Genomic DNA, 144,179 nt, shown 5'->3' on the forward strand with positions numbered 1-144,179 from the left:
GAGACTTACCCTCCCGGGAAAACTTGTGAAAAAAATGAAGTTCGATGCACACGCGCAGCCTCTCCCACGCACGCGTTCGACCTCTGAACCCCTTCGTTCAGGGGAACGGAAGTGCCGGTTTCCCGCGCATGTGCAGTGCATGCAGGAAACCGGCACTTCCATTGGGCTTACGGGTGAGCACCCCTTTCGTACTCACCCGTGGAGAACCAAATTTCCGGGCCATTGTGTTTAATCAGAGTTTAAGATGGACTATAACATGCTAGTTACACAGCAAAAACATACAACCGTGACAAGTAGCTGGTACCTGTCCCGATCGGACAGACGGCTGGCGGGTGTGAACAGTTCTCTGGCTTCCGGCCTCTCTCTCTCTCTCTCTCTCTCTCTAGGGCCTTTGAGTTGGTGAACATGGGAATCACTCTCAAAAGTGCGTTCAGCCTGCCCAACTTCTGTCTGGCTCTCCCCTCCGCCATCTGTGTGGCCAAGCACTCAGGGTGTCACTTGTATTCTCTTTTTAGGGGTGGGCCTGAAGCCATGTTATTGACAAGACCATTTAACCTATAGAGGTTCCTCTAAAACCTCATCAACCAATGACAGCTCAAGTTCTTTGTCTCGGTTCTTGGATGAAAGCCCTCCCCAAAAGGGGGTCTCATTACCTCATTCAATTTGTCTTATTGTTTAATCTTTCTGAAGGTTCTTCCTTTGGAATTCATGTCTTATCTCTCTTGTCTCTATCCTCCCTAGTTTGGAGTCAGACATGCCATTCTTGGCCATCAGATGTTTGTAAGTGCTTGTTATCAGTTATTTATGTTCATGCAGCTTTATCTATGCAAAACTAGCTATCTCATTATCAGACTATTGTACCATGGAATGAATCATTCAATTCACAAAGATATATTCTATTCTATTCACATACACTGGTTAACTTACACATTTAAAAGCAGTTTTGTTAAACAAAGTCAAAATCCTACCTTAGCATTATAATATGGTTATTAGCAGTAATGGAAGAAATATAACGTTGGGCCTTGGTTGGTCAAATTAGAGAAACATAAACAAGGTTGAAATCCTAACTTGAAAAGAAGATTATTGATGACCGTCACACTGCAGAATGCTGTAAGATCCGCAGGGAACCAAAACAAAGGCAGATTCTACGCATCTATCTAATTATTCTACGACTAGTCTGAGAGACTTCCTGTCTCTAGTTCTAATACAATCATGTAAATACAGCATTACTCGTGTCACAGTTTTATCCGCAAAACTGTATACATTTTGAACACCCCTGATTTCTAACATGGAAAGCTCTCAGCAGGACAGGCAGCATCTGTGGATAAAGAGAGTCAATGTTTCAGCTCGATGACCTTTCAACAGAACTGGCAGATGTTAGAGATTTAACAGTTTTTAAGTAAGTAGAGGGCCAGGGAAAAGAGGGGGAGGATAGAACAAAGGGGAAGGTCTGTGATAGGGTGGAGGGCAGGAGAGACTCAATGACAAAAGGAAATACTTTCCCTTTCCATTCTGAACCAATCTCTTCATCACAATTGTAGGGGGTGACGGGTGTGGTGTGTGCGCCCAGTCAGTTATGCCCCTGTTTGTGAGCGGTTCGAATCGCTCCCACGCCCCTGGGTTCTAGACACCGGACTTAGGTACAGGCGGCGATACAGAAAAGACTTGAGTAGACAGGTGGTTTGGATGTAAGCAAAGGCAACATTTTATTGAAATAGAAATGAACACAATCTTATGAAAAGTCACTAGTATAAAATTACAGGCAAATACAAAATAACTATACTTATACAGGGAATGGGGAATACACGGCACATCAAGGGAAAACAACTATCTTAACAATCCCCTTTTCCTTATCCCACCCCTTTTACCTAACTAGATTACATTATGAGGGGCCAGAATTCATGCTCACCAATCCAAAGATAAAAGCCAACCGTTAACGGGTGCGAGTTTTGAAGTCTGGTTTCTGGTCCTTCTAGGTACCCTGTCGCCACGTGGTCTTCAGGGGCGCGGTGCTGGGTCTGCTACTGCAACACACCTTCTCCACTCCATTATCGTCATCGTCTCGTCTTGATGGGTTCTCCTCTTCTTCTCCCTCGGGCGGTCGTCGGTGGTAACGTTACGTCAATGAGACGATTAGCAGATTTTACTGCTTAGATTTTACTACCCATCCTTAAAATGTCAACATATTCATCATGGCGTGGACACCTGCGTTTATTTGCAGTGTTCAAGGCGTTTGTCTTCACCGTCCTCAAGGACTTTCTTCCCCAAGCATCAGCTTATAACTAGGTGCTTGGTTTACTTATTGATACGTTTTTCATTGCCCTGCTCTGCCCTTATCGAATTATTATCATCTTCTTCGTCTCCGCTTGTCTCGTCTCGTCGGACTACTATACAAGTCCTGGGCTACCTGCGCAACTTCGTCTCGCCCCTTTCTGCAGCCTGGGCGTCCTGGATGGCTATGGACTTGGGTCTCGTTCCCCTCCCCTGCTGTTGGTATGCTGTCCTTAGTTACTGAAAATCTGCTCCGGCGAGAGAACCCGCCACGAGGCCAGGGCACGAGTCCGAGCGGCAGCCCAAGAGACTGGAGCCACGAGAGCAGAGAGCAGGGTCAAGGGCAAGAGCAAGAGAGAGCGATTGCTACCCGGAGCCTTCAGTTATACTCCTCACGATGACCCTTATCTGTGCGCCAAATCAGGTTAGTTCTTTGTTCCAATCTTGGTGGGCTATTTAAAATAATGGTAGCAATCTAACCTAACCATTTTTAGATGGCCGGTAATCGCATCTACTGGCCTGATTATCGAATTGTTTTGTTATTAATACATCTTAAATCGGCCTGACCAGCCTCAATGGCTTCCTTAAGCTGTTTCCGATTATTTATCCTGACAACTTGATGGCCTCAAGAATGGGCCTAACCAGTTCTGATCTGTCCATGATCTGGCTTAATGCATATTCAATGTTTGCTGTCTGCTTTTCAAATACAAAGTCCTTTTTCACAGAAACTGCAGCTTTGGTTTCGATTTCCCCAAAAGCTGCTTGTGTCACAGAGTCCAAGCTTAAAAATCTTACAGGCTTTCGGCCACGAGGCGCGGACGCCATCTTGGGTACCCTTTTTTTTTTTAAATGTCCACGCAGGGTCCCTTTTATTAATAATAACCTTTGGGGAAATGTTGAAATTTTGCGAATCTTACACAGTCTATCAGTAAAATCAGCAAACAATTGATTATCAGGGCTTTTAATTGATTGTTAAGGATAAATTAATAAAACATTCCCACAGCTGGAATCATTCCCACTTTAATTTGCAGATTTACTTTTCCACAACTTTTATTCACGCTGTTTCTTTCCTGTTAACTTTTTAGTCACCGCTCTGCTGCAAACAATTCCCTGGGCGAGAGCATGGAGACAACCTTCTCCGGAGATTCCGCGATCTCGTTGTGTGAACAGGTGCTGGGAGGTGCAGGGGAGACGCCCATATTTACTGAGCCGAGTTTCATTCCTTCTCATTTGTAGCAGCTCAGCTCCATTCAGCTCCTCTGCAGAGAGAGTCCAGCTGACATCACTCATTGGGGACCCACAGTCACAAATCCACATCCCAACACTTCAAGCTCCACACACGGCTGCACCACTGGGTCACCGTCAGTCCCTACAGTTATAAAACTGTCTCCCCAGCCTGGAGCCTCACCAGCCACGAGTGGAGATCAGGAATTCAGCCCAACCTCTGCAAGATTTTCCACACATTAGAATTTCTTATAGCGACCTGGCAAGTTAGGATTTGTAAAGTAAAATAACAGATACTGAGACTGGGAACTGTTGAAATGTACACTTCGGGATATAAACTAAACCAGCTACATAAAAAAAATCACCACAAAATAACTGCAGAATAAAACCACAAATCTATTTCTAAAGTTTCCCAAGTTGGATCGATCTAGTTTCCAGAGACTGCAGATCTCGATGGGCACAGGCACGATGGGCTGAATGGCCTCCTTCTGTGCTCCATCAGTCACTATGATCTCAGACCAGTATCAGAGTTCAGGGTCTGTAATGCGACGGCTTCTTGTGAATCATCTGTTCCATTTCCTGTCGCCTCGGGTGGATTCCCGCTGTTCGATATCTGACAAGAGGCAATAAATGTGCTTTAAATAAAGAGCTTATCCTTCAATAATAAACACTGGACTGGAAGTGATGGATAAAGAGGAAGTCGAATAGAGGAGTAATTTTACAGATTGGGAACAGAACAGACCATGACCCACACATCACTGGCTCAGTGTTAATGAGATCATTTCAACAATTAAAGGCTTCAGTAATTGAAAGGAACAGACCTGATTAAAATGATAAACTAACTCCAGTTACTGATAGAAGATATTGTGGAAGATTTTTCCGACAATGAATGTATGAATGTAAAATAAGGTCACACCATTGAGGTCAAAGTTCATGGCCATAGTGTGACCACATTTCCAAGAGGTTCTCCCTGTGGTTGACTGACCTCACCAGTAAAGTTACCTCCTTGACCTTACAACTCTGCTTCTGACAGAACAATGCTCTCCTACTAAAGCTACTGATCCTGTCTCTTTTGTTACCTCCCTGAGCTGTGATCTGATGTAAAGTTTATCATAATCATTAATTTTCACTAAATACAGTCATACTGTTCAGTTTATTGTATTTTACTGGTTGTGTATTTTCAAACATCTGTTCCAATAATATTGGTTTCTGACGACAATCAAGTTATTAATTTCCAATTTCCAAGAGGAATATTTGTGACAGTAAATTAAATGAAAAATTTTAAACTAGAATATTGGGCTCCCAGTGTGAGCAATGTTCATTAATAATGTTTTTATTTCATTTATTGATAATCAGGTATGGCCCTCAGAGATTTCCCTATTCCTTCCTCGCTGGAACTCACAACCATATGCAGTGTTTTAGGCGAATAGTACAGATTCATTTAAGGGGAAGCTGGATAAGTACATGAGGGAGAAAGGAATAGAAGGATATGTTGATAGGGTGAGATGAAGTAGGGTGGGAGGAGGCTCATGTGGAGCACAAACACCGACACAGACCTGCTGGGTCCAATGGCCTGTTTCTGTGTGTAAATTCTATGTAATTCTATGTAAACATCCTGAACAATACAGATTACCTCACATCCTTCATGTCAGTTCAAACTTTCCACTAGTTACCACATTCCTGTGCCTCTCACCCCAATAGTTCCCATTCCACAACGCCTCGCTTCACCCAGAAACACACAGGCATTAAACACTCCTTCCTCGAACACAAACCCGACAGGGCTCTCCGAAACAGAAACTTTGCTTTTGAATCGACTGAGATTTGACTTTGAGTAAATCAGGTGAACCAAACCTGCCACAGAGGAAGTGGTTCACAGAGCGACAAATTCATTTCTAGGCCCCAACACTACTGCAGCTCTCTACCGCCACCAGGCCACAGCAACAAGAATAACAGCACACGTTAAAATCATCAAACTCATTGTCACAGAATACAATGAGTATTCCTTTTATCGTAATTTTTACTGGTTGTGCTTTAACTGTTCAAATATTGGTTTCTGACAACTTTCAAGTTACTAATTTCCAAGAACATTCGTGATAATCAATGAAAAATATTAAAAGATTGGGCGTTTAGTTTGAGCATTGTCCATTCATTGATAATCAGGTATGGCCCTCCGAGATCGCCCTGATTCCTTCCTCAGAGCCTGATGGAAAGTGGGAGCAGGGAAGTTATTGCTGTTTGAATCAGGAAAAATATTCAAAGCTCTAAGATTTCACCAAATTTGGAACAATTGCTTTCTTTAACTGAAGATTCCTTTAAATTCAGTACAATGTACAATATTTAAATGAAATTTTAAAATACAGTTTGTGACCACATAATATCTGTTCAATGAACATCAGTTTGCTCAGTGTCAGTGAGAGCTCGGCACTAATTCCTGATTTACTGGAAAGCTTAAAGAAATTCTTACTCTGGTCCTCCTCTTCAAGCAGCAAATCAGTCCAACAGTAACACCCAGTTTAACCAACAAGTAGCCCGAAACTGTGACGATCCAAATCTCCAGAAGTGGTCTCGCTCTCACTGTGAAGGACAAAGTTGAGATTTTAGTTTCACTCTCCATCTTGTTTAATATTTAAATACTCCTGCCAGTCATTCTATAAAAGATGTGGAAAGTGAAAACATTCTGCTTTAAACACTGGGAGCCAGAGAACCAAATATTTCCACCAAGACCAAGTCCACGTTGTGTTCTTTCTGTCACATTTTGTGTGTCTGGATTTGATTATTTTCATCAGATTCTTGTGGGTGCAATGGTTTAGAATTAAAGTGGGCAGCTCTGAGTGAATGAAAAGGGAGTGAATAAACTCAAAACTGGGTCATTCATTATCTAAACTGACAAACTGGATGTGAAAGTGTTGTCCTGACCAGAGTGGCAGAATACAGATTCACACCTGAGATTCCCCAGGTGGTGAGTTCCCAATCTCGGCTGTGCTGTCTGGGGAGACATTAACCATCAAGGTGTGAGACAGCCACAGATCTGTAACTGGTACTCACTTAAAAAACACCTATTTTGACAAAGTGCAACTTTGTTGAAACTATTAATATTTAACAGTGCTACCATGCATGTTTTTGAAAGTTTTGTGTGTTGTTGTAATGTTTATTTATGGTACAATTAATTAATTTTTTATTTCAAAATCTTAATTAATATAATATTGTAACACTAGATGAGGTAAGTACTTGATGTAAATGGACAATTTCATCAGTAGACAGGCTTCCATTATAATTATGATCGACTGGGTCATCTCCCGTGGCATTGATCATGGTCAAGTTTATCAAACCTAATTTTAAACTATTGAACAGAACATTGAATGTGATCTACCATGTTATCCCCAATCATTTGTCTTTAGTTTACTTTCCATATCAATGTAATTGTCTTCTCTAATATCTGGCTTGCAAGCCTCAATGTACTATTATATTCAATGACCTATAATCCCACTATTCAGGGAGTGAGCGGTTGAATTTTGAGGCCTCCCGGCTGGTGGAATCGGGATGGTAATGTCCCGGAAAATGGCCGGGAATGGCTCCGCCCCCCCTTCCCCCCATTCCTGCAGTCACTGTGACCATGGCGATCTTCTCCCGGGCCTAGCGCTGGGCGGGCGGAGCCAGGCGGTAGGCCCATCGATTTCTGCCCAAGGCCTGCCGGCGTGATGCTAATGAGGCCTGTCCGTCAACATGGACCGGGCCTGCCGTCAGCACCATCGGGCAGCCGTCCATCACGCTCCCGCTCCGCCGGTCAGACACCCGATAGTTCACATCGACCCCCAAGTTCCTCTGGCGGGGTTTCTAGTGTGGGAGCTAACGCAGGATCCACGCACTGTGCTGCTCGTTGTGAAACCTTGCCTTGTAATATTGCTGAGCCTATTATTAACACTCAGTGCGTGGACAGGTGCTGTTGAGGTGGTGAATTGCTGTCTGGTGCCTATCACCGATACTCTGTAGGAATTCCCACTGCTCAGTGAATCACAAGACCTGTGTGAGAATCCGCCACAATCAACGTTGGTGATAGAGCTGCATTCACAGTAAGTTTAATGGTCTAACAGGCTTTTGCTTCCTTCAATCCTGTGAGTTTTTTTAACCTAGTATAGCTGATGCTTCTTTTTGTTTCTTTTCCCTCTGTTCTTTATTTCAGCCATGTACCATTGATGCTTTTTCCACCTTTTAATATTTCCTGACTGATTTAAATCTCCTAACACTACACCTTCGCTTTTCATTTTCTGGCAGCACCCTGGTGGACTCAACCTTATTATTTAAGGATAAATAAAGACAAGGGATGAGGGAAGAGAGTCGGTTCCTCCAGCTCATCCTTCGATGTAATCTTACAGTCTCATCATCACAGTCTCCAACTGCCTCTTATACCAGTCCAGAGACTTTCCTCCAGACCAATATTTTCAGTTCCATTCATTATCTTATAAAGCTCTTTAAGGTCCCCTTTCATTCCTCTGCTTTTAAATCTGCTGGTTCCAAGTCTCAGAAATTGAACTTGGGCCCAAAATGGGCATCAAGTTGGTGAAGTGATTGCTTTGAGCGCCGGTCCCTGCCGGCCTGGGGCCAGATGAAATTCGGCATCAGCCCTCATTAGAATGAAACAGATGATCCACAGACGCCAATCGTTGTGTCCCAGTGGGGGCCTGATGAACTCTAGCCAGCTTCGATGCTGAAACAGCCCACAGGTAGGTCCTTTGGGGAGCCTAACCCATGGGCTTGTGTGGGGGTCGAACCCAGGCCGCAGTATTATTGCAGAGCCAGGAGAAGCACTCCATCTCCCCCTGGCTCCACAGAAATGTAACTGTTAAAAGGTTTTCCGGCCATTTCTTGAGCGGCCTCCAACGGTCCTGTTAAACACCACTGGTTCATCCACTCAAAACCTGGTACAGTGAGCTGGAGCTGGCACGGCATAAGCTCCGCCCATCTGTACACCAATTTCAATCGGGGTCCTCCAGTTGGCGTTAGGACCCAGAATTACATGTGCAAGACACCTAAAGCCTGTTTCAGGAGGCCACCCAGAGCCTCGAGTTTCCTGCTATTGCGCTCACAATGCACGAGCCCTCAGTTAGAATGAGAGTGATGAGGCTCCGATGTTTCCAGGATCAGCTGAGACAGGCAGAGAAGAAGAGTTTCTCTGAGCCTGAAGAGTGGAGATTTTCAATTGCAATTTTTGCAGCTGGGAATTGTGTTTTGCTGTGATTTCTTTTTTAACAATCTGCCTAAAGATTCTGATTGATTTTGGGTCCGAAAACCAATGAAAACGACTTCTGTACCATTTTGCTCTCAGAAATAAATGCTTGCCGTGTCTCAATGCGTATCTGAGACATACGGACCGGGAAGGTTCCACACTCGATCCCGGGCTGTGCTGAGTTATCTGAGGGTAGATTTTCTGAGGCTCTCCCCAGTGATAGAGCCTCACACACAGCCAGTGCTGATCAGAAAATCCTGGCCGGCGAGACAGGAAACATACTCTTCCCTCTCCTTACTCTCTGACCAGGCCACATGCCTTCAGCCTCCATATCTCAAACTGCACACTCCTTCCAACCTTCCCATACAATTTTGACTTTGAAATCAATGGAAATGAAAATCAGGGGTGATGTATAACGGGCGGCTGATCCGATATCGCTCGTTTGACTCCATCGCCCAAAGTCAAAATTACCTCCAATGTGTCTGAGCCAGGGGGTAAATTTCACTGTGTTACTTTTCTTGTGGTTTCAAACTGTGGTGTGAATAATTATGAATGTGGAGGCTGTGAGCAATAGTGGAGGGAAATAGGACACAAAGGATGAGGGATCATCTCTGGTAAAAAGAACAATCGGTGACAATAATTTTCTATTGAGCGCAAACCCTGAGTCACTTAGCACTGGGCTCCAGATAGTACAGGGGTAAAACCTGGGGCTGTTTTGATAAAACAAAACACATATCCAGTTCCCTCTGTCTCTGTCAGCTTTCTGAATAATCAGTCTCAATGATTTCCCTTCCCAATTCCATCTACTGAACGATTTCTCTTCAACAATGTTGCTTTCATTTCTGATCCAAACAAATTTCATTGATTCAGTGACATCAGAGACAGAGCAGGTCAGGGCATCTCTCTCCTTCCCCATAATTGTACCTCGAATGATGTATTCCATCTATATCTGCCTGACAATGCGTCTGACTCAACACCGCACTTTATCTCTTCCATTACTTTGAGCTGTATAGTTTGACTTTTGATGTTAAACCGTTTATATGTGAACACCTCTGATTAAACTCTGAGTATTGTGGAGTGCAATAGAATATGAGAATTGAAAGGTTATCATAACAAAAGAGCAGCAAGAACTTTCTATGGAGGTTACAAAGAGCAAAACGTGAGACACTTACTGTTAACCTTCAGATAATATGGAATTAAAATGCTGGGTGTGTTTTGATGAAACAAAACACATGTCCAGTTCCTTCTGTCTCTATCAGCTTTCTGAATAATCAGCCGTAACAAATCCTCTTCCTGCTTCTGGTCCTTAAAAGTTTTCTCTTCAGAAGTTTTGCCATCACTACTGATCCAAACAAGTCTCATTGATTCAGTGACATCAGAGACAGAGCAGGTCAGGGTAACGGTGTCTCCCTCAGTCACTGCATCAGATGGTTCAGCTGTGACTGTAAAAAGAAAATCATTTAGATTTTAAACAATGCCCTGGAGTTTCCACCCCATTGCGTTGTTTTTTTCGGTACAATTCGCCCGATATCGGCGTAACCAACGCAAACGGTAACGGAATTTTAAGTGCAAATTGCGTTCAGTGCAATTCGATTTTCCGCGACCTTTTGCGCTAGTTTTAAAAATATCTAGCTAGAAGCAGGCCCCGCCTACAAAACTGGCCCCGCCTACAAAACTGGCCCCGCCCACAGGGTGAACCAATCACCATCGGGAGTTTCCACTAATTGCGCCCGTTTGCAGGCCGACGAGGAGGCTCCAAAAATTAAGCTGGATCTTTTGGTCGCAAGGACACGAATACGTACGTTTTGAAAAGTTTTAAAATTATTATTTTTTAATTTACTAAGGAACTGACTACTGTGCCCCAATCTAATTAGAAAATAGTTCTGTATATTTTTTAAGGTCATTTTCAGTCATTTAAAATCAGTTACTCACAGGTGGTGGATCAATACTGTGATTTAAAATGATTATTTTTTGTGATAAACCCACTTTGAGCTGTATTAAGCAAACTGTTCCAAGTTACCATTCTTAAATGTAGCCTAGAATATTTTTAAAGCTAAATTAGCAAAAAGAAATTACGTTTTAAATCACTGTCCAATTGCGCTGGTTCAGGGCAGATTTTGTGTTTGGTGATATGTAAATGAGTTTGAGTGGACCCTCGGGGGGTGGGGGGGAAACACTTTTCAAAACCGGCGCAATTTGTGCCGAAATCGCCGATTGTGCCCAAAGCGGAAACTCTACCCGACTTTATCAATGAAAACACCTGCAGCATTCTGTCTCCTACCTTTAACTGTGATTAGTTTAATGGTCACATAATTCAATAACCCCAGAGAACAAGTGTAAACTCCTGCATCTTCAAACAGTACGGGGACAATCCTCACTCTGAAGTTCTTGTCATTAAGATTTCCCACTGTGGTCACCAGTCGACTCCCAAAGTAGGTCCTGTTTACTTCGATAGGCTTGGATCTGAAAATAGAAGCTATTTCTTTCTCTTGATTCTGAAAATGACGTGACCTCCAAGTCCATTTAGTTTTAATGATCTCAGATTCAGCTTCACAAATCAGGGAGAGTTCACTGTGAGCTGTGCCTGACCGATAAAGTGTGTAAATCTTACTCCGTAAATCTGAAATAGAGAGACAGGAAACAAGGTGTTAGATTTATATAGCTGCTGAAATATAGATGTTCTGAATTCCCACAGGGCCATTCAGCGCCCTCCTGGCATAATCCAGCTGGGAGTGCAGCATTGGGACAGGGGAATTGGCTGGGACCCGGATACACTGGCTGCCGGCCCAGGCTGCCTGTTGTTTAAACGCCGGGTTGTGCTACAAAGTCCAACTGCCCCAAACATGGCCCCCGTCAAAGTGATGTTGTTTCCCCATGGACTGTAGATAATAACCAATTTGTTAAACTGTCTCAGCAATCGATTGTCAATAAACGCCTCATACCCATTGTGTTGGGCACATCTGGTCCCCACAGGGTGTTAACAGAAGGAGATAAAACAAAGAGAGAGACAGAAGCAAACAGGCAGGTCCATCAAAGGGTCCATCGTCAGTCTGGCTTGATACAGAAAGTTGCAAGGGCAATCCTGGGCCAGGCTCAGAAGTTTAGCATGTAGGATGGTAGTTAGAAGTTAATGGGTGAAAAATTCAGGAGCTTTATGCCACCCGTTACCAGCAAAAAATGGCGATAGAGCGGTGGCCGCCACTCTTTCTCCAGCTGGTGGCGGGTCCTGCAGCGTCCTCCATTTTCGATGTTTGCTTTGCATTGTCGGTAACAGGCAGCGCCCTGGAGAAAAAAATGCAACGCCGACTGAACATCATCACTCCGAACTTCGACCCTAGTGCTGAATTCAGTGCTGGGTCCTAAACATGCCAGGGAAACCTGGCTTGCAAGCAGGCTGACAGTGGCAATGTCAGCACCTCTTAAAGGGACATCCACATCCTTCAGGTAATTTTGGATTTAAGCTTTTGGACTGTTTTTTTTGATTTTATTGAAATAGTGGCTTGCTGCAGTAGTTGTTAAAAGCTTGTTAAGTGTGTAGGGAGTGCTGCTGGATGCTTGCAAGCCCTCGGATGGTAAAGGAAGGCCTCTGAAAAGACAGGAAATGCTGCAAATACACAGCAGGTCAGGCAACATCCGTGGAGAGAGAAACAGAGTTTATGTCTCAGGTCGAGATGCTACCTGACCAGCTGAGTATTTCCTGCATTTCAGATTTACAGCATCCGAAGGAAGGATACAACCCAGACAGTACCATTGTTTAAAAAGGGAGAAAGGGATAGAACGAGTAATTACAGACCAACCAGCCTAAACTCAGTGGTGGGAAAATTATTGGAAAAAGTTCTGAGGGACAAGATAAATCTTCATTTAGAAAGACACAGATTAGTCAGGGACAGTCAGCATCGATGTGTTAAGGGAAAGTCCTGTCTGACTAACTTGATTGAAATTTTTGAGGAGGCTACAAGGAGGGTTGATGACAGTAGAGCATTTGATGTAGTCTATATAGATTTTAGCAAGGCTTTTGATAAGGTCCCGCATGGCAGACTAGTCACGAATGTAAAAGCCCATGGGATCCAAAGCAAAGTGGCAAGTTGGATCCAAAATTGGCTCAGAGGCAGGAAACAAAGGGTATTTGTCGAAGTGTGTTTTTGTGACTTGAAAGCTAGTTCCAATGGGGTTCTGCAGGACTCGCACTTGGTCCTTTGTTTTTTGTGGTAAATAGCAATGATTTGGACTTGAATGTAGGAAGTGTGATTAAGAAGTTTGCAGATGATACAAAAATTGGCCGTGTGGTTGATGAAGAAGAAAACTGCAGACTGTAGTGTAAGGTTCGCAAAAATTTTGGAAAATTACGACAGCCCCCGAAGATTATTTTTGATTAAAGAAAACCTGGGTGGAATGTACCTTAAAACCCCAGGGCATCAAAAATGGCTGTCAGGCCTCATGGCAGAAGACAAAGACAGCCTCTCCCATCGCTGGCTGACAAAGGATTTGAAAACACCAGCCTGTGTGAATACGTTGAAGTACTTGAAACTGTCAATCAACTGCAGTTTAGGAAGTTTCACTCACAGGACAAAGGGTTGTTTGTTTACAAGCCCTCTACAATGTTGACTCAAGGGCTTAAGTACTTAAAGCTATCAATCAGTTGCAGTTGGGCGGTGACCGCAGGACAATGGATTGTTTACAAAGCATTTGAGTGCTGCTGACTGAACACTTAAGGATTCAGTGGGACATTTCAAACTGGTCGCAAACCAGTCAAATGAATGGGAAAACACATTCAAACCCGTTACAGTCAATGGGGACAGATCAACCCCTTTTGTATAGCCCAGATACATCAGATTTGGGCGCGAAGATTACAGCTCCCAATGGGATATAAAGATAGCCCCTCAGGAAGCCACTCTCTCTCGCTCTCTGCCACCTTGCCTCCGATGCCCTGCCTGCAAGAAGAACAGTTCAGGAGCCCACCCAAAGAAGTGGTATACCAGCAGTTACTTTTGAATTACTGGGGTATCTCTACTTCGGGGCGGTGAAGAATAAAAAAGACAGACTGCAGGGGCACGGAACAGGCGTTCACTGCTGAGCATAAAACTTTCTGGCCCATTACAAGGCAACCTAGATAGGTATTAGGGGTGGGAATTAAAGGGGAATTTTGTTAAATTGTAATTATAGTCAATTTTCCTTTGATGTGTCCGTTTCTCCTCCCCATTAAGCAAAAGGTGCTGTATTAAGCAAAGGTGTGCTGTATTAAGCAAAGGTGTGCTGTATTAAGCAAAGGTGTGCTGTATTAAGCAAAGATGTGTTGTATTAAGCAAAAGCGTGCTGTATTCATCATTATTTTCAATTTATTCTTTATTTCAATAAATGCTGGTCTTCTTTGCACCCAACCACGAGTCTCGTTTTGTCTACATCGCTACTGAAATAAGTCCGGCAGTCAGAACCAGAAAAGGGGAGTGATTCGAAACCGCACGGGGCTCTGGAGCAGCTCAGATACTTCTGACTGGCCACAGACAATAACCCCAGTGTCCCCCTATTTCTACAAAATGGCAACCACGGCAGGACCATCGGCAACAGTATGCGATGTAGCAGACGGTGGTTTGGGTCTGGAGAGAGCAGCAGTTATTGGGTTTCTTTTTATCCCACTGATCTGTTTGTGGTTAGGTTCCCGCAGGCTAAGGGAAGTTAGAGCAGAGAGTTGTGATAAGGAAAGGGAGATTGAAGAATATCAGGCCAAGATAGAGCACCTGGTGGTCCAGTTTAGTGAGGGCAAAAGCCACACGAGGTACAAATTTGAGTACCTGAAGTGCCTAGTTGCAGAAGCCAAGAGCAATGAGATGAGGGTGCGGGAGGAGAACGCCCGCCTCATACAAGAAGTAAAAGAGCAGGAGGAAAAGGTTAGGGAGGTAAAGGCAGCGTATAAGCTGGCCTGCGACCAAGGGTTTGAGGAAGCAGATCATGGCCCCTGTAGGGAAGAGATAGAAAGCATGAATATGGCTTTAAAGAGGGCAAAGGGGATGATATGTCTTATCAGCCCGAAGACATGTCAGCCGGACTTTACCGGCAACCCAAATAGAACCGTCCCACAGGCAACACCCAGAACAAGTTTGGTCAGGGAATCAGAGGTCCCACGACCGCCACCCACAGCTCCGAGCTTTCAGGAGCTCTGGCAGCAAAGAGGGGTGGAGGATGAGGTGGTAGAGGAAGCACAGCAGGCCCCGCTAGATAGGCTGGGACCAGGACCAGTGTACCCCCTCTGACACGGAGGTACGGTCCGCCCGTTAATGAAGATGACCCAGGGGCCATCCAGAATCAGTTTGTGGTGCCGTATGGTACCCACCAGCTCAGGGACATGGTTAGCCACATCCCCAAGCTCACTAAAAAGGGAGACCTCTCACTGCACTTCAGGGAGATAGAACAGGCAGCTTGTGTTAATGACTGCGATGACGCAGAGCAAGCAAAAATGCTGCTGTTCTCCCTGGGAGGTGATCTCCTCCAAGCCCTATCTGGCGAGTGCAAAAGGGGGCAGAAGGATTATGAGGATCTGAAGAATGAGATATTGGAGGCCATGGACTCAATGATGGTAGTCCGTTCGCCCGGGTAGAAAGAACGGTGCAGCTCCCAGGGGAGTCCCCGCAGGTGTTCGCAGTCAGGCTGTGGCCAGTCTACCAGAGTGCATGCCCGGGAATGCCAGGGCGGGCAGCACTGAACCCAGTCCAATTGACTCACTGGCTCCGTTGTCTTATGACAAAACAGCCTACCCCAGATCCAAGCCCAGGTTGTGGCTTGGTTTGACCCCCGAAACTCCCAGACCACCGAAGAAGTGGTGATCCGCCGGCTCACAGTAGCTTTTAGAAACACGAGGTGTATCGAGGTGCCCCAACCCAGGGGAAAAGTCCATGAGGTTAAACCTGGGAGCCAGAGTAAGAAAGAGTGGCACCAGGAGGGGAACCGTCCCTCCCAGGCTAGGTTAAATTGTTATGTGTGTGGGAAAGACGGTCACTGGAGAAAAGACTGTAAGAATCCTTGGAAGGATAACAAGGGAAAGGATCCCACAGCCCCAGCCCAAAAGGCAGGGCCAGGTATCCCTCCCGCTCCGATCGAGTCAGTTTTACAGTCCCTACGGTCTCTTCTGACTGGCCAGGGGAGAGTAGCAGCCACCACCGGTGCTTTGACCCCGTCTGCCCCATCCCACTCCCAGCAATGACTAGAGCCAGTGCAGCCTGTCGACCTGTGTCCCCGCGAAAATGCTGAGGGGAGCAGGCCCTATGATAAGATGGGGGTGAAGACAGGGCAGGGGAGATATTTGGTGGGCACTGGAGCTTACAGTACGGTGGTCCACTCGGAAGACCTGACCAATTCACCCCGGTCTAACAAGGTCCCATTTAGCTTAATGGGACCCACAGGGAACGAGCAGGCTGGGGAAAGGTCAAAACCTTTGGCCATAGGTTTAGGATCCCTCCATACCATGTGGGAGGGTAAACACAAGACCAATGAGGTGACCATGCAGGGGGACAGGGAAGGAGAGTTCTGGGGCCCCTGTAGAGCAGGCCCGGTAGCAGCAATCTGGGACAAGGGAGGCACACGGGATAGATTTGGCCCCGGACCAAAAGCAGGTCCAAGCCCAAGATTCCGCCTTTAAGGCCGCCCTGGTAAGGAGAAAGAATTTAGAGCAGGGTTACTGGCAGGCTGCCAGATATAATTAAACAATGCAGGTTGTTTAAGCCGGAGGCAGGGAAACAGGCGGCTGGGATTGAACCTGAGATTAGAAATCCTCAGCCTGCAGTGCGTACGCTCACACAGACTGCACACGCAGGCGCAGTCACGTGCGTGAGAGGAGAAGTTCCCCAGCACTTGGCCCGAGCGATTCCCCCTCTCTTGTGGGGCTCCGGGGAGGAGCCTGAACCAGGTTTTAGACCTGAAGGGGAAGACTCTCTGTTGTATCCATGTGTTAATGGAGACACGGAATGCAGGAGTTGGTTTCACAGGTGTTTACTGAACAAAGTCTGGAGGTGAACTAACTGATACAACACAATATACAGGCTTATATAGCCCGAGTGGCCATTACCGGCATTACAGTACACAGGGGGCTCTTAAAGGCACATACACTACAATTCATCCCCTTTTAGCCAACCAGTACATAATATTTTAAGTAATCATTAATTACATGTTACAAGAACAATAATCTACACATTGCTGCAGTTAATCAATTATAAGTCAGTCTCTCTGGAGGCTTCCTGACTCGGTCCGGATAACGCCTCGGTGGTGTAGTAGTTTCTGGTGGTGTAGTAGGTTCTTTTGGCAAGGCTGATTCGGCTTGAATGCCAGTGTCGGGTTCATCTGGTTCCAGTATCACCGGATCGGAGGTAGATACTATGGGTATCTCTACTTCATCATTAGGCGTATAGAGTTGTGGTGTAGGTTGTCCCTTTTCGGATGACTCTATGATCTGGTCAGCATGGCGCCTTATTATGCTTTCTCCAATGTCCACGGTATATATCAGCGGTCCTAGTCGTGTGCAAATAGTTCCAGGCTGCCATTTCTCGGTACGGTAGTCCCGGGTCAAAACTTGTTGACCTATCTGGATGGTTCTAGTTGGCCATTCATTCATGCCTTGAAATTGCCGGTTCTCTACGTCCCTTCTGATGTTTGGCTTGATCAAATCCAGCCGGCATCTTAGGCTTCTATTGAAGAACATCATGGCGGGAGTTTGGTTTGTAACCATATGTGTTGCATTCCTGTATGCAAACATGAAGTTATCTACCTTATGCTGAAGTTTTATGTCTTCATTACCCATGGCCTTTATGGCCTTCTTGAAGGTCTGGACAAACCTTTCAGCCAATCCATTGGTGGCGGGATGGTATGGGGCGGACGTGTAGTGCTTAACCCCATTGTTTTTTTAAGAACTTCCTGAATTCTTCGGACACAAATTGCGGTCCATTATCGGAACAGATCTGTTCAAACAGCCCATTCCTGGCAAATATGGTCCTTAACACTGTGATGGTTTTTTCCATGGTGGTGGAGGACATCTTTATTACCTCCGGCCAATTGGACTGTGCATCAACTGCGATTAAGAACATTGAGTCCATAAATGGACCAGCAAAGTCGACGTGTACCCTTTGCCATGGAGATGAGGGCCACTCCCATGGATGTAGAGGGGCTTGTGGTGGAGCGTTTTGGACCTTCTGGCATCCTAGGCAGCTTTTGCTCATTTCTTCGATGTCTCCATCGATACCTGGCCACCATACAAATGCCCTGGCTAGGTTCTTCATTTTCACTCCACCCAGATGCCCCTCGTGAAGCTCCTTTAGCACTTTATCCTGGAGTTTGGGTGGAATCACCACTCTGGATCCACACATCAAGGTTCCTCGGCACACTGACAGCTGTTCTCTTCTTTGCGAGAATGCTGGCCACAGTGGTTCGCCATGTGCTGGCCATCCCTTCACTGTTAAATCGTAGACTCGTGAGAGAGTCAGGTCATTTCTCGTTTCCCTTTCAATGGCAGAATTTGTTACTGGTAGACATTCGACTATGGTAGAGTGGAACATCTCCACTGGGTCTACTGTAGGTGCCTCTTCTACCGTTGGCAATGGTAGGCGCGATAAACCGTCAGCATTCCCATGCTGTTTTGATCCTTTGTATTCTATGTCATATTGGTGTGCCCCTAGAAAAAGGGACCACCTCTGTAGCCTTTGCGCTGTCATAATGGGAACACCCTTTTTAGGGTTGAATATGGAGATGAGGGGTTGATGGTCAGTCAACAAGGTAAATTTTTGTCCGTGTAGGTAATGGTTGAATTTCTTCACTCCCCATACCAGCCTGAGTGCTTCCAAGTCGATTTGGGCATAGTTACGCTCAGCTGAGTTCAATGATTGTGACGCAAAAGCTATCGGCCGTTCCGAGCCATCAGGGAATCTATGCAATAATACCGATCCTACGCCGAAAGGGGATGCATCGCACGCCAGTCTGATTGGCAGTGATGGGTTGTAATGAGCCAAAACTTCCTTGGACGTGATTAAGTCTTTGCATTTATGGAAGGCACGTTTACAGTCTTCGCTCCATTTCCAAATTACTCCTGTTTGTAGCAGTTCATTAAGAGGGTGCAGAAGAGTTGATAAGTTCGATAAAAATTTATGATAGTAATTTATCAATCCCAGGAACGACCTTAATTGTGAAACTTTTCAGGTGCTGGGGCTTTTATGACCGCTTCAATTTTTTCAGGTGACTTACGCAACCCTTCCTTATTAATAATAAAAAATAACAACAGAAAATGCTGGAAAAACTCAGCAGGTCAGGCAACATCCGTGGAGAGAAATTTGAGTTGACGTTTCGGGTTGGACCCTTCTTCAAAACTGGAAAGAAAAGAAACTAGATCGAAGGCAGGGCTGCGATCGGACAAAAGAATAAAAGAAACAAAAGAAGTAAAAGAGATTAGAAGCTAGACGAGATGGTAATAGGCTGGGATTAGGTGTAAAGTGTACTGGCAGGGCAAAAGATAGCTGCCAGGTGTGAGAGAGAAACAAAAGGAAAGGGGGGGGGGGAAAGGAGTGGAACAAATACAAGAGAAAATGAAATGGGGGCCGAGCTATGATCTGAAATTGTTGAACTCGATATTGAGTCCGGAAGGCTGCAGACTGCCTAATCGGAAGATGAGGTGCTGTTCCTCGAGTTTACGTTGAGCTTCCGTGGAACAATACAAGAGGCCAAGGACGGTGAGGTCCGAGTGGGAATGGAGCGGTGAATTAAAATGACAGGCGACCGGAAACTCGGGGTCACCCTTACGGACTGAACGGAGGTGTTCCGCAAAGCGGTCACCCAATCTGCGTTTGGTCTCCCCAATGTAGAGGAGACCGCATCGTGAGCATCGAATACAGTATACTAGATTGCGAGAAGTACAAGTAAATCACTGTTTCACCTGGAAGGGGTGTTTGGGGCCCTGGGCAGTGGGAAGGGGGGAGGTATAGGGGCAGGTGTTACATCTCCTCCGCTTGCACCGGAAGGTGCCAGGCGAAGGGGAACGGCTGTTTGGGGTGATAGAGGAGTGGACTAGGGTGTCTCGGAGGGAGCGGACCCTGCGGAATGCTGAAAGGGGAGGGGAGGGGAAGATACGTTTGGTGGTGGGATCACTTTGGAGGTAGCGGAAATGCCGGAGGATGATCCGTTGAATGTGGAGGCTGGTGGGGTGAAAGGTGAGGACAAGGGGAACCCTATCGTGGTTCCGGGAGGGAGGGGCAGGGGTGAGGGCAGAAGTGCGGGAGATGGAACTGACACGGTCGAGGGCAGTGTCAACCACAGTAGAGGGGAATCCTCGGTTGCGGAAAAAGGAAGACATGTCTGAAGCACTGGTGTAGAAGGTGGCGTCGTCGGAGCAGATACGGCGGAGGCGGAGAAACTGGGAGAATGGAATAGAGTCCTTACAGGAAGCGGGGTGGGAGGAAGTGTAGTCCAGGTAGCTGTGGGAGTCAGTGGGCTTGTAGTGAATATTGGTCGATAACCTATCCCCAGAGATGGAGACGGAGAAGTCGAGGAAGGGAAGAGTCCGAGATGGACCATGTGAAGGTGAGGGAAGGGTGGAAATTGGAGGCAAAGTGAATGAAATTGTCAAGTTCGGGGCGAGAGCAGGAAACGGCACCGATACAGTCATCAATGTATCGGAAAAAGAGGTGAGGGAGGGGACCCGAGTAGGACTGGAACAAAAATTGTTCCACATAGCCCACGAAAAGGCAGGCATAGCTAGGACCCATGCGGGTACCCATGGCAACACCTTTGATTTGGAGGAAATGAGTGGAGTTAAAGGAGAAGTTGTTCAATGTGAGAACAAGTTCAGCCAGGCGGAGGAGGGTCGTGGTGGATGGGGACTGGTCGGGCCTCTGTTCAAGGAAGAAGCAGAGCGCCCTCAGGCCATCCGGGTGGGGGATGGAGGTGTAGAGGGATTGTACGTCCATGGTGAAAAGGAAGCGGTTGGGGCCAGAAAACTGGAAACTGTTAAAGTGGCGGAGGGCATCCGAAGAGTCGCGGATGTAGGTGGGAAGAGACTGGACAAGGGGAGAAAAGATAGAGTCAAGATAGGAAGAGATAAGTTCCGTAGGGCAAGAACAGGCTGAAACGATGGGTCTACCAGGGCAGTCCTGTTTGTGGATCTTGGGAAGGAGGTAGAAGCGGGCTGTGCGGGGTTGGGGAACTATGAGGTTGGTGGCAGCAGGGGGAAGATCTCCAGAGGAGATGAGGTCGGTGACAGTCTTGGAAATGATGGTTTGATGTTCGGTAGTGGGGTCATGGTCCAGGTGGAGGTGTCGGAGAGTTGGCGTTCAGCTTCCGCAAGGTAGAGGTCAGTTCCTTATTAATTATGTGGCCACAATATGATATTTATTTCTGGAAAAATTCGCACTTGGGGCGATTTGCTCGTCGGCCCCGTTCTCTCAGCCTAGTGAGCACCTGCTCCAAATTGGCAAGGTGCTCGTTGTCATTTCCTCCTGTTACAAGGATGTCGTCTAGGTAGCATTGAGTCCCCAGAATCCCTTGGAGGACTTGCTCCATAGCTCTTTGCCAGATAGCTGGAGCTGATGCTACTCCGAAAACCAGTCGATTGTACTGGTACAGGCCTTTGTGTGTATTTATCGTGAGATACTTTCTAGAGGCCTCTTCAACCTCCATCTGTAGATATGCCTGTGCCAAGTCAATTTTGGTGAAATGTTTCCCTCCGGATAGTGAGGCGAAAATATCTTCTATCCTCGGAAGAGGATACTGTACCGTGTGAAGGACCGGGTTTACAGTCACCTTGAAGTCTCCACAGATGCGAATTTTTCTCTGTTCTTCAGATTTATCATTATTCAACGTTTTCTTCATGACCGGGATGATGGGTGTTGCCCACTCGCTCCAATCTATCTTGGATAATACGCCTGCCTTTTCCAAATTCTCCAGCTCTGCCTCGACTGCTAGACGAATTGCGTATGGCACCGGCCTTGCCTTTAAAAACTTGGGAATTGCCGCATCTTCCACTTTTATTGAGGCGGTGATGCCTTTCAAGGTTCCTAGTTTCTCTTGAAACACTTCCTTGGCGTTGGCCAAGATGTCTTTTAATCGTTCAGGTATGACGTCATCATCATTTTTTTTCTTACTGGTCACCGTCAGTGCCTGAATGGAGTGCCAGTCTAAACGTATCTTCCTGATCCATTCACGTCCCAACAGCGGTGGACCTCCATCTTGTAGAACGTATAAATACAACTTCTGTATTTCCTTGCCATTGTATACAACAGGCACCCTTATTTTTCCTTTGGGGTATACTTTCTGCCCCGTATATGTTTTCAAGATAATGGATGTGTCTTTTAAAGGTATATGCGGAAATAGCCGCTCGTAATCCCGTCGATTTATGACGGTCAGAGCTGATCCTGTATCTAGCTCCATTTTGACTGGGGACCCTGCTATCGTGAGGGTAACCCAAATGGTCTGGTAATCTTCTTTGGCAATTACATTATGTAATTTGAGACAGCTTAGTCTCTTGTTTCCGGAGTCGCTATCGCTCTTCTGGTTTTCGGAGCTACTGTCCATGATCATTTGTACCTTTCTGTACTTTTCTTTATTGATTTATTTTTTCCTGTCCGTGGACTTTTTTTGGTCCAGATCAGCATACCCGTGCAATGTGTCCAATCTTTCCGCATTGCCTGCATGCTTTGTCCTTGAACCAGCAGTCCCTCTGGTCATGGGTGGATCTGCCGCAGTGATAACATCTCTCGAAACCCTGTGTCATTTCATGGGTGCCGAAGTCCTGTGTCTTTTGCTGTATCTCTGCAACTCCTCTTGCGGCTGCTTCGTATGATACAGCCATACTGAAAGCCTTGTCCAGTGTCAAATCTTTCTCAGAAAGCAGCCTTTTCTGTGTTCCTTCACTTAGGAGACCACAGACGAATTTGTCTCGAAGAGAATCTGCCAGTCCTGCCCCGAATTGGCAGTGCTTTGATAGCTTTCTTAATTCGGTGAGGTAATCAGCGTTACTTTCATTCTTGTGCTGATTCCTCTTGAACAATTTGAATCGCTCCGCTATCAGCAGCGGTGTTGGGTTTAAGTGCTCCTGTAGGGTATCAACAATTTCCTTAAAATTCTAGTCCTTTTGTTTGGCTGGAGTGATTAAGTTTCATTAACAGCCCGTATGTCTTTGCGCCCTTTAGATTTAGAAGTATTGACGCCTTTTTATCATTTTCTATTCCATTTGCTGTGCAATATACCTCCACTCTTTCCACATATGTGGTCCAATCCTCTATATCGTTATCAAAAGCATCAATATTGCCAGCCTTAGGCATCCTGGAAAAAACTGGCACTTCCCGCGCTTTTCTTTCTTTCCTGCAGAAAAGATATGGCGCTTCCCGCACTTTCCCGCTGCTGCTGCTGCTGACAATGCTGTTTTCCGCGTTTTTTTTAAATTTATTTACAGGTGGAGACTCGTTCCCGCCGGACTCTCTGGGACTTTTCCCCCCCTCTGCTAGGTCCGAACGCCGACCTGCTTTGCAGCGCCGGCCGTCTCCCGAGTGCTCCCCCCCGTCTGTTTCTGCTTGCCTCCGCCTTCGCTGCTTGGCCTCGCCGCAGAGCCAGCCGATGGAGCCCCAGCCTGCCCAGGAAGGATTATTGCAGTACCTGCCACCAGCTCAGCTAGCTGGCGAAACCACAGTTTTTTTTTCTTGCTTTTCTTCGACTTTGGACATCTGAGGAATCGATGTCCTTGAGGTGCTGCCAAATTGCAGGTAAGTCCGTTTCCAATTCGTCGCCACTGTTGTATCCGTGTGTTAATAGAGACACTGAAGGCAGGAGTTGGTTTCACAGGTGTTTACTGAACAAAGTCTGGAGGTGAACTAACAGATACAACACAATATACAGGCTTATATAGCCTGAGTGGCCATTACCGGCATTACAGTACACAGGGGGCTCTTAAAGGCACATACACTACACTCTCAGCCACCGGCAGCCGGTGGCAAGGGATTACCTGTCCCCAGCCCAGGTTTGGGAAGGGAGGGACCCGAGGGAGAAGGTCCCCAGCCAGCAAGGACTGTGACCCGAGCTAAGGGTCCGCTCGCCAGGGTAGCCCCACCAGAGTCACTCCCTAGGAGGTCTCTTTGGGTACCCCAGCCCAAGAAAGTATGGACACCCACTTTCCAGTGGAATAGGGCGGTCTCCCGAGTCAGGGAGAAGCCAAAACACAGAAGTCCCCAACCAGCAGCCATAAGCTGCGAGGGACTTGAAGTTGCGATCAGTCCAGCTACGCCGCAGGGAGCAGCCTGTGGCAGCCCAAACAGGGATTAGGCTGGCCGCCCGGAGACAGATGGCATTTGTATATAGCTTTGTTCAAGTAGTGTGTATAAAGGATTAAGTTAGAATGTGTTCATTTAAATTTTATATTGCAATTCGGTAGTGTTAATTATTAGAGTATAAGTTTTCAGGACGGTACCGTGCCTGAGTGTTGTCTATGTGAGCCGAGGTCGCGGGACCCGATCATATTCCCCCGAGCCAGGGAACCTGGCTAGATGTATTTTTTTTAAGTCTTTTTCAGAGTTTCGGAAGGTACAGAGGACCATCGTGTCTTTGGATGCTCGGGGAGGGGAGCACCCCTAGCCCACGAAGGGAGGCGTCTGCAGGAGGCAGATGCCCACAGCATTTAAACTGTTATTGGAAATCCAGGTTAAGATTGAGAGTTTACAAAAAGCTTGTTAATTATTTTATATTTTGTATTATATACTGGTCCCAACTCCAAAGAAACTAATGTGTGAATTTAGTTCCTAACTGTGAGATTGTACTACTTATTTAGAGTCAATTGAACAAATTGCATATGCCTATGAATTGTTGTGTCCGTAGATTGTGCAAGTTTGAAATACATTTATGGCTGAAAAATGGTGCCATTTATTAAAGTGTCAGGCAATTGCATTATATAAAAAAAAAAGGAAAAGGAAGCTCGTTTTCTTCCATTTGTATTTTTAACAGATATGTTTTGGCTTGGTGGAATCCCATTAAAGATGTTGTATCATGTTAAAACTATGTCACAAGTGGTGCAGGGGCATTGGTCCCCCTCCATGCTTGAATTATTGTAAATACTCAGTGCTACAGGGGCAATGGACCACCTCCATGTTTGAATTATTGTAACTAATCATTTTTTTCTATTGATAGATGCCTACCGTGTACTGCGATTCTCTCTGGGTAGGGGAGATGGAGGTGTCGAGGGATCAGAGATAGATAATAGATAAGTATAAGGAAAGGTTGTTTGTGGAGGGTCAGAAATTATTGCTCACCTTTAAACAGGATACTACAAGCAAGTTTTAGTATCCGATGGGGGACCGTAAGGTTTGCAAAAATTTCAGAAAATTACGACAGCCCCCGAAGATTATTTCTGATTAAAGAAAACCTGGGTGGAATATACCTTAAAACCCCAGGGCATCAAAAATGGCTGTCAGGCCTCATGGCAGAAGACAAAGACAGCCTCTCCCATCGCTGGCTGAAAAAGGATTTGAAAACACCAGCCTGTGTGAATACGTTGAAGTACTTGAAACTGTCAATCAACTGCAGTTTAGGAAGTTTCACTCGCAGGACAAAGGGTTGTTTGTTTACAAGCACTCTACAATGTTGACTCAAGGGCTTAAGTACTTAAAGCTGTCAACCAGTTGCGGTTGGGCAGTGACCGCAGGACAATGGATTGTTTACAAAGCACTTGAGTGCTGCTGACTGAACACTTAAGGATTCAGTGGGACATTTCAAACTGGTCGCAAACCAGTCAAATGAATGGGAAAACACATTCAAACCCATTACAGTCAATGGGGACAGATCGATCCCTTTTGTATAGGCCAGATACATCCAGATTTGGGCGCGAAGATTACAGCTCCCAATGGGGTATAAAGATAACCCCTCAGGAAGCCACTCTCTCTCTCTCTGCCGCCTTACCTCCGATGCCCTGCCTGCAAGAATAACAGTTCAGGAGCCCGCCCAAAGAAGTGGAATACCAGCAGTTACTTTTGAATTACTGGGGTATCTCTACTTCGGGGCAGTGAAGAATAAAAAAGACAGACCGCAGGGGCACGGAGCAGGCGTTCACTGGTGAGCATAAAACTTTCTGGCCCATTACAAGGCAACCTAGATAGGTATTAGGGGTGGGAATTAAAGGGGAATTTTGTTAAATTTTCATTTTAGTCAATTTTCCCTCGATGTGTCCGTTACTCCTCCCCATTGAGCAAAAGGTACTGTATTAAGCAAAGGTGTGCTGTATTAAGCAAAGGTGTGCTGTATTAGGCAAAAACGTGCTGTATTCATCATTATTTTCAATTTATTCTTTATTTCAATAAATGCTGGTCTTCTTTGCACCCAAACACAAGTCTCGTTTTGACTATATCGCTACTGAAATAAGTCCGGCGGTCAGAACCAGAAAAGGGGAGCGATTCGAAACTGCACGGGGCTCTGGAGCAGCTCAGATACTTCTGACTGGCCAGAGACAATAACCCCAGTACCCCGCTATTTCTACAGCAGGAAGATAGCAATGGACTGGTCAGATGGGCAGAACAGTGGCAAATGAAATGCAATCTGGAGAAGTGTGAGGTAATGCATTTGGGGAGGGCTAAAAAGGCAAGGGAATACACTATAAATGGTAGGACACTGAGAAGTGCAGAAGATCAAAAGGACCTTGGAGTGCATGTCCACAGATCCCTGATGTTGCAGGACAGGTAGATAAGGTGTTAATAAGGCATCCGGGATATTTGCATTTATTAGACAAGGCATAGAATATAAGAGCAGGGTGGTTATGCTTGAACTGTATAAAACACTAGTTAAATCGCAGCTAGAATACTGCGTGCAGTTCTGGTCACCACATTACAGGAAGGGTGTGATTGCACTAGAGGGGGTGCATAGGGGATTTACGAGGATGTTGCCTGGGCTGGGGAATTTTAGCTATGAGGAAAGATTGGATAGGCTGGGGTTGTTTCTTTGGAACAGAGGGGGATGAGGGGAGAATTAATTGAGTTGTATAAAATTATGAGGGGCCTAGATAGAGTGGGTAGGAAGGACCTATTCCCCTTAGCAGCAGGGTCAATAACCAGGGGGCATAGATTTAAAGTAATTGGTCGGAAGTTTGGAGGGGATTTGTGGAGAATTCTTTTCACCCAGAGGGCGGTGGGTGTCTGGAACTCACTGTCTGAAAGGGTGGTAGAGGCAGAGACCCTCAGCACATTTAAAAAGTACTTGGATATGCACTTGACGTGCCGTAACCTCCAAGGCTACGGACCAAGTGCTGGAAAGTGGGATTAGGGTAGATAGCTCTTTGTCGGCCGGCACGAACAAGATGGGCTGAATGGCCTCCTTCTGTGCTGTAAATTTCTATGATTCTATGAATAATTTTTCCACCTGACCCGCCACCGATCGCCCCCCTACCATCCTGGAAAGATCCGGCCATATGTGTGTGTATTGGAAGAGCACTGAATAGATATTCAGGGATAGACTTTAATGCTGTGCCCTTGCAGTGAGTAAAGTGAACCTTATTTATCAAAGAATTGTCTCTGTGTTTTGATAACTGATGAGCTGTGTGAGAATGTTGCTGTCCACCTTCAACTCTTTAGATATTTATTGTCAGATCCATCAAGACCCAGTTGTTGATATTTGCCCACTGTATTGCAATGTTATATTTACACCAAAGTTCCAAAGGGAAAATAAGGTCCCAGTCTGCAGTAAAAGCATATGCTGTCTCTGTGCTCCCTGTACTTTGTGTGTAACAGTGTTATTTCAGTAACTATTTAATATCTACTGTAAGGTAGTTCTGTCCTTACCCTGATCCACATCAATAGTTTTGATGCTATTTTAATAAGAGTCTTTTATCAACACTTCACACAAATGCAAATTCTTATCTTCTACTCCAAAGTTCCACTCTCAGCTTTTCCCCTCTTCCTCCCCCAAAGCCCCACTCCCAGCCTCTGTCATTTCCCTCTGCCCACCATCTCTCCTCTACATTGCCATCATTTCCACCTTCCCTCTGCGTTCATGGCCATTGATTCCCTGCCCTTCCCTCTTCCCTCAGTCCTGCTCCCAGCTGAATGCTTATTTGAAGCCGAGAGTATGCAGCAGCTGGAATCACTTCAAATAGCAGCAGAACTCGGTTAGAAGTGGCATTGAGGGGCGAGAGGCCAGTTTTTTGTTCAATGCTGATATGTGCACCAGGCCCCCACATGCTGACTGTAAGCATGAAGTGCTGATGGTTGACATGTATGGCTCCACTTTATATGTAACAGTTTTATATTAGCAAATCTTTAACATCTATAGTGAGGTAACTGCACGTACCCTGGTTCACAGAAAAATCAGCTTTTCCTGTGAGAATAATGGATCCATTTTCCTGCACTTCACACGTGTACAACTCCTTATCCTCTACTGCAACATGTTTGACTATCAGATAGACTGTGTTATTTAGTCGGATCTGATCAGTGTTCCTCCTGTTCACCTGAGATGAGTCTCTCTGTTTCCATTGAAGACTGACTGTATCTGAGAGTTTGGAGATGGTACAGCTGAGTGTAACGTCACTGCCCACCACAACACTCTGTGGACTTGACTCAACTGTGAAAAACAGATCAATAAGATTTAGTGTAAGTAGTGACATGTACAATCCAACGATTAGGTTCTAACTAACCGTAGGATGTGCCCATCATCAGCACTTGTACCTGCTGCATTAAAGAGTCAGACCAGATTACACACAAGTGCATTTTAGCAGTAGAATAACACAGTGGGCCTGAAAATTCTCGGCCCTGCTCTGCCAGAGTAATGAGCCAGAGTGCGGCCGATGACCTTTACCCCTGACCCTGCTGGAGTATCCGGGGTCAGGTTAAGGTTACATAGTTTGGATGACATTTGGGGAAGCCGAAACCACAATGGGAGCCAGTGCACAAAATCCACATCAAAAGTCATTACGTTATTTAAATTAGTGGCCTTCCAAAATGCTCCTGAGCTGGGCTCCAATCATTGAGCGTCCATGAGGAACGGCACTTCAGGAGAGGCTTGTTCTAAAAATGCCCACCCTGACTCTCAGTCCCACCTTCAACATGACAAGTAAGAATCAAATCTTCAACAGGGACTTTAATTCCAATATCAGGCCAAAATAATGGTGCCATCCATTAGCTGCTGGCGCCCAACACTCTGGTGCCCGACCCATGTGACATTCCCCGAGTACCACGCACTATGTACCATGAGTGCCACTAACAAATGTAAATGAGTTGACTCTCTATTATGGTCAACTCATTCTGGTGCAGTTTGGGCCAACACCTCAGGAGCAATGGTCCAGGCTCAGTACAGTCACCATCATATTTTGGCCACTATGACATTTCAGGATTGGATTATATTTTGTATCAAGTACATTTGACAGTGACCTCAGCCTCAGTTAGATGTTACACACATCAACCAACCAGAAAGTGCAGCTGTTGAGCAGCATCCTTGGTTGGCAGAAACTAAAGATTTTGTTTTACTTAAACTAAAGTTTTTAATATATTTTTGCCTAGATACAATGGCCGGAATTTTGTTTTTTTTAATTCGCTTATGCGATCTGGACGTCGCTGGCAAGGCCAGCATTTATTGTCGATCCCTAGTTGCCCTTGTGAAGGTGGTGGTGAGCTGCCTTCTTGAACCACTGCAGTCCATGTGGTGAAGGTGTTCCCACAGTGCTGTTAAGGAGTTCCAGGATTTTGACCCAGTGACGATGAAGGATCGGCAATATAGTTCTAAATCAGGATGGTGTGTGACTTGGAGGGGAACTTGGAGGTGGTATTGTGCCCATGCGCCTGCTGCCCTTGTCCTTCTAGGTGGAAGAGGTCGCGGGTTTGGGAGGTGCTGCCGAAGAAGCCTTGGCAAGTTGCTGCAGTGCATCTTGTAGATGGTACACACTGCAGCCACGGTACGCCGGTGGTGGAGGGAGTGAACGTTTAAGGTGGTGGATGGGGTGTCAATCAAACGGGCTGCTTTGTCCTGGATGGTTTCGAGCTTCTTGAGGGTTGTTGGAGCTGCACTCATCCAGGCAAGTGGAGAGTATTCCATCACAGTCCTTACTGTGCCTTGCATATGGTGCAAAGTCTTTGGAGGCAGATAGGGAGTGGCGGGACCGAATTTAGTGACAGGGCCTGATCAACATTTAAAATCTCTGTTTCCCGCCCGCAGCCAGCCAGAAGGAAAGGCTCGAATGTAAAGGCCTGGGACACCAGGCCACAGAGAGGAGGGAGTGAGGGACTGGTGGGGTTATCGGAAGGCCGGAGTGGGGAATCGGAGGTCCAAGAGGGAAGGTCAAAAGGCCGGAGGGGAGAGATCGGACGGCCAGAGTTGGGAGGTCAGAAGGCTGGAGGGAGAATCGGAGATCGGAGAAGGGATGGAAGCTGCAGTGGGGAGGTCGGAAGGCCAGAGGGAGTATCGGAGATCAGAGAGAAGTCAAAAGGCTGGAGTGGGGAGGTTGGAAGGCCAGAGGGGAGGGCAGAAGGCTGGTCAGAGATCGGAGGTCTCGTGGGGAGGTGTCAGAGGCCCCAGGGTGAGTTTGGGGGGCGATCAGAAGGGTCGGGGTGGGGCGTCCGATCATGGGCGGGTGGCGAGGCAGAAACCCTGGATGAAGCAGTCATCGTCACCCTTGAGCTGGCGGGTTCCCCGATCCCACAGTTAAATTTAAAATGGTGGATCACTATGAGGCACCCAACCCCATTAGAATATTTAAAGTGCAAACTCACCTCCTGTGAGCAGGTTAGCTGCCCCCCCACCCCCGTCCCACCTCCGTTAAAACCAGAAGTGGGCGGGTTGGAGGCAAGTTGGGGCCAGGATTCAGATTTTTAATTCTGGAACCTCCCACCCGACCCCAAACCAACCATTATTTGGGGTTAAAATTCCCCCCATCTCCTTTTCTTTGCCATGTTCTTCTTGCTTTCCTGAAGGCGTTAACTCCTTGTCATAGTAAGAGTTCCAGGGACACTTGACATCCTCTGGGATCTCAACCTAGTGACACATCTAACAGGCTCACTGGACAGCAATCAGGAGCAGTGATTCTGGCCAATCTTATTCCTGTCCCATCGCGCTGAGGCCCATTACTACAAGGGATCTATTGGTTTGGTAACAGAATTCAGTACATCTGACAGAGAGTGCTCCAGTGTGCAGACCATAATACTCTCTGTGGGGTAGATTCCTCGGTTTGCTATTTCTGGTGAAATTGTCGAAACGTTTTACTCATGTTGACCATTTCAGGAGAAACAATGAACACAATCTTTCCCCTGGTTGTTTTACTGAGAGATGCTCTCTGCACTGGGTGATATAAACCTCACGTGATCCGGGCAATCTCTCATCACTACACATGAAATTATTCACCAAGAATCATTTTATTGAACCTTTTCTAGACTTTGTTCCACTCACCTTTGACCCCAAATATTTCGTACTGTTTCAGGGTTTTATTGCTCGGCTGTGTTTGAGTCAAGATGAACAATCCCGCCAATTTAAATGCGGCATTTCTAATTCTCAGATTAATGCTCCAAGGACTCCATCCTACCATCCGGTACAAGTTGCTGTTTTTAAAATGATCGTTCCATTGTACGTCCCACCAGCCCGAACTCTCTTTGTAAAAAGTAACCAGCCGCTGGATTTCTTGCCCTGAGTGTGGTTTCCATTCCCAGACAACAGGGCCATTCCCAGGATTGTCCGGTCCTTTTAATGGAATGTCATCTCCCTCATCCAAAAAATAAATATGATTTGGGTTTCCTGGTAGAAAGACGAACAATGTAAGTATTTAAATATTGAAACCACAACTCCTTAATCCCGTGTTTGTAATGAGTAATATTGGACTTCATTTATTCACAGTCATATTTTTTACATACAACGGATTCAGCAATGACACATGCACACCCCAGTGAAGAGCTGACTGTCTGGAATAATCTGGCCTAATCCACTGATACTTTAGGACATTAGAGGGTGAATTTCTGCCACTGCACTCTGACCTCCTGGGCCTGCAGTGTCCAATTTCACAATACGTATTTCCAGCATTAACTGGGAGTGTGGAAGGGGAATCGTTGTTAAGAAACCTGAAATACCACCACAATAATCAATATTCTCCTAAAACTGAATAGAGTACTGGAGCAGTCTTATCACTTCAGGCTCAAAAATCAGGTCAGCGATCTCTACAAGTGATCTCCCCTTCTCTTGTGCAATGCCCAGTACGTTGTTGGTTCTCCTGGACCACCAGTGACCAGGCTACCCACAGGATTACCTATAACAAAGGGAGGCAGGATTTTCCACTTGGCTATTATCTGCCTGTAGGTCAGCGTGACAGACTCCGTGCCCGCCTGTCTTCCCAAACCAAGATCCCTGGGGAATTTCCTGAGATCAGCAAAATTGCGATAATTATTGTGGGCTCCCAGCAGGATTCGTACATTGATCCGAGGGACCCACCTGGAAGAGGGAGGGATCAAATTGCTTTGATCATGATCAATTGCTTTGCTTCAGATAGATGTTTGATATTGAAATCCCCTCCCTCAAGCCAACACAAAACTAGATGCCGGGAACATGCTGCTGTCCCTTGTGTTCCAGCATTGTTATGGCAGTAATGATGGTCAATGTAACATCTGATAACACTTGGCATCTCCACGTAATTTGAATAAATCTCTCCATATTTGGGTCTATATATTCAGTGAAGTGACGACAATGTGCAGGGAGCAGCCCACCGGATCCCCATCCCCACTTTCATAGAAACATAGAAGACAGGAGCAGGAGTAGGACATTCGGCCCCTCGAGCCTGCTCCGCCATTCAATGAGATCATGGCTGATCATCCAATTTCAGTACCCTGTCCCTGCCTTCTCCCCATATCCCTTGATCCATTTAGCATTAAGAAATATATCCAACTCCTTCGTGAATATATTTAATGAACTGGCCTCCACTGCCTTCTGTGGTAGAGAATTCCACAGGTTCACCACTCTCCGGGTGAAGAAATTCCTCCTCATCTCTGTCCTAAATGGCTTACTCCTTATCCTTAGACTGTGACCCCTGGTTCTGGACTCCCCGGCCATCGGGAACATCCTTCCTGCATCCAGTCTGTCCAGTCCTGTTAGAATTTTATAAGTTTCAATGAGATCCCCTCTCATTCTTCTAAACTCCAGCGAGTATAAGCCCAATCGAACAAATCTCTCCTCATGCGTCATTCCTACCATCCCAGGCATCAGTCTGGTGAATATTCGCTGCACTCCCTCCATGGCAAGACTACCCTTCCTCAGATAAGGTGACCAAAACTGCACACAATACTCAAGGTGTGGTCTCACCAAGGCCCTGTACAACTGCAGCAAGACATCCTTGTTCTTGTACTCGAACCCTCTCGCTATGAAGGCCAACATACCATTTGCCTTCTTAACCACCCGCTACGCCTGCATGCTTACCTTCAGCGACTGGTGCACAAGGACACCCAGGTCTCGTTGCACTTCCCCTTCTCCCAATCTATTGCCATTCAGATAATAATCTGCCTTCCTGTTTTTGCCACCAAAGTGGATAACCTTGCATTTATCCACATAATACTGCATTTGCCATGCTTCTGCCCAATCACCCAACCTGTCCAAATCATGCTGGAGTTTCTCGGCATCTTCCTCAGAGCACACACGCCCACCCAGCTTTGTGTCTTCTGCAAACTTGGAGATATTACATCTAGTTCCCTCATCTAGATCATTTATATATATATTGTGAATAGCTAGGGTCCTCGGACCAATCCCTGCAGTACCCCACTAGTCACTGCCTGCCACTCGGAAAAAGACCCGTTTATTCCAACTCTTTGCTTCCTGTCTGCCAACCAGTTCTTTATCCAAGTCAGTACCTTGCCCCCAATCCCATGTGCCTTAACTTTACACGCTAATCTCTTATGCGGGACCTCATTGAAAGCCTTCTGAAAGTCCAAATACACCACATCCACTGGTTCTCCCTTATCTATTCTACCAGTTACATCCTCAAAAAATTCCAGTAGATTAGTCAAGCACGATTTCCCTTTTGCAAATCCATGTTGACTTTGTCCGACCCTGTCACTGTTTTCCAAGTGCTCTGCTATTACATCTTTTATAATGGACTCCAGCATTTCTGCCCTTGCCGACCACAATCTATCCAAAATTGGGCAAGAAGGGAGAGTGAAATCCAGCTGGCAAAGCTCCTTCATTGAGGAGTTCAATCCAGAGAAGGTTACAATGAAGCAATAATACATGAGGAGAAAGCACTGTATCATGTCACCGTCACTGCAGGCACTGTTACAGGGAAAAACAGAACACTTCCAGTAGATATTCTGTGTATCTATTACTAGAGCTTTCTGAACATAGATGGAGATATTTCTGTGCTGTAAAATACTTAGTAATTCTATGTGACATACATTATTATTACAAAAAGTAATCAAAATAAAAAAAGAGGTCATGGCTAAATTTCTTGTTACAGAAAATAAAGGCTCCAATATCTCCTCGCAACTCCTGGTCTGCAGGGGACATTATTTAGGTGGAAAGGAGCTTGGGGAGAGAAATTGGTGCAGGTTACGGTTACGTCGGGTCTCCACCCTGTTTGTCCTGTGACAGGGTTTTCTGAGGTGGGCAGTGATCAGGCAGTTCCTGCATCGCCCCCCCCCCCCCCCCCGTGTCTGATAAGACACCGTGACAGAGATAAACCAGCTCTTGGAACTTGACTTGCAGCCTCTTTCCACCAGGTGCTTTGCCTTTTCTGTGAAAGGTGAAACTGTGGCTGTGAAGGTGACATTTAATGTTAATGCATTTGGATAATTCCAGGTGGCCTCTGGTGACAGTGGTCACATCATTCAGTCAATAGTTCATCGTTACCATTCCCTGGAATACATTTCCACCTTTGAATCATAATCTTCCTTCATTTCAAGGGTAACATTAAACTAATCCTCATTGTAACCATTATTTTATTTACATTGTCATAAGGGAAGTCATCGAACACAGTAAACCCCATGTGTCTGTAAGCCTTGATTAAATACCAGCTCACATCACAATTACCAAAGCCACAATGGCTCTTAGCGCACTGTATTCACAGTGATGTTTAAACACCTTTGGACACTAAACCAAGATGTGACCCAAAGTGAGGATCAGCGACAAACCTTCAAACCTTTTCAAATGATGTTTTACCCAAATATAACTTTTATATGTTGCACAGCCTCAAACACAAAAAATGATTCAAAATAATTCCTAATTTTAACATTTATTAACATTTTAATATTGTTGTTACTTTTGACCCATTCTATACCACATGCAATCTGTTATTCTGTTGAATGATCAAATATAACATATCATAGAATACAGAAAATGCTCTGATGGACGTTTCCTCCATGCAAGAGTAGATGTACAGACAGATAGAGAGATTAATAGATAGATCGGGAAAAGGAATTGAAAGCAATGAGAAATCTGCTAACATTTTTCATTTTATTAAGTTGTTCCACTGTTGGACTCTGAAAAGTGAACTTACACAGCGGCCTGGCGTTTCCGCTCGATCACGCTGTTTTTTTCGGCATGATTTCCCCGATATCGGCGTAAACAGTGCAAAAGATTGCGGAATTTTAAGCGGAAATTGCGTTCAACAGTTCTAGAGTTTCCGCCATCTTTTGCGCTACTTTTAAAGCCATCGCACTGGCAGCTGGCCCCGCCCCCAGGATGAATTAATCACCATTGGGAGTTTCCACTAATTGCGCTCATTTGCAGGCCTTCGAGGAGGCTCCAAAAAATAAGCTGGAACTTTTGAGCGTAAGGACACTAATAGGTATGTTTTGAATGATTATTTTTTATAATTTACTAAGCAACTTACATCTAACTAGAAAACAGCTTTGTATATTTTTTTTAATTCATTTTCAATCATTTAAAATCACTTACTCATAGGTGCTGGATTGACACTGATTTAAAATGCTTATTTTTTGATAAATCCATTTCCAGCTGTATCAAGCAAACTGCACCAAGTTACCACTCTTAAATATATCAAGGAATATTTTTTAAAGCAACTTAAAAAAAAAACTACATTTTAAAACGTTGCCCAATTGCGCTGCTTCAGGGCAGAGTTTGCTTTTGCCGATATGCAAATGAAGTTGAGCAGAAACTCGATAAAAAAAAAATTCAAAACGGGCGTAATTTTGTGCGCAATTTGCGGCGCAATCGCCGATTGTGACCAAAGCGGAAACTCTACCCCCTGTTTAAAGGAGCAGGGACATGAAAATAAAAACCTTACTTGCTTGCTGAATACTAGCTGGGTGAATTCATTAAACACTCTGATAAAGTAAAACAATATGACTGTGATTGGTGGAAATAAGGCACTTACTTTGTGTGAAAACAGACGGAAGTAGCAACACAAAGAAACTGAACATCAAACCAGCTGGCATTTTGTTGCAGAAAAATCGTAGCCTCATTTCACAGGTTCCGTCTCTTTGCCTGTAAGAAATATACATATAGATATAGATACATATATAGCACCAGAAAACCACCAGAAGTAAAACTGAGGCACATTTCCTGAACATGTTTAACACTTCAGACTGTGAAGAAAAGAAATGAGGTAAAACAGCTTTCCAAATTATTTCCCAATTCTAACTTGGAACTGTAAAATATACAATAAACTTCTTCAGTAAATTTCTTCATAAACTTCTTCCCCACCTCTTCCTCAGAGAAGTGTAATAAAAGTTACTCATCCTAATAAACAATGGACTGTGCAAAATCCACCTCTTATCCACCAGCCGCATAGACTTTCCAACTTAGAATAAAGTAATTGAAGTAGAAATAAAAAGTGAAATGTAATTACCTGTTATAGGAAGAATGGACAAAAAGTGCACTTGCAAAGATTTTCACAATGTAATTTTCACTTCCACATAGTTAAATAAAACTGATCAGATAACCTATGAATTTTATGTAACCGAGGATATGAATTAACAGAAATTAGCATTTTCTTATTCATTGCTGCTCAATTTATTGATAATAATGTCTATATAATAATATGCTTTCAGTGGCATTATCGGCAAATCCAGCACCAGCAACTTCCATGGGGTCGCCATTGAACAGAAACTCAACTGTACCAGCCATATAAATGCCTTGGCTACTAGCGCAGGTCAGATGCTGGATTTGATGAATCAAGTGACTCCCCAAAACCTACAAGGCACAAGTCAAGAATGCGATGGAATACTCTCCACTTGCAAGAAGCTCGACACTATCCAGGACAAGCGGTCCACTTGATTGGCAACATATCCACTACCATAAACATTCCCCGCCATCCACCACTTGCGCACCATGGCTGCAGAGTGTCCTATCTACAGGACGCACTGCACAACTCGCCAAGGCACTTTCGGCAGCACCTCCAAAACCTATGAACTTCATCACCTAGAAGGACAAGGGCAGCAGGTGCATGGGAACACCATCACCTTCAAGCTCCCCTCCAAGTCACACACCATCCTAACTGGACATATATTGCCGTTCCTTCATTGTCGCTGCGTCAAAATCCTGGAACTCCCTACCTACTTAAGAACTTAAGAATTAGTAGCAGGAATAGACCAAACAGCCACTCGAGTCTGTTCCGCCATTCAATAAGATCATGGCTGATCTTTGACCTCATCTGCACTTTAACGCCCTATCCCCATATCCCTTGATTCCCCTAGAGTCCAAAAGTCTATCTATCTCAACCTTGCATATAATCAATAACTCAGCATCCACAGCCCATTGGGGTAGAGAATTCCAAAGATTCACAACACTCGGAGTGAAGAACTTGCTCCTCGTCTGTCTTATAAAGCCGACCCATTATCCTGAGACTCTCCAGCCAGGGGAAACAACCTCTCAGCATCTACCCTGTCAAAGCCCCTCAGAATCCTATATGTTTCAATGAGATCACCTCTCATTCTTCTGAACTCCAAAGAGTATAGGACCAATCTACTCAATCCCTCCTCATAGGGCAACACTCTCATCCCAGGAATCAATCCAGTGAACCTTTGTTGCACTGCCTCTAAGACAAGTACATCCTTCCTTAGATAAGGAGACAAAACTGTGCCCAGTACTCCAGGTGTGGTCTCACCAAAGTCCTGTACAATTGTAGCAAGACTTCCTTACTCTTGTACTTCAACCTCCTTGCAATAACAGTGAAAGGATATTACAGGAAACCACCTTCACAAGGGCATTTAGGGATGGACAATAAATGCTGGCCTTGCCAGTGATGCCCACATCCTGTAAATTAATACATTTAAAAAAAATTAAAAACCTGATATAAAATAATATAAACGACTGGTCAAGATTAGGGTTAAAAGAAGTAGTTGTGGCGGTACCACTGGTTGTCCCTTACATTAAGACACATAGGCCTAGAAATTCGGTATGGCTCCGCCAGGGCTTTTGCGCCCGAAATTTTGCGCTCGCCAGAATTGCCGTAGCGCCCACCTAAAATTCAGTTGCCCCGGGCCAAGACGGCGGCGGGCGCTAATGCAGGGATATTGCGCCTCGCTAGGGGCGTTGAATGTAGCTTTCAGGCGTTCATCCCCCGCTGCGGCACCCGATGTGGTGCGGCAGGCTGGGGTACTGCAGGCCTCCTCCTTCTGTTAAGGAGGAGCTGCCTGCAGCCGTCAGATCACCGGTGGATTCCCCCGACAAATGAGCCCGGCACCACGGAGAAGTGCCGGGCTCGCGGGACACACACATCAGTGCCGCACGGGGGGGGGGGGAGTGCAGGAGTCCAGGGAGGGAGGTGCGGGCAGGCGGCCGCCGGGAAAGCGGCCGGCCGCCGCTCCACCTTTATGCGCCGGCCTTACGGAGCTGCAACATCCTGTTTCACAAACGCTGTTTGCGGCTGCCACGGGCGAGGCGGCCGCAACTGAATTTGGCCATCGGGCCGGAATAGCATTGCAACCGGGGCGCTGCGCACACCGATGACGTCATCGGTGCCGGCGCAGCGCTACCGGGTAACGCCGATGTTAGAGTCCATCGGAATTTCGGGCGCAGCGATACTTCCGGCGCAACCCACTCTAACGCCCCTAATTGGGCGCTAACCCAACCGAATTTCTAGGCCATAATTCCCTTTAACTTACCTTTTGGGGCCGTTGCCCTTTTAACTTATCTCTTGGGGCCATTGCCCCTTTAAGACGCGCCCTAGCGCGCTGACGTCACGTCACGTACAACGTGATGTGCGTGCGCCGGCACAGCCTGGCCTAGCGTCTTCGGCCTCAACGGCCAGCCGACAGGAGCGACGCAATCTTCCGCTCCTGCAGCAAGCACCGGCACAGCCCGGCCTAGCGTCTTCGGCCTCAACGGCCAGCCGACGGGAGCGACGCGATCTTCCGCTCCCGCGGCAAGCACCGGCACAGCCCGGCCTCACGACTTCGGCCTCAACGGCCAGCGACGCAATGATGCGCGTCACGTGATGCCCTAAGCGCGGGAAACGCGAACACCGTGATGACGTCACAACACAAACGCGATGATGTCATCACGCTCCCCACAGGACTGCGAACTCGGTCCTCGTGGAGTCCCCGCTGGGACAAGACCTACACCACGGTGCTCCTACAGTCAGCCATCTTACCTGCTATCTTACCTGATGTAATTAGCCTGTTCCTGTAAATAAACAACTTATTTATAGTTCGTCGAAGTCAAACTCTCTTATTTAGTGGCGATCTACACGAGCCGCTACATTGGTGACCCCACGACGTGAGTACGGGAGCTTATCAATTCCAACGCTATAATTGGTGAACCCATATCCGTGAACGATTTTCACGGTAGCAACACGGGCCTGAACCTCGTCTTCACTCAAGACGACCAACGCACAACCGACGAACAACCACAGAACAGCAACCGCCTAACACCGATTCCACCACAAGCGACCCCGTCTTTGCGAACGTCTTCACAACGGAAGTGCAGCTTGGAGGTGAGCCCGTTTTTCACGAACGATTTCACAGAGGTAGAGCAAGACCAACGGCAACCGTCATCCACCAGCGCTACAATTGGTGGGTTTGTGAACGTCGTTCACAAACGAAGCACGCTATGGAAGCATCAGCCGTTCTGCTGTCGCTACCGCAATCCAGGGAGCCACGGTCTCCCTCGTGCTTTATGCAGGTAGAAGCCCTGTTCACCGCGAACATCGATGCGGCACAGACCACGCATGTGCTCACGGTCTCCGTATTCGACTCTTCTACCGCCACACGGATCGTCTGCCTCTACGTCCAAAGCAACAGCAAGTATACATCTCTCCAAGCGCGGGGTACAGCATGTTCGGGCCCACAAGATCGGAGCGTGCCCCGCGGGGATACCTCGAGGACTCTCCCCCGCAAAACACGAGGACGCACTCCTCGCGCACGAGGACCCATCCCTCGCGAACCACGAGAACCCATTCCTCGTGAACACTGACAACTCCTTCTCCGCCGACGACACACCAGCCCTTCAGCTTGCTGGTTGTGTTACCTACTACACGATTCGGCGTGAACAAAAGCGTGCCGCCCTCCCGGCTGTTTTCTCCTAAATCTACAACTGTTACAAGTGTTGCCGCCCTCCAGGCAGAGTTAACCACTCCTGAAAGCAACAACAACCTGGACCGTTGCCGCCCTTTCTCCAGTTTTCCCTTTAACAAACGCAAACGTCGACTGAAGCTGCACACATCGAGGACGGGTCCAACGGGCATCCTGCGGCTGCGATCAGCCACGTGAAAGTTGCTAGCCTCACCGATCACTGATCAACACAGCAACTCTTCACCCTCCATTGTGTTCACGTCCTAGCACTATGGCACGCGCCATTCCTTGCGTTCCAGCCTCCCGAAGGTTTCGCTCACCAGCCAACGGAGACATCGCCCGCGTCCGCCCAACCTGCCCGTCACTCTGACAAGGCCTGCTGTTTCGCACGTCTCCACGGTCCTTCGCCTGACGGATACGTTTTATTCACCACGACACGCGTAAGGATCCGCTCACGAGCAGCATCTTCATACCTCGTCTACCAAGTCGAGACAGCACGACCGCCATGACCACCAGCTCGTCAGACCATCTCATCCTTGGACTTTCGTTAAAGCGAATTCTGGGGGGGCCTATGTGGCGGTACCACTGGTTGTCCCTTACATTAAGACACCTTTTGGGGCCGTTGCCCTTTTAACTTACCTCTTGGGGCCATTGCCCCTTTAAGACGCGCCCTAGCGCGCTGACATCACGTCACGTACAACGTGATGTGCGTGCGCCGGCACAGCCCGGCCTAGCGTCTTCGGCCTCAACGGCCAGCTGACGGGAGCGACGTGATCTTCCGCTCCCGCGGCAAGCACCGGCACAGCCCGGCCTCACGACTTCGGCCTCAACGGCCAACGACGCGCATCACGTGACGCCCTAAGCGCGGGAAACGCGAACACCTTGATGACGTCACAACACAAACGCGATGACGTCATCACGCTCCCCACAGGACTGCGAACTCAGTCCTCGTGGAGTCCCCGCTGGGACAAGACCTACACCACGGTGCTCCTACAGTCAGCCATCTTACCTGCTATCTTACCTGATGTAATTAGCCTGTTCCTGTAAATAAACAACTTATTTATAGTTCGTCGAAGTCAAACTCTCTTATTTAGTGGCGATCTACACGAACCGCTACATAGTTACCAAAAGGAAAGTCTTGGTTTGTTCATCACTAACACTGAGCCCTGTTCCTGGGACTAGGGACAGGGTCACTGGTCAAGGCTTTGTGAAGCTAAGCAGAGCCAGGCCTGGTTAGTAGTTGGAGGAGTGACCATCAGGGAAGACCAGGTGTAGAAGGTCATGGAGGGAGCCCCGAGGAGGGGCGGTTGGTGAGAAGGTCACAGAAGGAGGGGCGGCTGGTGAGCAGGCCTGGGCGTTGGGCTGAAGATTGTCGGACAGGAGGAATGGTGGAAATGGAATGGCGGCGCGCACAGACGCAGCGGCTTTGCTTCTCCCAGGACGGTGCTATTTACGTTTAATGTTATTTGTACTAGACTCATGGGAGCTTGCAAGATCACATTTCGTTGTTCATGTACTTGTGCATTGTACAATGACATTAAAGTTGAATTATTATTATTATTATCAGAGTCAGCTTAGTTCTATCACACCTGTGCACCAGTAGATTTTGCTTGTCAGTTGTGTGAAAACTCATCCTTGTTTTCAAATCCCTCCATGGCCTCACCCCTCCCTATCTCTGTAATCCCCTTCAGCCCTACAACCCCCCGAGACATCTGTGCTCCTCTAATTCTGCCCTCTTGAGCATCCCTGATTATAATCGCTCAACCTTTGGTGGCCGTGCCTTCTGTTGCCTGGGCCCTAAGCTCGAGAATTCCCTGCCTAAACCTTGCCACCTCACTACCTCACTTTCCTCCTTTAAGACGCTCCTTAAAACCTACCTCTTTGACCAAGCTTTTGGTCACCTGCCCTAATTTATCCTTATGTGGCTCGGTGTCAAATTTTTTGTCTTAAAATACTCCTGCGCAGCACCTTGGGACATTTACGATGTTAAAGGCGCTATATAAATGCCAGTTGTTGTTGTGAGCTGTTTGATAATCTTACCTCAGGTTGTTGCACTCTGTATTAAGCAAAGAAATTCCTTGTTTTGAGATTACATATGATTCAAATCAGCAGCCTAGAGGTGGCAGCAGTCTATCTTGAGGCTGGGACTGAAAGCCCAAAAAATTCCAACGCGCAGCCCCCATTTTTATGCACAAAATAGCATCCTGAGCTACCAAAATATGGGCAGGGATGGCCTCATCTTGGGAAGATTGGCCTCCAACGACCACAATCATCTTCCTTTGTGCCAGGTTTGACTCCAACACTGTGAGTATTCCCCCTGATCCCCATTGACTTCAGTTTTACTCGGGCTCCTTGGGGCCACGCATGGTTAAATGCTGCCTCGATGTCAAGCGCAGTCTATAAATACATGTTTTTTCTCTCTATGTGCACGCACATACATGTGTACGTTCTCAGGCAGAACCTTAACAAGTGAATGACTACCTCCTGGATAAGGTTCTTTCTGATGGATACAAAGATAATTGCTCAATATAATCTTCAATGACATCCACCCTTTCTATAGAGACATTGAAGATTGTGTCACAGAAGAATTTGTCCCGTTGTGTCTGTGCCAGCACTTTGCTAGAACAATTCAAAACTAATCCCACTGCCCCATTCTCTCTCATAGCCCTAAATCTTACCCTGCTTCAAATATTTATTCAATTTTCCCTTAAAGATGCAATTGTCTCTGCCTCAACAATACCTGTAGCATGTAGTTATAGTGCCTTTCTCAACCTCAGGACATCCCAAAACACTTTACAATCAATAAAGTACATTTGTAAAGTAGTAAATGTGGCAGTCAATTTGCGTACAGAAAGTTCCACAAATAGTAATGACATGACCAGAATATCTGATTTAGATTTTGGGTAAGAAACAAATGTTGACCAGGACAACAAGATAACAGCCCTGCTCTTCTTCAAATAGTACCCTAGGATCATTAATGTTTACCTGATAGGGCAGGTAGAGCATCCGAAAAATGGAACCTCCGACAGTGCAGCACCCCCTCAATACTGCACTGAAGCATCAGCCAAGTTTATGCGCTCAAGTCTCTGAAGTGGGACTGTACACACAATCTTCTGACTCAGACACGAGAATGCTACAAATGAGCCACGGCTGACACTTTGGGGTAGATTTTCCTGGAGCCGTCAGGCAGGGTTTCAGGCATGTGGGGGGGAAAATCCCGAATTCGGGGGTCCCGACACCATCCCGCCCAAAACCCGCCTCCACGTAAGTTTCACAGGAGGCGGGTACCCACCCCGCACTGGGACCCGCCGACCCATGGCGGGAAGGGGTTAGTGCCAATTAACTGCCTGTTAACAGGTAGTTAACAGGCAGTTTTTAGCCTAATCCCGATTTTGAGGGGTGTCGTGTGGGATTGCTGACGGCTCCAAACCACGCCAGGTTAGAGCAGTCGGGCTGTCGGGTTGAAGGACTTGGAGGGGTCGTGATGTCGGTGTTCAGGTGAGTGATGGGTGCATGAGTGCAAAGGTAAGTGTGTTTGCTGTGTCTAAAGTGTGTAAAGAAGTTTAAATTACCTGTACTTACCTTAACAGCCTTTCTTCCTCTAGGTTTCGGGAGTCCATCACTCAGCCGGCACTGAAAGCTGAATGGCTGCGAGCTGTCAAAAGTGACAGCCTTCAGCTTTCATTGCTGGTGACAGTTCTAACTGAGTCTGTGTAGAAGGACTTAGGTTAGAAGTCAGACTGTCAGTGTTTGACAGCTTCAAACAGCTGTGAAACGCTGATATTTCATCTGTCAACACCTCTTGACAGATGAAATTTCAGTCTGTGACATCACCTGTTGCCAGGTGGCCCTTAATTGGCCTGCCGAGCCCGCTGGGCAAGCTCAACAAGATCAATCAAGGGAAAGTCGCGCGGATTGGCCGGACGTTGATGTAGGCGGGACTAAAAGCCGAAAGTTGAAGTCCCGCCTCCTTCCCGACAGCTTTATGAAAATCTACCTCTTTATATTTTGAGCGTTTTGTCTGCAAGTTATGTGAAACTAATAATTTTTATATTTGTAATTACAAATAAAACTTTTCACACCAACTCTGCAATATAAGTAAACATATGTTTTTTTACGGATCTTTAAAATGTCGGACAATAATGAAATGGTCAAAGGCTTGTCTAACTGGTCCTGAGTTAGGTCATGTGACTAACCCAAAGCAGTAGATGGTTATCGTAGTGTCACAGTCAACCTGCCCAAGTCAGAAATGTGGTTCATCTAAAAATGTGACACTAAGAGAACCATCTACAGCTTTGAGTTACTCACATGACCTGAATCAGGACCAGTTAGACAAGCCCATGACAATTTCATTATGGTCAGACATTTTAATGATCCAAATGACCGTTAATAGACAGTGATCCTTCTGTTTATAGATTTCCAAACATAATTCTTTAAAGGTAGTGTATCTGATATGGTGCTACTCACAGTAGGTCAGAGGCTGGTTTATAAGGGCAGGAGCATTGTACCATCTCACACACACTGTATTGCTGTGCCGATAAAGGGAAACAGTGATAACTCAATGTGACGATTTCAGACTGCAAGGTGTAATTGCTGTGCTTTCCGAGCTCAATTAGAAGTTAACGGGTTTCAGGCAGATCCTTAGGTCAATTAGAGCTTCTGCTTTTCCCTGTATCATATTCACTGAAGGAGCTGAACTAAAAGTAGGGGCAGTCGTCAAGCCCACACTAAGGGCTGCCAATCAAGTTTGCCCGTAATGGTTCATCTCTTCTCTTACATTTTAGTTTTTCACTCTTTTACTGCCTATTTCTCCGGGAGACGCTTTCAACTAAATTGGGCATCACTGATTAGTCAAAGTACTGAATCGGCAGCAGAACTTTGAAGGACAATGAAAACCTCAAACAGAACCAGAGCATCACTTGGGAAACCAGAACATTCAAGTCCAGTTAAAGACAAAATTTTATATCGACCAGGCAACAAGCAGGAAAGCTCAAAATGTGTAAAATAGCAGACAGCAGTCATTGAGTTGTAAGAAACCCCCTTAGTGTAATTTTATGAAAAAGGAGATGAAACCATATAAAGGATTACATGTTGCCCTTGCTTAGTCTGAAGGGTGCAACATCTTTGAAAAAGGCGATCAATTATTTAAACTATATTTAAATCAATCCTTTAAAAAGAATGATTGCAGTAAGATTGCCTACCTTGTGGGAAGAGACTAGTGAAGAAATCCAGAGACTGAGCAGCAAACTCCCAGCACAGCGACGCACAACACTGAGGTTCTCAGTTGTTGCTCTGCACAAAGTAAATGGCGTTGTCTCTTGCGAAACCGCAGGGCAGGCGAGCTTCCTCTTCCCTTTCAGCTCAGGGTTCAGACACCATTGGTGTTGTGCATGTTTGAGCTGAGATCAGAAATTGGCTCAAAATAGGAAACAGAGGGTAGCTCAAGATGGGAACTATCATGTTCAAAATCATTTCGGTATGGGTAGCAAAGTGGTCAGTCTTGGGATCTGTTACTTTAAATGTTACTGGAGGATCTCAAATGGCAGAGCTCATGGTAAATCGGAGAATCTGCTGTTTTATAATGAAAGGAGTGTTATACCGTGAAGTGCCGGGGTCGAAATTCTGTGCTTTTAGCTCCACTACAGTTTTAAAAAATCGCGCCAAACCCCAGATCGAATTAATCACCGTGGGGAGTTTCCAGTATTTGTGCCTGTTTGTGGGCCTTCGAGGAGCCTCTTAAAATTAAGCTAGTTTTTTAGGCGCAGGGACACTAATAGGCATGTTTTAAAAGTTTTTGAATGTAAGTTTTTTTTAATTTACTAAGAAACTGACTACTGTACACCAATGTAACTAGTAAATGGCTCTGTACAGATTTTTAAAGTCTTTTTCAGCTTATTAAAATCAGGTCACTCACAGGTGGTGGATAGACACTGATTAAAAATGCTTATTCTTTGTGAGAAACCCATTGTGATCTGTGTTAATGTAGGATTTGCAAAATTATACTTTATATTATAAAGGGTCGAATGGCAGAAGAGGCCATGATTTTAAAGACTATTTTAAAAGAAGCCCAGAAAAAGGGGCATTCAAAATGGCCGCCAGACCCCGTGATCAACTTATTGGGACACTTTAAAATGGTTCCTGCAAATCCTCAGACAGCTTTTGTGGATTCAGCCCAAAGTAAGTTCTGGAAGCCGTTTCTGAGAGAACGAAACCAGACACCCAGATATACATATAGATTGGATGCAGATCCAGTCGAGATCGGCCTGTAGATAAAGGCCATCTAAATGTTGACCCAGACAAAAGGGAACAGTTTCATATTCATGAGAAGAGCATCAAGGGCCCGTTAAGGACATCACCAGGACATTAAAAACAATGAAGGTCATTCCAGACCAGAGATGGGCCGTTACCAGCCATCCAAGAACAGTTTTAAATATAATAACTACCCCGTTGTGCAACAAGCCCGCCAAAAGTTAAACAAAGACTAACCTGATTTGGCGCAAGATAAGGGCTTCTGGAAAAGAAGTATAATTGTGTGGACACATGGGTAAGAGTAGAGCAAGTAGAAGAATGAACGAGAACGAGAGGAGACACCCTCGTCAGCTTGCCAGCTTGCAGACCTGTCCAGCTTTTGAGCTGGGTAAAGAGGAGTCGCTTCGGGAGAAGATCAGCGGGACTCCTCTCCATCGACAGAGAGGAAGGAGAAGAAGACCAAACCACCATCAAGAAGACCGTTCGAGCCGGCGTCCCGCCCCGGGGTCAAACATCGGGAGATCATCGACCAACCCCGGGCCGTTGACGAAACGAGAGGCCCTCTCCAGGCTCGGGTGAGGAGACAAAATCAAACTACAGAAAGAACCTGACCGGGGTCGAGCCGACGATCCCTGACCCCGCCGACATCCAGGCCAGCCGGTGTCCAGCCGCCCCCGACCCCCACCTCAGGAGACAGGTGAGGCGCAGCTCGCTGGGGCTCCACAATCCACGTGGAGACGGGATGCCTGAAAGGACCAAACGCAGACTGGTTCAAAACCTTGCACTTCCTAGTTGGATTGGTGAGCATGTTTCTGGCCCTCCATAATCAGATCTAGATAGGTTTAAGGGGGTGGATATTTAAGGGTATAATTAACATGAGTTGTTATCCCTCGATGTTCCGTGTGTTTCCCTATTTCATGATGATTTTTGTAAAGTATAATATGCCTGTATTTGCCTTAGTTAGTATTGTGTCATTATGATTTGTTTGTGTTTTTCCCTCCCATGTACTCTCTTATTTGCTTGCATTTGATTTGTGTTTCCATATGCAATAAAATCTCATTTCGTTTCATCAAACTTGGTCTACAAGAGTTTTCTCTACATTGTAGTTCCTGCCCCAAAGTCCAGAGTATAGAATCTAAGGGGCGAGTGGGTCGAACCACTCAAGGTTTTCCTGTGCAAGAGAGAGAGGCCTCTAGAGAGAGAAACCTCTGTGATCTAAAACCCCTTACATTAATGAAACTGCACCAATTACCACTCTTCATTATATCAGGGACTATTTTTGAAAGCAAAGTTTACTTCTTAAAAGTTATGTTCTAAACTACTGGTTCATGGCAGATTTTAAATTTGGCGATATACAAATGAGTTTGAGGGGAAAAAAGCACTTCTGATAACGAGCACAATTTTGGGTGCAATTTGCGCTGGGATCGCCGATTGCACCCGAAGCAGAAACTCCAGGCCACCACGTTTATAAAGATCCACTTTTCCCTTGCATTCCCATTGTACTTCAACCCTGATGTTACAGAACGCACCAAGACTTTCACAATCTTTGAAAAGAACTAATGTGGTCTTCTATTTATGGCGACGCTGAGTTCTCGACCACATATCTCCAGGCTTTTCTCCGAAATCTGTACAGAGCACTTCCTCTACTGAAAAAGCGTCATTTACAAAACATATTTTACTGCAAACGAGCACTTTGTCACGTAGTGGAAATTTCTGTTTCACTGTTCCTGCACCCCCTTTTAAAATTGTCTCATTTTGTTTATATTGCCTCTCCTCATTCCTCCTACCAAAATGTATCACTTCACAGTTCTCTGCATTAAATTTCATCTGCTATGCGTCTGCCCATTTCAACAGTCTGTCTATGCCATCCTGAAGTCTGTTGCTGTCTTCCTCATTGTTCACTACAGTTCTGAGTTTAGTGTCTTCTGCAAAGTTTGAAATTATGCCCAGTGTACCCAAGTCCAGGTCATTAATATATATCAAAAAGAGCAGCGGTCCAAACACTGACCCCTGGGGAACACCACTGACCCTCCAGTCTCTATGGAGTACGCCAACAACCTACGAAAAGATAAACAAACTTACCTTGTGCGAGGCCCAGAACGGAGACTTGCTGTTTGCCGCTACAGGGATCTGCGCAGCGTGTGACATCAGGGAGGCGGGGCGCAGCATACAGCCTATGTGTAAGGGAAGACACGCCCACAAAATCTATCAAAACTAAGCCACGCCCACGAAAATATCTTTAGTCTCTTCCATTGAAATTACATTTCAAAAAGTATTAAAAACTTGAAAAACTTTTTAAAACTTCTAAGAACATGTACTTTATTGTAAAGTGATACCAGAATGGTTACCAATTCTTTCAGATGCACTCAAATAGGTTCCAATATTTTCCTGAAAGGGCAACTAACACATTTGACCATTTAATGAGTAGGTTTTAAGAGGACACTGAATGATCTTAAAGAGGTTTACGTGTCACACCAAAGTTCAATGTGAATTAAAGCTTGTGGCTACATCAAAAGTGAAGTGATTTGTCAGCAGATCATTTTCGCAATCATCCTCACTGTACAACTTCGATTAGATTTTGGAAATAACCAGCAAACATAATTTTGCTTTACTTTTTTCATCCAAATTCACAATTTTATGTCCCGATGTATACAACGTTCTGTTTTGATACTCAGTGAAGGTCTAACACTCCGACAAGTAATGTTATTGAACTTCAGAGATTCCCAGCCATATATTCAATGTTAATTTTCAGAATTAAAATATATGTTAGAGATCCCATTTAGACTAGTAATAGATAAATCTATTTTCCTTGTTATAGATGCATTATATTGTTTGTTACGTTGTTCACTTTTGAATTGAAAGGACAGAATTGGTCACTAAATTTGATAGATGTTCACGTAATTTAACTTTCTTATTCAACTTCCCAAGTAATTAAAATGAAACTTGACCGACAAAAAAAGTTACCTCCACCAAAACGTACACAATAGACATACATAGATCTTCTTTTAAGATGTGAAACAGGCTCCTGCGCCTGCTTGCACTAACGGTAAGAAAAAGGTCTGTAATTGCTGGGCAGTTGGTGGGCAAATAGCCCAACTCTGCGCCAGCAATTGGGATTTCCAGGGCAGTGTGGATCATCTGTCCAGCTGTACCTTGATAGATCGCAAGTTCTTCTTCTTCTTCTTCTTAGGCAAGTTCAGGATTTAGTGCAATGCAGAAATCCCAAGCCTCCTGCATATTTCAAAGATGGTATGATGGCATAATCTCAGAGTACACTGTCATACCCACCGCAAAATCCGAGCCAATATATTGCGAGAATCCCGATAAAGTAGGGATTTTGAGAAATGGCTACAGAAAAATCAGGACTAGGAATTAAAAATTTCAGGGTATAACATATTTAGAAAATATAGCAAGGGAAAAGGGGAGGTGAAGTAGCTGTACTTATCAGAGATAACTTAATGGCAGTAGAAAAAAGTGATGCAGCCATCAGTAAGACAGAAATATAATCCATGTGGATAGAGATAAAAGATAATAAAGGATCAATCACACTAGCTTTAAGAACCGAGTTTCAGACTTAACTTAATCACTCTCAAACCCAATATAAAATTCTATCATATTATGTTCACTCTTCCCCAGATGCACCTTTACTACAAGGTTATTAATTAATCCTTTCTCATTGCACAACACTAGATCTAAAATACTTTGTTCCCTAGTTCATTACTCAACATACTGAACTAGAAATCTATCTTGAATGGTGTTAGGGAAATTGATGGGATTGAAGGCCGATAAATCCCCAGGGCCTGATAATCTACATCCTAGGGTACTTAAGGAATGGCCCTAGAAATAGTAGATGCATTGCTGATCATCTTCCAACATTCGATGGAATCTGGAACAGTACCCATGGATTGGAGGGTAGCTAATGTTACCCCACTATTCAAAAAAGGTGGTAGAGAGAAAATGGGGAATAACAGACCGGTAAGCCTGACATCGGTAGTGGGGAAAATGCTAGAGTCCATTATAAAAGATGTAATAGCAGATCATTTGGATAACAGTGACTGGATCGGACAAAGTCAACATGGATTTACAAAAGGAAAATCGTGCTTGACTAATCTACTGGAATTTTATGAGGATGTAACAAGTAAAATAGATAAGGGAGAACCAGTGGATGTGGTGTATTGGGACTTTCAGAAGGCTTTCGATAAGGTCCCACATAAGAGATTAGCGTGTAAAGTTAAGGCACATGGGATTGGGGGCAAGGTATTGACTTGGATAGAGAACTGATTGGCAGATACAAAGCAAAGAGTTGGAATAAACGGGTCTTTTTCCGAGTGGCAGGCAGTGGCTAGTGGGGTACCGCAGGGATCGGTCCTTGGACCCCAGCTGAAAGCAATATCTATTAATGATCTAGACAAGGGAACTAGATGTAATATCTCCAAATTTGCAGATGACACAAAGCTGGGTGGATGTGTGTGCTGTGAGGAGGATGCCAAGAAACTCCTGGATGATTTGGACAGGTTGGGTGATTGGGCAGAAGCATGGCAGATGCAATATAATGTGGATAAATGTGAGGTTATCCACTTTAGTGTCAAAAACAGGAAGGCAGATTATTATCTGAATGGCAATAGATTGGGAGAAGGGGAAGTGCAAAGAGACCTGGGTGTTCTTGTGCACCAGTCGCTGAAGGTAAGCATGCAGGTGCAGCAGGCGGTTAAGAAGGCAAATGGTATGTTGGCCTTCATAGCGAGAGGGTTTGAGTGCAGGAACAAGGATGTCTTGCTGCAGTTGGACAGGGCCTTGGTGAGACCACATCTTGAGTATTGTGTGCAGTTTTGATCACCTTATCTGAGGAAGGATATTCTTGCCATGGAAGGAGTTCAGCGAAGATTCACCAGGCTGATACCTGGGATGGCAGGAATGACGTATGAGGAGAGATTGGGTCGATTGGGCTTGTACTCGCTGGAGTTTAGAAGAATGAGAGGGGATCTCATTGAAACTTATCAAATTCTGGCAGGACTGGACAGACTAGATGCAGGGAGGATGTTCCCGATGGTCAGGGAATCCAGAACCAGGGGTCACAGTCTAAGGATAAGGGGTAGGCCTTTTAGGACAGAGATGAGGAGGAATTTCTTCACCCAGAGAGTGGTGAACCTGTGGAATTTTCTACCACAGAAGGCAGTAGAGGCCAATTCATTAAATATATTCAAGAAGGAGTTGGATATATTTCTTAAGGCTAAAGGGATCAAGGGGTATGGGGAGAAGGCAGGGACAGGGTACTGAATTTGGATGATCAGCCATGATCGCATTGAATGGTGGAGCAGGCTCGAGGGGCCGGATGGCCTACTCCTGCTCCTATCTTCTGTGTTTCTATATTTCTATGTTTCTATTCCACAAACTCATCCTCCACACTATTACCACAAATTTGGTTTGCCCAGTCTATATGAAGATTAAACTTCCCCACGATTACTGTATTATCCTTGTTTTATGCAACTCTAAGTTGCTGACTTATACTCTGCCCAACACTACAATTACTGTTAGAAGGCCTATAAACTACTCCCACCAATGTTTTCTGCCCCTTGTTGTTTCTTAGCTCTACTCAAAGTGATTCTACATCTTGATTTTCTGAGCTAAGATCCTTTCTCTCTACTGTCTTTAACCCATCCTTTATTATCAGGACTACACCCCGACCTCCCACCGCCCCTTTTTGCATTCGGACTATCTCTTCTAAAAGTCAAGTATCCTGGAATATTTAGTTCCCAACTTTGGTCACTCTGCAACCACATCTCCATAATGGCTATTAGATCAAACCCATTTATTTAAGTTTTCACTATTAATTCATCTATTTTGTTGTGAATGCTTCACGCATTCAGATATAGTGCCTTTAGCTTTAACTTTTTCCTCTTTTTCCCTGACGTCACCTTAGTCTCTAATGCCCTATATCCTCTCTGCCCTTTCCTGACCCACTATGCTTATTTTAACCAAATTGCTACTCTGCTCTACAGCCTTGACATTTCTCTTACTGCTTTTGAATTGACCCTTTCCTGAATCCTCCCTCCCCCACTTCATTAGTTTAAAGTCCTATCGAACGCTCTAGTTATTTGATTCATCGGGACACTTATCCCAGCCCAATTTAAGTGGAGTCCATCCCAACAGAACAGCTCCCTCTTTCCCCAGTACTGGTGTCAGTGCCCCATGAAGCGAAACCCCTGCCTCCCACACCACTCTTTCAGCCACGCATTTAATGTATTCATCTGTCTGTCCCTATGCCAATTTGCACGTGGCTCAGTTAACAATCTAGACATTATTACCTTTGAGGTTCTGTGTTTTTAATTTCGACCCTAGCTCCTTAAACTCTCTCAGCAGAAACTCATTCCTAGTTCTACGTATATCGTTGGTTCCTATGTGGACCATGATAACTGGATTCTCACACTCACGCTCCAAGTTCTTCTCCAGCTGCAAGGAGATGTCGTCAACCCTTAAGGCAGGCAACCTTCATAATTGCCAGTCATGGCTGCAGGGAATAGTATCTATCCCCCTGATTATATGGTCCCCTATCACCAATGTTCCCTGTAAGTTGCACGGTCGCACGGCGCTCTGGTCCTCCTGCACAGCTGGCTCACCGACTTTTCAATGGAAAAAAACACACATGCGCTGCATTTTGAATGGGCCGCGCAGCCCTTTTCACTCCCCCCACTTGAATGGCCTCCTGTACCACGGTGCCATGGTCAGTTTGCTCATCCGCCTTGCAGAATTAGCCCTCATCCACACAGACAGCAAGAACCTCATACCTGTTAGATAAGGGCAAAGGCCGAGACTCCTCCAGCACTGCACCTGGGATCCCTTTACCTGCCTGAGCCACAGTCACACCCTCCTGTCCCTGACCATTAACCAATCTTGTACAACTACCTAACCTAGGGGGTGTGACTGCCTTCTGGATCAAAGTGTCCAGGTAACTTTCCCATTCCCTGATGCCCCGCACCTTGAACTCCAGCTCAACAACTCTGAGCTGAAGTTCCTCGAGTTGCAGACACTTACTGCAGATGTGGTTGTCTGGGATCGCGATGCTCTCCACAAGCTGCGGTTGAGGCACACCATCTGCACTGCCATCCCTATCTCACCTTGTTTTATTTATTTAGTTATTTACTTAAAATTAAATTAAAATGAGGGACTCCTTTTTAAACTGCTCAGGTTCCTCCTCTTTTACTCTGCTCTGCTCCTTGTTTATTTGTTTATTATTCATTTATTAGATTATTTAATTAACACTTATTTATTATTTATATATGCCAGATTTTAATACAGTGAAAATTAATGGTAGTATCCTCTATTTAGTTAATTTTAATGACCTCTCCCTAGATCTTATTAATGAATTAAACACTAAATTTAATGATATAATAAATTATACCCTTGACTTAGTTATAAAATAAATTGATCATTAGCTGTAGTTCCTCAGGCTCCACCACTCCTCTGGCATCACATTTTCAGATTTAGAATTTTTTTTTCAGATTCTTGCCTGTGTCACAGAGAGACTGCTCCTCTTGTGCTTTATCCCAGGTCCGCTCCTCTCTCTCTTTATCCCACTTTTCACCAGAAAAGAGGTCTTTAAAATTATGAAGGGGTTTGATAGGGTAGAGAAGATGGTTCCACTTGTGGGCGAGTCTAAAACTAGTGACTTGGTGAGACCACTCCTGGAGTACTGTGTACAGTTCTGGTCTCCTTACCTGAGGAAGGATAGTCTTGCCTTAGGGTGGGGTGCAACAAAGGTTCACTGGACTGATTCCTGGGATGAGGGTATTGTTTCATGACGAGAGATTGAGTAGAATGGGCCTATATTCCCCAGAGTTTAGAAGAATGAGAGGTGATCTGATTGAAAATATGAAATTCTTAAGGGGCTTGACAGGATAAATGCTGGGAGGATGTTGCCCCTGGCAGGGAGTCTAGAACTAGGGTCACAGTCTCAGAATAAGGGGCCGGCCATTTAGGACTGAGAGGAGGAGAAATTTTTTCACTTAAAGGGTTATGAATCTTTGGAATTCTCTACCCCAGAGGGCTGTGGAGACTCAGTCACTGAACATATTCAAGACAGAGAGCGATAGATTTTTGGAAACTAAGGGAATCAAGGGATATGGGGATAGGGCGTGAAGGTGGAATTGAGGTAAACGATCAGCCATGATCTTATTAAATGGCGGAGCAGGCTCGAAGGGCCAAATAGTCTACTCCAGCTCCTATTTCTTATGTTTTTATGTTTTTATAAGATAGTCACAATTAAATCTAACAATGAATTCAGGAGAAACTTCTTTACTCAGAGAGTGGTGAGAATGTGGAACACTCACCACATGGAGTGGGTGAGGCGGATAGCAGACATACATTTAACGAGAAGCTAGATTAGTACATGAGGGAGAAAGGAATAGAAGGATATGTGAATAGGCCGAGATGTAGAAAATAGAGTGGGAGGAGGCTCGTGTGGAACAGAAACACTGGCATTGGAGAGTGGCCTGTTTCTGTGCTGTAAATTCTATGTAATTCTATGGAAACATTCTGAACAATACTGATGACCTCACACCCAATGTTCGCATTAAGCAGTGTGGCCGATTGCCAGCTTCTCAATGGAAAAAACGCGCCTGCGTGGGAATTCGAATGGGCCGCGCTGCCCCTTAAAGGGACCGTGCACCCCAAAAGATATTTAGAGGGAACATTGCTCAGACCATTCATGTAAGTTCAAACTTTCCACTAGTTGGCACATTTCTGTTCCTCTCACACCAATAGATCCCATTCTACACCTGACTTCACCCAAAAACACACAGCTTTGAAACACTCCTTCCTCTAACACAAACACGACTGGGCTCTCCGAAACAGAAACTCTTCTTTTGAATCGACTGAGATTTGACTATGAGTAAATCAGGTGAACCAAACCTGCCACAGATGAAGTGGTTTACAGAGCGACAAATTCATTTCTAGGCCCCAACACTACTGCAGCTCTCTAGCACCACCAGGCCACAGCAACAAGAATAACAGCACACATTAAAAAGCTTATCTCCTGTCTCAAAAGAATTTACTTGCATAAAGAAAGATTTGCGCCTTTCACGACCTTAGGATATCCCAAAGTGCTTTACAGCCAATTAAGTACTTTTGAAGTGAATTCACTGTTCTAATGTAGGATGCGTGGCTGCCAATTTGTGCACAGCAAGCTCCCACAAACAGCAATGCGATAAAGAAAAGATAATCAGGTACTTTTTAAATTTCTGCACTCCCCCAACTCCATCTCCCAATCTTCAGGGGATCAGGCCCTGGTTCTGGCCCCACTCCATCAGTTTTAGCGAGGTATGCTTGCTGAGTACCTGCGCCAATAGCACGTTGAATCCAAATTGAGGGCCAAGGACCGGAAACCCCCAACATGGAGTCCTCACATGCTGACCCCTCCCCTCTGTCTCAGTAGCCTTGTTTGGAGTAGGTGGAGGTTCTATCCTCTAAACATGCGTACAGGCATCTCCCTCGCAAAACCAGAACCTGAGGAAATTGCTCAGAATCATAGCGGGAGCTCACCAGAACGGCCAACCAATTTCATGACTCTTTGTACGAATTCATCCTTCATGAATATATTCCAGTTTTAGCTCAGTGTAAGTAAGGTATTGCTTTTGTACTTAGGCTCTGGCCTCTACTCTAGTCTATGTACCTTGTGGGGAGATCATAGAAAAATGTCAAACATAACAGAGGAGAGATGAGGGAAAATTCATTCCATAAATACACAAGGGATGATTTTGCATTTGGGCAAAAGTGTAAATCAGGCGATATCGGATCAGACGCCCATTATATATCTTTCCCAATTTCCATTTCCTCAATGGAGAGATGTCCAATGGTCGTCTGATCCGATATCGCCCGATTTACATTGTTGGCCAAAGTCAAAATCAACCCAATAGTGCAACGAGACCTGGGTGTCCTTGTGCACCAGTCGCTGAAGGTAAGCATGCAGGTGCAGCAGGCGGTTCAGAAGGCAAATGGCATGTTGGCCTTCGTAGCGAGAGGGTTTGATTACAGGAACAAGGATGTCTTGCTGCAGTTGTACAGGGCCTTGGTGAGACCGCATCTTGAGTATTGTGTGCAGTTTTGGTCGCCTTATCTGAGGAAGGATGTTCTTGCCATGGAAGGAGTTCAGCGAAGGTTCACCATGCTGATACCTGGGATGGCAGGAATGACGTATGAGGAGAGATTGGGTCGATTGCACTTGTACTCACTGGAGTTTAGAAGAATGAGATGGGATCTCATTGAAACTTATAAAATTCTGACAGGACTGGACAGACTAGATGCTGGAAAGATGTTCCCGATGGTCGGGGAGTCCAGTACCAGGGGTCACAGTCTAAGGATAAGGGGTAGGCCATTTAGGACCGAGATGAGGAGGAATTTCTTCACCCAGAGTGTGGTGAACCTGTGGAATTCTCTACCACAGAAGGCAGTAGAGGCCAATACATTAAATATATTCAAGAAGGAGTTGGATATATTTCTTAAGGCTAAAGGGATCAAGTGGTATGGGGAGAAAGCAGGGACCGGGTACTGAATTTGGATGATCAGCCATGATCGCGTTGAATGGCGGAGCAGGCTCGATGGGCCGAATGGCCTACTCCTGCTCCTATCTTCTATGTTTCTATGTTTACTCTTTGGTTGGGCTGTGTGAAGAATGCTGAAGATTGGTTATGTTGTTTAATCTGCTGCAATGTCTTGTAAATCTCCATAACATGATTCTTGTTTAATGTCGTGAACTGCTGACACCATGGGCCAGGAATTTTCTCAGCGTTACTCCCGCTCCATCACCATAACTTCAGCGGAAGTCCGGCGGAAACCCCGTTTACGCATGTGATGAAATAATGGCGGCGGAGTGGGAGGAACTCTGAGGAAAGTCGCTCCCCCATTACACCGTGGAACGAGGCTCTCTGACTGAATTGATTCACAGGTGCTTTGCGCTGTACATCTGTATCTTTCGGTGCTAGCTTCAACATATTTGACTCACCATTAGTTTATGGGTTAATCTTTGTACTAGGCTTGTACGTTTGTTGACGCCGCCACCTTTTTCAAGTGGTTTCAGACTTCCGGTTTTGCTGAACTGTTGCTCTGAGCTTTCTCTCAGGTTTTGTCCCCCACCCTATTATTTCTTCTAGTGGTAAACAGTGCTATTTTTGACATTGAGCTCCATGAAGTGAGCGATCTGTGATGAGTAAGAGGCAGCTCCCCCAGCAAAGTGCATTTGAAGATTGAGCCTCTGTGATGCGATACGCCTGCGATATCACACCACATCCTGAAGTAGAGTATGGTTGTTCTGCAAGGTTCGAAAATTTCTGCACAACCCCAGAACAGAAGAAAAGCATTATTTTTTAATGATTTTGAACATTATAGAAGAAATCTGTAAAAGGGATAAATGTGTGGTTGGGCCAAACAGAAGAATTTCAAAGAGTTAAATTAAGGAAGAGATTTTGGACTGTTTTAAGGAATATTGGGCCAAACGGGTTTAAAATAAAAATCCCAGGAAGATTTGGCTGGTTTCAAAAGACATGTTTAGACTTGTAGGAAAAGGCTGCGACAGGAATGTGAGATTGACCACTGCAGAGGAACAGTTTGTGTATTCGAAAATAGCCAGAATGTCTGGGAGGAACAATAAACGAAACTCAGCCCCTATCTGGGAATTTGCATTCGATCAATAAATCAATGAAAACTCCAGCCTCACCTAAAGCCCAAAGCCCATTAAAACCCATGCATAAAAGAACCTGCACAGAATTTGAAGGCCCTACAGGAAATCTAAGATTAAAAGACTATTTGAGACATCCAAAACCACTTCACACCTTCTTCAACTACTCAGGAAGCTATCCCGAAACCAATTAACTGAATGGGACCAATCAAGTGGCCCTTAACGAGCCAGCCAAAAATCTAACAAGATTAGCAGGCTTCGTTCAGTATAAACTAAAGACCTGTCTCCACAAGAAGTCAGTTCGTTTGATGGGGTCGGGCAGTTCGATCCGTACAGAGACAGTCGTTCAGGCAGAGAATTGAAACAGCAGTCAGTGAATTGAAGTCAGCAGTACAGTTCGGACAGACACAGAAAAAGGCACAGCTCATTCGAAAGACATCAGCCTTGGGACAACAGAAGGAGAACGGAAGGAATCGCAGCAACCAAGGGCCCCACGAAAGAAACAACCAACAATATTCCCAACAACTAGGTAATAGATCTGCAAGTTATTCCCACTCTACAAACTATTCCTGCATTTGGTGAGCATTTCCTGGTCCTCTGGAATTCAACCTAGTTAATGTAGTGGGATTGGGAGGGGTAAGGTATTTTTGTCTATTGTCATTCTCCCTCGCATATTCCGAAGTGATCCCCCTTTTAGAGTGATAAGATTGATTGTGTTGTGTATATTTTCTTGTCTCAAATAAAATCCAAGTTCTTTTCACCAACTCAGTTGTCTGTTGCAATTTCATTACAACCCCCAAATAAGACCAGGCCTAGAGCCAAGGGAGTGGGAGCGATTCGAACCACTCAAAGGAGTCAGAGGTGAAGCTGACACACACGCCACCCCCTACAGTTCACCGCAGTATATTTCTCATTGACACAGGTGCTTTTCTCAGCTATCAAGTCTTAGAAGTTCCTTCTAAGGGAGGTTGCTTTATCTGCAGTAAATCTGCATCCAGGCTGTGAAGGAAATCAGCACTTCATATTCTGGTTGTCAGGTTTATTATTAAGTTTAAGGAATATCAACATTTGGGAAATGTTGCCCAGTAAAAGGGGAAGTGGAGCAGAACAGCAATTGACCCACAAAAGTGGGATGTCCCAATTAAATCAGGACACTGGAGTGGTCTGCACAGCAGGGTGGCTCCAGGTTTATAGCTTTACTGAGGAAGTAGGCAGCAACAGCCTTGTCGTAGATCCTGAGCGCATCTACGGAGAGGCCGTGAGAATGAGTAGGATCGAGCGGGTGGCCAAACATGTGGTTGGATTAAATTAGGATAGGAGTGTGGTGAATTCGAAGGAGAGGCAGTTTGGGAGAGTTGAGGTGAAATTTCAACATAAATTGGTGGCTGTTGTTTAGTTATTTGGACCTAGAAATGTGGGCGTGTGAGTGGGGGGGCAGTGGGGGCTCTGGTCTCAATCCCTACCCTTGAATGGTGCGGCCCTTATATTGGGCTTTGGGCTCATTTCCATGAAGCAAGCGAGCTGCAGAGAGTAAGAGGCAACTCAGCCGGTGAAGTGTGTTTGAACATTGTGCAACTGTGACGCTAGAAGCCGCCCTCATTTAAGTGAAGAAGGGAAGCGACCTAGGGGATGGGGGGTCAGGGTGGGGTAGGGGGCTGGCGGTGAGGGGGAGTATCGAGCGAGTGTCGGGTCACGGGGGGGTTGATAGCGGGCTGGCGGTGAGGGGGAGTATCGAGCAAGCGTTGGGTCATGGGGGCGGGGATTGGTAGGGGGCTGGCGGTGAGGGTGAGTATCGAGCGAGTGTCGGGTCATGGGGGGCTGGGTTTGGTAGGGGGCTGGCGGTGAGGGGGAGTATCGAGTGAGTGTAAGGTCACGGCGGGAGGGGATTGGTAGGGGACTGGCGGTGAGGGGGAGTATCGAGCGAGTGTCGGGTCATGGGGGAAGGGGTTGGTAGGGGGCTGGTGGTGAGGGGGAGTATCGAGCAAGTGTCGGGTCATGGGGGGGGTTGGTAGCGGGCTGGCGGTGACGGGGAGTATCGAGCAAGTGTTGGGTCATGGGGGCGGGGATTGGTAGGGGGCTGGCGGTGAGGGTGAGTATCGAGCGAGTGTCGGGTCATGGGGGGCTGGGGTTGGTAGGGGGCTGGCGGTGAGGGGGGTATCGAGCGAGTGTCAGATCACGGCGGGAGGGGATTGGTAGGGGACTGGCGGTGAGGGGGAGTATCGAGCGAATGTCGGGTCATGGGGGAGGGGGTTGGTAGGGGGCTGGCGGTGAGGGTGAGTATCGAGCGAGTGTCGGGTCATGGGGGGCTGGGGTTGGTAGGGGGCTGGCGGTGAGGGGGAGTATCGAGCGAGTGTCAGGTCACGGCGGGAGGGGATTGGTAGGGGACTGGTGGTGAGGGGGAGTATCGAGCGAGTGTCGGGTCATGGGGGAGGGGGTTGGTAGGGGGCTGGCGGTGAGGGGGAGTATCGAGCGAGTGTCGGGTCATGGGGGGAGGGGGTTGGTAGGGGGCTGGCAGTGAAGGGGAGTATCGAGTGAGTATCGGGTCATGGGGCAGGGGGTTGGTAGGGGGCTGGCGGTGAGGGGGAGTATCGATCGTGTGTCAGGTCATGGGGGGCTGGGGTTGGTAGGGGACTGGTGGTGAGGGGGAGTATCGAGCAAGTGTCAGGTTATGGGGGGCAGGTGTTGGTAGGGGGCTGGCGGTGAGGGGGAGTATCGAGCGAGTGTCGGGTCATGGGAGGCGGGGGTTGGTAGGGGGCTGGCGGTGAGGGGGAGTATCGAGCGAGTGTCGGGTCATGGGGGAGGGTAGGGGGCTGGTGGTGAGGGGGAGTATCGATCGCGTGACAGGTCACGGGGGGCGGGGTGGTAGGGGGCTGGCAGTGAGGGGGAGTATCGAGCGAGTGTCGGGTCACGGGGGCGGGGCTGGTAGGGGGCTGTCATGGGGGGGAGTATTGAGCGAGTTTCGGGTCACGGGGGCGGAGGCGGTAGGGGGCTGGCGGTGAGGGGGGTATCGAGTGAGTGTCGGGTCATGGGGGGGCGGGGGTTGGTAGCGGGTAGGGGGGGAGTTTGGGCCTCGGGCCGGGGTGGGGGGATCGACAGCGATCTGGGTCGGAAGGGGGTGAAAGAGGGTCGATTGGAGGCCTGGTCGGGGGAAGCCATGACCGATCGGTTAGGGGGGAGCGATGCCAATCGGGAGGGGGGGAGCAGCCCGTGTTCTTTTAATTTGAAGCGTTGCGGGATTCAGAAATTGAGAAGGGGTCCTGCAAAACGCGTTAGGCACTCCGGCCACCAGTGCAACCATATTATCCTAAACAGCAGGTGGCGCACCTCTGGCTGGAAAGGTGCGCTCGCTTCCTGACCGCCATATTGGAGGCGTAGGAAGCTGCTTAGCGCCCGAGAAACAGGGGCTGCACGGCCGTAATTCTAGGCCATGATTTGTTATCAATAAACAGATGATAACAATGGATGTATTTATACATAAATAACATTAAAACTTGGTCGACTTGACTTATTCTATTAAATCTGTGTTTAATGCTGTATCGACAATGACGTGTAGTGATAATTACCGCCTGTTGGATTACTGCCATTGGCACCATTGATATTATTCGCATGTAAATTGTTCTTTTTGTTGCTTGAAGCCTTTAAGCAAGCAATTTTAGTAAGCTGGGGTTCTAGACCGGAGCCAAGTATCCCATCTTCCCCTTTAACCAGTCAGCTTGACCAGCGCTTTCTTCTGAGGTTAACCTCGCCAGCCTCCTCCCCATCGTGCGCAACCTTCCCACCATCAGCACCCCAGACCCCACCATGGATTAGCAATCACAAGCCCACTCTGTATTGCCCTCCCTTCATTCATTGGTGAACAAAGCCCTTGCTATTCAAGACCTGTTTGTAGATCATCCCATTAACATCCTGGCACTGAGCAGAAACGTGGCACGTGGACAGTAACCTCTGCCCTCTAACGAAAGCTTTCCCACCTTACTATACTTTACACCACCCTAACTACAATAAATAAACTTGCATTGATATAGCACCTTTAACGTAGTGAAACATCCCAAGGTGCTTCACAGGAGCGTTATCAAACCACATTGAAACCGAGCCACATAAACAGATATTAGGACAGGCGACCAACAACTTGGTCAGAGAGGTGGGATTGGAGGAGCGCAGAGATCTCGGAGGGTTGTAGGGCTGGAGGGGGTTACAGAGATAGAGAGGGGCGAGGCCATGGAGGAATTTGAAATCAAGGATGTGAATTTTAAATTGAGGCATTGCTGGGCGGGGAGCCAGTGTAGGTCAGCGAGCATGGGGTGATGGGAGAACGGGACGTCAGTAGTAGCAGTACGCCGCTCATCTCCAAGTAACAGCTTGGCCTCTCCCTCGACTAGTGCGTCACCTTCTCCTCCATTGAGCACGTCGGGCCCTTCCATCTTTCCTGCCTTTTATTTAAAATCCCCAATGTTTATTATGCCCTCCCAAGTCCCATGCCGTCTTTAGTTCAATGATGTCCTCCCATCTCTCTTCCCTCGGCACTGAATGTCTCCTTAACCTTGAGGATTGCAATCTTCACCTCAACTCCCCCATTGAATTCAAGAGAGATGGTGGGGAGGAAGAGCTGTCTGTCTTCAGCATATATGTGGAAGCTAACCCCATGTCTGAAGGTGACATCGCTGGCCTCCATCCCTACCTTAGCCCATCTGCCACTGAAACCCTCATACGTGCCTGTGTCCTCTCCACACTCGGTTACTCCAATGCTCTCCTGGCCAGTCTCCCATTGTCTATCCTCCATAAACTTTATTTCATCCAAAACTCCACTGCCCGTGGCCTATCCTCCATTAATTCACCATGACCTCTGTCCTTGGTGACCTACATTGGCTCCCGATCTGCTAACACTTCAAATATAAACCTCTCATCCTGTGTTTAAATCTCTGTGACTTCACCTTCCCCCCACCAACCCACCATCTCAGTAACTGCTTCCATCATCAGAACCCCAAAATCTCCATTACTCGGAATGCAGCCTCTTGTAAATCCTGCCTCCATTGGACCCACCATTAGTAATCATGCCTTTATCTGCCTAGGAGTCATGCTTGGAATTCCTTCCCTAAATCCCTCTGCCTCTCCATCTCTATTGGAATCCATCCCTTTGACCAAGGTTTTGGTCAGCCCTCCTAATTTCTTCTTCGTTGCTCCTTGGGAGGTTTCTCTATGTTAAAGGCGTTATATCATTGTAAGTTGTTGTTAGTGTTGTGGATAAACTCATCAAACCACTGGGGAAACCTTGACCAATTGTTTCTGATCCAGACCCCACTAAAGTGAGCAGATGTTTCTGTGATCACAGAGGCTTCAAACAGAATAATCTCAAGTTTTAGCAGATGCTTTTTATCATGTACTGTGCTGGATTCGAAGCGGTTTATCGAGCCCACAGATCCATTACCTTGGATGTATTTCCATGAATGGCTCGGAGAATAGAACTCAAAAGGAAAGTTACTCTTCCCCATTATTAGAGTGCGGTTCAATAGGAAATACCAACCCATTCCATTCCAAACCAAGCTTTTTATTACTATTGATAACAAGTACAATTAGCAAACAAATGATCATCGAGACTTTTAAAATTTCTTCCAAAGCAGAAATTCATCAAACATTATGAAAAGCTGTAAACACATGAAAATATTACCAAAGGCTGTAAAATGAAAAGGAAAGTATTTGTATTTATATAGCGCCTTTCATGACCTCAGTTCATCCCAAAAGGCTTTAGAACCAATGAAGTGCTTTTGAAGTGTAGCCATTGTTGTAATGTAGGGAAACACAGCAGCCAATTTGCGCACAGCAAGCTCCCACAAACGACACTGAGGTAAATGACCAGATCATCTGTTTCTTTAGTGATGTCGGTTGAGGAATAAATATTGGCCAGGACACTGGGGAGAACTCCTTGCTCTTCTTCGAAATAGTGCCGCGGGATCTTTTACAGCAGACGGGGCCTTGGTTTATCGTCTCATCCGCAGTCTAGACTGAAAATGTTCCATAACGTATCAATAGCCACATTTTGTAGAACATGTTTGAGAAGGGGATTTTCCTGGGTCTGTTCCGAGGGGCACTGGATGGAGTGAATATCAGACAGTCAGGCGATGCAGCACGGTGGCATAGTGGTTAGCACTGTTGCCTCACAGCACCAGGGACCCGGGTTCAAATCCGGCCTCGGGTGACTGTCTGTGTGGAGTTTGCACATTCTCCCCGTGTTTGCGTGGGTTTCCTCCGGGTGCTCCAGTTTCCTCCCACAGTCCAAAGATGTGCGGGTTAGGTTGATTGGCTATGATAAATTGACCCTTAGTGTTAGGGGGATTAAATACGTGGGGTTACGGGGATTGGGTGGGATATGTGTCGGTGCAGGCTCGATGGGCCGAAATGGCCTCTATCTGCACTGTGGGGTTTCTGTGATTTCTGTGATTTCTGTGATTATCTGAGATCCACAACAACCAGGTGGATGCAGTGCCCTTGGGCGCCGACCCAGGAAAATCTCCCCTTTGGTTAGTTTTGGGATCTTCTTTGCCAGAAACAGTGTTGAACAAGCGCCTTCTTCCATGTCTCATTCTGTGACCAGCTGGGAGGTGGTATGGGAAAGCCCCCCCGAGGTGACTGACCCAAGTTTTATTCCCTCTCAGTAGGGACGGACCTTCCTCCATTCAACTGCTGAGCACCTAGTCCAGTTGAGATGAGGAACTCACCAGGGGGTAGTTTTAACCTTTGCCGATATTGTAAATGGGCGTTATCGGAACGGCCTCCCGTTAAACATCTCGTCCGACCTTCGTTTCCATTGACTTCAAGTGACCAATCCGATATCGGCAATTTTACACGATCGGCAAGAGTGAGGAATCACAGCACAAACCACAGCACAAATCCCGCCACATTAAACTGAACAAGCACCGACACCACTGGCTCATCATTAGTCACTATAGTGCGAGTTAATACTCCAGAATTAAAATAAGAGATACCTAAACTAGTAATTATTGAAATACACACCTCAGGATGTACAAATTCCCATTCTACAAACTAATCAAGACATTGAAAAAAAAGTGACAAAATAAATCCAGAATAAAAATCGCCAAATGTACAATCTATTTGCCAAATTTCTAAGTTGGACCAATCTGGTGTCCAGAGACTGCAGGTTTCAGACCAGTGTTGGAGTTCAGGCTCTGTAACGCTTCTTGTGAATCACCTGTTTCATTCCCTGTCATCTCGTCTGGATTCCGGCAGTTCGACATCTGACATGAGGCAAGAAATGTGGTTTCAGTAAAGAGCTTCTCCTTCAATAACAAACACTGGATAAAGAGGATTCAATAAATGTTAAATCAGGGAGTAAATTAATCTGTGCCGCATCCAGCTTACAAATAGATGAGCATTAATGAAATATCAATAATGGACTTCATAAATCAAATCAAACACAGCAAAACGAACGGCAGATGCTGGAAATCAGTCGCTGGTGGGAAGCACTCGGCAGGTCAGTCAGTATCTGTGGAGACAGAAAGGCTGAGTGACCATTTCCGATGTGGAGCCTTTGTCAGAACAACACCTGAAACGTTAACTCATTTCTTCTCTCCACTGACCTGACCTGCTGGGCATTCCCAGTGTTTCCTGTTTTTACTTTGAATGTTGGGCTCCTAGTTTGAGCTGGATGGTAATGTCCATTCATTAATAATCAGGCCAGCCCTTCAGAGATTCCCCGATTCCTTCCTCTGAGCGCCCCCGTGGAAAGTGGGAGCAGGAACGGTTCTATCATTTGAACCAGAAAACAAGCTCTGATCAATAAGATTTCACCCACTTGTACAGCGGTGCTCTTTAAACGTATTTATGATGCGCTCATTTGCAGCATTTAAATCCACTTGGTTTAGGTGGCCACATGTTACAGGTGAAAGGCTTTGGAATGGTGCAAATCAATCATATAAATGGCAAGTGACATCTGTGCACTGGTTACTGATTTACTAAAAAGCAGCAAAAAAAGGTTTTTTTAAATGCTCACTCCGCTCACTCCCCTCAAGTAGTAAATTAGTCCGCCAGCAGCGCTCAGCTTAACAAACAAGTACCCGGAAAGTGCCAGGATCCGAGTGTCCGGAGGTGGTCTCGCTCTCACTGTCAAGGACAAAGTTAACATTCTCAGTTGCAATTTCCATCTCATTTAGTATTTAACCACCAGCCATTCTGAGGCCATCACAGGAGCGTTATCAGACAAAATTTGACACGGAGCCATATAAGGAGATATTTGGACAGGTTGGTCAAAGCGGTAGGTTTTAAGGAGCATCTTCAAGGAGGAGAGGTCGAGAGTCAGAGAGTTTTAGAGAAGGAATTCCAGAGCTTAGGGGCTAGGCAGCTGAAGACATGGGCCGCGATTTCGCTTACCGAGGCGGGAGCGTGGCGGCCGGGGGTCGGTGGCGGGTCGCGGTCCCGCTCCTGTCTCCATGCCAGCTTCCCACATGACTTTCCCCTGATTGGGCTTGTTAAGACTGCCCAGCGAGGATCCCGGCCAATTAAAAGGAAGCGGGCCTGATGAGGTCATTTGATGACGCGTCATCAGCCGGTTTCCTTAAAGGGACCATGCCCAAATTGATTTTGGTAGTTGTGCTGTCAGTGTTGAGGTGCTGCAAACACTGACAAGCTCTGCAGAGACGTGCACGGCTGCACCCAGACTCTCCCATGACTCTGTCCATATACTTATGGAGGGAGCCACAGAACGCAGGGAGATTCTCTTCCCTTCCATTAGGTGGAAGAGACCTCCCCAGGAGACCTATGCAGCCTGGTTGCACATTGCAGAGGAGGGCACAAGCATGGATGTCGTCAGGAGGACCCGGCAACAGTGGCGCAAACCTTTCAATGATCTCAGTAGATCATGAAATGTTGCTGCAAAGCCGCACTCAACCTCATCCTAGTGCAATCATGAGGCAGAAATTCCAGTCCCTACGGGTGTGTACGCGCTGTGTACTCACCCGCAGGGCCAATGGAAATGCTGGTTTTAGGCATGCACTGCGCATGCGTTAGAAACCGACATTTCTAATCTGTCAAGAAAGCTCTTGACAGATCCTCCACCTGCACTGGAGCAGGGCCTCTGCGGGTGGAGAGTTCCGTTTTTTGGAGACCCTCCGCCCAATGAAAGCACTTAAAATTCTTAGTTGAAAAAAGTAATAAAAATATTTCCACTGATTTATCATTTAAAAATAGTTTAAAGAAAGGTAACTTTATTTTTAGCCCCGTTAAAAACTTTAATTTTTTTTCAAAAAGTAAAATTTTTGTTTAAAATACTTAATTTATGTAATTTAAAGTCATTTTAAAAATTTGATGTTTTTTAACATTTATTTAAAGTTTTACTATGTTTTTGGGGTGAACACTATTCATATATTTGACAGGTTTTCCTGTCAAATGTATGAATGGAGATTCCCTTCTTTGATTGGCTCCCCATGGCCCACGTGATCCCAGGGATGCTGCGAACCGCCTGTGCCTCTGAGATATGTGGGCCCTGCGCACCGGCAGTTTGGAGAGGCCCAGCAATGGAACTCTGCGCCTCCTGGGAGCCCTCGGGTCCAGGCGCAGATTTTTCCAGATCGCAGCCCTCCACCCGCGGGAGGCCTGCGAACGGAATTTCTGGGCCCATACCAACTAACAACACACAAGGGTCGGGACTTGTGTCTTTTAGCCGATGTTCATCTAAAGTTTCTGCTAATGTGTTGTCAAACATTGAAATCTTTATTTTCAACACTTTGCGTTCTTGGACAGGTCTGTGCGCACCTTTGGATGTGTCTGAAATAACAACAGAAAATGCTGGAAACACTCAGCAGGCCAGGCAGCATCGTGGAGAGAGAAACAGAGTTAACTTTTCAGGTCAATGACCCTTCGTCAGAACTGGATAAAGTTAGAGAGATAACAGATTTTTAAGTGAGTGCGGGGCAGGGACAGGGAGGAGGGGAGGAAAGAACAAAGGGAAGGTCTGTGATAGGCTGGAAGGCAGGAGAGATTAAAAGACAAAAGAGATGATGGTTCAAGGCAAAAGGAGATGGGAATGGGACAAGTTAACAAAAGATGACTCAAGCTGAGGTGTAAATGGCAATGGCAGAATCATCAACAGCTGCCATGTGAGAGAACAAAAAGGGAAAAGGAAAAAGAATGAAAAAAATATATAGGGGCCGAGATTATAGTCTCGATGTTGAGTCCAGAAGGCTGTAAAGTGCCTAATCGAAAGATGAGGTTCTGTTCCTCGAGCTTACGTTGAGCTTCGTTGCCCCAGTGGAAGAAGCCGAGGACAGAGAGATCAGAGTGGGAGTGGAGCAGAGAATTAAAGTGACAGGTGACCGGAAGCTCAGGGTCACGATTACGGACTGAATGGAGGTGTTCAGCAAAGCAATCTCCCAATCTGCGTTTGGTCTCCCCAATGTAGAGGAGACCGCATCATGAGCAGTGAACACAGTAAATTAAATTGCACGAAGTAGAAGTAAATCGCTGTTTCACCTAGAAGGAATGTTTGGGGCCCTGGACAGTGAGAAGGGTGGAGGTAAAAGGTCAGATGTTGCATCTCCTGTGCTTGCACAGGAAGATGCCGTGGGAAGGGGAGGCGGTGTTGGGGGTGATTGTGGAGTGGACCAGGGTGTCACGGAGGGAGCGGTCCCTTCAGAATGCTGAAAGGAGAGGAGAAGTTGTGTTTGGTGGTGGGATCACGCTGGAGGTGGCGGAAATGGCAGAGGATGATCCATTGAATGTGAAGACTGGTGGGGTGAAAGGTGAGGACAAGGGGAACCTTATCCTGGTAATGGAAGGGAGGGGAAGGGGTGAGAGCAGAAGTTCAGGAAATGGAATGGACATAGTTGAGGGCCATGTAAACCATGGTAGAGGGGAATCCTTGGTTGAGGAAAAAGGAAGTGTCTTAGTGAGTTGCAGTGAATGCTGAGACGTAACGTTCCCCTCCCTCAACCCACCCCTCCACAATGGTGATGAGTGTGAAAGGAATGGCTTGGGCATTATAGGGATGCTTCATGGTGCTGGTGGTACCAACCTTGTGCATCATGTGGCAGCCAGGGAACAGCGTCAAGTGAAGTAAATCTGGCCATGGTGATGACATCACTGGCCTCCCGGATAGCAATGTGGTCAGATGCTGATGTCCTGGTCCTGTGCAGCATCAGGTGATTGCGGAGCAGATTGGTATTGTTGTTGGTGATGCTGGTGTGCCTGGTGATGTTGGTGTTGGGGCTGATCGTGGTGGGATTCTGAGGCCCAAGGTGAGATTTTTTGAAGAACACCGATGCTGCTGGAATAGATAATAGGTGGCAGCTGAAGTGGAGATGACAGAAGCGATCTGTCAATGGAGAGAGAGCTTGGCCAAAGGAGGTGACAGTGGATACAGAGTTTACTCCAAACACTTCCAACCTGCATAAAGCTGAAAAGTGTATTACAAATCCTGAAGGCTCCAGCTTCTGAGATTGGAAAGTGAACAGTTGTGAAATTGTCGCCTTTATACCACTTTTGCAGCTGTCAACTATTCAGAGGAATGGAGAGGTATTGAAAACCCGACCTACTCACCTGACGTGATCCCCGAGCATGGGGAACCTCATGAAAAAGTAGGAAAAATTGTAAGGACCTGGTAAAATGCTGCTTAAATACCTTTTAACAAACTTTTAACTCTATCAATTGGCTCCCCTGCTGCTTGGTGTCGGGTCTGTAAAGCGCAGACAGACCCGACACTGGGGAAACTGACATGGAGGCAGATTGACAGCAGACTCCCGACCCGCTGTCAATCTTTTATATTTTGACAGCAGACCTGCCTCCGAAACCGTCCTCTGAGCGGCAGCAAAATTCCGGCCTTGGCCATAAATGATGGAGCAAACAAAATCTGGGATGCACAAGAGGCCAGAATTGGAGGAATGCAGAGGATTGTAGGCAATGTTTGTTCTAATTTTTTGAGGGAGTGTGCGGCCCTTTCAAATTTCCCATTAAAACCGGCAAGTGTCCTGGGCGGGACCTCCAGGCCACTGCACGGCGGTGCAGATTAACAGGAACATTGGTTGTGGGGCTGGAGAAGATTACAGAGATATGGAGGGGCGAGGACATGGAGGGATTGAACATGATGAGAATTTTAAATTTGACAATTAAATGGTGGGAATCTGCTTTCACGTGGTGTAATAATCTACACAGGGCAACCCGTGATATGTCACCTCAATATTCTAGATATTCAACTGCACCAGGCTTACTCTTCCCAAATGTTTAATCTGGGACCTCAGGTGAAGGGCATTGGCAACAAGGTGTGTCCACCGTAAAGCTGACTCCCCCTCCAGGGCACTCAGTGACTGATCTGTGCGGTCTGGAGTCCTCCACCTAGAATCAGCTGTGTCTCAGTTGTAGCAATCTCACCTCTGAGTCAGGAGGTTGTGGGTTCAATTCCCACTCCAGGCAGGTGAGCACATAATCGAGGCAGACACTTGATGCACTACTGAGGGAGTGTTACACGGTCCAATATACTGTCGTTCAGATGACACGTTAAACATGTTACGCTATGTACAGGAAAGCCTGGGCCTCGGTTGAAAGATTAGGGAATGCAGATGCTCAAAGGGACCTGGGTGTCCTTGTACATGAGTCACTGAAAGTGAATGTGCAGGTTCAGCAAGCCATTAGGAAGGCAAATGCTCTGCTGGCCTTCACAAGAGAATTTGAGTACAGGAGTAAAGAAGTCTTACTCCAATTATATAGGGCCTTGGTGAGACTACACCTGGTGTACTGTGTACAATTTTGGTCTCCTTACCTAAGGAAGGATATACTTGCCATAGAGGTAGGGCAGCGAAGGTTCACGAGATTGATTCCAGGGATGATGGGACTGTTGTATGAGCAGAGATTGAGTAAAATAGGCCTGTATTCTCTTGAATTCAGAAGAGAGGGAGAACTTATTGCAGCATTCAAAATTATTACAGGGCTTGATAGGGTGGATGCTGGGAGAATGGTTCCCTTGGTTGAGGAGTCTAGAACCAGGGGCCACAGCCTCAGGATAAAGGGTAGGCCATTCAGGGCTGAGATGAGAAGAAATTTCTTCACACAGAGGGTGGTGAATCTTTGGAATTCTCTACCCCAGAGGGCTATGGAGGCTCAGTCATTGGGTATATTCAAAACGGAAGTCGATAGATTTCTGACAAGTAAGGGCATCAAGGGATATGGCGATAGGGCCGGTGAATGGAGTTGAGGCAGAAGATCAGCCATGATCTCATTGACTGACGGAGCAGGCTCGAAGGGCCAAATGGCCTACTCCTGCTCCTATTTCTTATGTTTCTATGATCTTATCAGAGATGATTATAGGACGATTTGATAAAATTCTTTAAAGTCAGATTCTCCTCAGTCTGGAACAGACAATGGATGAGAAGGGACTCTCAGAACTTGGATTAGGAGGGGACGACTGAGCAACCAGATCACACCTCACTTCAGTTGAGGGAATCTCTCTTGGCCTCATTTTCATTCACTGTAATACTTCTGTAAATTTTGATAAACTATTTGTGACCCAGAATCTGGGGAAGTGATTCCAGGTTTTTTATGAAATCGAGGAGCAGATCACAGGCCTGAAAGTTTCACACAGAACGTCTTGTCATGTCCAGAACTGGAGCTGTGCTGGGTTCGAAGGGGTTTATCATGTCCAGAATTGGAGCTGTGCTGGATTCGAAGGGGTTTATCATGTACAGGACTGGAGCTGTGCTGGATTCGAAGGGGTTTATCATGTACAGGACTGGAGCTGTGCTGGATTCGAAGGGGTTTATCATGTACAGGACTGGAGCTGTGCTGGATTCGAAGGGGTTTATCATGTACAGAACTGGAGCTGTGCTGGATTCGAAGGGGTTTATCATGTCCAGAACTGGAGCTGTGCTGGTTTCGAAGGGGTTTATCATGTACAGGACTGGAGCTGTGCTGGATTCGAAGAGGTATATCATGTACAGGACTGGAGCTGTGCTGGATTCAAAGAGGTTTATCATGTCCAGAACTGGAGCTGTGCTGGATTCGAAGGGGTTTATCATGTCCAGAACTGGAGCTGTGCTGGATTCGAAGGGGTTTATCATGTACAGGACTGGAGCTGTGCTGGATTCGAAGAGGTTTATCATGTACAGGACTGGAGCTGTGCTGGATTCGAAGAGGTTTATCATGTACAGGACTGGAGCTGTGCTGGATTCGAAGAGGTTTATCATGCCCAGAACTGGAGCTGTGCTGGATTCGAAGGGGTTTATCATGTACAGGACTGGAGCTGTGCTGGATTCGAAGGGGTTTATCATGTCCAGAACTGGAGCTGTGCTGGATTCGAAGAGGTTTATCATGTACAGGACTGGAGCTGTGCTGGATTCGAAGGGGTTTATCATGTCCAGGACTGGAGCTGTGCTGGATTCGAAGAGGTTTATCATGTCCAGGACTGGAGCTGTGCTGGATTCGAAGAGGTTTATCATGTACAGGACTGGAGCTGTGCTGGATTCGAAGAGGTTTATCATGTCCAGAACTGGAGCTGTGCTGGATTCGAAGAGGTTTATCATGTACAGGACTGGAGCTGTGCTGGATTCGAAGGGGTTTATCATGTCCAGAACTGGAGCTGTGCTGGATTCGAAGGGGTTTATCAGGTACAGGACTGGAGCTGTGCTGGATTCGAAGGGGTTTATCATGTCCAGGACTGGAGCTGTGCTGGATTCGAAGGGGTTTATCAGGTACAGGACTGGAGCTGTGCTGGATTCGAAGGGGTTTATCATGTACAGGACTGGAGCTGTGCTGGATTCGAAGGGGTTTATCAGGTACACAGATCCATTACCTTGGATACATTCCCATAAATGGTTAAAAGAATGGAGTCAAAATGAAAGGGAAATATACTCTCCCCATTATTGCAATGTGGCTAAAGAGGAATAAAAACAGAAAATGCTGGATGTAGAGATTAAGCCAATTAATAGCTTATCTCTAGTCTTTCAAATAATCAGGATCGACTGCAAACCATTGTGGTGGGTATATTGTCTTTAATCAGGGTTTAAAATGGAATATAACATGCTAGTTACACAGCAAAATCATACAACCGTGACAAGTAGCTGGCACCGGTCCCGATCGGACAGATGGCTGGCGGGCGTGAACAGTTCTCTGGCTTCCGGCCTCTCTCTCTCTCTCTCTCTCTCTAGGGCCTTTGAGTTGGTGAGCGTGGGATCAATCTGAAAAGAACGCTCGACCGGCCCAACTTCTGTCTGGCTCTCCCCTCCACTGTCTGTGTGGACAAGCACTCAGGGTGTCACTTTTATTCTCTTTTTAGGGGTGGGCCTGAAGCCAAGTTATTGTCAAGACCATTTAACCTATAGAGGTTCCTCTAAAACCTCATCAACCAATGACAGCTCAAGTTCTTTTTCTCGGTTCTTAGATGAAAGCCCTCCCCAAAAGGGGGTCTCATTACCTCATTCAATTTGTCTTACTGGTTAATCTTTCTGAAGGTTCTTCCTTTGGAATTCATGTCTTATCTCTCTTGTCTCTATCCTCCCTAGTTTGGAGTCAGACGTGCCATTCTTGGCCATCAGAAGACCGTAACTGCTTGTTATCAGTTATTTATGTTCATGCTGTTCATGCAGCTTTATCAATGCAAAACTAGCTTTCTCATTATCAGACTATTGTACCATGGAATGAATCATTAAATTCCTAAAGATATCTTCTATTCTATTCTCATACACTGGTTAACTTACGCATTTTAAAGCAGTTTTGTTAAACAAAGTCAAAATTCTACCTTAGCATTAAAATATGGTTATTACCAGTAATGGAAGAAATATAACATTGGGCCTTGGTCGGTCAAATTAGAGAAACATAAACAAGGTTGAAATCCTAACTTGAAAACAAGATTATTGATGACCGTCACACTGCAGAATGCTATAACATCCGCAGGGAATCAAAACACAGGCAGATTCTACGCATCTATCTAATTATTCTAATACTAGTCTGAGAGACTTTCTGTCTCTAGTTCCAATACAATCATGTAAATGCAGCATTACTCGCGTCACAGTTTTATCCGCAAAACCATATACATTCTGAACATCCCTGATTTCTAACATAGAAAACACTCAGCAGGACAGGCAGCATCTGTGGAGAGAGAAAGAGAGTTAATGTTTCAGCTCGATGACCTTTCAACAGAACTGGCAGATGTTAGAGATTTAACAGTTTTTGAGCAAGTAGAGAGCCAGGGAAAAGAGGGGTAGAAAGAACAAAGGGGAAGGTCTGTGATAGGGTGGAGGGCAGGAGAGACTCAATGACAAAAGGAAATACTTTCCCTTTCCATTCCAAACCAATCTCTTCATCACAATCTATCAGTAAAATCAGCAAACAATTGATTATCAGGGCTTTTAATTGATTGTTAAGGATAAATTAATAAAACATTCCCAAAGCTGAAATTATTCCCACTTTAATTTACAGATTTACTTTTCCACAACTTTTATTCATGCTGTTTCTTTTCTGTTAATCTTTTAGTCGCACTCTGCTGCAAACAATTCCCTGGGTGGGAGCATGGAGACAACCTTCTCTGGAGATTCCGCGATCTCGTTGTGTGAACAGGTGCTGGGAAGTGCAGGGGAGATGCCCATATTTACTGAGCTGAGTTTCATTCCTTCTCATTTGTAGCAGCTCAGCTCCATTCAGCTCTTCTGCAGAGAGAGTCCAGCTGACATCACTCATTGGGGACCCACAGTCATAAATCCACGTCCCAACACTTCAAGCTCCACACACGGCTGCACCACTGGGTCACCGTCAGTCCCTACAGTTATAAAACTGTCTCCCCAGCCTGGAGCCTCACCGGCCATGAGTGGAGATCAGGAATTCAGCCCAACCTCCGCACGATTTTCCACACATTAGAATTTCTTATAGCGACCTGGCAAGTTAGGACTTGTAAAGTAAAGTAACAGATACTGAGACTGGGAACTATTGAAATGTACACTTCGGGATATGAACTAAACCAGCTACATAAAATTTACCACAAAATAACTCCAGAACAAAACCACAAATCTATTTCTAAAGTTTCCCAAGTTGGATCGATCTAGTTTCCAGAGACTGCAGATCTCGATGGGCACAGGCATGATGGGCTGAATGGCCTCCTTCTGTGCTGTATCAGTCATTCTATGATCTCAGATCAGTTTCAGAGTTCAGGGTCTGTAATGCGACGGCTTCTTGTGAATCATCTGTTTCATTTCCTGTCACCTCGGGTGGATTCCCGCTGTTCGATATCTGACAAGAGGCAAGAAACGTGCTTTAAATAAAGAGCTTATCCTTCAATAATAAACACTGGACTGGAAGTGATGGATAAAGAGGAAGTCGAATAGAGGAGTAATTTTACAGAATGGGGAACAGAACAGACCATGACCCAAACATGACTGGCTCAGTGTTAATGAGATAATTTCAACAATTAAAGGCTTCAGTAATTGGAAGGAACAGACCTGATTAAAATGATAAACTAACTCCAGTTACTGATAGAAGATACTGTGGAAGATTTTTCCTACAATGGATGTATGAATGTAAAATAAGGTCACACCATTGAGGTTGTAAGGGGGTGGCGGGTGGTGCGTGCGCCCAGTCAGTTATGCCCCTGACTGCGTGTGAGTGGTTCGAATCACTCCCACACCCCTGGGTTCTAGACACCAGACTTAGGTACAGGCGGCGATACAGAAAACTCGAGAAGACAGGTGGTTTGGTGTAAGAAAACCAAGATTTTATTAAAACAGGAACGAAAACACAGTCTTATGAGAAAATTACTGGTAGAGAACAATTACACTTATGCAGGGAATGGGGAACACATGGCACATCGAGGGAAAAACAACTACTTTAACAATCCCCTTAATCCTTATCCCACCCCTATACCTAACTAGATTAAGCTATGAGGGGCCAGGAATTCATGCTCACCAATCCAAAGCAAAACCTGTTGTTCTAGCAATTGCGAGTTTTGAGGTCTGATCTCCTGTCCTTTTGGGTACTCCGTCACCACGTGGTCTCAGGGTGGAGCTGTTGCTGCGACACACCTTTCTTCTCCTGAACTACCGTCGTCGTCTCGTCGTGATGGGTTCTCTTCTTCTTCTCCCTCGGGCGGTCGTCGGCGGTAACGTTGCGTCAGTGAGACGGTTGGCAGTTTTCACTGCTTAGATTTTCCTATCCATTCTTTGAATGTCGGTATATTCGTTATGGCGTGGACACCTGCGTTTAACGCCAGTTCATTCGCAGTGTTCAACTAGCCAACTTAGTCTAACTGTCCTCAGATATTTTCTTCCCCAAGCGTCAGCTTATAACTCGGTGCTCGGTCTTAATTAATGCGTCTTCTGCTGCCCTTCTCTGCTCTTTGTCGGGACTACCTTACTCTTCATCTCGGTTCATTTTGCCTCATTTCCTCTGCTCTCTCTCATGGCCCGGGTGTCCTGGGTGACTTTGGACTCGGGCCTCGTCCCCCACCCGCAATTGGTATGGATGTCCTTGGCTGTTAAAAACCCAATGCGGGGAGTGAGAAGAGAACCCGCCATGAGGCCAGGGCATGAGTGCGGGCGGCAGCAGTCCAAGACCCGACAAGAGGTCAGAGTCCAGCAGCAAGCAGAGAGCAAAAAAGAGAGACAAGAGAGCGATTGCTACTAAGGGCCTACAATTATACTCCCTTCGATGGCCATTATCTGCGCGCCAAATCACGTCAGTCCATTGTTTCACTTTTGGCGGGCTGTGTTAAATGATTATACCAATCTAAAATAACTAGCTTTAGATGGCCGTTTATCACACCTAATGGCCTGATGTCCGGGCTGTATTGTCATTAATTCATTTTGATTGGCCTGTCCAGCCTTGATGGCTTCCTTAAGCTGTTTCCGATTATTTATGCGGACAAACTAATGGCCTCATGCTTAGGCCTAACTGGGTTGATCTGTTCCAATTTGACGAAAATGCATATTCAATGTTTGCTTAGCTGTCTGGCCCTTCAAACACAAAAATCCTTTTCACAGAGATGCATTTTAAGTTTTGATTTCCCAAAGCAGCTTGTTCTGTGCTGCAGAGTCCAAGCTTGTAAAATCTTACAGTCTTTTGGTCACGAGGTGCAGATGGCATCTTTGGGTACCCTTTTTAAATTAATAACCTTGGGAGAATGTGGAAATTTTGCGAATCCTACAAGGTCTAAGGTCATGGCCATAGTGTGACCACATTTCTAAGAGGTTGTAAGATCCGCAAAATTAATATTGTACTATAAGGGTCCTTTGGTAGTTTCATTAAACTTGGTCTATAAGAATATTCTCTGCATTGTAGTTCCTGCACCTAAGTCCAGTGTCTAGAACCTAAGGGGTGAGTGGGTCGAACCACTCAAGGTTTTACTGTGCATAAGAGAGAGAGAGAGGCCTCTGGCGAGAGAAATCTCTGCGACCTCGGAGAGAAAACCCCTTACAGAAAATGGTGACCGCGGCAGGACACTGGCAGCAGGATTGCAATGTATTAGACCCAGGTTTGAATGGTCAAAATGCAATGGATGAGAGAATAGCAGATTATGTTTTTGGCAAGGTAAATCTCACTAAGCAGTGGATTTCTGATCTCTTACTGGATGGGCGTCCAGTAGATGCAGCCATCAGGTGGACAGAGAGCAAAGAGCATAAGAAGTCAGTGGAAAAGGCAGTGTGGCTGATGTGCTACAAGAAACAAGTTCAGATTTTGGACCAAGTCGTTGCAGCACAGGCAGCCAAGATCACTACCCAAGCAGCAGAGATAGAGGAAAAGGCCATGGGTGGGGAAAAACTCATCACAGCGCTTCACGCGCTGAATCAGGAACGCCAAGTTGTAGCCAGCCAACATCAGGCTAGAATAGAGTATCTGGAATGCCAGGTTACTGAGGCAAAGATTCAGGAAGCGAGATTACGGGAGAAAAACACCCGCTTCGCACAACAGCTAAGGGCGCAGGAGGAGAGAGTAGTGGAAGTCAAGGCAGCTTACAAGCTGTCCCCTGAGCACGGGTTCGAGAGCGCAGACCATGGCCCCTGCCAAAAGACCATAGAGGACCTAAGAACGGCCCTGGTTAAGGCAAAAGGCATGGTATGCCTCATAAGCCCAAAAGCAAGTCACATTGACTTTTTGCAGGAATCCAAACATCCGATTCCTTGCGAAGTAGTTGTGGCACCAGCCACTGAACCCTCAGCGCCGCCGAGCTATAGTGAGGCTTGGCCCGAAAAGGGGGTGGTGGAAGAAAGGGAAGCTGAGGTGGTACAGGAGGAGGAACAACCCCTGGTAGTAAAGCCGGAGCCGGCACCAATGTGTCCGACTCGGCACCAGAGGTTCGGTCCCAACGCCGCAGATAGCACGGACGGACCCCACGTGAACCAGCTCGTGGTGCCCTTCGCTGCCCCACAACTAAGATCCATGGTGAGCCACCTCCCAAGACTCACAGTAAAGGGAGATCCCTCAGTTCATTTCAGGGAGATAGAGGAGACAGCCGCCATCAATGATTGTGAAGATCTTGAACAGGCGAAGATGCTGCTCTTCTCCCTGGATAGCACAATCCTTCAGTGCCTCTCAGACGAGAGTAAGAGGGGACGGAAAGGGTATACGGATCTCAGGGATGATGTCTTGGAAGTTATGGTAGTGGACAACGGTAATCCGTTCCAACAGGTGGAAGGGACTGTGCAGCTAACTGGAGAACCCCCACGGGTTTTCGCAGAAAGGCTGTGGCCAGTGTATCGACGCAGTTGTCCGGGCATGCCAGAACGGGCTGGAATGAGCGCCGAACAGCGGGTTCATTGGCTCCGTTGCTTGGTTGCCAACAGTTTGCCACAGATACAGGCCCTAGCCAAATCTTGGTTTGACCCCCAAGGTCCCGGTGTCATGGAGGAAACGGTGTTCCGCCAGCTCACCATTGCATACAAGAATTGTAGAAGTCAGGAGGTACCTCCCTCTAAGGGAAAGATGCATGAGGCAAAACCCGCAGCCCCAAGGAAGAAGGAGTGGCGTCAGGAGGGGAATCGCCCTGCCCAAGCCACGCTCAATTGCTACGGGTGTGGGAAGGATGGACATTGGCGCAAGGACTGTAAAAATCCGTGGAAGGATAATAAGGGAAAATCTCCCACAGCCCAAGCCCAAGCCCAGACCACCGCCCCAGCACCAGCCCAAACACAAGCCGCAGCTCCTGTCCCAGCGAAGGGAGCCGGTGCAGCTATGGAACCCGCTGCAATAGAATCAATTCTAGAGACAATGCGGTCTCTTATGATCTCGCAGGGGAAGATAGCCGTCACCACTGGTCTTGTCATTCCCGAAACCCCGACCGCTGTGCCCAAATGACTAGAGCCGGTGCAGCCTGTCTACCTGTGTGCGCTGCGATATGATGTATGGAGGCGACCCCTCATGGAGATGGAGGTGGAGGAGGTAAAGGGGATCTATCTGTTGGATATGGCGGCATCGTGTACCGTGATCCACACAGATGACCCTACCACCTCACCTCTGTCCACCGGGGTTCCATATATTCTGTCGGGCTTTACAGGCAAGGAACAGGCTGGCGCATTTTCCATTCCCCTCTCCGTTCATTTAGGACCACTCCGCACCAAGTGAAAGTGTATACTGATGAAGTGGGAGGTGGAGGGTGGAAAGGGGATCCTCGGGTCCGATTTCTTGGCAGAACACGGGATCCTCGTGGATCTGAGAAATCATTGTCTTTGGGGAGCAGGTAAGGGTAAACAGGGCGAAGTAGTCGTCATCCCAGAGAAAGGAGAAAGAGGGACCCTATGTACCGTGAAGCCACAAGAGGGCTACGACCTCGAGCTCATGGTCGCAGGCGTCCCACAAGATCTGCAGGCATTCGTGTCAGACCACCTGACTACGTTTGCCACTCACAAACACGATTGCGGGAGGGTCACCGGGTTTGAGGTCAGAGTCATAGAAACATAGATATAGAAGATAGGAGCAGGAGTAGGCCATTCAGCCCTTCGAGCCTGCTCCGCCATTCAATGAGATCATGGCTGATCATTCAAATTCAGTACCCTGTCCCTGCCTTCTCCCCATATCCCTTGATCCCTTTAGCCTCAAGAAATATATCCAACTCCTTCTTGAATATATTTAATGAACTGCCCTCCACCGCCCTCTGTGGCAGAGAATTCCACAGGTTCACCACTCTCTGGGTGAAGAAATTCCTCCTCATTTCAGTCCTAAATGGCTTACCCCTTATCCTTAGACTATGACCCCTGGTTCTGGACTCCCCGGCCATCAGAAACATCCTTTCTGCATCTAGTCTGTCCAGACCTGACAGAATTTTATCGGTTTCGATGGGATCCCCTCTCAATCTTCTAAACTCCAGTGAGTATAAGCTCAATCGACACAATCTCTCCTCGTACGTCATTCCTGCCATCCCAGGAATCAACCTGGTGAATCTTCGCTGCACTCCCTCCATGGCAAGAACGTCCTTCCTCAGGTAAGGTGACCAAAACTGCACACAATACTCAAGGTGCGGTCTCACCAAGGCCCTGTACAACTGCAGCAAGACATCCTTGTTCTTGTACTCGAACCCTCTAGCTACGAAGGCCAACATACCATTTGCCTTCTTAACCGCCTGCTGCACCTGCATGCTTACCTTCAGCGACTGGTGCACAATAACACCCAGGTCTCTTTGCACTTCCCCTTCTCCCAATCTATTGCCATTCAAATAATAATCTGCCTTCCTGTTTTTGTCACCAAAGTGGATAACCTCACATTTATCCACATTATAGTGCATTTGCCATGTTTCTGCCCAATTACCCAACCTGTCCAAATCGTACTGGAGTTTCACGACATCCTCCTCACAGCTTACCCTCCCACCCAGCTTTGTGTCATCTGCAAATTTGGAGATATTACATCCAATTCCCTCGTCCAGATCATTAATATATATTGTGAACAGCTGGGGTCCTAGGACCGATCCTTGCGGTACCCCACTAGTCACTGCCTGCCACTCGGAAAATGACCTGTTTATTCCAACTCTTTGCTTTCTGTCCGCCAACCAGTTCTCTATCCAAGTCAATACCTTGCCCCCAATCCCATGTGCCTTAATTTTGCACGCTAATCTCTTATGTGGGACCTTATCGAAAGCCTTCTGAAAGTCCAAATACACCACATCTACTGGTTCTCCCTTATCTATTTTACCAGTTACATCCTCAAAAAATGTCAGTAGATTAGTCAAGCATGATTTACCTTTCCGAGACCCCATGGCCCGACCCCAAAAACAGTACAACTTCCCCCGGGAAGCAGAGCCCTACATGGAGACAGCAATGTCTTCATTGGTGCAGCAGGGCGTGTTGAGACCGATAGTCACCGATGTAAACTCTCCTTTGTGGCCGGTAAGGAAGCCGGACGACTCCTGGAGAGCCACGGTGGACTACAATAGCAACATCCCAGCCTGCGCGCCGACGGTAGCAGCAGTTGCCGACCTGATAGGTAGTATTCCAGCCTCCGCGACCACGTTCACGGTGCTGGATATTTCCAATGGGTTTTGGTCCATCCCTTTAAGGAGGGAGGATCAGTACAAGTTTGCCTTTACCTTTAAAGGGCAACAGTACACCTGGAACTGCTTGCCACAGGGTTCCCACAACAGCCCCAGCATTTTCCATCAATGCATGGCAGGGAGTTTAAAAGAGTTCAGCCAGCCCAATCAGCTAGTGCGGTATGTGGATGACCTGCTCCTGTTCACAGATTCCAGAGAGGAGCATGGCCCACTATTGGCCGAATTATTGGAGCTGTTAGGCAGAAAGGGTTTCAAAGTGAACCCAAAGAAGGCACGGATCGGCCAGCAGGAAGTAAAATTCCTGGGTCTGACCATCCGCGCCGGTGAAAGAGCTATAGATAAGGCCAGACGGGAATCGGTACAAGATCTACCGATCCCCACCACCGTAACGGGTGTGAGGTCCTTTCTGGGACTGACCGGGTACTGCAGAGGCTTCATTGAGGACTATGCAGCCACAGCAGCCCCGCTGCTCCGACTCCTACACAAAGGAATGGAATGGTCCTGGGATGAGGGTTGCCAGGCAGCATTTGAAAAACTCAAGAGGGACTTGCAGACCGCGCCAGCTCTGGGGGCCATAGATGGGGGGGAGGAGTTCTTCCTGGAGGTAGCGGCTAGCGGGGATAGCTTGAGCGCTGTACTGCTTCAAGAGCGACACGGCAAGCTGAGGCTGGTGGTTTACTCCTCCAGAGTGCTCACAGATGTGGAAAGGAGTTTTTCCAATTGCGAGCAGCATCTTTTGGCCACGCATTGGGCTGTGAAAAGGTCGTTGATCTTCACAGGCACCTCTCCCATCACTCTCCTCACCCATCACACACCCACTCGGATGCTTCTGGATGGAAGGATTAAGGATGGGACAGTAAGCAGTGCTCGCATTGTGCGCTGGACCCTCCTCCTTTCACAGATGGATCTGAAGGTGAAGGGTCTCTGCGAGCCCAAGCTCGCGGCCAACATGGTATATCCCGGAACAGCGCATTGGTGTTCTGTAGAAGGGGTATGGGAAGTGAACGTAGGATTACGGGCTGGAATACATCCCACGGGCCGCGAGATCTACATAGACGGTTCCAGCACGGTATCTGCTGGCGAACGACTCACAGGGTGTGGAGTTTATGACCCCGCGGCAAACATTGCCCTGGCGATTAGGCTCCCCAGCACTATGAGCGCCCAGCAGGCTGAACTGTCTGCGGTAGTGTACGTCGTTTCACACCCCGAGATCTTCCCCACCCCATACACGATTTGCTCGGACAGCATGTTCACATGCAATTCATGTACGGAATACCTAGCCATCTGGTCCCGCCGCGAATATACATAGAAACATAGAAACATAGAAGATAGGAGCAGGAGTAGGCCATTCGGCCCTTCGAGCCTGCTCCGCCATTCAACGAGATCATGGCTGATCATCCAAACCCTAGCACCCGGTCCCTACACCGACAGCCATCCCACCCAAGCCCTATCCCCGTAACCCCACGTATTTAATCCTCCCTAACACTAAGGGCCAATTTTTATCATGGCCAATCAACCTAACCGGCACATCTTTGGACCCTCTGCGGACGGGCGACCCTTAACCGTAAAGCCCTTGTTAGAAAAAATCCTGGCCGCAGTGGGGGAGGAAGGGGAAGTCTTTATCCACAAGGTGAAGGCTCATTCCTCCACAGAACCCCGCAACCAGGGTAACCAACAAGCGGATACGCTAGCCAGGGAAGGTGCCCGCACCGGCACTTTCTGGGCTCCCTATGGGTCCAAACCCGTGGCAGTAATCCAAGGCAGGGATGAGACTCCGGGGACCACAGGCGTAACACTGCCCCCAGACCTCAAGACCGTCCAAACCCTAGATCCCGCCCTAAAAAAAGTCCTCAATGCCATCACTGAGGGCAAGGAAGTAGAGGGTCCGTACGGTACAGCAGCCCTCTCCATAAAGGAAGGCATGCTGTTCCAAGGGGAACAGTGGGTTGTGCCGCAGCAGCACCGGAGGGAATTCCTTCAACTGGCCCACGAGGGTCCAGGAGCGGGACACCCGGGCCTGAGGTCACCTGGCAATGGGTAGAACAGGCGGGATGGTGCCCGGGACTTCGGGACGATGTCCACGAGTTCTGCGCTAATTGTCTTGTGTGCGCTGCAAACAACCCAGACCCCCAGAAAAGGAAGGTGCCCATGGGGCACATCAGGAGAGTCGAGTGACCATGGCAGTCGATACAGGTTGACTATATCGGGCCCCTGCCCACCGCCCGGGGAGGCTATAAGTATTGCCTTGTCCTGGTGGATGTGTTCACTAAGTGGGTAGAAGCCTTCCCATGTAAAACAGCCACGGCACTTAGTACTGCCAGGATCTTGGTCCGGGAAGTGTTCTCACGGTGGGGGCTACCACGATTTGTGGAGTCCGACCGAGGGAGTCATTTCGCCGGCCAAGTGATGCAGAACACCCTCATGCTCCTAGGCATCGAAGGGAAGTGGCACGTGGCCCACAATCCTCAGTCATCCGGGATTGTGGAACGCATGAACTGCACCTTAAAAGAAAAGTTGAGGAAAGAGACGATGGGCTCGCCCCAGAAATGGGCGGAGGTCCTGCCTTTAGTCCTCATGGGGAACCGGGCTAGCCAGTCTAAAAGTACGGGGTACTCCCCGCACGAATTAATGACTGGGAGAGTCATGCGAACCCCCACCCATGTCCTCACCCCGGTGCTCACTGAGGGTCAGCTCCAAGAGGTAAATCAGGACAAGTTTGCCCGGACCCTTTTTGAGCGCCTGAAACAGGTTTATGGGCAAGCGGCTGGGAACATGGGAAAGCAGCATCAGGGCAACCGACTGCTGCTCGAACCCCGTAAGACACAGGAGTGGGAAGTTGGAGATCAGGTCATGGTGAGAAACTATGCCTGAGTGGGGAGTTTAGAACCACTGTACATGGGGCCCTACAGCCTTGTAGACAAAGCCAGCCCCATGGTATACGCAGTGAAGTTGCCCCGACACACTAAATGGTTTCACGTAAACCAGTGCAAACTATTTAAGCCGGGTGCAAAAGAGCAAACAACTGAGGCCAGATCTGAGGGTAAAAATCCTCAGCCTGAGGCGTGCAATAAGTCACAGACCACACAGGCTGGAACCGCAGCCTGCTTGGAGGGAGACGCTGTCCCACCCACCTGGGAGGCTTCCCCAATGGCCTGGGACTCGGACGAGGAGGAGCCCGAAGACCAAAGCCCTCCTCCTGATCCGAACGCCATCGGGGGGAGCACGAACAGCTAGGCCCCGCCCTTGACACGATTCTGGAGGAGGTGGAGTCGGAGGACGGAGATCCCGCCCTCGACTCAAGCTTAGGGGAGGTAGAAATTGGGGGTGGAGATTCTCCACCTGTAGGGACAGGTGAGGAGGAGTCATCTGCCACAGACCCAAATCCCAAAGGGGCGGAGCCTGAGGGAAGGGAGCCAAAGCCGGCAGCCGTGGAGGTGCCACGGGCTGTGAGGGCTAAAGTCCCAACCGAAGGTCCGCTCGCTAAGGGAGCCACGCCCAAAGTACTTCTTCGCAGGTCGGCTCGAATGCCTCAGCCGGTAAAACCTTGGCCCGATTCCCCCGTTTTCAGTAAACGCCGACTTGGGAAATCCCCGGCGAAATGCAGTCCCCAATTGATAGCAAAAGGCTGCGGGGGACCCAAGCCACAGGTCAGTGCAGCCCCGCCACAAGGAGCGGCAAGCTGCAGTCCAAACAGGGATTAGACAAGCCGCCCGGGGACGGGCGGCGCTGTATATAAGTTAAGTTTAAGTTTAATTAATTTTAAGGTGTGTAAATATTAAAGTGATTAGTGTTATAAGTAATTTTGGAATCTGCCCAGCATGTGTGTTGTTTTGGATCGAGGTCGAAAGACCCGATCATGCCTTCACCTAGGCCAGAATCTCTCGGGGGCCTGGCTGTATCGTTTAATTTGTTACAGGAACCAAAGAGATGATGAGAGGAATTCTCGTCGCATTCGCGGTGACCGGGTGTAGCGGGGCCTATCGGGGCCGCACCAAGGACTCCACGATTTACGGGTGCTCTGGAGGCACAGCCCCCATCGTGACCGATGGGTCAGGTGCGCGGGGCATTGAGGAGACAGCCACCTATTTCCACGAAGGGAGGTGGCCAGGATGGCTGGGGTTGAACTCTACAGAATATTCCAGCCAGTTCGGTTTTAAGTACAGAGAGACTTCCCTAATGTGTCCCCGAGTGAGGGTCATCGCACCCAGAGTCAGCGTCACCGTCGGGAAAAGGATTTGTTTGCAATGCACAGGACATGTTCCTTTGGACCGATGGTGGTGGTTGTGCAAGTTGAGCAAAACCATGAAGAACTCCACGGTCGAGTGGGAGAGACTGGGTAGCAATACCCATCGGACTATTACGGGGACTCAAGGGAGGTTGAGTGTCTGTTGAGACAAATGGTGGGAACCAGATGAGGGGATTTACATCTGTATGTGGGGTTCAGAACGCGTCTGCCCCACAGGCGTCTCCATCTTTTTCCAAAGACAGTGGCAGGATGCTGGGAAAGGAATGAGGTGGGACGTCAGCACACGGGCGTGCGGAGTCCCATACTCTCAGATCCCAGTAAACGCCACTGAGCTCATCACCCGCCCCCGCAAGCCCCTGCCCACGATTCCGGTAGTCAAAGCCCGCAAGGAAGGGTGCCCCACCACTACCAAGGGACCCGGGAACGGATTGGTATTAGTGCCCACAGGTCAGGTGCTGTACCAAGGGGTGCACTACGCGGTGGCCTCGGTGATTTTAAACCTCACCGAGGTGCGATTGCCAGAGTGGTGCCCCAAGGAAACGGAGCAATTGTACCAGGTCCTGTTAACAAACATGTTCAGACAGTTTTATGAATTCGACTTTGCTGATGTAGACAGAGCCAGATTGTACACCACACCACATGAGGTCTTGGACAGGGTAGGGAGACAAAGAAGGGGTACAGTAAATGATATTTTTACAGCTTTTAACACAGGGACTTCCGTCATCAACACTCTGGATGACGTGGAGCTGCAGACTCAGATTAATGGTTTAAAAACATGGTTAAGAAAGATACTGACGGATGAGAATAAGGTTGTGGGTTCTGAGTTACATGAGGACCAGGCCATGACACTACACTTAAAAGGAATTATTGCTGAGCTTTAGAAACATGCCAAAATGGTAAATGCTCTCATCAGGGAGGATCGGAATGCGTCCGATCAGGCTGCGCAGAACGAAGCTTGCGTGCTGTACGGGGCGTAGTTACTGGGCGAGGGCCGCAGCAATCTGGAGGATTTAAAACAAGGTTTAGTCCCCTCCTGGATCAGCAACAAGCACCTCGCAGCCCTCCACCCTTTTGAGAATGCATTGAGTCCGTGCCAGCTCAGACTAGCTTCAGAGCCCTACCCAGTCCCACTGGACTGTGGGCGGTCTAATCACACCATTATGGATATAGTGGTAAGAATGCCGGTGATGGGAAAGACAGCTAAACCCGCCCTGGTATACAGGGTGGAGAACATTGGAGTCATTCAAGGGGGTGCACACATTCACTACACAGCAGTCCCACCTTACGTCATTCGATGGGAGCATGCAATGACGGGTACCGACCTCTCGGGGTGCCGGAGCCGGGGAGCACACATCATCCTGTGTCCCCAGCACTTGAATGCCTATTCGAACCACAGTGCGGGTTCAGAACTGCTGGCGCGAAGCCTATAAATTGCACCATGGAGGCAATGGCACAAGGCCATGTGCCCCCGCAGGTGGCATATATAGGAGGTGGGACATACTGTGTCACCACTGCAGTGCCCCACTACCAACATGGACAGCACGGCTGGTGTCCGGTGAGTGACAGCAGTTTCTGCTTCAAACCCAAGGCAGAAGTTCAAGTGGCCCAAGAGCGAATTGTCCCCATTCCTGAACCTTCCACTGTTCACATCACTGTTAAAGAGAATTTTGCCGATCCGAAACGATTCGTTGCACATTTTGGGTATATCATAACCCCTCTCCCTGAACACCTCACCAAGATATTAAAAGCCGTTGTCGTTTCACAGAAACATTTCTACACACTGCAGCAGAAGACTTTAGAGATAGGGGCAAACATATTAGATATAGTAACCCTACCGTGGTGGGATCTGTTCACTAATATAGAAGTCCTTTCTTGGATTAGAATAGCCTCTCACATCCTTGTCGTGTGTTAGGTTTTTATTATGATTTATTTACTGTTTGTACACTGTAAAAAGGTCAGACATTCGCAGAAGTATGAGAACAGAGGAGAATGGAGAGAGCATTATGTTCAGGTAGAAGAGGAGACACCCGTTTAGATTTTCGCTGCTATGTATAAAGTTAACGTTTCCCTCCCTCCTCTATGTTTGATGTTTATTCATGTGCAATTTTTTTGTGTGTACTTTATTTCTATTATTGAAGTTTTATTAAGTGAGTTGTTGTTAATAAAAGATAATGTGTATGAACCAGGTGGTGTAGGGGTATTAGGCCCCCCTCCACGCCTGGAAGTGAATGTGTCAGATTTTAAATCCAATGTATTGCCATCTATAGATGCTTAATGTACACTGTAGGTTTTCTGAAATGGGAAATGCATGTGTCGTGGGGTCATAGATAGGTAAATACAGGGGATGGTTTAATTATGGAGTGTCAGAAAATTTTGCTCACCCAGAATTATGATACTTCAAGCAAGTTATAGTATCATCAGGGGGGACTGTAAGATCCGCAAAATTAATATTGTACTATAAGGGTCCTTTGGCAGAAGAGGCCTTGTTTTAAAGACTGTTTTAAAAGAAGCCCAGGAAAAAGGGGCACATAAAATGGCCGCCAGACCCCGTGACCGACTTATTGGGACACTTTAAAATGGTTCCTGCAGTCCCCAGACAGCCTTTGTGGATTCAACCCACAGTAAGTTCTGGAAGCCGTTTCTGAGAAAACGAAACCAGACACTAACACATACATAAAGATTGGATGCAGATCCAGTCAGATCGGCCTGTAGATAAAGGCCATCTAAATGTTTAACCAGACAAAGGGAAATAGTTTCATATTCATAAGGGGAGCATCAAAGACCCATTAAAGACATTAAGAAGACATTCGAAACAATGCAGGTCATTCCAGACCAGAGATGGCCATCACCGGCCATCCCGAGAGCAGTTTAAATATAATAACTACCCCGCTGTGCTACAAGCCCGCCAAAAGTTAAACAAAGACTAACCTTGATTTGGCGGGAGATAAGGGCCTCATCTGAGGAGTGTAAGAAGTCACACAACACCAGGTTATAGTCCAACAGTTTTATTTGAAATCACAAGCTTTCGGAGCGCTGCTCCTTCATCAGGTGAAGTGGAGAGATGCATAAAGACACAGCTTATATAGTCAGAGAATAATGCCAGATGATTACAGGTAATCTTTCTAACTGCCATTTATCACACCTCGGCAGAGAGATAATCACAGCGATCAAAGGTGTGAATGGTGTCCAAACAGGTTAGTCAGGAAAACATTACATCAAAGAACAATGAGGTGGGGTCACAAGGGGTCAAATATTGCAGATGCTGGGGTCTGTATGAAAAACAAAAAACAGACAAAAAAACATTTTTTTTTTTTGTTGCTGGAAATCACAGCAGGTCCGGCTGCATCTGTGTAGAGAGAACAAGCCAATGACAACTCGAGTCTGGGTGACCCTACGTCAGGTGGGGTTACATGTAGCGTGACATGAACCCAAGATTGTGGTTGAGGCCGTCCTCATGAGTGCGGAACTTGGCTATCAGTTTCTGCTCGACGATTTTGCGTTGTCGTGTGTTTCGAAGGCCGCCTTGGAGAATGCTTACCCGAAGATTGGAGGCTGAATGTCCTTGACTGCTGAAGTGTTCCCTGACTGGGAGGGAACACTCCTGCCTGGCGATTGTTGCGCGGTGTCCGTTCATCCGTTGTCGCAGTGTCTGCATGGTCTTACCGATGTATCATGCTCCGGGCATCCTTTCCTGCAATGTATGAGGTAGACAACGTTGGCCGAGTCACATGAGTATGTACCATGTACCTGGTGGGTGGTGTCCTCATGTGTGATGATGGTATCTGTGTTGATGATCTGGCATGTCTTGCAGAGGTTGCCGTGGCAGGGTTGTGTGGTGTCGTGGTCGCTGTTCTCCTGAAAGCTGGGTAATTTGCTGTGAACGATGGTCTGTTTGAGGTTAGGCGGCTGTTTGAAGGTGAGTAGTGGAGGCGTGGGGATGGCCTTAGCGAGGTGTTCATCGTCATCGATGACATGTTGAAGGCTGCGAAGAACATGGCGTAGTTTCTCCACTCCGGGGAAGTACTGGACGACGAAGGGTACTCTGTTGGTTGTGTCCCGTGTTTGTCTTCTGAGGAGGTCTATGCGATTTTTTGCTGTGGCCCATCGGAACTGTCGATCGACGATTTGAGCATCATATCCCGTTCTTACGAGGGCGTCTTTCAGCGTCTGTAGGTGTCCATCACGTACCTCCTCGTCTGAGCAGATCCTGTGTATTCGCAGGGCTTGTCCATAGGGAATGGCTTCTTTAACGTGATTACGGTAGAAGCTGGAGAAGTGGAGCATCCTGAGGTTGTCCGTGGGCTTGCGGTAGAGTGAAGTGCTGAGGTGTCCGTCTTTGACTATCGACACCACAAACTGCCGGCTCAAAGTGGAGAGGATCTCCAAGATGATCGCGCATATCGACACAGACATCAAGTTTCTACAGAGATGCAAGAAAGCAGACAAGATCCCGAAAGGACTACAGATCACGAACCCACTCAAGTCGACCTACAACACAGACTACGCTGAGAGACTCTGCCGTCGTACCTCTTGCACACTCCTCAACCATCTCGTACACCAGCTCTACAGCAGACGCCGCAACCTCGAAACCGAGATAGAGTCCATATTCTCAGCCTGTGCTCAGGACACAACAGACCAGCTACGAGACACCGCCAAACAGATGAGGCAACGGAACTACACTGCCTACATGCACACCAAGAACAGGAAGCTTGAGAAACTCGGCATCACCACCAGCAGCAACCAAGCCTCCCCCGGTACCACGGTTGAAACCACAGGGAAATCCATCATCAACTTGTCCGACCACACCCTTCAACCAGATGAAATTGAAGTTCTCAGCCAAGGGCTCCATTTCTGCCCCATCACCAAAATGGACCCCATCGGTCTCGCGGCAGACACAGAGGAATTCATCAGGAGAATGAGGCTCCGGGAATTCTTCCACAAATCCCAGGATGTCAGCAGCGAACCCAATGAGACAACCAATGATCCAGAACAGCAGACAGAGGGATCTGCAGTGCAGCAACCGAAGAAGAAAGAGTCAAATTGGACCCCTCCGGAGGGTCGCTACCCTAAGCTTGACATGTATGCTCAAGCTGTCAGGAGATGCATCAACGCCAGATTCATCAGCCGCACTCACAAGACCGTCCAGAATGTCACCCGAGCACAACGCAACGCCATCCACGCTCTCAAGACCAACTGCAAAATCGTCATCAAACCAGCAGACAAAGGAGGAGCCATCGTCATACAGAACAGAACGGACTATTGCAAAGAAGCATACTGACAACTGGACAACCAGGAACACTACAGACAGTTACCCGCAGATCCGACCAAAGAACACACCCGCCAACTCAACAGACTGATCAAGACCTTCGATCCAGACCTCCAAAGCATCCTATGCGCTCTCATCCCACGTACTCCCCGCGTGGGAGACTTCTACTGCCTCCCAAAGATACACAAAGCCAACACACCCAGACGTCCTATCGTATCAGGCAATGGAACCCTGTGCGAGAACCTCTCTGGATACGTCGAGGGCATCCTGAAACCCATCGTACAGGGAACCCCCAGCTTCTGTCGCGACACTACAGACTTCTTACAGAAACTCAGCACCCACGGACCAGTTGAACCAGGAACACTGCTCACCACGATGGACGTCTCTGCACTCTACACCAGTATCCCCCACGATGACGGCATCACTGCAACAGCCTCAGTACTCAACACCAACAACAGCCAATCTCCAGACGCCATCCTACAACTCATCCGCTTCATCCTTGACCACAATGTCTTCACCTTCGACAACCAGTTCTTCACCCAAACACACGGAACAGCCATGGGGACCAAATTCGCACCCCAATACGCCAACATCTTCATGCACAAGTTCGAGCAAGACTTCTTCGCTGCACAGGACCTCCAACCAACGCTATACACCAGATACATCGATGACATTTTCTTCCTATGGACCCATGGCGAAGAATCACTGAAAAGACTACACGATAACATCAACAAGTTCCATCCCACCATCAAACTCACCATGGACTACTCCTCAGAATCGGTTTCATTCTTGGACACACCATCATCTGAGAAGTATAATTGGAGACACCTGGGGTAGTGATGGGGGGCCAACACAGAGCAACGAAGCAACACAGCGGCGATTAACCATAGAAGAAGAAGACGAAACAGCCATCAAGAAGGCAATTCGAGCCTGCGTCCTGCCCCGGGGTAACCATCGGGAGATCGTCGACAAACCCCGGGCCGTTGACGAGACAAGAGGGCAGCAGCCCTACAGAAGAACACTATCTGAAAATGCTAACTGGCTAGAAGAGACCTCTTGAAAGTGGTCAAACAGTTGACCTTCCCTCATATCGACATCCAGGCCCGCTGAGATCCAGCCTGTCCATGACCTTCACCTCGAGGAAGAGAAGGCGTGTCGCAGCTCGCAGCCCGCAGCGCTGACCACGAGGAGACAGGACGCCTGAAAGGATCAAAACGCAGACCTGTTTCAAAACCTTACAATTCCTAGCTGGATTGGTGAGCATGTTTCTGGCCCTTCATAATCGGATCTAGATAGGTTTAAGGGAGTGGGCATTTTGGGTATAATTAACATGAGATGTTGTCCCTCGATGTTCCGTGTGTTACCCCATTTCATGATGACTTTTGTAAAATATAATATGCCTGTATCTATTTTAGCTAGTACTGTATTATTATGATTTGTTTTTCCCTCCCATGTACCCTCTTCTTTGCTTGCATTTGATTTGTTTTCCCTTATGCAATAAAATTTCATTTAGTTTCATTAAACTTGGTCTATAAGAGTATTCTCTGCATTGTAGTTCCTGCAGCTAAGTCCAGTGTCTAGAACCTAAGGGGCGAGTAGGATGAACCACTCAAGGTTTTACTGTGCAAAAGAGAGAGAGAGGCCTCTGGCAAGAGAAACCTCTGCGACCTCGGAGAGAAAACCCCTTACAAGGTCCTCCCTGTGGTTGACTGACCTCACCAGTAAAGTTACCTCCTTGAATTTAAAACTCTGCTTCTGACAGAACAATCCTCTCCGACTAAAGCTACTGATCCTGTCTCTTTTGCTACCTCCCTGAGGTGTGATCTGATGTAAAGTTTATCATAATCATTAATTTTCAATAATTATAGTCATACTGTTCAGTTTATTGTAATTTTTACTGGATGTGCTTTTTCTAACATCTGTTCAAATAATATTGGTTTCTGATGACATGCATAGAAACATAGAAACATAGAAGATAGGAGCAGGAGTAGGCCATTCGGCCCCTTGAGCCTGTTCCGCCATTCAATGAGATCATGGCTGATCATCCAAATTCAGTAACCTGTCCCTGCTTTCTCTCCATATCCCTTGATCCCTTTAGCATTAAGAAATATATCCAACTCCTGCTTAAATATATTTAATGAATTGGCCTCCACCGCCCTCTGTGGCAGAGAATTCCACAGGTTCACCACTCTCTGGGTGATGAAATTCTTCCTCATCTCTGTCCTAAATGGTTTACCCCTTATCCTTAGACTGTGACCCCTGGTTCTGGACAGCCGACCATCGGGAACACCCTTCCAGCATCTAGTCTGTCTAGTCCTTTTAGAATTTTATAACTTTCAATGAGATCCCCTCTCATTCTTCTAAACTCCTGCGAGTACAAGCGCAATCGACCCAATCTCCCCTCGTACGTCATTCCTGCCATCCCAGGTATCAGTCTGGTGAATCTTCGCTGCACTCCTTCCATGGCAAGAATATCCTTCCTCAGATAAGGCGACCAAAACTACACACAATACTCAAGATGTGGTCTCACCAAGGCCCTGTACAACTGCAGCAAGACATCCTTGTTCCTGTACTCAAACCCTCTCACTACGAAGGCCAACATACCATTTGCCTTCTTAACCACCTGCTGCACCTGCATGCTTACTTTCAGCGACTGGTGCACAAGGACGCCCAGGTCTCGTTGCACTTCCACTTCTCCCAATCTATTGCCATTCAGATAATACTCTGCCTTCCTGTTTTTGACAACAAAGTGGATAACCTCACATTTATCCACATTATATTGCATCTGCCACGCTTCTGCCCAATCACCCAACCTGTCCAAATCACACTGGAGTTTCTCAGCATCCTCCTCACAGCACACACGCCCACCCAGCTTTGTGTCATCTGCAAGCTTGGAGATATTACATCTAGTTCCCTCGTCCAGATCATTAATATATATAGTGAATAGCTGGGGTCCAAGGACCGATCCCTGCGGTACCCCACTAGTCACTGCCTGCCACTCGGAAAAAGAGCTGTTTATTCCAACTCTTTGCTTTCTGCCTGACAACCTGTTCTCTATCCAAGTCAATACCTTGCCCCCAATCCCATGTGCCTTAATTTTACACGCTAATCTCTTATGCAGGACCTTATCGAAAGCCTTTTGAAAATCCAAATACGCCACAGCCACTGGTTCTCCCTTATCAATTTTATCAGTTACATCCTCAAAAAATTCCAGTAGATTAGTCAAGCACGATTTACCTGTTGTAAATCCATGTTGACTTTGTCTGATCTGGTCACTTTTTTCCAAGTGCTCTGCTATTACAGCTTTTATAATGGACTCTAGCATTTTCCCCACTACAGATGTCAGGCTTACCAGTCTGTAATTCCCTGTTTTCTCTCTACCACCCTTTTTGAACAGTGGGGTAACATTAGCTACCCGCCAATCAATGGGTACTGTTCCAGAGTCTATCGAATTCTGGAAGATGACCAGCAATGCATCTACTATTTCTAGGGCCACTTCCTTAAGTACCCTAGGATGTAGATTATCAGGCCCTGGGGATTTATCAGCCCTCAATCCCATCAATTTCCCTAACACCATTTCCCTACAAATACTGATTTCTATCAGTTCCTCCCTGTCATTAGACCGTATGTTCCCCGACCTCTTTGGGAGGTTATTTGTGTCCTCCTTTGTGAAGACATCGAACCAAAGTATGTATTTAATTGGTCTGCCATTTCTTTGTTCCCCATTATAAATTCCCCTGATTCTGACTGCAAGGGACCTACGCTTGACTTCACCAATCTTTTTCTTTTCACATATCTACAAAAGCTTTTACAGTCAGTTTTTACGTCCCCTGAAAGCTTACTCTCGTACTGTATTTTTCCTCTCTTAATTAATCCCTTTGTCCCCCTTTGATGAATCCTAAACTGCTCCCAATCCTCAGGTTTACTGCTTTTTCTGGCCAATTTATATGTCCTCTCCTTGGATCTTATGCTATCCCAAATTTCCCTTGTTAGCCACGGTAGAGTCAACTTTTTTGTTTATTTTTATGCCAAACTGGGATGAACAAATTCTGTAGTTCATCCATGCGATCTTTGAATGTTTGCCATTGCCCTTCCACCATCAACCCTTTGAGTGACATTCCCCAATCAATCCTACCCAACTCGCACCTCATACCATCGTAGTCTCCTTTATTTAAATTCAGGATCCTAGTCTCTGAGTCAACTATTCCACTCTCCATCTTAATGAAGAATTCTATCATATTATGATCGCTCTGACCCACGGGGCCTCGCACAACAAGATTGCTAATTAATCCTTTCTCATTACATAATACCAATGTCTAAGATGGCCTGATCTCTAGTTGGTTCCTCGACATATTGGTCCAGGAAACCATCCCGTATACAATCCAGGAATTCCTCCTCCACAGTATTGTTACTAATTTGGTTAGTCCAATCTATATGTAGATTAAGGTCACCCATGATAACTGCTGTGCCCTTATTGCATGCTTCTCTAATTTCCCGTTTAATGCCATCCCTGACCTCCGCATTACTGTTTGGAGGTCTATATACCACTCCCACTAACGTATTCTGCCCCTTGGAATTTTTCAGTTCTACCCATACAGATTCCACATCATCAGAGCTAATATCCTTCCTTTCAATTGTGTTAATCCCCTCTTTAACCAGCAATGCTACCCCACCACCTTTTCCTTTTTGCCTATCTTTCCTGAATATTGAATACCCCTGGATGTTGAGTTCCTAGCCTTGGCCACCCTGGAGCCATGTTTCCGTAATCCCAATCATATCATATTTGTTTACCTCTATTTGTGCAGCTAATTCATCCACCTTATTACGAATGCTCCTTGCATTAAGACACAAAGCCTTCAGGCTTGTTTGTTTAATGCTCTTAGATCTTTTAGAATTATTATTTACTGTGGCCATGTTTGATTTAAACCCTTGATTTCTCTGCCTTCTACTTTTGTTTTTCTCCTTCCTGTCTTTTGCTTTTATCCTTGTTTCCCTTTCCACTGTCTCCCCGCTCAGGTTCCCAACCCCCTGCCATTTTAGTTTAAACCCTCCCCCAGAGCATTAGCTCCCTATATTCAGCTTTTAGGATCTCATCCCGGTTTTTACCTATATCATTGGTACCTATATGCATCACGACCACTGGCTGTTCACCCTCCCCTTCCAAAATGTTTTGCAGCCGCTCTGAGACATCCTTGACCCTTGCACCAGGAAGGCAACACACCATCCAGGTGTCTCGTTTGCAGCCGCAGAAACGCCTGTCTATTCCCCTTACAATAGAATCCCCTATTACTATAGCTCTCCCCCTCTTTTTCCTCCTGTCCTGTGCAGCAGAACCACCCCTGGTGCCAGGAAGTTGGCTGCTGCTGCCTTCCCCTGGTAAGCCATCCCCCCCCATCAGTATCCAAAGCAGTATATCTGTTTGAGAGGGGGATGGCCACAGGGGACCCCTGCACTACCTGCCTGCGCCTACTACTCTGCCTGTTGGTCACCCGTTCCCTTTCTGGCTGTGCCAAATTTACCTGCGGTGTGCCCAACTGATTAAACGTGCTATTCACGATGTCCTCAGCATCGCAAATGGTCCAGTATGTATCTAATCGCTGCTCCAGCACCGCAGTGCGGTCTGCCAGTAGCTGTAGTTGGACACACTTCCTGCACACATGGTTGTCAGGGACACAGGAAGTGTCCCTGAGTTGCCACATAGCGCAGGAGGAGAATACCATGGCACCGGGCTGTCCTGCCATGACTTACCCTTTAATTACTTGCAATTAAATTAAATCAAATCAATCCCACCAACTTCACTACAGTTAAATGATATACTTAAGGGCCCTGGTTTACAAACAGACACCGCTACACCACAGAGAGATTAGAAAGTATAAACCACAGAGTTAAAGTTTTAAAAAAGAGAGAAATACTCACCAACCAATCACTTACCTGCTTTCTGGTGATATCACACCTCGATTACTTTTTACTTCTCTCCGAGATTGGAGATGATTACGCCTACCCGTGCCTCGGGCTCACCTTATATAGCTTGCCGCTGCTCGGATTCCCGCCACTGCCGCACTGAGGCCTACCCGCGCCTCGGGCTCACCTTATATAGCTTGCCGCTGCTCGGATTCCAGTTGCTGCCGCACTGAGGCCTACCCACGCCTCGGGCTCACCTTATATAGCTTGCCGCCGCTCGGATTCCCGCCGCTGCTGCACTGAGCTATTAATTTCCAAGAGGAATATTTGTGACAGTAAATTAAATGATAAATTTTAAAACTAGAATATTGAGCTGCTAGTGTGAGCAATGTTCATTAATTATCTGTTTTTATTTCATTCATTGATAATCAGGTATGGCCCTCAGAGATTTCCCTATTCCTTCCTCGCTGGAACTCACAACCATATGCAGTGTTTTAGGCGAATAGTGCAGATTCATTTAAGGGGAAGCTGGATAAGTACATGAGGGAGAAAGGAATAGAAGGATATGTCGATAGGGTGAGATGAATGTAATGATATCAGCAAATAGTGATGATATTTGTCTGTGTTTGATTACTTATGCCTTACAGCATATTTGTCTGTGTTTTTGATTACTTGTGCCTGACCAGCAGAGGTCATGTGACAGACAAGCAGTCCAGAGGAGTTTTACTTTCAGTTTCATTCTAGATGCATCACAGCATAGTGTGTTCTGTAAAAAGCTGTAGAAAGTCTTGAACAAGACTTTAGATTAAACAACATTCTCTTTCAGAAATGAGTCTTTATTGAACCCAAAAAGAAATCAACACATGATGTCAGAAGTGGCTGAAAGAGTGGGACTTTGTCCACACAACGTCAAGTCCTCACTATCCACAGTCCAATGGACTAGTGGAAAAATCGGTCCAGACAGTGAAAAGACTGATGTACAAGGCAAAAGACAGTGGAACTGACTTCTACCAAAGCATACTTGTATACCGCACAACGCCGCTCGAGTGTGGTATGTCACCAGCCCAACTCCTGATGGGACGTCGGCTAAGGTCAAACCTACCCATCCCGGAGAACCTCCTGAAAACAAAAGAGGGGGAGAAAGTGAGGAAGTTCAAAGAGCAACAGAAAGAAAAGCAAAAGTACTACTATGACAGAGGAACACAAAACCTACCTGAACTCCACACTGGTGACCAAGTAAGGTTGAAAGACAAAACAAACACATGGACTCAGAAGGGAACTGTCCTGAGTGAAGTTCAACCAAGATTATACACCATTCAGACAGATGAGGGTGCTGTTCTGAGAAAAAATCGTCGAGATCTTCTCATGGGACCAGCCACAGCAGGTCAAGAGACTGATACTGGTGAACAACCTGATCACACAGCTGAGAACCAATCATCTGAGGCAACAACTCAGGTTCAAGGACAATCAATCAGAAAATCCTCAAGACACGTGAAGCCTCCTGAGAGACTCATTGAGCAAATTTAAGGACTATTGTTAAAGAAGGAAGTAATGTTATCTTATTCTTTCTTCAAGTTCTAGTGTATTGACATATTTCATGTGAACACACAAAGCAAGGGTAAAAAACCTTGATCATGATAATGATAATGTAAGTTCATTAAATGTTGTTAGTTAAAAGTAAAATACTTTTGTTTTAAGAAAGGGAGATGAAATGATATCAGCAAATAGTGATGATATTTGTCTGTGTTTGATTACTTATGCCTTACAGCATATTTGTCTGTGTTTTTGATTACTTGTGCCTGACCAGCAGAGGTCATGTGAGAGACAAGCAGTCCAGAGGAGTTTTACTTTCAGTTTCATTCTAGATGCATCACAGCATAGTGTGTTCTGTAAAAAGTTGTAGAAAGTCTTGAACAAGACTTTAGATTAAACAACATTCTCTTTCAGAAATGAGTCTTTATTGAACCCAAAAAGAAATCAACACAATGAAGTAGGGTGGGAGGAGGCTCATGTGGAGCATAAACACCGACACAGACCTGTTGGGTCCAATGGCTTGTTTCTGTGCTGTAAATTCTATGTCATTATAAGTAAACATCCTGAACAATACAGATTACCTCACATTCTTCATGTCAGTTCAAACTTTCCACTAGTTACCACATTTCTGGGCCTCTCACCCCAATAGTTCCCATTCCACAACGCCTCGCTTCACCCAGAAGCACACAGCCTTGAAACACTCCTTCCTCGAACACAAACACGACAGGGCTCTCCGAAACAGAAACTTTGCTTTTGAATCGACTGAGATTTGACTTTGAGTAAATCAGGTGAACCAAACCTGCCACAGAGGAAGTGGTTTACAGAGCGACAAATTCATTTCTAGGTCCCAACACTACTGCAGCTCTCTAGCGCCACCAGGCCACAGCAACAAGAATAACAGCACACAATAAAATGATCAAACTCATTAATTGTCACAGAATACATTAGTAATTTCCTCTTATCGTAATTTTTACTGGTTGTGCTTTAACTGTTCAAATATTGGTTTCTGACAATTTTCAAGTTACTAATTTCCAAGAAGAATATTCGTGATAATCAATGAAAAATATTAATAGATTGGGCGTTTAGTTTGAGCATTGTCCATTCATTGATAATCAGGTATGGCCCTCCGAGATCGCCCTGATTCCTTCCTCAGAGCCTGATGGAAAGTGGGAGCAGGGAAGTTATTGCCGTTTGAATCAGGAAAAATATTCAAAGCTTTAAGATTTCACCCAATTTGGAACAATTGTTTTCTTTAACTGAAGATTCCTTTAAATTCAGTACAATGTACAATATTTAAATGAAATTTTACAATACAGTTTGTGACCACATAATATCTGTCCAGTGAACATCAGTTTGCTCAGTGTCAAGTGAGAGCTCGGCACTAATTCCTGATTTACTGGAAAGCTTAAAGAAATTCTTACTCTGGTCACCCTCTTCAAGCAGCAAATCAGTCCAACAGCAACGCCCAGTTTAACCAACAAGTAGCCCGAAACTGTGATGATCCAAATCTCCGGAAGTGGTCTCGCTCTCACTGTGAAGGACAAAGTTGAGATTTTAGTTTCACTCTCCATCTCGTTTAATATTTAAATACTCCTGCCAGTCATTCTATAAAAGACTAGCAGGGGAGCCTGGCGTTGCCAGGGCAATTTTGGGCCGCGCGGTCTCCGTGCCCCTGTGTGTCCCCCCTGTCTGTCCCTCTCCCCCTCTCCCTGTGCTGTCCTCTCCCTGCCTCCCTCCCCTCCCCCTCCCCCCATCACCTCCCCCTCCCCCCTCCCCTCCCCCCCCTCCCCTCTCCCTGCCTAGCGCCTGAGGCCCGGTGCCGTTCTGATAGCGGCCGTGCGGGGCCTAGTGCTTGAGGCGCGGCCGGGCTGTCGGGCGGAGACGGACCCGAGCTGAGCTCCCTCGCGGATCGCGCGGCTGACGGGCGGCCGCTGCCACTCCCCCGACTGCTGTGTGTGTGGCGCGGTTGACGGTCGGCCGTTGCTGATGACCCACCCGCTGCGTGGAAACTCACCTGCGGCTGCCGGAGTCGGAATGTGGGGGTTTCTTTGGCTGGTGGTGTCCCCGTGGGGATGAAAATAATGGCGGCGAAGTTTAGGGAGACTGGAGCATTAGGTCCCGCCTGTGAAGCACCGATTGGTCAAGCATCAAGTGAGTGAACTGCAGGATTGGTCAAGCAGCACGTCACTGAACGCTAATGAGAGGTAGGATTGGTCAAGCACTAATGAGTGGATTTTTGAGTCATTTTGAACGTTTTTTGTACACTGTCCAAACAATTTTTGTGTGACTAAAAAGTAAATATGCCTACAAGAGTCCCCTAACGATAAGCTTTCTTTTGATATAACATATGTGTAGGTACGCTCTGTAACTTTTGATTGTACAGCCGGACAGACAGAGAGACAGACAGAGAGACAGACAGACAGAGAGACATACTCTTACATATATATATAGATGTGGTAAGTGCAAACATTCTGCTTTAAACACTGGGAGCCAGAGAACCAAATATTTCCATCAAGACCAAGTCCACGTTGTGTGCTTTTTGTCACATTTTATGTGTCTGGATTTGACTATTTTCATCAGATTCTTGTGGGTGCAATGGTTTAGAATTAAAGTGAGCAGCTCTGAGTGAATGAAAAGGAAGTGAATAAACTCAAAACTGGGTCATTCATTATCTAAACAGACAAACTGAATGTGAAAGTGTTGTCCTGACCAGAGTGACAGAATACAGATTCACACCTGAGATTCCCCAGGTGGTGAGTTCCCAATATCGGCTGTGCTGCCTGGGGAGACATTAACCATCAAGGGGTGAGACAGCCACAGATCTGTAACTGGTATTTAATCAAAAAAGTGTCCATTTTGACAAGGTTCAATTTTGTTGAAACTATTAATAATTAACAGTGTTACTCTGCATGCTTTTGAAAGTTTTGTGTGTTGTTGTAATGTTTATCTATGGTACATTTAAGTTAATATTTTATTTCAAAATCTTAATTAATATAATATTGTAACACTAGAGGTAACATTCTGGAGGGGGATGGTGAACAGCCAGTTGTCATGGTGCATATAGGTACCAACGATAAAGGTAAAATCGGGATGAGGTCCTAAAAGCTGAATATAGGGAGTTAGGAGGTAAATTAAAAAATAGGACCTCAAAGGTAGTAATCTCAGGATTGCTACCAGTGCCATGTGCTAGTCAGAGTAGAAATGGAAGGATATATCAGATGAATACGTGGCTAGAGGAATGGTGCAAGGGGGAGGGATTCAAATTCCTGGGACATTGGAAACGGTTCTGGGGGAGGTGGGACTAGTACAAACTGGATGGTTTGCACCTGGGCAGGACCAAGACCGATGTCCTTGGGGGAGTGTTTGCTAGTGCTGTTGGGGAGGGTTTAAACTAAAATGGAAGGGGGTTGGGAACATGTGCAGGGAGACAGAGGAAAGGGAAACAAGGATAAAAGCAAAAGACAGGAAGGAGAGAAGCAAAATTGGCAGTCAGAGAAATCATGGGTTTAAATCAAACATGGCCACAGTAAATAATAATTCTAAAAGGTCTAAGAGTGTTAAAAAAACAAGCCTGAAGGCTTCGTGTCTTAATGCGAAGAACATTCGTAACAAGGTGGATGAATTAGCTGCGCAAATAGATGAAAATTGATATGATATGATTGGGATTACAGAAACATGGCTCCAGGGTGACCAAGGCTGGGAACTCAACATGCAGGGGTATTCAATATTCAGGAAAGACAGGAAAAAGGAAGAGGAGCTGTGGTAGCATTGCTGGTTAAAGAGGAGATTAACACAATAGTAAGGAAGGATATTAGCTCTGATGATGTGAAATCTGTATGGGCAGAGCTGAGAAATACCAAGGGGCAGAAAACGTTAGTGGGAGTTGTATACAGACCCCAAACAGTAATGCGAAAGTTGGGGATGGCATTAAATGGGAAATTAGAGACGCGTGCATTAAGGGCACAGCAGTTATCATGGGTGACTTTAATCTACATATAGATAGGGCTAACCAAATTAGTAACAATACTGTGGAGGAGGAATTCTGAGAGTGTATACGGGATGGTTTCCTGGACCAATATGTAGAGGAACCAACTATGGATCAGGCCATCTTAGGCTGGGTATTATGTAATGAGAAATTATTAATTAGCAATCTTGTTGTGCGAGGCCCCTTGGGGCAGAGCGATTATAATATGATAGAATTCTTCATTAAGATGGAGAGTGAAGTATTTGACTCAGAGACTAGCGTCCTGAATTTAAATAAAGGAAACTACGATGGTATGAGGCGCGAGTTGGGTAGGATGGATTGGGGAAGAGTATGGTTCTCAAAATTCCCACATTCCCCAAAAGTTGCTAAGAAAGGGGCCCTGATTTTGGACAAGTTATTAAAAAGGGTACCCAAAAGAAAATGGCTCCTGAAACCTTGTGACAGAAGCCTGCAGGATTTTAAATAGCAAGGCACTGCAAAAGCAGGCCCATTCAAAGCTTTGAAAAGAAACCTTACATGCAAGGACCTGTGAAAGACTTTGTAATTTCTAAAGCCAGACAGCTAGATAAACACAGAATATGCATTCTTCATCTTGAAACAGATTAACTCAGGATAGACCTAATCTTGAGGCCATTAACTTTTTGCATAAATAATCGGTAACAGCTCAAAGTAGCTACCAAGCCAGGAAAATGCCGATTAAACTTCATAAATGACAAACAGCCAAGATATTGAAGCCATTAAGCAAGGAGACAACCACCCCAAAAGCAGTTAAGGTGAATGGCTGTAATCACTTTAGACGAGCCCGCCAAAATTTAAACAAAGAACTCAACCTGATTTGGTGCACAGATAAGGGAACAAAAAACCTGTATAATTGTAGGCCCACCGGTAGCCAATCTCTCTCTTCTCTTTTCTTCTCATCCCGTGCTGACACCGAGGATGCCCACCATAACACCGGGGGCCAAACGCACAGCAGAAGAGGGCCAGCCAGCGGGGCACGATGAAGAATAGAGCCAAACAGCAAGATCGAAATAACAGAACAGTGGGGCCGGCTCGACCAAGGACAACTAGGCCACAAAAGACCAAGCCGACACCGAAGGCCACCAACCGAGCCCAGCCGCAACGAAACTCGACGACCAAACCACCACAAGAAGAACAAAACCCAAGGTTTCCACTCTACAACCTAAGGTATCTAACAAAAGACTTTCTACCAAAAGAAAAGGGGACTTACCGGACAAATCCATAACGGCGCCCTTACCGCATCAGCGGACTCAACCCAACTGAGGGACCTTCGCAGTTCCCAAGACTGAGACCACGTGGGGGTGGCAGGCCCCAAAGGACACAAAGAGTGAACCCCAAAACCGCAACCGGCTTAATCGACAGGTTTCGAACTGTCAAGGAAACCCCATTGGTGAGCATAAAATCCCTGGCCCCCCTTAGCTCAATCTAATTAGGTATTGGGGGTGGGCCAAGGGTAGGGGGATTATTAATGTGATTGTTCCCTCGTTGTGCCGTGTGTTCCCCATTCCCAACTAAGTGTACTTTTATATGTCTGTAATTATTCTAGTAATTTCCAGTGCTGTAATCTTATTGTGCCTTTAATAAAAATATGGTTTTCTTGCACCAAACCAGTTGTCTACTCTAATTCTGTATCGGCGCCTGTACCTAAGTCCGGTGTTTAGAACCCAGGGGTGTGGGAGCGATTTGAACCGCTCAGAGACTGTCAGGGGCAGAGCTGATTGGGCACACACCACCCCCGACAGAACGTTGCTTAAAGGGTTGAAGGTGGATAGGCACTGGCAAACTTTTAAAGATCGCATGAACTACAGAATTTGTTCATCCCTGTTTGGCATAAAAATAAAACAAAAAAGGTGACTCAACCGTGGCTAACAAGGGAAATTAGGGATAAAATAAGATCCAAGGAGAGGACATATAAATTAGCCAGAAAAAGCAGCAAACCTGAGGATTGGGAGCAGTTTTGGATTCAGCAAAGGGATTAATTAAGAGGGGGAATATAGAGTATGAGAGTAAGTTCATAGGGAACATAAAAATGGACTGTAAATGCTTCTATAGATATGTGAAGAGAAAATGATTGGTGAAGTCAAGAGTAGGTCCCTTGCAGTCAGAATCAGGGGAATTTATAATGGGGAACAAAGAAATGGCTGATCAATTAAATACATACTTTGGTCCTGTCTTCACAAAGGAGGACACAAATAACCTCCCAGAGATGTTGGGAAACATAGGCCTAGAAATTCAGTTGCGATCGCCAGCCGTTAACGCCTTAAGAGGGGTAGATTTCCAGCGCTAGGCACTTAGCGCCCGGGCGCAGCGCGATCTGCGCCTCGCCCCAACTTCAGTTGACATTTAGCGCCGGCGCAAAGTGTTAGCGCCCGTTCAGCTGCGCGCGCAGCTTATGACGTCATTTCGTCGTGCAACGCTGGTTGTGCGCCCCAAACCGGAAATTCAGTGGCGGCCGCACAATGTGGGCGTGGCGCTGTTAAGAACTGTGAGGTGGAATGCAACAGAGGCCCTGTGGGCCTCGGGGAGCGCTAATTAAAGGGCACTTACACTGACCTATAAAGCCCAGCCATTTTGCTGCAATGACTTTAGTGCTTTGGATTTCTGGACAGAGACCAAGGAACAGAGCTTACTGATTTGGGACAACATAGGAGAGGTATTTTTGGCTTCTGGCCAGAGCTTTGACATTTGAATCATTGTGATTTCACTGTTTGCAAGTTTATTATGGGGGCTGTATGGGGTCGCAACCCTCAGTTCCAGCATTATGTGCGAAGGGCTCGCAGACGCTGTGTGAGAGGCCCAGCCATGCCTAGACGCAGAGGGGCCATCAGGCATCGGCAACGTAGGCCTTACCCACTCAGGGAATACCGGCAGCAGGTGTCCTATCTCAACATGACTGCCGCGCAGTGTGTTAAGAGGCTGCGCTTCAGAAGGGAGGTGGTTGCAGAGATCTGCCAGCTGCTTCACAGAGATCTGCGTCCACAGCTGATGTGCAGGACGTCTCTCTCGGTGGAAGTTAAGGTCACGGTGGCTCTGAACTTTTATGCAAGCGGCTCCTTCCAAGCCGCTGCTGGGGACATAGCGAACATCTCCCAGTTCGGCGCGCATCGCTGCATCCGGCAGGTCACCGATGCCCTTTTCGCGAGGAGACACCAATTCATCTCCTTCCTCATGACCCTAGAGAGGCAGGAGCAGCGTGCAGTCGGATTTGCGAGGATCGCCGACTTCCCCATGGTGCAGGGCACCATTGACTGCACGCATGTGGCTATGCGGGCACCTATCGACAATGCCGAGGATTACCGCAACCGGAAGGGCTACCATTCCCTTAATGTACAGCTGGTGTGTGACCACAGGCAGCGCATCCTAGCTGTCAATGCCCGCTTTCCAGGAAGCAGCCACGATGCATTTATCCTGCGCCAGACTACTGTGGCTGACATGTTCGAGGCACAGCCTCCACCAAGGGGATGGCTTATTGGGGACAAGGGCTACCCTTTGTGTACATGGCTCATGACCCCGCTCCGCGCGCCCAGGACCCCTGCGGAGGAGGCATACAACGAAAGCCATCAAGCCACAAGGAACATCATAGAGCAAACGATTGGCGTCCTCAAGCAACGGTTCCGCTGCCTGGATCGCTCCGGCGGATCTCTACAGTATTCGCCGGATAGAGTCTCCCAGTTCGTCGTCGTGTGCTGCATGCTGCACAACCTGGCTATCCGCAGGACTCAGGCACTGCCACCTGACGTTGCACCACCACCTCAGGAGGACGAGCAGGAGGACCATGAGGAGGCGGAGGAGGAGGAGGAGGAGTACCAGCCCAGGAGGGAGCCACAAGGTCCAAGGGCCGTCCGCCGGCGGCTTATTGAACGACACTTCTAGGCCCCCTGTCAGGGAATGGCCTGTGGCAATGAACGCACCTGAATGCAGCCGCTCCGCAAGCCCTCAGCCACTTAACGCAACAACCACTTGAAACATGACACCTGGACATGCTGAATAAATAAAAAGCTTTATTTTACAAACTCAGGGCCCTTCCCACATGAAACAGAAAAACAGACAAGACCCCCAAAAAACAGTCAAAAACATCTTTCACTCCCACAACCTGGGGAGGAATAACAAAACTTGCCCATCCAAAATGCCTTCATCTTCGGCCTTACCAAAATAAGCCCCCCCCCAGAACACAAACACCCCCATATCAAAAAAACCGCTATCACCACACTCTACTGGGTGTGCCGAGAGGGCGAGTCCTTATGCAGGCTTCTCCGGCCCCTGCCCGACCTGCTGCTGCGCCTCAACCTGGGCCCTGTGGGTGTGGCGAGGCTGGGGGAAGGCTCATGAGGGCCACAATGCGTGACGGCAGATGCCCTTGGGGGTCGGCCTAGACGAGGCACGGCCCTGGAGGGGCTGGCTGCTGACTGCTGCAGCTGTGGCTGGCCAGCATCAGTCTCAGCAGCAGCTCGTCGCACTTTGGCTGGGGGAGTGGAAGTGTCGGCTGCACCAATGGGGGCAAGCTGGCTGATGCCAGGCGCGCACTGTTCGCAACAGACTCTGGCACTCGGCCGGGCTGGCAGTGCAGCAAGCGCAGCAATCTGGTGGAGGCCAGACCGCTGTGCTGCAGCAGGGCGGCGGGTGCCCTGGCGTTGGTTCCGCGCCACAGCGAGTGTGGCAGAAGTGAGTGCCCGAACTGCCCTGGTCTGTGCCCGCATCAGATCTGCGAGTGTCTGGACGGCACCACTCATGGACTCACGACTCGCGTCGTGCGCTGCCGCGAGTTGCTGGACACCCCTGTCCTGTGCTGCCGCGAGTTGCAGGACACCCCGTCCTGTGCTGCCGCGAGTTGTTCGACACCCCTGTCCTGTGCTGCCGCGAGTTGTTCGACACCCCTGGCGTGTGCTGCCGCGAGTTGGTCGACCCCCCTGGCCTGTGATTCCCCAAAAGCGGCCACACTATGAGCCAGGGACTCAATGGCCTGAGGCAACTGTCCCACAACCCCCATGAACTCCTTGTGGTGCCGCTCCGACGCCGCGGACATCTCATCAAGGAGGCGCACCTCCTGGGCGAGAACCGTCTCCGGACTGGAGGGCGGACTCTCCCTCTGGGGAGAAGGCCGCCGAGCTGCCCGACCCTTCCCGCGTGCCTCGACCCCACTGGGCCCAGGAACTGCCCTCCCCTGCAACACTTCCCCCCTCTGGGGAGAAGGCCGCCGTGCTGCCCGACCCTTCCCGCGTGCCTCGACCCCACTGTGCCCAGGAGCTACACCCCCCTGCAACACTTCCCCCTGGCTCTCCTCCAGGCCAGACGTGTCCCCTCCATTGCCATCCCCTGGCGCGGATGAGGGTCCCCCCGATGTGCCGCCTTCCTCCTGGTCCTCGTCGTCCTCCTCCTCCAAGGGCCTGGCACTCTGAGCTTCAGGGACCACCTCCTCCTTGCCAGCTGAAAGCAGGAAGGCACAAGAGTAGCTTTAGAGTGAGGACAGGGCGTCAGCGAGGGAGGCATGAGTGGTGGCATTATGCGCATTGGTCGGACAGTGGGAAAGGATGTCGATCTGAAGCGCGAGGGCAACGAGAGAGGTCCAACCGGTCTTGTCCTTACCAGTGGGTCCCAGTACAGGGTCCGCATCTCCAATGGCAACAGGGCCAGTCACCCGGCCACGCATGAGTCGAGCCACGCTCTCCTCCAGCTCACTGAGCGCCTGGTACTGGGGACGGCCTCCCCCGGTGGCAGACTGGCTCCTCAAATTCCGTGCCAGCTTGGCCTGCAAGAGAAAGGACGGCCTCTAAGTACAGTGTGGTGCCCTGTTGTTGTGTGCACTGCCTCCCATGGTCGAATAGCTTGGCCAGTGTGGTGCCCTGTTGTTGTGTGCACTGCCTCCCATGGTAGAATAGCTTGGCCAGTGTGGTGCCCTGTTGTTGTGTGCACTGCCTCCCATGGTCGAATAGCTTGGCCAGTGTGTTAAGTGCAGAAAGTGCTATTGATGATCATGCCAGTGCCACAGCTGCGGGAGGAGGGCTGGCCATTAGGCCTTTGAGGTCCCTTTGCCCATAATGTGAGGTGCACATGCAAGGATGAGGAGGACACTGGAAAGGGTACTCACCTTCACCATCTGAGTGAGGTCGTTGTACTTCTTGCGGCATTGGTCCGCACTCCTGGGGACATCGCTAGTGGATGAGACCCTCTGGGCGATCTTCTTCCAGGCTGTCCTGTACTGCCTCCTGGGAGCCTTCTTGCCACTGTCCGGGCACAAGATCTCTCTTTTCTTTTCCACACCATTAACCAGCACCCTCAAAGCATGCTGGGAGAAGCGCTGCGCTCGTTCACGGGCCTTCTCCATGGCTTCAGGCGCTATTTGGGTCCACCAGCAGTGTTGAGGCCTAGCTGCAGGGCTCCACTATGCAGGGCGTGGCAGCAGTCAAAGTCGACCCTTCCCCCTTTAAGAGCTGGCCGGCGTCAAGGTGTCTGCTGTCAATCAAAACATGTCCGCACCTGCGCTGCGCCCGGCCTCGGCGTTATCAGTCCGCATCGCCGGCTTAGCGCCTGAAGATAGCAGCGCAACGACAGTTTCAGCGCTCGCCCAAACTCTTGGCCAAATCTACTGAATTTCGGCGAAGTGGCCTACACTTTCCGGCGGGCGCTAACTTTAGCGAACGCCCGACTTTACCGCCCCAAAAGTGGCCAGACTGAATTTCTAGGCCATGGGGTCTAATGAGAGGGAGGAACTGAATGAAATCAGTATTTGTAGGGAAATGGTGTTAGAGAAATTGAAGGCCGATAAATCCCCAGGGCCTGATAATCTAAATCCTAGGGTACTTAAGGAAGTGGCCCTAGAAATAGTAGATGCATTGCTGGTCATCTTCCAAAATTCAATAGAGTCTGGAACAGTTCCCATGGATTGGAGGGTAGCTAATGTTACCCCACTATTCAAAAAAGGTGGTAGAGAGAAAACGGGGAATTATGGACCGGTAAGCCTGACATCGGTAGTGGGGAAATTGTTAGAGTCCATTATAAAAGATGTAATAGCAGAGCACTTGGAAAACAGTGACAGGATCGGACAAAGTCAACATGGATTTACAAAAGCTAAATCGTGCTTGACTAATCTACTGGAATTTTTTGAGGATGTAACTGGTAGAATAGATAAGGGAGAACCAGTGGATGTGGTATATTTGGACTTTCAGAAGGCTTTTGATAAGGTCCCGCATAAGAGATTAGTGTTTAAAGTTAAACCACAAGGGATTGGGGGCAAGGTACTGACTTGGATAGAGAACTGGTTGGCAGACAGGAAGCAAAGAGTTGGAATAAACGTGTCTTTTTCCGAGTGGCAGGCAGTGACTAGTTGGGTACCGCAGGGATTGGTGCTATGACCCTAGCTATTCACAATATATATCAATGATCTAGATGAGGGAACTAGATGTAATATCTCCAAGTTTGCAGATGACACAAAGCTGGGTGGGCATGTGTGCTGTGAGGAGGATGCAGAGAAACTCCAGTATGATTTGGACAGGTTGGGTGATTGGGCAGATGCATGGCAGATGCAGTATAATGTGGACAAATGCAAGGTTATCCACTTTGGTGTCAAAAACAGGAAAGCAGATTATTATGTGAACGGCAATAGGTTGGGAGAAGGGGAAGTGCAATGAGACCTGGGTGTCCTTGTGCACCAGTTGCTGAAGGTAAGCATGCAGTTGTAGCAGGCGGTTGAAAAGGCAAATGGTATGTTGGCCTTCGTAGCGAGAGGATTCGAGTACAGGAACAAGGATGTCTTGCTGCAGTTGTACAGGGCCTTGGTGAGACCACACCTTGAGAATTGTGTGCAGTTTCGCTCGCCTTATCTGAGGGAGGATGTTCTTGCCATGGAGGGAGTGCAGCGAAGATTCACCAAACTGATACCTGGGATGGCAGGAATGATGTATGAGTAGAGATTGGGTCGATTAGGCTTATACTTGCTGGAGTTTAGAAGAATGAGAGGGGATCTCATTGAAACTTATAAAATTCTAACAGGACTAGACAGACTAGATGCAGGAAGGATGCTCCCGATGGCGGGGGAGTCCAGAACCAGGGGTTACAGTCTAAAGATAAGGGGTAAGCCATTTAGGACAGAGATGAGGAGGAATTTCTTCACCCAGAGAGTGGTGAACCTGTGGAATTCTCTATCACACAAGGCAGTTGTGGCCAATTCATTAAGTATATTCAAGAAGGAGATAGATATATTTCTTAAGGCTAAAGGGATCAAGGGATATGGGGAGAAGGCAGGGATAGGGTACTGAATTTGGATGATCAGCCATGATCTCATTGAATGGCAGAGCAGGCTCGAGGGGCCGAATGGCCTACTCCTGCTCCTACCTTCTATGTTTCTAGATGAGGTAAGTACCTGATATAAATGGACAAATTCATCAGTAGACAGACTTCCAGTATAATTATGATCGACTGGGTCCTCTCCCATGGTATTGATCATGGTCAAGATTATCAAACCTAATTTTAAATTATTAAACAGAACATTGAATGTGGTCTACCATGTTATCCCCTAATCATTTCTCTTTAGTTTGCTCTCCATATCAATGTCATTGTCTTCTCTAATATCTGCCTTGCAAGCCTCAATGTACTATTGTATTCAATTACCTATAATCCCACTGTTCAGGGAGTGAGCGGTTGAATTTTGAGGCCTCCCGGCTGGTGGAATCGGGATGGTATTGTCCCGGAAAATGGATGGGAATGACTCCGCCCCCTCCCCCTCGACCCCCCCCCCCCCGATTCCTGCAGTCACTGTGGCCGTGGCGATCTTCTCCCAGCTCAAACAGCGTTGGAGATAGAGCTGCATTCACAGTAAGTTTAACAGTCTAACAGGCTTTTGCTTCCTTCAACCCTGTGAGTTTTTTTAACCTAGTATAGCTGATGCTTCTTTTTGTTTCTTTACCCCTGTTCTTTATTTCAGCCATGTACCATTGATGCTTTTTCCACCTTTTAATATTTCCTGACTGATTTAAATCTCCTAACACTACACCTTCGCTTTTCATTTTCTGGCAGCACCCTCGTGGACTCAACCTTATTATTTAAGGATAAATAAAGACAAGGGATGAGGGAAGAGAGTCGGTTCCTCCAGCTCATCCTTCGATGTAATCTTACAGTCTCATCATCACAGTCTCCAACTGCCTCTTATACCAGTCCAGAGACTTTCCTCCAGACCAATATTTTCTGTTCCATTCATTATCTTATAAAGCTCTTTAAGGTCCCCATTCATTCCTCTGCTTTTAAATCTGCAGGTTCCATGTCTGAGAAATTGAACTTGGGCCCAAAATGGGCATCAAGTTGGTGAAGTGATTGCTTTGAGCGCCGGTCCCTGCCGGCCTGGGTCCAGATGAAATTCAGCATCAGCCCTCATTAGAATTAAACAGACGATCCACAGACGCTGTGTCCCAGTGGGGGCTGATGAATTCCAGCCAGCTTCGATGCTGAACCAGCCCACAGGTAGGTCCTTGTGTGGAGGTCAAATCCAGGCCGCAGTATTATTATGGAGCCAGGAGAAGCACTCCATCTCCCCCTGGCTCCACAGAAATGTTACTGTTAAATGGTTTTCCGGCCATTTCTTGATCGGCCTCCAATGGTCCTGTTAAACGCCATTGGTTCATCCACTCAAAACCTGGTACAGTGAGCTGGAGCTGGCATGGCATAAGCTCCGCCCATCCGTACACCAATTTCAATCGGGGTCCTCCAGTTGGCGTTAGGACCCAGAATTACATGTGCAAGACACCTAAAGCCTGTTTCAGGAGGCCACCCAGAGCCTCGAGTTTCCTGCTCTTGCGCTCACAATGCACGAGCCCTCAGTTAGAATGCGAGTGATGAGGCACCTATAAAAACAGGCTTCGCAGTTCAATTTGCACTTTGTGCGGTTTGAACAGAGTGCTGGAGTTGGGTGAGTGAGGGAGTCTTAACTCTTTTCTAAAAATCAAACATTTGTTTGTTTCACATTTACTGTTACTGTTTAAAATCTAAATGTCCCAGCCTTAAGCAGGGATATACAGGGATATACAAGGCTTACAATTCAGAGCAGATGAAGGCAGTTAATTAGGGAAGCTAAATTAAACTGGTTTTCCTGTAACAGGGCTCAGCCAGCGCCTTTGTTTCAGGGCCTATGAAAAGAGGCTTTGAACAGAGTGCTGGAGTTGGGTGAGTGAGGGAGTCAGGTGAGGAGTGGAAGGAGGAGCTTCCTTGCTTCGCCTTTGCTTTTCAAAACTTTTCACCCTGTAGGAATTGGTTCTTATTTACACCAAGGAAAGAGTCCGAGAGCAGGAGCAGTCAAACAACAACAACAAATACAAAACCGCTAAAGTGACGTCACAACCAGGGAAGGAGCTAATTGGTAAGTAGGACCTGGTGAGTATTTCTGGTCCAGTCATTAAAGTAAAAGTAAAGTCTCTAGTTTAGAGTAAGTAGTGTGTAAGGCGAAGTAAGGTCCCTAGTGTATTTAATATTCTTTAATTTAGAGGAAGTAAAGTGAGTAGATTAAGGGTAGGACATGGCAGGGTAGCTCGGCAGCATGGAGTGCTCCTCCTGTGCTATGTGGGAAGTCAGGGACACTTTTGGTGTCCAGGGTGAACACATGAGCAAGAAGTCTCTCCAGCTGCAGCTACTCAAAATCCGCATTTCAGATCTAGAGCTGCGGGTGGAGTCACTGTGGAGCATCCGCGAGGCTGAGATCTACATGGATAGCACGTATAACGAGGTGGTCACACTGCAGATAAAGAGTGCACAGGCAGAAAGGGAATGGGTGACCGCCAGACAGAGTAAAAGAACGAGGAAAGTAGTGCAGGAGTCCCCTGGGTCCATCTCCCTCTTCAACATATTTTCCATTTTGGATACTGCTGGGGGAGATGGTTTCTCAGGGGAATGCAGCAAGAGCCAAGTCCGTGGCACTACGAGTGGCTCAGCTGTAGAGGAGGGGAGGAAAAAGAGTGGGAGAGAAATAGTGATAGGGCTTTCTATCGTATGGGGAACAGATAAACGTTTCTGCAGTTGCAGACATGACTCCAGGATGGTATGTTGCCTCCCTTGTGCCAGGGTCAAGGATGTCACTGAGCGGCTGCAGGACATTCTGAAGGGGGAGGGTGAAAAGCCAGAGGTCATGGTCCATATCGGTACCAACGACATAGGTAGAAAGAGGGATGAGGTCCTGCAAGCAGAATATAGGGAGCTAGGAAATAAATTAAAAAGCAGGACCTCAAAGGTAGTAATCTCAGGATTACTCCCAGTGCCATGTGCTGGCGAGAGCAGAAATAGGAGAACAGACCAGATGAATGCGTGGCTGGAGAGATGGTGTAGGAGGGAGGGATTTAAATTGCTGAGGCATTGGGACCGATTCAGGGGAAAGTGGGACCTGTACAAGCTGGACGGATTACACCTCGGCAGAACCGGGACTAATATCCTCACAGGGGGGTTTGCTAGTGCTGTTGGGAAGGATTTAAACTAGTTTGTCAGGGGGCTGGGAACCTTAAGTGTGGGCCCAGAAAGGAGAGAAACAAAGCTGGAAGTGCAAGTTAGAAAAGTAGTCAGCAAAACTAGTAGGGGGCAGAAACAAAGGCCAACAGTAAAGAGAGTCAAAGTGCAGAAAAATATTAAACAGACAAAGTTGAAGGCACATTATCTAAATGTACGTAGCATTCGCATCAAGGTGGATGAATTAATAGCACAAATAGAAGTAAATGGGTATGATGTAATTGCCATTACAGAGATATGGATGCAGGGTAAACAAAGATGGGAATTGAATGTTCAAGGGTACTCAACATTTAGGAAGGACAGACAAAAAGGAAAAGGAGGTGGCATAGCGCTGTTAATAAGGGATGAGATCAGTATGGTAGAGATAAAAGATCTTGGCTTGGCATATCATGAAGTAGAACTGGAATCAGTTTGGGTGGAGCTAAGAAAGAGCAAAAGGCAGAAAACATTGGTGGGAGTTGTGTATAGGCCACCAAACTGTACTGGTAATGTAGGGCACAGTATCAATCAAGAGATTAGAAGTGCATGTAACAAGGGCAATATGGTAATCATGGGTGACTTTAATCTACATATTGACTGGTAAATCAAATTACCACTAATGGTGTGGAGGACGAATTCTTGGAATGCGTGCGAGATGGTTTCCTGGATCAGTATGTGGAGGAACCAACCAGGGAACAGGCTATTCTGGATCTGGTACTGTGTAATGAGAAAGGACTAATCAATAATCTTGTGGTAAAGGGGCCTTTAGGGACAAGTGACCATAATATGATTGAATTTTATATTAAGTTTGAGAGTGATGTAGACCAATCTGAAACTAAGGTCTTCAATTTAAACAGAGGAAACTACAAGGGTATGAGGGACAAGTTGGCCATGGTAGATTGGGAGACTACACTAAAAGGTATGAAGGTGGACATACAATGGCTAACATTCAAGGAAATAATGCATAATTTGCAACCAACATATATTCCTCTAGGGCATAAAAACCCAAAAGGAAAAGAAATTAAAGCTAGTATTAAGTCAAAGGAGGAAGCTTATAAAGTTGCCAGAAAAAGCGGTCAGCCTGAGGATTGGGATCTTTTTAGAAATCAGCAAAGGGGGACCAAGAAATTGATAAAAACAAAGGAAAAATGTAATATGAGCACAAGCTAGCGAAAAATATAAAAACGGATTGTAAAAGCCTCTATAGATATGTCAAAAGGAAAATACTGGTGATGGTAAATGTAAGTCCCTTACAGTCAGAGATGGGGAATGAGGAAATGGCTGAGAAGTTAAATAAATACTTTGTTTCTGTCTTCACAGAGGAAGACACAAAACACCTCCCAGAAATACGAGAAAACCAAAGGTGTGGCGAGAATGAGGAACTTAAAGAGATTATTGTTAGTAAAAAAACAGTACCAGCAAAATTAATGGGACTAAAAGTCGATAAATCCCAAGGACTGGATGATCTACATCCTAGGGTTTTGAAAGAGGTGACCATTGGAATAGTGGACGCATTGGTTGTCATCTTCCAAAATTCTATAGATTCTGGAATGGTTCCTGCAGATTGGAGGATAGCAAATGTAACCCTGCTATTTAAGAAAGGAGGGAGTGAGAAAACAGAGAACTACAGACCTGTTAGCCTCACATTAGTAGTTGGGAAAATGCTGGAATCTTTTATAAAGGATGCAATAACTGGGCACTTAGAAACTAATAGTAAGATTGGGCAGAGTCAACATGGATTTATGAAAGGGAAATCCTGTTTGACAATCCTATTGGAGTTCTTTGAGGATGTAACTAGTGGAGTAGACAAAGGGGAACCGGTAGATGTGGAGTATTTGGATTTGCAGAAGGCTTTCGCTAAGGTCCCACACATGAGGTTGGTGAACAAAATTAGGGCACATGGAATTCGGGGTAATCCATTGGCATGGATTGAGAATTGGTTAACAGACTGAAAACAAAGAGTAGGAACAAACGGGACTTTTACAGGATGGCAGGCTGTGACTAGTGGGGTACCGCAAGGATCAGTGCTTGGACCCCAGTTATTCACAATCTATATCAATAATTTGGATGCGGGGACTAAATGTAACATTTCCAAATTTGCTGATGATACAAAACTAGGTGGCAGTGTCAGTTGTGAAGAGGATGTGAAGAGGCTTCAAGGGTGTAGTGTATGTACTTTGCAGAAGGAACTATATTCTGCAGCCCCTGCATACTGCAGTACCAGTAGTGACCACCCCTGTATATAAGCCTGTGTAGTAACTTTTGCATAATAGTTCCAGTTGTCTCCACTCAGTAAAGACCTGTTGTAACCAACTCCTGCAGTCCGTGTCTCAATTACACACGGACATAATACTGGCGACGAGCAGATCCGAACTTACCTACAGTGCTGCACCACCTCATGGGGATCCATCCCTGAAGCGAAGTTGTAAGAGGTCGAGGCCAGAAGGAAGAAAGAAAAAAAAACAAACAGAAGAAACGGGCGTCGACCGTGGGCAACTGCCTCTGATTCATCGGAGTTGAAGATTTGCAGGAGAGGCTGTCGAGAGCAGGGCTTGGTTATCCTGTCTATGGTGTTCCAGCTAATCGGGCTGGTGGCAGGTAGTACACTGATCCTTCCTGGGCTGCGGCAGGCTAGAGCTTGATTGGGTGGCTTTTCAACGGGGCCGAGCAGCGTTGTCGGGAAGAGGAGAGAGAGAGAGAGGGTGGAGCACACAGGGCGCGGCCGGTGCTACGAAGCCGGGCAACGTACAGACCCGAGAAGAGGGAGGAAAGTGTCCCGTAGGGTTGCTCTGACGATGGGAAAATAAAAGAAATTAGAAGCGCAGAAAGCCGCGAGGAGCTGCAGTTTGCCACGGGAACCGCGGAGAGCGGCATTAGCAGCAGCGCGGGGGGGAAGTGCGCGAAGACCATAGGGCGTCGCCATCAAGGCATAAAACAGCAGCAAAAGCACTAGCAGCAGCGGAGAAGACGGAAAGCGCGGGAGGTGCCATCTTAATCCAGCGGGGAAGAAGGCAAAGTGCGGGAGGCACCATTTTGTTAAATCGGAGAAGAAGGCAAAGCGCGGGAGGTGCCATCTTAGATTTCCAAGATGCCGAAGACTGGCAATATCACTGCCTTCGATAATGCAATAGAAGACTGGACCACGTATGTGGAAAGAGTCGAAGTATATTGCAAGGCAAACGAAGTAGCCGATGAGAAAAAGGCATCGGTACGACTAAACTTAATGGGCGCAAGAACGTACAGCCAATTGCGGAACCTGATCACTCCAGCCAAACCGATGGCGAAGAGTTTTAACGAAATTGTTGATATCCTACAGGAACACCTAAATCCTACACCGCTGTTGATAGCAGAAAGATTTAAATTCCACAGGAGGAATCAGCATAAAGATGAGAGCAATGCTGATTACCTTACGGAACTACGCAAGCTATCAAAGCACTGCCAGTTCGGAGCAGGACTGACAGATGCGCTACGGGACAAATTTGTCTGAGGACTCCTGAGTGAAGGAACCCAGAAGAGGTTACTCTCAGAGAAAGAGCTGATGCTAGATAAGGCTTTCAGCGTGGCAGTATCGTATGAAGCAGCAGCAAGGGGAGCTGCGGAAATACAGCAAAAGCCACAGGAATACGGCACCCACGAAATGACATGGGGATTTGAAAAATGTTATCGCTGCGGCAGAGCAACCCATGACCAGAAGGACTGCTGGTCCAAGGACAAAATATGCAGGCAATGCAGAAAGATGGGACACATTGCACGAGTTTGCAGGTCTGGGAAGAAGGCTAACGACAACAAAAAGGCTACTAAGGAACAGTACAGGAAAGTACAAAAGATGACGGATAGTAGTTCCGAAGACCAGAAGAGCGATAGTGAATCCGGGAACAAGAGACTAAGCTGTCTCAAACTTCACAACGTAATCGCAAAAGAGGATCACCGAACCATGTGGGTCACCCTCACGATAGAAGGGTCCCAAGTCAAAATGGAACTGGATACAGGATCAGCCCTGACCGTCATGAATCGATGAGACTACGAGCGGCTATTCTCACACATACCCTTGAAAGAGGCATCCATTGTCTTGAAGACGTATACGGGGCAGAAAGTATACCCCAGAGGGAAAATAAGGGTGCCTGTCAAATACAACGGCAAGGAAATACAGAAATTGTATCCGTACATACTGCAAGATGGTGGCCCACCGTTATTGTGACGTGAATGGATCAGAAAGATAAGTTTAGACTGGCACTCCATTCAGGCACTGACGGTGGCTGGTAAAAAGGATGACGACGTCACACCTGGACGATTGTCAAAAATCTTAGCTAACGCCAAAGAGGTATTTCAACAAGAACTGGGAACTCTTAAAGGCATAACCGCCTTGATAAAAGTAGAAGAGAATGCAATTCCCAAGTTTTTCAAAGCAAGACCGGTACCGTATGCAATTCGCCCAGCCGTCGAGGCAGAGCTGGAGAATCTGGAGAATGCAGGCGTGTTATCTAAGGTAGACTGGAGCGAGTAGGCGACGCCCATCATTCCTGTCATGAAGAAAACGTTAAACAATAAGTCTGAGGAACCAGGAAGGTTCGCATCTGTGGGGACTTCAAGGTGACGGTTAACCCAATCCTTCACACAGTACAATATCCTCTCCCGAGGATAGAAGATATTTTCGCCTCACTATCTGGAGGGAAGCATGTTACAAAAATTGACCTAGCACAAGCATATTTGCAGATGGAGGTTGAAGAATCCTCTAGGAAGTATCTCACGATAAACACTCACAAAGGTCTTTACCAGTATAATCGACTGGTATTCGGAGTAGCATCAGCTCCGGCGATATGGCAAAGAGCGATGGAACAAGTCCTGCAAGGGATTCCGGGGACTCAGTGTTACTTGGACGACATCCTAGTGACAGGTGAAAATGACAGTGAACACCTTGCCAACCTAGAGCAGGTGCTCACAAGACTAAGAGAACATGGGCTACGAGCCAATCGCCCCAATTGCGAGTTTTTTAAGAAAGAGATATCGTATTGTGGCCACGTGATTGATGAAGAGGGGTTACATAAGTCCCCTGACAAAATTGAAGCGGTGGTTAAGGCTCCAGCGCCTGAAAATGTGTCGCAACTCAGGTCTTTCCTCGGATTGGTGAATTACTACCATAAGTTTTTGCCGAATTTGTCCACAATTCTGCACCCACTGAACGCCCTACTACAAACTGGAGTAGCATGGAAATGGAGCGATGAATGTAAGCGGGCCTTTCAGAAGATTAAAGACCTAATCACTTCAAGAGAAGTATTGGCTCACTACAACCCATCACTACCGATAAGACTGGCGTGTGATGCGTCTCCCTACGGCATTGGACCGGTACTGTCACATAAATTCCTTGATGGTTCAGAGAGGCCGATAGCGTTTGCGTCACGCTCGTTAACTTCAGCCAAGCGTAACTACGCCCAGATTGACAGAGAGGCCCTCAGCCTGGTGTGGGGGGTGAAGGAGTTCAATCACTACCTGCACGGTCAGAAATTTACTCTACTAACTGATCATCAACCTCTTGTCTCCATTTTCAACCCTCAGAAGGGCGTCCCGATAATGACAGCACAACGGCTACAGAGGTGGTCCCTTTTCCTAGGGGCACACCAATATGACATCGAGTACAAAGGAACTAAACAGCATGGGATTGCTGATGGATTGTCGCGCCTACCATTGCCGATGGTGGAAGAAGCACCTGCAGTGGATCCTGTGGAGATATTCCACTCGACCATAGTCGAATGTCTACCTGTGACGAATGCAAACATAGAAAAGGAAACACGAAATGAACCGACACTCTCCTGGGTCTATGGTTTAACGGTGAAGGGATGGCCAGCACATGGCGAACCACTGTTGCCAGCATTCTCGCCGAGAAGAGAACAGCTGTCAGTGTGCAGAGGAACCTTGATGTGTGGATCCAGAGTAGTAATTCCACCCAAATTGAAGGATAGAGTGCTCAATGAGCTTCATGAGGGTCATCTGGGAGGGGTAAAAATGAAAAACTTAGCCAGAGCGTTTGTGTGGTGGCCGGGAATTGATAGAGAAATCGAAGAGATGACCAAGAGCTGTACAGGATGCCAGAAGGTCCAAAACGCCCCACCACAAGCCCCTCTACATCCATGGGAGTGGCCCTCATCCCCATGGCAAAGGGTGCACATTGATTTTGCTGGTCCATTTATGGACTCGATGTTTTTAATTGCAGTGGATGCACATTCAAAGTGGCCAGAGGTAATAAAAATGTCCTCAACCACCACAGAAAAAACTATCACAGTCTTACGAACCATATTCGCCAGAAATGGGCTGCCTGAACAGATTTGCTCCGACAATGGACCACAGTTTGTGTCTGAAGATTTCCGGAGGTTCTTAAAGAACAATGGTGTTAAGCATTACACATCCGCCCCATATCATCCAGCCACCAATAGATTGGCTGAGAGGTTCATTCAAACATTCAAGAAGGCTATCAAGGCAATGTGTAATGAAGACATACCCCTGCAACACAAGGTGGACAACTTCTTGTTTGCCTACCAGAATGCGACACATGCGGTTACCAACCAAACTCCAGCCATGATGTTCTTCAATCGAAGACTACGATGCTGCTTGGATTTGGTTAAGCCAAACATCAGAAGAGATGTGGAGAACAGGCAGTTTCAGAATATGAATGAAAGGCCGACCAGGAGTTTTAAGATAGGTCAACCAGTTTTGGCCTGGGATTACCGCACAGAGAAATGGCAGCCAGGAACGATCTGCACACGGCAAGGACCCCTAATGTATACCGTGGATGTTGGAGAGAGCATTGTAAGACGCCATGCTGACCAGATTCTAGAGTCGCTGGAAAACGTCAATTCCACACCACGATCCGATACACCTGGTGATGAAACCGAAGTACCAATTGCATCTACCTCAGAATCGGTGATATTGGAAGCAGACGAACCAAACAACGACATTGATCCCGAATCAACTTTGCCAGAAGAACCTGATACACCAAAGAGGCGTTATCCAGACAGAATCAGGAAGCCTCCTCAAAGACTGAACTTATAATTGCTTAACTTCAGCTAATGTATCGAGCAACTGTAATTGTAAATATGTTATTTAATTATTAATCGAATGTTATGTACTGTTTAGCTAAAAGGGGAGGAATTGTAGTGTATGTACTTTGCAGAAGGAACTATATTCTGCAGCCCCTGTATACTGCAGTACCAGTAGTGACCACCCCTGTATATAAGCCTGTGTAGTAACTTTTGCATAGTAGTTCCAGTTGTCTCCACTCAGTAAAGACCTGTTGTAACCAACTCCTGCAGTCCGTGTCTCAGTTACACACGGACATAATAAAGGGGATCTCGACAGGCTCAGTGAGTGCGCGAGAACATGGCAGATGGAATATAATGTGGATAAATGTGAAGTTATCTACTTTGGTAGAAAAAACAGAAAGGCAGAGTATTTCCTAAATGGTGAAAGATTGGGGAATGCAGATGCTCAAAGCGACCTGGGTGTCCTTGTACATGAGTCACTGAAAGTGAATGTGCAGGTGCAGCAATCCATTAGGAAGGCAAATGGTATGCTGCCCTTCATTTCAAGAGGATTTGAGTACAAGATTAAAGAAGTCTTACTCCAATTATATAGGGCCTTGGTGAGAGCACACTTGGAGTACTGTGTACAATTTTGGTCTCCTTACCTAAGGAAGGATATACTTGCCATAGAGGGAGTGCAACAAAGATTCACGAAAATGATTCCTGGCATGGCGGGACTGTCGTATGAGAAGAGATTGAGTAAACTAGGCCTGTATTCTCTTGAATTCAGAAGAATGAGAGGCGATCTCATTGAAGCATACAAAATTATTTCATGGCTTGATAGGGTGGATGCTGGGAGAATGTTTCCCTTGGCTGGGGAGTCTAGAACCAGGGGCCACAGCCTCGGGATAAATGGTAGGCCATTCAGGACTGAGATGAGAAGAAATTTCTTCACACAGAGGGTGGTGAATCTTTGGAATTCTCTACCCCAGAGGGCTGTGGAGGCTCAGTCATTGGGTATATTCAAAACAGAAGTCGATAGATTTCTGACTAGTAAGGGCATCAAGGGATATGGCGATAGGGCCGGTGAATGGAGTTGAGGCAGAAGATCAGCCATGATCTCATTGAACGACGGAGCAGGCTCAAAGGGCCGAATGGCCTACTCCTGCTCCTATTTCTTATGTTCTTATGATTCAATTTTACTAGCGGGACAAGAATCATATAAAAAGAGACATGTTGTGCTTAGAAAAGTTAGTATCTCTTTAATCTACTTTCCTTGTAAAGTGCTTTGCAAGCTGATTGAAGAAATAAAGGTATTGAACCTGAAGCAACAAAAACTTCATTACTGCTCAAGTAAAAAGGCAACGTGGGTCTTTGTGGGTCTTTTTATCAACACCCTGAGTAACAGAGCTTCTGCTATAGTACAGTGAACAAACAAGTACATATCATTGAGTTGCACTGTCTATTTATTCGGCATCAGTTTGTACCAGTGCTGCTGGTTATCGCTTTAAAACATAAACACATACTTGCGATTTCCAGATAGTACGGGACTAAAACCTTGGGCCTGTTTTGTTGAAACAAAACACATATCCAGTTCCCTCTGCCTCTGTCAGCTTTCTGAATAATCAGTCTCAATGATTTCTCTTCCACATTCGATCCATTCCATGTTTTTTCTCCAACAGTTTTGTCATCAGTACTGATCCAAACAAGTCTCATTGATTCAATGACATCAGAGACAGAGCAGGTCAGAGTAACGGTGTCTCCCTCAGTCACTGCATCAATTGGTTCAGCTGTGACTGTGTAAACAAGAAAATCATTTAGATTTTAAACAATAACTTGATCACTGAAAACAACGGCAGCGTTCTGGCTCTTACCTTTAACTGTGATTAGTGTAATGGTCACTAGTTTTTCTGAATTGACAATTAATGTGTAATCTCCTGCATCAGCAAACAGCACAGGGACAATCTGTACAATGATGTTCCTGTCAAAGTATCCCCTTATTGCATTTATTCGATTTCCAATGTACGTCCTGTTTAGATCGATACGATGAGATCTGAAATAAGAAGCTATCTGTATCTCTTGATTTTGAGAGTGATGTGACTTCCAAATCCAAGCAGCTTCATGATACCTCCAGGAAGAATAAGAATCATCCATCAGGTGAAGTTCACTGTGAACTGTACTCGACCGATAACACGTGTAGGCAGGCTGATGAAAATATCTAGCTGTAATAGGAAAAGAGAATTTTGATTTTCGCACTGACTGTGATACATCAAAAAGGAAGAAATAATTACTATAATTACACATGAATTATTTTGTGTTCAGACCATAATATCATTTAATAAAGGTTATTGATTATTTAAGTAGAGCACAGGGTGGGGAGTCTCCTATATATGAGAACAGAAAAGTCATTTTCAAATGACTTCATTTGAAATCTCTGTTAGATTGCAGTACCTGCACAGATAGAGTGTTCTTTCTCATGGTGCCAACTCATGAAAAAGGTACAGTGGACAAAATGCTGATCTAGTCTGCTTTTTTTCACAAATTCCCTCAAAATGGCATTATCACTTCTAGCTTTATCCATCCATTCAAAAAGGGCTGCTATGTGAATAATATAAATGGCAAGGAATCTTGTTAAGATTTCTCGTTAACCACGTGTTATTAGGAATGCGCTTGTTAAACTTGCTTCCATGTAAACAGTCGATGCTTTACTAAACTTGGAAACAATTGAGAGAAAACGAGGGCCCGATTTTAACTGACCCCGACTGGGCTGGAAACTGGGGAGGGGAGCAGTTAAAATAACAGAGTGACTTCCCCCTCAATGATCCCGATTCCTTCCCACCATGTCCCCATATTAATCAGCTCTTTCAAGCAGGTCAGTCGCAGGAAGGCAGCGCAGACATCAGGCAAAACTTCCTGGGAGCCGGTCCCTATAATATTAGACATTTATGGCACAGGAAGGTGGCCATTCAGCCCATCGTGTCTGTGCCAGCTGAGAAAGAGCGATCCACCCTAATCCCACTTCCAGTAAAGAAGTCTTACTCCAATTATATAGGGCCTTGGTGAGACCACACCTGGAGTACTGTGTAAATTTTGGTCTCCTTTCCTAAGGAAGGATATACTTGCCATAGAGGGAGTGCAATGAAGATTCACGAGATTGATTCCTGGGATGGCAGGACTGCCATATGAGAAGAGATTGATAGGCCTACATTCTCTTGAGTTGAGAAGAATGAGAGGGGATCTCATTGAAGCATTCAAAATTATTACAGGGCTTGATAGGATGGATGCTGGGAGAATGATTCCCTTGGCTGCGGAGTCTAGAACCAGGGGCCACAGCCTCAGGATAAAGGGTAGGCCATTCAGGACTGAGATGAGAAGAAACTTCTTCACACAGAGGGTGGTGAATGTTGTGTATGTACCTTTAAGAGAATAACTGGTCTCAGACTGCAGTACCGGCAGTGACCACCCCTGTATAAAAGGCGCTAGTGAGCCTCTGTAGTTTCAGTTTCCCGATTGACTTCAATCAGTAAAGACTTGTTTTGTTCAACTCCTGCTGTCCGTGTCTCAATCATACACGGACATAATAGTGAATCTTTGGAATTCTCTATCCCAGAGGGCTGTGGAGGCTCAGTCATTGGGTATATTCAAAACAGAAGTCGATAGATTTCTGACCAGTAAGGGCATCAAGGGATATGTCTACAGGGCCGGTGAATGGAGTTGAGGCAGAAGATCAGCCATGCTCTCAATGAATGGCGGAGCAAGCTCGAAGGGCCGAATGGCTTACTTCTGCTCCTATTTCTTATGTTCTTATTTTATGTTCCAGCGCTTAGTCTGTGGCCTTGTCGGTTACGGCACTTCAAATGCATATTTAGACTTGAATGTAGGGGGTATGATTAAGAAGTTTGTAGATGACACAAAAATTGGCCATGTGGTTGATAATGAAGAAGAAAGCTGCAGACTGCAAGAAGATATCAATGGACTGGCCAGGTGGGCAGGACAGTGGCAAATGGAATGCAATCTGGAGAAATGCAAAGTAATGCATTTGGGGAGGGTTAACAAGGCAAGGGAATACACTATAAATGGTAGGACACTGATAAGTGCAGAGGAACAGAGGGACCTTGGAGTGCACATCCACAGATTCCCTGAAGATAGCAGGACAGGTAGATAAGGTGGTTATGAAGGCATACTTAATCAGCTGAGGCATTGATTATAAGAGCAGGGAAGTTATGCTTGTGTAGTGTATGTACCTTTAAGAGAGAACGACTTTTACAGCTCCTGTATACTGTAGTACCGGCAGTGACCACACCTCTATATAAGCCTTGAGCATGCCTCTGTACTGTCAGTCTTGAGACTACCCTACTCCAGTAAACACCTGTTGATTGTTAAGTTACAGCCTCCGTGTAGTTATTGGAAAACATCATACTTTAAAAATCACGGATCCAACAGTGGTGACGAGGTCGATTCGAATCTGCCTGCAACTCTGCATTTCCCTTCAAGGATTCGCTCCGGGAGGGCGGTGGAAGAAAGTCGAGGCCAGAAGCATGGGCGTTGACCACGAGCAACCGCCCAGTCATCCGGCAGAGAGTGAACATCGCAGGGGAGGCTGTTGAGAGCCGAGCTTGGTTCCCCAGCCACGACGATCCAGCAACAGACTGGCAACAGGTACAGCGCAGACCCTTCCCGGACAGCGGCGGCTGGAGCCGACCGACGGCATAGAAAAAGCCGAGCAGCGTTGACGGGGTAAGAGAGAGGGTGAAGTGCACAGGGCGCGGCCGGGGGTTGAAAACCGAGCGGCGTCGAGGAAAAACAAACAGAGAGAGAGAGAGGGTAAAGCAGCAGCCGGGTTCAGGACCGAGCGACGGCAACGGGAAAGGCGCACAGGAGAACGCGCAGAGCACAGCCAGGGCTCAAGGGCTGAACCGTGTCCACAGGGAGAAGAAGGGAGAGCGCGGGAGACGCCATTGAGCCGCGGAGAAGAAGGGAGAGCACGGGAGACGCCATTTTTAGAAGCCGCAGCGGAGAAGAAGGGCGAGCGTGGGAAGAAAGGAAAGCGTGGGAGACGCCATTTTGTGCCAGCGGAGAAGAAGGGAGAGCGCGGGAGACACCATTTTAGACAGTTAAATCACACCCAGGGATGCCGAAGAGTGGCAGTATCACTGCGTTCGACAATGAAGTCGAAGATTGGGCAACATATGTGGAACGTATTGAGGTGTACTGCAGGGCGAATGAAGTGCCAGATGCTAGGAAAGCACTGGTTTTGTTAAATTCCATGGGTGCAAAAACTTATGGCTTACTGCGAAACCTAATAACCCCAGAGAAGCACGTGGATAAGAATTTCGAAAGCATAGTAGGAATCCTACAGGACCACTTAAACCCCATACCGCTGCTGATAGCAGAAAGATTTAAGTTCCACAAAAGGAACCATCATAAAGACGAAAGTAATGCTGAGTACTTAACGGAACTACACAAGCTATCAAAACACTGCCAGTTTGGAGTGGGACTAGCAGATACGTTAAGGGACAAGTTTGTGTGTGGGTTTCAAAGTGAAGGAACCCAGAAACGGATTCTATCAGAAAAGATCTTACGCTGGACAAGGCTTTCAGCATGGCAGCATCACACAAAGCAACCGCACGGGGCGTGGCAGAGATACAACGGAGACCGCAAGAATATGGCACCAATGAAATGTCATATGGAGCAGGGAAGTGTTATCGCTGCGGCAGAACAACACATGACCAGAAGGATTGTTGGTTCAAGGACCAAGTGTGCAGACAGTGTGGAAAAGCAGGACATATAGCAAGAGTCTGCAGGTCAGGGAAGAAAACCAGCAGCAAGAAATCTCCACAGGAGAAGTACGAAAAGGTACATAAGGTGATGGACAGAAAAGTGATACAGACTCCGGAAGCAAGGAGCTGGGTTGTCTGAAACTACATAAGGTAATCAAAATGGAGGATCACCAGACTATCTGGGTCACACTCAAGATAGACGGAGTCCAAGTGAAAATGGAATTGGACACTGGATCAGCCCTAACAGTCATAAACCAAAGGGACTACAAGCGGCTATTTTCACATATACCCTTGAAAGCTACAGAGATTGTCTTGAAAACGTACACTGGGCAAAAAGTCTACCCCAAAGGAAAAATAAGGGTGAAAGTGATATATAAAGGCCAGGAAATACCTAAAATGGACATATGTGTATTGCCAGATGGAGGACCACCACTACTAGGATGTGAATGGATCCGGAAGATACAATTAGATTGGCATTCCATACAGGCACTGAAGGTTGAGGCCAAAAAGGATGACGACATCACACCTGGACGAGTCAAAAATGCTAACTGACACACAAGAAGTGTTCCAGGAGGGACTCGGAACACTAAAAGGCATAACAGCAATGATTAAAATAGAGGAAAATGCATGCCCAAAGTTTTTTAAGGCCAGACCGGTGCCTTATGCGATCCGACCAGCCGTCGAAGCAGAGCTGGAAGGGTTGGAACATTCAGGCGTACTGTCCAAAGTAGACTGGAGTGAGTGGGCTACACCCATCGTTCCTGTAATGAAGAGGTCGTTGAGTAATACGCCTGGGGAACCAAAGAAGGTCCGCATCTGTGGGGATTTTAAGGTGACAGTGAACCCAGTCCTTCACACGGTGCAATATCCGCTTCCACGGATGGAGGATATTTTCGCCTCGCTGTCTGGAGGTAAACGCTTCACCAAAATTGATCTAGCCCAGGCGTACTTGCAAATGGAGGTAGAAGAAGCCTCGAAACAATACCTCACGATCAACACTCATAAAGGTGTCTACCAATACAACCTGCTGGTTTTCGGGGTAGCATCGGCTCCGGCTATTTGGCAAAGGGCAATGGATCAAGTCCTGCAAGGGATTCCAGGGACCCAGTGTTATTTGGACGACATCCTGGTCACGGGCAAAAATGACAGTGATCACCTCACCAACCTGGAGAAGGTGCTCACTAGATTAAAGGAATATGGGCTACGAGCTAATCGCCACAAGTGCGAGTTTTTCCAGAAGCAGATCTCGTATTGTGGCCACGTTATTGATGAAGAGGGGTTACATAAGTCCCCTGAGAAGATTGAGGCAGTAGTCAAGGCTCCAGCACCGGACAATGTGTCACAACTGAGGTCGTTCCTCGGGCTGGTGAACTACTACCATAAGTTCTTACCAAATTTGTCTACAGTATTACACCCACTGAACACCCTACTGCAAACGGGGGTACCATGGAAGTGGAATGACGAATGTAAATGAGCTTTCCAGAAGTGCAAAGAATTGATCACATCAAAAGAGGTGTTGGCCCATTTCAACCCAGCACTATCAATTCGGTTGGCATGTGATGCATCACCCTATGGTATTGGAGCGGTGCTGTCGCACAAATTCCCAGACGGGTTGGAGAGGCCAGTAGCCTTTGCGTCTCGGTCACTAACCTCTGCCGAGCGCAACTACGCCCAGATCGACAGGGAGGCCCTCAGCCAATATGGGGAGTAAAAAAATTCAACCACTATCTGCATGGGCAGAAGTTCACCTTGCTGACTGACCACCAACCACTTGCCTCCATCTTTAATCCAAAGAAGGGCGTTCCGGTGATGACTGCACAACGGTTACAAAGATGGTCCCTTTTTCCAGGGGCGAACCAATGTGAAATAGAATATAAAGGCTCAAAACAGCATGGAAACGCTGATGGGCTATCACGCTTGCCACTGCCTACTGTGGAGGAAGCACCAGCAGTGGACCCCATCGAGATATTTTATTCGTCAATAATTGAACGATTGCCAGTAACTAACGCGGATATAGAGAAGGAGACACGCAATGATCCGACACTGTCTCGGGTATATGATTAGACGGTGAGGGGATGGCCAACACATGGCGACTCACTGTTGCCAGCATTCTCATCCAGAAGAGAACAGCTGTCAGTATGCCAGGGGACAGTGATGTGTGGATCCCGAGTGGTAATTCCACCCAAGTTAAGGGAGAGAGTGCTCAATGAGCTTCACGAAGGTCATCTGGGAGGGGTGAAAATGAAAAGCCTTGCTAGGGCTTATGTGTGGTGGCCAGTGATTGATCAACAAATCGAGGACCTAACCAAGAGCTGCTCAGGATGCCAGAAGGTTCAAAATGCACCACCACATGCCCCTCTACACCCATGGGAGTGGCCCTCCTCTCCATGGCAACGGGTGCATATTGATTTTGCTGGTCCATTCATGGACTCAATGTTCTTAATAGCAGTGGATGCGCACTCAAAATGGCCTGAGGTGATAAAAATGTCCTCAACCACTACAGAGAAAACGATTGCAGTCCTGCAGACCATATTTGCCAGGAACGGCTTGCCACAGCAGATTTGCTCTGATAACGGACCACAGTTTGTGTCTGAAGAGTTTCGGAAATTTATGAGAAGGAATGGGGTAAGGCATTACACATCCGCCCCGTATCATCCAGCCACAAATGGATTGGCTGGGAGGTTCGTACAAACCTTTAAAAAAGCGATAAAGGCCATGTGCGATGATGAAATTCCACTACAGCATAAGGTGGACAATTTCCTGTTAGCCTACAGAAATGCGACACATGCAGTTACCAACCAGACCCCGGCCATGATGTTCTTTAACCGAAGGTTGAGATCTCGTCTGGATTTGTTCAGACCAAATGTGCGAAGAAATGTTGAGGATAAACAATTCCAGCACGTCAATGAGAAGCCGACAAGGAGCTTCAATGTAGGACAACCAGTCTTGGCCCGTAACTACCGAACAGAGAAATGGCAACCCAGAACGATATGCACACGGCAGGGGCCATTAATGTACACAGTGGATGTCGGGGAGAACATTGTGAGACGCCACGTCGACCAGATCTTAGCGTCACAGGAGCGAGTCAACCCCATGTCTCGCGTACCTGGGGATGAACCCGACATACCGGTAGCATCTACTTCAGAAACAGTAGCAGTGGAAACTGATGAACTAACCGACGAAAGGGGGCCAGAATCGCCTCCGCACCAAGAACAAGAACCTCAGAAAAGGCACTATCCAGAAAGGATCAGGAAGCCGCCCCAAAAACTGAATCTATAAATGGACTATTTCTGTTTAATGTGCATGTTAAAGTGTAAATTGTTATTTGAATATTATGGGTACTGCTAATCTAAAAGGGGAGGAATTGTAGTGTATGTACCTTTAAGAGAGAACGACTTTTACAGCTCCTGTATACTGTAGTACTGGCAGTGACCACACCTGTATATAAGCCTTGAGCATGCCTCTGTACTGTCAGTCTTGAGACTACCCTACTCCAGTAAACACCTGTTGATTGTTAAGTTACAGCCTCCGTGTAGTTATTGGAAAACATCATACTTTAAAAATCACGGATCCAACAGCTTGAACTGTATAAAACGCTAGTTAGGCCTCAGCTAGAACACTGCATGCAGTTCTGGTCACCACATTACAAGAAGTATATGATTGCAATAGAGTGGGTGCAGAGGAGATTTACAGGGATGTTGCCTGGGCTGGAGAATTTTTGCAATGAGGAAAGATTGGAGAGGCTGATATTGTTTTCTTTGGAACTGCAGAGGCTGAGGGGAGACCTAATTGAGGTGTATAAAATTATGAGGGGCCTAGATAGAGTGGAGAGGAAGGACCTAGTTCCCTTAGCTGAAGGGTCAATAACCATGGGGCATAGATTTAAAGTAATTGTTCGGAATTTTAATGTGGATTTGAGGAGACAATTTTTCACCCAGAGGGCCGTGAGGGTCTGGAACTCACTGCCTGAAAGGGTGGTAGAGGCAGAGACCCTCAGCACATTTAAAAAGTACGTGGATATGCATTTGAAGTGCCATAACCTCCAAGGCCAGGGGCCAAGTGCTGGAAAGTGGGATTAGGATGGAGAGCTCTTAGTCGGCCGGCACAGACATGATGGGCCGAATGGCCACCTTCTGTGCTGTAAATTTCTATGGCCTAAAAATTTGGTTGCTTTGCGCCTAAGAGGGCGCAAACGGGGCGCAAAGCAACTAGCACCCGGGCACGGCGCTTCCAACGCCTCTCATGAAATTCAGCGGGAGGTTAGTGGTGGCGGTAACCGTTAGCGCCCTGCCGCGCTGTGCCACTGGTGATGACGTCATTGCCGTGTGCAGCACCCCACTTCCTCCCCGGCTGTGATCTTCGGTAGCGGCCCCTGACTTACCGCTGGACGCTATGCATGACAGGGTCAGGGGGGGCCTAACTGCGATCGGGGCGGCACTAATTAAAGGCAAGGTGCCAGGCGGCCATTTTTGTTGCTGGCCTCCTGACAGCACCTGCCCCCGTTGCCGTCCCCGGCCTCCTGACCAGACCCGCCCGTGGAGTGCCGGCTGCGCTCCGTGAGCCCGGCACTTCTCTTGAGCGCCAGGCTCTTTTGCCAGCACTCCGATCCCGGGTGGCCTAGCTGGATCCCGGGTCGCGTTGCGCAAGGCCCCTCCCCTTTTAGAAGGGGAGGAAGGCCTGCAGTACTGCAGCACGTAACGCCACAATATTCCCTCGCAGCGCCCCAAGAGGGAGGCGGGGCACTTCCAGTAGCACCCCACTTCCCTCTTGGGGCGCTACCAATGAACTTTGGCCGCAGGGGCGCAAATTTTTTCAGGTAGCACCCCGGCAAAGTTAGACGCGACTCGATTTTTTCCCCCTATGATTCTATATCCAAGTACTTTTAAATACGATAAACATTTCTGCCTCTACCACCCTTTCAGGCAGTGAGTTCCAGACCCCCACCACCCTCTGGGTGAAAAACATTCTCCTCAACTCCCCTCTAATCCTTCTACCAATTACTTTAAATCTGTGCCCCCTAGTTATTGACCTCTCTGCTGAGGGAAATAAGTCTTTCCTGTCCACTCTATATCGGCTCCTCATAATTTTATACACCGCAATTAAATCTCCCCTCAGCCACCTCTATTCCAAAGAAAACAAACCCGGCCTATCCAATTTTTCCTCATAGCTAAAATTTTCCAGTCCTGGACAGTGCTCCCTCTTAATAATTTTTGGGTTCGCGGCTCCAGTTCAAGCATAACCTCCTTGCTCTTATATTCTATGCCTCGGCTAATAAATTAAAGTATCCCGTATAGCTTCTTAACCAACTTATCTGTCTATCCTGCTACCTTCAGGGATCTGTGGACATGCACTGCTTGTTCCTCTACACTTCTCAGTATCCTCAGTATCCTACCATTTATTGTATATTCCCTTGCCTTGTTAGCCCTCCCCAAATGCATTACCTCACACTTGTCCGGATTGAATTCCATTTGCCACTTTTCTACCCACCTGACCAGTCCATTGATATCTTCCTGCAGTCTACAGCTTTCTTCCTCACTATCAACCACACAGCCAGTTTGTGTATCATCTGCAAACTTCTTAATCATGTCCCTACATTGAAATCTAAATCATTGATATATACCACAAAAAGCAAGGGACCCCACTGCAAACAGCTTTCCAGTCACAAAGACAGCCGTCGACCATTTCGCTTTGCTTCCTGCCACTGAGTCAATTTTGGATCCAACTTGCCACTTTCCCTGGGATCCCATAGGCTTTTACTTTTCTGACCAATCTGCTATGTGGGACCTTGTGAAAAGCCTTGCTAAGATCCATGTAGACTACATTAATTGTGCTACCCTTATCGAACCGCCTTGTTACCTCCTCAAAAAATTCAATCAAGATAGTCAGACACGACCTTCCTTAACAATTCCATGCGGACTGTACTTGATTAATCCATGCCTTTCTAAATGACAATTAATACTGTCCCTCAGAATTTTTTCCAATAATTTGCACACCAGCGAGGTTAGGGTGACTGGCCTATAATTAATGGGTCTATTCCTTTCACCCTTTTTAAACAGGAAGGTCCAGAGATAAATTTTAAATCTATTTTTCAGGTTTCCTTGTGGGCCAGGAATGGCAGGAGTGCTTCCCCCAAACCCCCGATCGCTGACGGAAACCGCTTCCCAAACGTGGCCAGACACCTCCCCTCCCCCCACTGCTCGTGGCCAGAACCCCCCTCACCTCCCCCGCAATTGCGGCCAGAGCCTTTGCTACCTGCCGCAGACCATTCCCCCGGGTCCCCGGCTGCTTTCTCCTGTGAGAATTTCCTGTTCCCACCCACCGGCCAGGGTGTGGCAATAACCAACAGGAGAGCAGGGTGTGGCAATAACCACAGGAGAGCAGGGTGTGACAATAACCCACAGGAGAGCAGGGTGTGGCAATAACCCACAGGAGGGCAGGGTATGGCAATAACCACAGGAGAGCAGGGTGTGGCAATAACCCACAGGAGGGCAGGGTGTGGCAATAACCCACAGGAGAGCAGAGTGTGGCAATAGCCCACAGGAGAGCAGGGTGTGGAAATAACCCACAGGAGGGCAGGGTGTGGCAATAACCCACAGCAGAGCAGGGTGTGGCAATTATCCACAGGAGAGCAGAGTGTGGCAATAGCCCACAGGAGAGCAGGGTGTGGCAATAACCCACAGGAGGGCAGGGTGTGGCAATAACCCACAGCAGAGCAGGGTGTGGCAATTACCCACAGGATAGCAGAGTGTGGCAATAATCCACAGGAGGGCAGGGTGTGGCAATAAACCACAGGAGAGCAGAGTGTGGCAATAATCCACAGGAGGGCAGGGTGTGGCAATAATCCACAGGAGGGCAGGGTGTGGCAATAACCCACAGGAGGGCAGGGTGTGGCAATAACCCACAGGAGGGCAGGGTGTGGCAATAACCCACAGGAGAGCAGAGTGTGGCAATAATCCACTGGAGAGCAGGGTGTGGCAATAACCCACAGGAGAGCAGGGTGTGGCAATAACCCACAGGAGAGCAGGGTGTGGCAATAACCCACAGGAGAGCAGGGTGTGGCAGTAACCCACAGGAGAGCAGGGTGTGGCAATAACCCACAGGAGAGCAGGGTGTGGCAATAACCCACAGGAGAGCAGGGTGTGGCAATAACCCACAGGAGAGCAGGGTGTGGCAATAACCCACAGGAGAGCAGAGTGTGGCAATAACCCACAGGAGGGAAGAGTGTGGCAATAACCCACAGGAGAGCAGAGTGTGGCAATAACCCACAGGAGAGCAGGGTGTGGCAATAACCCACAGGAGAGCAGAGTGTGGCAATAACCCACAGGAGAGCAGGGTGTGGCAATAACCACAGGAGAGCAGGGTGTGGCAATAACCCACAGGAGAGCAGAGTGTGGCAATAACCCACAGGAGAGCAGGGTGTGGCAATAACCCACAGGAGAGCAGGGTGTGGCAATAACCCACAGGAGAGCAGAGTGTGGCAATAACCCACAGGAGGGAAGAGTGTGGCAATAACCCACAGGAGAGCAGGGTGTGGCAATAACCCACAGGAGAGCAGGGTGTGGCAATAGCCCACAGGAGAGCAGGGTGTGGCAATAACCCACAGGAGAGCAGGCCGTGGCAATAACCCACAGGAGAGCAGAGTGTGGCAATAACCCACAGGAGAGCAGGGTGTGGCAATAACCACAGGAGAGCAGGGTGTGGCAATAGCCCACAGGAGAGCAGGGTGTGGCAATAACCCACAGGAGAGCAGGGTGTGGCAATAACCCACAGGAGAGCAGGGTGTGGCAATAACCCACAGGAGAGCAGGGTGTGGCAATAACCCACAGGAGAGCAGGGTGTGGCAATAACCCACAGGAGAGCAGACTGTGGCAATAACCCACAGGAGAGCAGGGTGTGGCAATAGCCCACAGGAGAGCAGGGTGTGGCAATAACCCACAGGAGAGCAGAGTGTGGCAATAACCCACAGGAGAGCAGGGTGTGGCAATAACCCACAGGAGAGCAGGGTGTGGCAATAACCCACAGGAGGGCAGGATGTGGCAATAACCCACAGGAGGGCAGGGTGTGGCAATAACCCACAGGAGAGCAGGGTGTGGCAATAACCCACAGGAGAGCAACATATGTTAATAACCTGCAGTCTGCATTCTTTTATTTAAATGATAACCTTCCATTAATATCGGCAAAGCCTCCATGTCCATGTTTTCCCCACACTACCACGCTCCCCCTCACCCTCCCTGCCTCCCCGTTAATATCAGTGCCTGACCTGTCATTCGAGTCAGACATGATAAGGTGAAGCTGGTCAAAGGATATGTACGCATGAGGCAGTTCAATGTTGCCAGGTTGTTTGAAGGCTTCTTGTTGATTGCTGATGACCTCTCTCGTGAATTCTTGTGTCATGCATGGCACATATTATATTCAGCACAGTGCCATGAATACAAAGACTGCACATCTCAGAAATCTCATTTCATCAGGAATGAAACGGAGACTTTGCAAATTAACGGTTGGGAGAATTTTACGACACTGCCAATCCATTGACATCATTAGCAATCTAAAGGACATTGTAATGGTAACTGTCAGCAAAAGATTCGCAAAATTCAACAGATTCCCCAAAACCAAGAAGATTACCCTAAGGAAGGGATTTCTGGACTGTTAATAAACCATGTCAGAATGGTATAAGAATACTGGGCCTAAAGGGGAGATTTAAAAAAATCAAAGACCCCAGGGTTTTGGTTTTATTTTAAAAGCATGTTCAAACCTGTGGAAGAAAATGGGGGCTGCAACAAAAGGAATTGGGATTGGCCTCTGTAAACAGACAGTTTTGGGTATTGGGATTAGCCAAGCTGCCTGGGGACTATCTGGACTGTCTCAGTCATTTTACATAATGACAATAGACCTACGGAAGAGCCGTTCCCGCCCAAAATTACAGAACCATCCAAAGTATACATAATGCAGAACATGCCACCAACTAACAAAAGAACCTTGGGCCCCCCAGGAAAAGACAAATGTTACTGCAATTAAACAAGAGGTTAAACAATCGCTTAAAACCACTTAAGAATCGATGGGACCATCCCGAAATCACTTCACACAATCTTAAACCAATTAAGATCGATGGGACCACCCCGAAACCAATTAAGCAATTGAACAGATCAATATTAATGAGCCCGCCCAAAATCTAACAAGATTAGCAGGCATCGTTTAGTATATTTGGAGGCCTGTTTTTACAAGAAGTTTGTTAGTTCATCGGAGGAAGTTCATCAAGGAAATCATCAAGAAGCAGTTCAAGCAGTTCTCTCTCTCTACAGAGTTCAGCAGTCAGTTCAGAAAGGCAGCTCTCTCTCTCTACACAGTTCGCTCTCGAGTTCGACACAGGAGTTCTCTCTCTCTGGAAGCAACAGTTCACAGTCTCTCTTTCTGGAAGCACCAGTTCTCCACAGAAGTTCTCAACAGTGTCAGCGATCCAGAACATCACCAGACACGCAGTTGAAGTCCTCTCCCGCGTCCGGGGTACGGCAGGCACCAACCAACACATCCAGCGAACCCCGAAACCGCGAACCAGCTCAACTGTCAAGGATTCTTTTGGTGAGCATTATCCCTGGTCCTTTGGAGCCCAACTTAGCTAGTAAAGTGGGATTGGGAGGGGGGAAGTATTTGTCTACTGTAATTTTCCCTCGTATGTACCGAAGTGTTCCCCATTTTTAGAGTGTTAAGATTATTGTATTGTGTATTTGCTTTCTCAAATAAAGATCAAAGTTCTTTCACCAAAATTCAGTTATCTGCTGCAATTTCATCACAACCCCCGAATAAGTCCCAGGTCTAGAACCAAGGGAGTGGGAGCGATTCGAACCGCTCATAAGTCAGAGGTGAAGCTGACCCAAACACCACCCCTTACACTCAACTGTAGCTAATCCAGTAACTTTCCTTGATGTGAATGTGCATTAGTGCACTGCTACATAGGCACTTGGGAGAATACTGTAATGCTGCATATTTGTAGTGGTCGTGCTCTATAGTTAGATAAGGACTACCTCTTGATGTTGGTATCTAGTGATCTATTTGAGAGCATCTTTAGCTTCATCCCCATTTACTTTATTTTGGGATATAATAAGATCTGCACTTCACTCCAAACCTATGTTTACACAGATCCTCCAAGAGAACATTGGGTCCACAATTTACAGTAAAAGCCAGACAGCAGCCATTAGTTCCCTCTGCTGTTCTGGTAACACTTGGAAACCAGTCATTTATTTCAATACCTGCTCCAAGGTAGATTTGGGCTTACCAGGATACACACGTCTGTTTCCAGTGATTACAGTGGTGCCATTTTCCTGCACTTCACATGTATATGGATTCCAATTCTCTGCTGCAACATTTCTGACTATCAGATAGACCGTGTTATTCAGTCTGATCTGCTCAGTGTTGTTCCTCCTGTTCTGCTGAGATGAGTCTCTTGGTTTCCAGTGAAGACTGACTGTATCTGAGAGTCTGGAGACGGTACAACTGAGGGTGATGTCACTGCCCATTACAGGCCTCTGTGAATCTGTCTCAACTGTAAAAACAGATAAATGACGTTATCAATGTTCAGTACATATAGTATTTTCTGAAATATTATATTCATAGCTTCATTTTTTGGTAATTTTATTTACTGTTGATTGTGAAGAGGCTCTTGCCGGTAGGAGAGTTTGTTAGGGACACGGTTCAATAACAGTTACTAATGACACTCATTATATTGATCTGCGCTGTGAAGAGAACACCATCGCTGATTTGAATAATGGACTTGTCGCTTCTCTTTCCATCTTGCACTTGCTGCATTTAACCATCTGCAATATTTGGCGCATTAAAAATATTGACCTAGAATTTCCTCGGAATGATGTGCACTGCCGTTACCCCATTAAAACAAACACGTGCGCCCACCCACCCTGGTGGGCTGCAGAGGGAGTTACACGTGGGTTTCCTGGGCTGGCTCATTTGCATACCCATTGGTGTAAAACCCGGGTAAGTAGCTGAACTGCCTGGACACATCTGTGCAGCCTTTAAAGGAGACAGTTCAGTCTGCACTCTGCAGCAGCAGACTGAGGGAGCAACAGTTATGAGAGGAACAGTGCTCCGCTCCTTCACCTCACTCCCTAATAACTTCACCGCCTGTCTCCACAATATGTGAATTACACTTGTACAGAACCCTGAACATCTAGACCCAGAGGAGAGCAGGGTATGGCAATAACCCACAGGAGAGCAGGGTATGGCAATAACCCACAGGAGAGCAGGGTGTGGCAATAACCCATAGGAGGGCAGAGTGTGACAATAACCCACAGGAGAGCAGGGTGTGGCAATAACCCACAGGAGAGCAGGGTGTGGCAATAACCCACAGCAGAGCAGGGTGTGGCAATAACCCACAGGAGAGCAGGGTGTGGCAATAACCCACAGCAGAGCAGGGTGTGGCAATAACCCACAGGAGCGCAGGGTGTGGCAATAACCCACAGGAGAGCAGAGTGTGGCAATAACCCACAGGAGAGCAGGGTGTGGCAATAACCCACAGGAGAGCAGGGTGTGGCAATAACCCACAGGAGAGCAGGGTGTGGCAATAACCCACAGGAGCGCAGGGTGTGGCAATAACCCACAGGAGAGCAGAGTGTGGCAATATCCCACAGGAGAGCAGGGTGTGGCAATAACCCACAGGAGAGAAGGGTGTGGCAATAACCACAGGAGAGCAGAGTGTGGCAATAACCCACAGGAGAGCAGGGTGTGGCAATAACCCACAGGAGAGCAGGGTGTGGCAATAACACACAGGAGAGCAGAGTGTGGCAATAACCACAGGAGAGCAGGGTGTGGCAATAACCCACAGGAGAGCAGAGTGTGGCAATAACCCACAGGAGAGGAGGGTGTGGCAATAACCCACAGGAGAGAAGGGTGTGGCAATAACCCACAGGAGAGCAGGGTGTGGCAATAACCCACAGGAGAGCAGGGTGTGGCAATAACCCACAGGAGAGCAGAGTGTGGCAATAACCACAGGAGAGCAGAGTGTGGCAATAACCCACAGGAGAGCAGGGTGTGGCAATAACCCACAGGAGAGCAGAGTGTGGCAATAACCCACAGGAGAGCAGAGTGTGGCAATAACCCACAGGAGAGCAGGGTGTGGCAATAGCCCACAGGAGAGCAGGGTGTGGCAATAACCCACAGGAGAGCAGGGTGTGGCAATAACCCACAGGAGCGCAGGGTGTGGCAATAACCCACAGGAGAGCAGAGTGTGGCAATAACCCACAGGAGAGCAGGGTGTGGCAATAACCCACAGGAGAGAAGGGTGTGGCAATAACCCACAGGAGGGCAGGGTGTGGCAATAACCACAGGAGAGCAGAGTGTGGCAATAACCCACAGGAGAGCAGGGTGTGGCAATAACCCACAGGAGAGCAGGGTGTGGCAATAACCCACAGGAGAGCAGGGTGTGGCAATAACCCACAGGAGCGCAGGGTGTGGCAATAACCCACAGGAGAGCAGAGTGTGGCAATAACCCACAGGAGAGCAGGGTGTGGCAATAACCCACAGGAGAGAAGGGTGTGGCAATAACCCACAGGAGGGCAGGGTGTGGCAATAACCACAGGAGAGCAGAGTGTGGCAATAACCCACAGGAGAGCAGGGTGTGGCAATAACCCACAGGAGAGCAGGGTGTGGCAATAACACACAGGAGAGCAGAGTGTGGCAATAACCACAGGAGAGCAGGGTGTGGCAATAACCCACAGGAGAGCAGAGTGTGGCAATAACCCACAGGAGAGGAGGGTGTGGCAATAACCCACAGGAGAGCAGAGTGTGGCAATAACCCACAGGAGAGCAGGGTGTGGCAATAACCCACAGGAGAGCAGGGTGTGGCAATAACCCACAGGAGAGCAGGGTGTGGCAATAACCCACAGGAGAGCAGGGTGTGGCAATAACCCACAGGAGAGCAGAGTGTGGCAATAACCCACAGGAGAGCAGAGTGTGGCAATAACCCACAGGAGAGCAGGGTGTGGCAATAACCCACAGGAGAGCAGGGTGTGGCAATAACCCACAGGAGAGCAGGGTGTGGCAATAACCCACAGGTGAGCAGGGTGTGGCAATAACCCACAGGAGAGCAGGGTGTGGCAATAACCCACTGGAGAAGAACCTTGAACTCCACTGCCATCCAAGCCCACCTTGAGAAAATCAAAGGCAGGAGGCACAGACTCTTGGGTGCGGGTGCCACCAGGCACTCAGAAATGTAACTCCTGTCCCCCTGGGGGGCGGTGGTACTGGCACTGAGTGCCAACTCCCTTATCCCCAGGACAGCACAATAGTGTTGCAGACTGCATGCACAACCCTAAACTCTTAAATGTCAGCCAGTGCTCAGCTGGAAGCACTCTCGCCTCTGAGTCAGAAGCTTGTAGGTTCATAGTCCCACTTCAGAGACATGAACACAAAAATCTAGGCTGACACTCCAGTGCAGTACTGAGGGAGCACTGCACTGTCGGAGGTGTCGTCTGCCATCTCAGGTGAACGTAAAAGATCCCATGGCACTTGTTATAAATCTCATCATTCATCAAGAAACTACTCATGAAATAACGCTGGACGGCCAGCTGGTGGCGCCATCCAAGAAGTATAAATACTCGGGCGTCGGCCCCAATTTTCAGGGACATTTTGTAAGACAAGGAACTAGTGAAGTACAACTAGACCTCCATGTTCTGAAACAAGTTGATTAAAGCCTTGCTTTATACTCAAACCAAGTGTGTAGTGAGTTTTATTACGTCAGCACTATTTTGAAGAAGAGCAGGGGAGTTATCCCTGTTGCCCTAGCCAATAATTATCCCTCAATCAACATTCCAATACTGATTATATGGTTATTATCACATTGCTGTTTGTGGGAGCTTGCTATGTGTAAATTGGCGGCCATGTTTCCTACATTACAACAGTGACTACACTCCAAAAGTACTTCATTGGTTGTAAAGCACTTTGGGACATCCTGAGGTCACGAAAGGTGCTATAGAAATGCAAGTCTTTCTTTCCTCTACTTTAACAGCCTCACACCCCCATATCCTCTTACTTCACCTCTCCCATGCCACTTGGCACATACTCTACAACTGCTAGCGTTACCCTACTGAAACCTGCAGGAAGAAACAATGGTAAGTACACTTTCAAAAACACTTTGCACTTACCTCAGACACTCACCTCTACACTTTTGCACCCATCACTTACCTTCACAGCACACTTTTGCAACCACCCCCCCACCCCCCAACCCCCGCAGACCCAGTACTTGCCTCGCCTTTGCTGGCGGGTTTCAGAGCCTTCGGGAAGTCCGCACTTGAGGGCAAAAAGGGGATAATCCTATTTTTCTGCCCGTTAACTACCTGTTAATAGGCAATTAATAGGCTTTAATCCCTTCCCGCCTCCAAGGAGACGGGACCCAGCGCGGGACGGCTACCTGCCTCCTAGGAAGATGATATGGAGACGGGTTGGGGGCAGGTTGGGCACCCGCCCCCAAATTCTGCCATTTTCCCGGCAGACCCGCCTCCATACCTGTTGTGTATGTCCCTTTAAGGGAATAACTGGTCTCAGACTGCAGTACCGGCAGTGACCACCCCTGTATAAAAGGCCCTAGCACGCTTCTGTAGTTTCAGTTTCCAGATTGTCTCCATTCAGTAAAGACTTGTTAAACCAACTCCTGCATTCCGTGTCTCCATTAACACACGGATTTAATACTGGCGACGAGTAAGAAATGAACTTACCTGTAACTCGGCATCACCTCAGACGACGTTATTGAAGGCCGAAGACAGAAGAAAGAAAAAAATATATAATCCAAAGAAACTCGAGAAACGGGCGTTGACCGTGGACAACCGCCCTCCAAATCATCGGATTGAAAACTTGCAGGAGAGACTGTCAAGAGCCAGGCTTGGTTCCCCAGTCTGTGGTTTCCCAGCTAATCGGGCTGGTGGCAGGTAGTGCACTGATCCTTCCTGGGCTGCGGCGGGCTAGAGCTCGATTGGGTGGCTCTGCAACGGGGCCGGGCAGCGAGTCGGGAAGCAAAGAGAGAGAGAGAGGGTGGAGCACACAGGGCGCGGCTGGTGCTTCGCAGCCGGGCAGCGTTCGGACCTAAGAAGAGGGAGGGAAGTGTCCCAGAGGGTCCGCTCCACGACGGGAACGGTTAAAAATAAAAATACCGTGGAGAGCGGCATTGAAAGCAGCGGCAGCGGTGGGAAAGCGCGGGAGGCGCCATCTTAACTCGGCGGGGAAGAAGGAAAAGCGTGGGAGGCGCCATTTTGATCCATCGGGGACGAAGGAAAAGTGCGGGAGACGCCATCTTAGATATTCAAGAGGCCAAAGACTGGCGATATCACTGCCTTCGATAATTCAATTGAAGACTGGACCACGTATGTGGAAAGAGTGGAGGTATATTACAAGGCAAACAAAATAGCCGATGAGAAAAAGGCATCGGTATTGCTAAATTTAATGGGCGCAAGAACGTACGGCCTATTGCGGGACTTGATTACTCCAGCCAAACCGAAGGTGAAGAGTTTTAACGAAATTGTTGCTATCCTACAGGAACATCTAAATCCTACACCGCTGCTGATAGCAGAAAGATTTAAATTCCACAGGAGAAATCAGCATAAAAATGAGAGCAATGCTGATTACCTTACGGAACTACGCAAGTTATCAAAGCACTGCCAGTTCGGAGCAAGACTGGCAGATACCTTACGGGACAAATTTGTCTGTGGACTCCTGAGTGAAGGAACCCAGAAGAGGTTACTCTCAGAGAAAGAGCTGACGCTAGATAAGGCTTTCAGCGTGGCAGTATCGTACGAAGCAGCAGCAAGGGGAGCTGCGGAAATACAACAAAAGCCACAGGAATACGGTACCCACGAAATGACACGGGGATTTGCAAAATGTTATCGCTGCAGCAGAACAAACCATGACCAGAAGGACTGCTGGTCCAAGGACAAAATATGCAGGCAATGCGGAAAGATGGGACACATTGCACGAGTTTGCAGGTCTGAGAAGAAGACCAATGACAATAAAAAGGCTACTAAGGAACCGTACAGGAAAGTACAAAAGTTGACGGGCAGTAGTTCCGAAGACCAGATGAGCGATAGTGAATCCGGGAACAAGAGACTAAGCTGTCTCAAACTTCACAATGTAATCGCAAAAGAGGATCACCGAACCATTTGGGTCACCCTCACAATAGCAGGGTCCCAAGTCAAAATGGAATTGGATACAGGATCAGCTCTAACCGTCATGAATCGCCGAGTCTACGAGTGGCTATTCTCACATATACCCTTGAGAGAGACATCCATTGTCTTGAGGACGTATACAGGGCAAAAAGTATACCCCAGAGGAAAAATAAGGGTGCCTGTCGAATACAACAGCAAGAAAATACGGAAATTTTATCTCTACATTCTGCAAGATGGTGGACCACCGTTATTGGGACGTGAATGGATCAGAAAGATATGTTTAGACTGGCACTACATTCAGGCACTGACGGTAGCTGGTAAAAAGGATGACGACGTCACTCCTGGACGATTGTCAACATTCTTAGCTGACGCCAAAGAGGTATTTCAACAAGAACTGGGCACTCTTAAAGGCGTAACCGCCTCGATAAAAATAGAGGAGAATGCAATTCCCAAGTTTTTCAAAGCAAGACCGGTACCATATGCAATTCGCCCAGCCGTTGAGGCAGAGCTGGAGAAGCTGGAGAATGCAGGCGTGTTATCTAAGGTAGACTGGAGCGAGTGGGCGACACCCATCGTTCCTGTCATGAAGAAAACGTTAAACAATAAGTCTGAGGAGCCAAGGAAGGTTTGCATCCGTGGGGACTTCAACGTGACAGTGAACCCAGTCCTTCACACAGTACAATATCCTCTTCCAAGGATAGAAGATATCTTCGCCTCACTATCTGGAGGGAAGCGTTTTGCAAAAATTGACCTAGCACAAGCATATTTGCAGATGGAGGTTGAAGAATCCTCTCGGAAGTATCTCACGATAAGCACTCACAAAAGTCTTTACCAGTATAATCGACTGGTATTCGGAGTAGCATCTGCTCCGGCGATATGGCAAAGAGCGATGGAACAAGTCCTGCAAGGGATTCCGAGGACTCAGTGTCACTTGGACGACATCCTAGTGACAGGTGAAGATGAAAGTGAACACCTTGCCAACCTAGAGCAGGTGCTCACTAGAGTACGTGAACATGGGCTACGAGCCAATCGCCCCAAGTGCGAGTTATTTAAGAAACAGATATCGTATTGTGGCCAAGTGATTGATGAAGAGGGGTTGCATAAGTCCCCTGACAAAATTGAAGCGGTAGTTAAGGCTCCAGCGCCTGAAAATGTGTCGCAACTGAGGTCATTCCTCGGATTGGTGAATTACTACCTTAAGTTTTTGCCAAATTTGTCCACAATTCTTCATCCACTGAACGCATGGAAATGGAGCGATGAATGTAAGCGGGCCTTTCAGAAGAGTAAGGGCCTCATCACTTCAAGAGAAGTATTGGC

General features: G+C 47.1%; 2 protein-coding genes across 4 annotated transcripts in view; both read right to left on the reverse strand.

Moving 5' to 3' along the window:
* Positions 1 to 1,687: 1,687 nt before the first annotated feature.
* LOC147114254 (uncharacterized) lies at positions 1,688 to 45,432 on the reverse strand. Its single transcript, XM_085995944.1, has 8 exons — positions 45,339 to 45,432; positions 36,000 to 36,109; positions 31,085 to 31,426; positions 28,001 to 28,270; positions 11,001 to 11,339; positions 9,892 to 10,161; positions 5,960 to 6,069; positions 1,688 to 4,108 (listed from the first exon to the last, which is right to left on the reverse strand). The coding sequence occupies exons 2-8, from the start codon at positions 36,085 to 36,087 to the stop codon at positions 4,001 to 4,003; spliced, it is 1,527 nt and encodes a 508-aa protein (XP_085852070.1). The 5' UTR covers positions 36,088 to 36,109; positions 45,339 to 45,432; the 3' UTR covers positions 1,688 to 4,000.
* Positions 45,433 to 73,018: 27,586 nt separating this feature from the next.
* LOC147114255 (uncharacterized) overlaps positions 73,019 to 144,179 on the reverse strand; it is a 158,924-nt gene continuing 87,763 nt past the window's right edge. The window contains exons 7-11 of one of the 3 annotated variants that reach the window (XM_085995937.1): positions 136,976 to 137,242; positions 122,800 to 123,147; positions 122,452 to 122,721; positions 99,877 to 99,986; positions 73,019 to 74,134 (exon numbers count right to left, since the gene is read on the reverse strand). In XM_085995937.1, the coding sequence (XP_085852063.1) occupies positions 74,060 to 74,134; positions 99,877 to 99,986; positions 122,452 to 122,721; positions 122,800 to 123,147; positions 136,976 to 137,242 (1,070 nt within the window). In that variant the 3' untranslated portion in view covers positions 73,019 to 74,059. Of the gene's footprint in view, positions 75,269 to 99,876; positions 99,987 to 122,451; positions 122,722 to 122,799; positions 123,148 to 136,975; positions 137,243 to 144,179 lie in introns of all 3 variants that reach the window. The other 2 variants (XM_085995936.1, XM_085995938.1) reach the window with 2 other exon arrangements.

This window comes from Somniosus microcephalus, chromosome 8 (assembly GCF_052327205.1).
Source record: "Somniosus microcephalus isolate GS21.2 chromosome 8, FLI_Smic_1.0, whole genome shotgun sequence".
NCBI classification, from domain to species: domain Eukaryota; kingdom Metazoa; phylum Chordata; class Chondrichthyes; order Squaliformes; family Somniosidae; genus Somniosus; species Somniosus microcephalus.

Coding starts and splice junctions, on each gene's coding strand:
- LOC147114254 (XM_085995944.1), bottom strand. CDS start 36,087: ATGAGGCTACGATTTTTCTGCAACAAAATGCCAGCTGGTTTGATGTTC. Junction 28,271..31,084: donor CGAAATATTTGGGGTCAAAG/GTGAGTGGAACA, acceptor TGTTTTTCACAG/TTGAGTCAAGTCCACAGAGT. Junction 11,340..28,000: donor TGATTTTTCTGTGAACCAGG/GTACGTGCAGTT, acceptor TCTCTATTTCAG/ATTTACGGAGTAAGATTTAC.